At 46.9% G+C, this 144179-nt stretch overlaps 1 long non-coding RNA gene and 1 pseudogene across 1 annotated transcript; both read left to right on the forward strand.

Annotated features, from left to right (window-relative positions):
* Nucleotides 1-17009: 17009 nt before the first annotated feature.
* On the forward strand, nucleotides 17010-70116 carry LOC140411373 (NACHT, LRR and PYD domains-containing protein 3-like; annotated as a pseudogene).
* A 57162-nt stretch (nucleotides 70117-127278) lies between these two features.
* On the forward strand, nucleotides 127279-132040 carry LOC140411601 (uncharacterized). Its single transcript, XR_011940893.1, has 2 exons — nucleotides 127279-127598; nucleotides 131842-132040. It is a non-coding gene; the product is annotated as an uncharacterized lncRNA (long non-coding RNA).
* Nucleotides 132041-144179: the final 12139 nt, after the last annotated feature.

Below are 144179 nucleotides of genomic sequence, written 5' to 3' on the forward strand. Positions count from 1 at the left end.
ACATCCTTGTCTCCTCATTAGCTACAAGTGATTTCACAGAGGACTGGAGAATAGCTAATATGATTTCGCTGTTTAAGAATGGTAGCAGGGATAATCCAGGAAATGATAGGCCGACGAGTCTCACGTCGGTAGTGGCTAAATTATTGCAGATAACATTCAGAGACAGGATTTATACCAATTTGGAAACAAATGGACTTATCAGCGATAGATAGCATGGTTTTGTCAAGTGGTTGTCGTGCCTCACTAACTTTATCGAGTGTTTTGAGGAGATGACAACGGTGATTGATATGGGGAGGGCGGTGGATGTTGTTTACATGGACTTCCGTAAACCCTTTGATACGGTGCCTCATGGCAGACTGCTACAAAAGGTGAAAACACACGGGATCAGAGTTGAGGTGGCAAGATGGATACGGAATTGACTCGGTCACAGAAGGCAAAGGATATCAGCGGCAGGGTGTCTTTCTGAATGGAAGGTTGTTATTAGTGGTGTTCCACAGGATTCTGTGCTGTGTACTCTGTTGTTTGTAGTATACATAAACGATTTGGAAGAAAATGTACCTAACTGTTTATTTAGTTTGTGGATGAGACCAAGGTTGGTAGCGTGGCAGATAGTGCTTAGGATTGTCAGAGAATACAGCAGGACGTAGATAGGTTGGAGACTTGGGCAGAAAATGGCGAATAGAGCTGAATCCAGACAAATGTAAGGTAATGCCTTTTGGTAGGTCTAACATGAGGTGGAAAATTCCATAAAAGGCAAAACTCTCAGGAATATAGAACATCCCACAGATCTCGCGCTGCAGGTCCACGGCTCTTTGAAAGTGGCAACAGAAGTGGACACCGTAGTCAAGTCAGCATAGGAATACTTGCCTTCATTGGACGGAGTATCGAGTATAAAAACTGGCAGTTCATGTTACAGTTATGTAGAACCTTGGTAAGGCCGCACTTGGAATATTGCGAACAGTTATGGTCGTCACACGACCAGAAGGAGGTGGAGGATTTGTAAAGTGTGTAGAGGAGGTTTACCATGATGTTACCTGGTATGAATGGCGTTAGCTATGTGGGCAGACAAATAGACTCGGACTGTTTTCAATAGAACTACGGAAGTTGAGGGGTGAACTGATAGATTTCTACAAGATTATTAGGGTCATGGATAGAGTGGGGTGCAGACACTCTTTCTCAGGGCTTAGGGGTCAGATCGCGTTGGAATGGGAGCTTGTGGAAGCAGAACAGATACATTAACGGCGTTCAAAAGGCATCTCGCCAAATACTTGGATAAGATGGGTATGGATGGATACTGCACTCGGAAGTGTCGAGGGTTTTGGCCAAGGGTGGTATCATGACCTGGACCAGGTTGGTAGTCCGAAGGGCCTGTTCCCGTTCTGTATTATTCTTTGTTATTTCTAAGAAAAGTAACCATTACTGAGTTTATACAGTGCATTACTGTGCCGATATCTGGATTACTGATTAATTCATAGAATTTACAAAGCAGAAGGAGGCCATTCAGCCCATCGAGTCTGCACCGGCTCTTGGAAAGAGCACCCTACCAAAGGTCAACACCACCACCCTATCCCCATAACCCAGTAACCCCACCCAACACTAAGGGCAATTTTGGACATTAAGGGCAATTGATCATGGCCAATCCACCTAACCGGCACATCTTTGGACTGTGGGAGGAAACCGGAGCACCCGGAGGAAACCCACGCACACACGGGGAGGATGTGCAGACTCCGCACAGACAGTGACCCAAGCCAGAATCGAACCTGGGACCCTGGAGCTGTGAAGCAATCGTGCTATCCACAAGGCTACCGTGCTGCCCTGATTGTAGCCTCCTTACCGAACAAAGAACATTTTTCACTTGCAGGAAGGACAATTAATATTAATTTGACTGATACCTGAGGAGTTGAGTGTATGTCAGGAGAGATTCATAAAGTCTCTACTCAGATCACAGGTCTGCTGGGGAAATTTTGATTTTCAGGAACATTTGAATCTGAGAAAGCATCACATTACTCAAAAGGCAGTCCCAGTTAGTGATCGAGATAGAACTATTAGAAATACTGCAAATATGATTTATTCTAATTCCAAAATCCCTTGGACCGTCCAATTATGAAGACTGACAGCAAAGAGTAAACCGGAGGCAAAATAACAGTGAGCTCTCCCCACGTTGTTGTTTGCCGCCGGAAATGCAGCTGGTTAGTTCAGGCGCCACATGCCCACGTCCCAATGAAGAAATAGGGAGCCAAAGATCGTTTGAGATATCAGCCTATTGATGAGGCGGAATTTTGAAACTTGAGTTGAGCTTTGGCATATCTTTTTCGGCATTGCGAAGAAGTAGAGAGTCTCTGCAGCCTGAGCAGCTTTGGAAGATGGAAACATTCAGACAGCTCTTGGGGGGGGGGGGGGGGGGAAACAAATCCTTCCATCTCGCTGGTAACCTGAAGCTTTGAGTTTGCAAATCCGAGAGTTGTGGCCTTTCAGCTTGTGCGCGAACAGTCAGCAAAAAGAATGTGAATTCTTCACTCAATGCTGAACTAAATTTTAAAAGCACTTGGTCACACATGGAAACCCAACGTCATTGGCCGCTTTGTTCAGATGGTGGGGAGCGTGATGCTAGTCGCCAGTTCGATCCCCATAGTGACCAATGAGAAGGTGTCCCTCCGTTCAGTTGCAAAATATTTAATCGTATTACTTTTACTGTGAGGCAGTATTACTGTGATTAGAGCCGCGCTCTCTGTTTCTGTCGCTTATAATCCTTAACGGGGCTGCAAAGACCTGGATAACGTCCGGAGTTGGTGGATACTTTTTACCTATTGTTCTAACCCACATTCACTTTCCAAAACTGCAGCTGTGGAGAAAAATGATCTCCTTACAATCGGCTGTTAGTTTTAGTTTAGCATTTATTGGTATTTTTAGAGGAAAAAAGATTCCAAACATCTTGTTCTCACAGGCCTTCTTTGATGAAACTGCCAAGCAACTCTACATTAGAACGAAAATGAAGCAGAGGCAGTGCCAGTCAGCATGTTCTGCAGTCACCATGGCGAGAATGGAATTAGAAGCTATTGGAAATTATATTTCTTAAATGTATCTAATCGTTAAACGGTTAATTTGCACCGTAAGTAAATGTAACATATAAAACGCAGTTTCAATTAATTCTATAATTCTACAGCTAATATAGACACCACCCTCAGATAGAACACATTGCACTTAATGCTATAGAATTCCACGTATTTTCCGCTGTCCTCTGACAGTTCCCACGTGATTTAATATTGATGGAGAGGAGCTATGTTTATTAGGTGGAGTGCAGAAGGGCTGAAGCTGTCAGTTTGTGGGGAGGTGCTTGAGGAAACGCATGCGTTGGAGGGCAGCAAAGGATCCTAAACGGAGGGTAGTGAGTCGTGAGTTGATCAGTCGTCGTTAGCAGGAGCTAAGGATATACCACGATGGGAGGGAGTTGAGTTTACGATGTGAGGTGCAGAGGAGCTGAGGATGTTATGCGGATGAAAAGCAGAATGAATGTTCAGTGGATAGGAAGGTACTGAGTATATTTGCTGCAGTGGAGGTGGCTTGACGATGTTTGGTGAACTGCCGAGCAGCTGGCAGCAATTGGTCTATGGGGAAAGCTGTATATATTCAATGGTGTAGGGAGGAGGAGAGGGTTTATTTTGTAGGGCCCACGAACTCAACGGGGTTACGAGATGTGGCGATTGCCTGGGGACTTTTCTTTTAAGTATTCATGAGCTGAGGCTAAGAGTACGGGTAGGCAGGATTTCGAGGTAGTAGGTGAACTCAGAAAAACTGAGGACATTCACTCATAGTATAATGTGGGTTGGAGCATTTGATGAAATTAGATCAGGGTAGGTCGTATCTAAAATATTACACCGGGTAGAGCGAAACTGCAGAGGGTAGGTCAGGGTGGATTGGATGTGAAGAAATCGAGTCAAGGTATAAAGAACTTGAGAATGTTTCCTGGAGCTGAGTCGAAGTTGAGGGTGCTAGGCACACAATAGAGAATTTGCGGCGAAGTAACCCACCCGAATGGCCTCCACAATGACAGGAGTATTAACGGTAAAACGGATGAGTTAAGGGCGATTATTGACACGCACAATTATGATATAATAGCTATCACAGAGACATGGTTGAGTGAGGAGCAGAGGTGACAGCTCAACATCCCGGGATTTATAATTTTCAGGCAAGACAGAGGAGGTGGAAAAGAGGAGGAAACATTTCATTATTAGTTAAGGAGGCAATTACTGCAGTATGGAGAGATGATGTCTTGTAGGGTGCATCAAAAAAGCTAAGGAATAAAAAAGGGGCAGCTACGTTGATGGATGTTTATTATGAACCCCAAATCGTCAGCGAGAAATTGGGGTGCAAATATGGGCGTAATTCGCAGATGGGCGCAAAAATAACAAGCGGTTGATTATATTAGGTGAGTTCACCTTTCACCAAAATTAATTGGGAAAGCCATCATGTCAAGGGCTTAGATGGAACAGAGTTCCTAAAATGTTTACAGTTGAGGGGAGGGCAGAGAAGACTGAGGTGTGACCTGACTGTGTGTTACAAGATTATTCGGGACTTGGACAGGATAGATTGGAAGCAGGTGTTCCCCTTAGTTGAAGGGTGAGTTACGAGGGCATTCATGTTCAAAGTGAGGCATGGGATGTTTAGGGAGGATTTGAGGACAAACCTTTTTACTCAGAGAGTGGGGACAGTCTGAACTGCAATGCCTGGGACGGTGGTAGACTCGGCATGCCTGACATCCTTTAAAAAGAACGTGGATGTGCACTGGGCACACCATAAAGTTCAAGGCTATGGGTCAAGTGCTGGCAAGTGGGATTAGATGAGCAGATCAGGGCCTTTAATGCTTTGCTGCAAACTCTATGGGCCGAAGGGCCTATTCTGCAATGTAGCATTCTGTGATTGTGATTCTGTGCATTTATGAGATTTGCCATCCTTAATACAAATTTGAAATAGTATGGAGAAAAGGTCACTGATAGCCGTAGTCTATACGCCACCAAATAATAACATCACAGTGAGGCGGGAAACAAACAAATAAATAACTGATGCATGTAAAAATGGTTCAACATATCATGGGGGATTGAAATCTACTTGTCCATTGGTCAAACCTTGTGGGCTTTGAGGAGGAGCTCATAGAATGTATCTGCAATAGTTTCCTTGAACAGTATGCACGGAACCTACGAGGGCTCAACCTATCCTAGTTGTGGTCCTGTGTAATTAGACAGGTGTATTTAATGATGTCATAGTTAGGGATCCTCTTGGAAGGAGCGATCACAGTATGGTTGAATTTAAAATACGGATTGAGTGTGAGAAGGTAAAATCCAAAACGAGTATCTTGTGCTTAAACAAAGGAGACGACAATGGAATAAGGAAGATGGTGGCTATGGTGGACTGGGAGGAAAGACTTTATGGTGGCACAATTGATGAACAGTGGAGGACATTCAAAGCGATTTTTGACAGTGCTCAGCAACTTATATAACAGTGAAAAGGAACGACTGTAGGAAATGGGATAATCAGCCATGGATATCGAAGAAAATAATGATGTGCATCAAATTGAAAGAAAATACATACAAAGTGACAAGGATTAGTGGGAAACTATTGGATTCGGAAATATTTAAAAATCAACAGAAAGCCAGGAAAAAAACCTACAAAGATAAATAAGATAGATTATGAGTCAAAACTAGCTCAGACTATGAAACGGAAAGCAATAGTTTCCACAAATATATAAAACGAAAACGAGTGGCTCAGGTCTACATTGGTCCTTTGGAGGACGGGAATGAGGATTCAATGGTGGGAAATGATGAAATGGCCGAGGCATTGAACAGGTATTTTGTGTCGGTCTTCACAGTGGAAGTCACAAATAACATGCCAATACTTGATGGCAAGGAGGCTATGGCAGGTGAGGACCAAGAAACGGTAATGATATTAAGGAGTAGTGTTGGGCCAGCAAATAAGGCGAAAGGTAAACAAGTCTCCTGGTCCCGATGGAATGCATCCCAGGGTACTAAGAGAAATGTTGGGGGAAATAGCAAATGCGCTCGTGATAATTTACCAAAATTCGTTGACTCTGGACTAGTTCCGGCAGATTAGAAAACAGCAAATGTGACGCCACTGTTTAAAAAAGGATGTAGTCAAAATGCGGGTAACTATAGACCGGTTAGCTTAACTTCTGTGGTGAGGAAATGTCTTGAATCTATCATTATGGAAGAAAAAACGACACATCCAGCAAGAAATTGTCCCATTGAGCAGACGCACCATGGGTTCATGAAAGGCAGGTCATGCTTAACTAAATTACTAGAAAGATTTGAGGACATTACATGCGCGGTGGCGAACGGGGAATCGGTGGATCTGGTGTGTCTGGATTTACAGAAGGCTTTCGACAAAGTGCCGCACAAAAGGCTGCTGCATCAGTTCAAGGTGCATGGCGCATGGATAATTTGTTATCATGGATTTCTTAACTAACAGAAATCAAAGAGGGGGATACATCGATGTTTTTTCTGGCAGGCGATCAGTGTTTAGTGGTGTGCCTCAGTGATCAGTGTTAGGACCATCATTGTTTACAATTTACATAAGTAATTGGGAGCTGGTGATCAAGTGTAATGTGTCAAAGGTCACAGGTGAGATGAGTGATAGAACAAAGGGTGCAGAGGACAGGAAAGTCTGCAGAGGGACGTGGATAGATTAGCTGAGTGGGCAAGGATCTGGCAGATAGAGTAAACTGTTGGTATGTGAGGTCATCTATTTGGTAGGAATGACAACAAAATGGACTATCACTAAAATGGTAAAACATTGCAGCACGCTGCTATGCAGAGGGACCTGGGTATCCTTGTGCACGAGTCACAACACGTTAGTTTACAGGTACAGCAGGAAATTAAGAAAGCAAACGGAATTTTGTGCTATAGTTGTAGAGAGATGGCGCTCAAAAAACAAGGAGGTTTTGTTGCAGCTGTATAGTTGCTGGTGAGGCCACACCTGGAGCACTGTGTACAATTTTGCCATTTGGACTCCTTACCCGAGGAAGGATGTATTGGCACTGGAGGGAGTGCTGAGGTGATTCACTATGTTGATTCCGGATTTGAGAGGATTGTGTAATGAAGAGAGTTTGAGAAGACTGGAACAATAATGATTGGAATTTGGAAGGATGAGGGTGATCTGAGAGAAACAAAACATTTATCTGGTGCATAGTTGAGATCGAAGCAGGGAGTTTGCTTCCACTGGCGGGTGAAACTAGAACTAGGGGGCATATACTCAGAATTAGGGGGAAGAGATTTAGGACTGTGTTGGGTGCAAATTCTTCACCCAAAGGGTTGCGAATCTGTGGAATTCCCTGCCATGTCAATCAGTTGAGGCTACCCCGGTGTATGTTTCTCTAAAGTCAAAGATAGATAGATTTTTGAACAGTAAAGGAATTAAGGGTTATAGTGAGCGGTCGAGTACGTGGAGCTGACTCCACAAAATATAAGCCATGGACTCATTGAATGGCGCAGCAAGCTCGATGAATCAGATGACCTCCTGATGTTCTCATGTTAATATACTATGACATTTTCCACTATCCTGTTTAATTCTTCCTCAGAAACCAATGTGTTATAAGACCTCTCTCATTGTTCACTACTAGATCTAAAGTAACTGATTTATTGTTGGTTCGTCGGCATACTAATCTACAAAACTATCTTGTATTTTTTCAGTGAGCTGTACGGCTACGGCATATTTCGTCTGGAATTACTTTCCGTTGAGGAATTTAAATGCAAGTAGTCTTGTGAACTGACCTGCACAATTTTGCCATTGCCGTTCTGAATGCACTGAAGTGGAAACTGTCATTTGTTTGTTTAGTGACTGTAACTAACTGCAAGTATTGTGCAAGCTGCATTTCCCAGCTGGGTTGGGATTGTTCGATAAAGGGGGCACTAAGGGATCTCATAAACATTTCACTGTGGAATGCAAAACACACCAGTACGCGAAAGTTCATCGAAATAATGGAACGGCCAATTGTTCTTCAGATCAAGGATATTTACTATCCTGTGCTGGTAGCCACCGGTACTCCTCGTAAGTCATAATATCCTTCTTTATAATAGCTGTTAATATTTCAGTGTTCATTATTATATAACAGCACCAGAATCCCGTCCATAAGATTTATTTTTCTAGTGTATTAACATAATGAATATTTGCGCAAAGAGCCCACACATCAGGTGTGGGGCTCTGCTGGATAATTGAATCAAAGAATCAGGACATAGCTTTCTCTCGAAAATAAGAGGTGCCGAGACTAATACGCCGTCAGTCAAATAACGTGAGTGACATTAATGTTGCCACTATTTGCCATCCATTTCAAACTGGACGTGAGTTGGTGATAGTGAATTTCCCATCATCTCGTGGTATCCTTCATCCCTGAGGACATAAATTTGTTAATTCGTCTGACTGCAAACGAATTGCACAATCAGTACAAAAAGAGGCATTTTGAAAGAACCATTTCAAAATACTCATCTGGAAATATTTTTAGGATTGCTCCAGCTGCCAATCAGTTCCAGAGCAGGCGTCACCCCCGCACTGTACATGGAAACAGCGTGTGTTCTGAATTATATTACTTCTTCTCTCAGTTGAAGGATTTATTTGAATTGACATATTTCCAATTATTGTGCTTAAATCTTGTTGACTGTTTCTTGCACCGAATACCGCGAAACTGGTCTCCAAATAAATCACAGGAACTAAATCTGAAATTTCATCACTTGCACTACTGGGTTTGAGTAATAAGGCAGAAAATCGGGTCGGTAAATCACAATGTGCAAGTTGAATGGAATTATTTTTTGTCGCACTTAGGAAAGAAAAGTGGACATTAAGAAATATGTGAGACAATTCCTTTGATACGAAAGAAAATAAATACGTCAGAGAATCATCTAAGATATACTTCCATAGTTTTTTGTAGCTGTACTATTTCTATTAGGTATTTACATTGGATCATTCCTTCTTCAAACACATCTTCTCCATGCAACCCATTTCCTTGGTTCCTGTATCATATTCCGTCTAAATTGCTGCCCAACAACTTTACATATTTCTTCCCGTTCTGGTTACTATTGTTAGTAACTGTCTTTCTTCCGATGAGAGCGTTCACTCCATGGTCTGCTTCCTCCCCCAAAAAATACCACTTCGCCCACAGTACCTGCAATCTCCTGCCTCATCTCCAACCTCACATCCATTGAAAAACCCTTGGTCACATTGGCGCCTGCCGAATGTGTGTCCTCATTTTTGAATCTCCATGTTCGAATCCTTCCAATAATGTCAAACTCCAGTTGCAATTGTAAAATTGATTTGACCAAAGAAACAAATCAAACTCCACCTGGCTCTTGCAATCTGCCCTTCCTTGGTGGTCTGTCTGCAGCCTTGAAAAGGTTGACCAATCCATCTTCGTCCAACATTCCAGCCTGTCTTTAACTTCCGAGACAGCGTTCGCCTCGTCCCAAAGATATTGATGGATATTAAGGGAAAATCACGTTCAACTATCTTGTCAGTGATATTTTGAGGAGACAGCAGTCAATGTTTCTGGGACAATACTGTTCAAGTTGTGCAGGGGGCACTTCAAACTCAGGCCACAAAACATATGTGTGTGTCAGGTTACATCTCATGTCATAAAAGGGGCAGTAGCAACTTGGATACATAACTTGTTGAGCGAAAGGAAAAATAAATTAATGGGTGTTTCCTGTGTGTTATTAGTGGGGGCATGGGGATTCTCTTGAATTTGTGTAAGTCGCAATTTCAGCCTCACCTAGAATATTGCCTCCGGTTCTCGGTGCAGCATTTCAGGAAATATGTGAAGGCATTAGAAATGGAAAAGAAAACGATTCATGAGAATGGCTGCAGATAGGAGGAACTTTACTTTTCAAGGTAGACTGAAAAAGTTAGAACTGTTTTCCTTCGCGAAAGTAAGGTGGTGGTGGTGATGGACTTGAGTGACATTGTTTGGCCTCTTGTTCCACACTGAAACCAATCAATGTTTGTCGATGTACCATTTGTCAATGTACTCTGTTGGTTATTTCATTGTCTACGATGTATGTCCTCTGTACGTTCCCTTGGCTGCAGAAATACTTTTCACTGTACTTCGGTACGTGTGACAATAAATCAAATCAATCAATCAGTCACTCACCCAAGAGGGATCTAGAGAGCTGACTGGGCTAATCTGCTCTCAATTGTGGAAGAATCGAGAATCGGAGGGCATCGATTTGAAGGTCTTGGAAAAAGTAGCGAAAAATGATCTGAGGAGAAACTTCTTTTTATATTCAGAATATCGTTAGAGGTTGGAATTCACTGTCCGACATTGTGGTGGAGGCTAATTTAATCGAAGTATTCAAAGTAGATTTAGACTGTTATGAGAAAAGTCCGAATATTCAGGTTCACAGGGAGAAGGTGGAGAATGGCACTCGGTAAACTGGAAATTATAGAGCACATACAGACCCGGTGGCCCATATGGACTCTTTCAATACCGTAACTCACCTGTGAGTCTTATTTGTTTAATGATCGTCACATTTTCAGTGCAATGGTTTCACTTCTGAACCGTTACAGCTGTTGTCGATCCCAGTCGCTAGAAATACCCTTGTCCTTCCTTTTCCCATTTGCAAGCTGCTGCACGCCGACATCATCTAAAAACATATCGATTATTTTCACATGTATGCTGACGACAGCTAACCCCACATGGCAATCCGGTCAATCCTCGATTGTTGCTGTTTGCTCTGCACCTTTCCTGAATCTTACTTCTATGGAAGAAATGAAGACTTCAGATGTTGCATTTTTTAGAAGGAGTTTTATTGGACTTTTAATATTTTTGTTTACATATATATGAAAAAGATAATGTTGTGGAGGAGAATGCTGAGCTCCAGGTAAATAGATTAGATGGCATTGAGGTACGTAGGGAAGAGGTGTTGGCAATTCTGGACAGGCTGAAAATAGATAAGTCCCCGGGACCTGTTGGGATTTATCCTAGGATTCTCTGGGAGACCAGGGAAGAGATTGCTGGACCATTGGCTTTGATTTTTATGTCATCATTGGCTACAGGAATAGTGCCAGAGGACTGGAGGACAGCAAATGTGGTCCCTTTGTTCAAAAAGGGGAGCAGAGACAACCCCGGCAACTATAGACCGGTGAGCCTCACGTCTGTAGTGGGTAAAGTCTTGGAGGGGATTATAAGAGACAAGATTTATAATCATCTAGATAGGAATAATATGATCAGGGATAGTCAGTATGGCTTTGTGAATGGTAGGTCATGCCTCACAAACCTTATCGAATTCTTTGAGAAGGTGACTGAACAGGTAGACGAGGGTAGAGCAGTTGATGTGGTGTATATGGATTTCAGCAAAGCGTTTGATAAGGTTCCCCACGGTAGGCTATTGCAGAAAATACGGAGGCTGGGGATTGAGGGTGATTTAGAGATGTGGATCAGAAATTGGCTAGCTGAAAGAAGACAGAGGGTGGTGGTTGATGGGAAATGTTCAGAATGGAGTTCAGTCACAAGTGGAGTACCACAAGGATCTGTTCTGGGTCCGTTGCTGTTTGTCATTTTTATCAATGACCTAGAGGAAGGCGCAGAATGGTGGGTGAGTAAATTTGCAGACGATACTAAAGTCGGTGGTGTTGTCGATAGTGTGGAAGGAAGTAGCAGGTTACAGAGGGATATAGATAAGCTGCAGAGCTGGGCTGAGAGGTGGCAAATGGAGTTTAATGTAGAGAAGTGTGAGGTGATTCACTTTGGAAGGAATAACAAGAATGTGTAATATTTGGCTAATGGAAAAGTTCTTCAAAATGTGGATGAGCAGAGGAATCTAGGTGTCCATGTACATAGATCCCTGAAAGTTGCCACCCAGGTTGATAGGGTGGTGAAGAAGGCCTATGGAGTGTTGGCCTTTATTGGTAGAGGGATTGAGTTCCGGAGTCAGGAGGTCATGTTGCAGCTGTACAGAACTCTGGTACGGCCGCATTTGGAGTATTGCGTACAGTTCTGGTCACCGCATTATAGGAAGGACGTGGAGGCTTTGGAGCGGGTGCAGAGGAGATTTACCAGGGTGTTGCCTGGTATGGAGAGAAAATCTTATGAGGAAAGGCTGATGGACTCGAGGTTGTTTTCGTTGGAGAGAAGAAGGTTAAGAGGAGACTTAATAGAGGCATACAAAATGATTAGGGGGCTGGATAGGGCGGACAGTGAGAGCCTTCTCCCGCGGATGGAAATGGCTGGCACGAGGGGACATAACTTTAAACTGAGGGGTAATAGATATAGGACAGAGGTCAGAGGTAGGTTCTTTACGCAAAGAGTAGTGAGGCCGTGGAATGCCCTACCTGCTACAGTAGTGAACTCGCCAACATTGAGGGCATTTAAAAGTTTATTGGATAAACATATGGATGATAATGGTATAGTGTAGGTTAGATGGCTTTTGTTTCGGTGCAACATCGTGGGCCGAATGGCCTGTACTGCGCTGTATTGTTCTATGTTCTATGTTCTATATATCGTTACAAAATGAAAAAAGAAAATAGTTATCTCTGCAAACCAGGAACAGCACAGAACAAAAATCTTGCAAACATAACATAAAATAAGGTATGATAAGTTTAGGACATATTTTCCTTCCACGGATATGAGACCAGTGTATAACACTGCAGAATATAGCCAACAACGTAAAGAGAGATTGTACCAAATACTACAAAAAAAAGAAAATTCACAAGAACCCGACAGCTCAAGGGGGAATTACATTTAAACCTTAAAACGCAATTTTCTAAAAAAAAACAGTTCCCCTAATTCTAAGTAGGAACACATCTGTATGTCGCCCCACAATATATGGTGAAATGTATCTGAGTATGACTCTGATGTAACTCCTTTCTCTTTCTTACAGTGAACCTGTTGACAATAGTGACCCTGTGCAGAGGAAATTGCCACCTTTCAAAAAGTATCTCTAGCTATATGGTGGCCATGGCAGCAGCGGATCTACTGGCCACATTAAACTATAGAATTGCACATCAGATTCTCAGGGAACGTTTTCCACATTCATTTCTTTCCTACACTGTCATTTGTAAGCTTATGTTGTACTTGACTGGGAGCACCGTCGGTCTGTCGGTGTGGTTTACAGTTGGCTTCACATTTGACCGTTTTGTAGCTATATGTTGTCAGAAACTGAAAACCAAGTATTGCACAATGAGAAGTGCGTCAATTATTATAACTATTGTCACTGTGCTAATGTGTTTAGAGAACATTCCTTTTTGGTTCGCATTTGAACATAAACAAATAATTAATAATGTTCCCTGGGGTTTTATTCCCAGTGCGGCCTTTTTTAGATCTGCTGTAGGTAGGGCCTACTTCAAATTACAAAGTATTTTATTTTCCTTGATCCCCTTTGCTTTAATATTGCTGTTTAATTGTTTAACAGTCAGGCGCATTGTAGTAACCAATATTGCCCGCAGGAGACTCCGGGCTCCCGGGATTGGGAGTAAGTGCGATCCAGAGATGGAGAGCCGAAGGAAATCCATGATTTTACTCTTTGCTGTGTCGGCTAATTTTATATTGTTGAGTCTGCCATCGGTGGTGAGTCAGTGGACTGACGCCCTGCTTCTCCGCATCCGGCCTACTTATACAGATGCTGCGTACATTGCCACGGAAGCCGGATATATGCTCACCCAATTGAAGTCTTGTACGAATACGGGCATTTATGCAGCCACACAAACGAAGTTCAGGGAAGAGCTCGTCAAACTCGTAAAATCACCTTGGGTATTTATTTTATCATTTATTAAACGTAAGAATATTCAAAACCAAACTCCCTGTTCTAGTTACAATGCCATGGAATGGCCGCATGCCGTTGGGTCGTAAAGGGACTATTCTCTTGAAAATGAACGGACAAAATCATTCCCTGATTTTAGTTTCATATGTTTCACGTCGACCGTTCTCCATTTTCCATGACTAACGGAAGAAGTTCCTGTCGCCGGATCAGTAGTTAATAATGGAGACAGCAAGGAATTGGCCCATCGGTCTGACATTAGATTACTTGTTGCAGTTATCAACGTCACTCTGATTTAGTCTAGAAAATGCTGGTATTTGTAATAGGGACAGATCATTCAGAAAATATAAAACGTGTGTTCTCGCAGCAACGCAAATCGGTTCAATAATATTACTCGCCTTGTTCCAAAATTAACTACTCGTTTTCATTTATCGCCCCATTTGTGGGGGCTGGTTTAGCACAGGGCTAAATCGCTGGCTTTGAAAGCAGACCACGGCAGGCCAGCAGCACGGTTCAATTCCCGTACCAGCCTCCCCGAACAGGCGCCGGAATGTGGCTTTTCACAGTACCTTCATTTGAAGCCTACTTGTAACAATAAGCGATTTTCATTTCATTTTTCATTTGTTTGGCTTAGTTATTTGAATAAATCCTGTCTCTGCGATTTGCATCAGTTCTTCAAGAAAAGTGTTTTTTCCACCATTTAATATCAGCCGTCCTAAATATGGATTATTTAATTTCTGGCTGTTAGGTTTTGCACCCTCAACTCTCTGCATCTTCTTATCCAGTCAAACAAAGATATATGTAGGAGAAGTAGGCTATTGGTCTTCTCGAGCGTACTCTGCCACAATTAATATGATCACAGTTGACCCAGTAACTCAACACCGAAACCCAACTATCATCATAGCATTTTGAAAGCAGTGGCATAATCAGATAAAATGAGCATGGATTTATGAAAGGATATCATGCTTCGGAAATCTCCTGAAATTATTTGAAGATGCAACTAGTAGATAATAGATATGATCAGGGAGAAACTGTTGATGTGGTATATTTAGATTTCCCACGGCTTTTGTCCAGGCAAGGTCTTATCTGGCAGATTATTGTGTAACGTTAAAACGCGTGGGATTATAGGCAGTGGTCTGAGATGGGTAGAAAGCTGGATAGCAAACAGGAAGCGAAAAGGTAGAATAAATGGACATCTTTCCGGTTGGCAGTCAGAGACTTGTGAGGTTCCTTAGAATTCTGAACTTGGATCCCAACTGTTCACATTATATATCAATGATTTAGACGAGGGAACTCAGCGTATTATCTCCAAAAATGCAGATGATACATCGGTGGGTGGGGTGTCAGCTGTGTGGAGAATGCAGATATGCTACAGCGGTATTTTGGAAAGGCTCAACGAGTGGGCATATCTATGGCAGATGCAGTATAATCAGGATAAATGTGCAGTTGTCCACTTCTGTAGCAAAATTTGCAAAGCATTTTATTATTTGACTGGGTGTAAATTGAGAGAGGTGCATACTCATAGAGATCTTGGTGTTCTTGTGCAACAACTGAAAGAAAGCGCACACGTACAGCATGCAGGAAAGCATGCATATGGTATTTTGGCCTTCACAGCTAGAGCATTTGATTATAGCAATATGGACGTTTTCTTGCCATTGTACAGGGGATTGGCGAGGCCACAACAGGGTTATTGTGTGCAGTTTTCGTGCTCTTATATGAGGAGCATGTTCTTCCTATGGAAGGAGTGCAGAGAAGGTTTACCAGGTTGATTTCTGGGATGGCGGGACTGTCATATGAGAGAAATTAAAGCGGTTCGGATTGTATTCACTGGAGTTTAGAAGAGTGAAAGGGGAATCTCATCGAAACTTACAAAATTCTAAAAAACATTAGACTGGGTAGATTCAGAAAGACTGTTTCCATTGGTGGGGATGTCCAGAACTAGGGGTGATAGTTTGCACATAAGGGGTAAACCATTTGGGACTGAGGTGAGGAGCAATGTCTTTACCCAGAGAGTGATGGTTCTGTGGAATTCACTACCACAAATCGTAGTTGAGGCCAAAACGTTGTGTAATTTCAAGATGGAGTTAGATGGTTTAGCTCCTGGGGCTAAAGGGATGACGTTATGTGGGGTCCGGGGCGTGGAGGCTGGATCAGGATATTGAATTTATTGATCAGCCGTGATGATAATGAATGGTAGAGCAAACTCAACGTGCCGAATTGCCTACTACTGCTTCTATTTTCAATGCCTTTCTCTGAGTGTTCTAGATCCCAGCCAGGGAAACAAAATCTCTGCATTCAGTCTGTCCAACTATATCAAACTTTAGAAGTTACAATTCCGCGTTAATATGGAATTGTGGGCACGACTAAATACATAAAATATACCTGATGGCAATATCCAAACTAGTGGCATTCAGGCACAAGTGTTATCAAGCCAATCAATTGATACATTAAGAAGTCTTACAGCACCAGGTTAAAGTCCAAATCACTAGCTTTCGGAGCGCAGCTCCTTCCTCAGGTGAATGAAGAGGTAGGTTCCAAAAACACATATCTAGACAAAGGCAATTATGCAAGACGATACTTTGAATGCGAGTTTTTGCAGGTAATTAAGTCTTTACAGGTCCAGACGAAGCGACTGGAAAGGGGGATAATCACAGGTTAAAGAGGCGTGAATTGTCTCAAGCCACGACAGTTGGGAGGATTTCGCTAGCCCAGGCCAGATGGTGGTGGTGGGTGTGGGTGAATGTAATGTGACATGAAATCAATGTCCCGGATGAGACCATATTCATGCATGCAGAACCTGGGCGCCAGTTTCTGCTTGATGATTCGCGTCCTTGGAGAATGCTTACTCGAATATTAGCGGCTGCATGCCCTTGACTGCTGAAGGGTTTCCCGACTGGAAGGGAGCGTTCCTGCCTGGCAATTGTCGCGCAATGTCTTCATCCATTGTCACAGCGTCTGCATGGTCTCGCTAATGTACCAAGCATCGAGACAGCCTTTCCTGTAGCGTGTGAGGAAGACAACGTTGGCCGAGTCGCACGAATATGTAACGCGTACCTGATGGGTAGTGTTCTCAAGTGTAATGGTGGTACCCATGTCGATGATCTAGCACATTTTGCAGAGGTTGCTATGGCAGAGCTGTGTGGTGTCGTGGTCGCTGTTCACCTGAAGGCTGGGTAGGTTGCTACAAACAATGGTCTGTTTGAGGTTGCCTGGTTGTTTCAAGGCAAGTAGTGTGGGTGTGGGAATGGCCCTGACACCATGTTCATCTTCAGCGATGATATGTTGAAGGCTGTGAAGAAGATGTGTAAGCTTCTCTACTCCAGGGAAGTATTGGACGACGAAGGGTACTCTTCGGGTTTGTTCCGTGTTCGTCTTCTGAGGAAGTTGGTGCGATTCTTTGCTGTAGCGTGTTGAAACTGTCGATCGATGAGTCGATCCCGTTCATACCACAATATCTTTCAGCGTCTGTAGATGTCTGTTACGATCCTCCTCGTCTGAGCAGGTCCTATGTATACGGAGGACTTTTCCATAGGGGATGGCTTCTTTAATGTGTTTCGGGCGAAAGCTGGAGAAGTGGAGCATTGTGAAGTTAGCCGTGGGCTTGCCATGGCAACCTCTGCAAAACATGCCAAATCATCGACATGGGTACCACCAATACACGTGAGAACACCACCTACCAGGTTATGCGGTACATACTCGTGCAACTCGGCCAATGTTGTGTCCCACATACGCTGCAGGAAAGTATGTCCCGAGGTGTGGTACATTGGCGAGATTATGCAACACAGTGACAACGGGTGAACAGACATCACGTAAGAACGGCCAGGCAGGAATGTTCCCTTCCAGTCGTGGAACACTTCAGCAGTCAAGGGCTTTCAGCCTCTGATCTTCTGGTAAGCATTCTCCAAGGCGGCTTCAAGGATGTGCAACAATGCAGAATCACCGAGCAGAAACTGATAGCCAAGTTCCACACACATGAGTACGGCCATCCACGCAGACACATTGAGAATGCTTGACTCCGCACCGACAATGACCAAAGTCGGGAATCGAAACTGGGATCCTGAAGCTGTGGAGCAACAGTGCTAACCACTGTACTACCGTGCCGCCCTAAACGTCCTCAAGATTGGGCAATAAATACTGAGATTCCATATAGCTCGAGACCCCTCTCTATTTCCATAGCCAACCAGAATTAATTGTTTTGTTTTGTATTTCATGTATTTTGCTGTATTGACTTTGTACATCGCTGTGCCTGTATAATTATGACAATGGTCCTGAGCGTCAGGCTTCACGTATGTATGTATGAATCAGACGCTTGGTTGAATTATTCCAAGACAAGCCTCAAATCGACATGTTTAAACTATCCCTGGAGGGTGTCCTATTATTTCAATACCAGATCAAAGCCGAAAGTGGCCAGGATACTGGACAGAAACTCCAATATTTCATTTTAATTTTCTACGAGTGTGAGGAAAGTATAACTCGCTCCAGGAGTGATTACACGAATAAAGAGGGAATGGTATATAAAGACACACTTTTCACTGAAACATCATACCAGAACATAACCTGCAATTGTCCCTTAAGCAATACTACTCAATACAGTGAACACAATGCCATTAAATGCTATCTTTATTCCGACTTCAACAGCAAGAAAAAAGAAGAAATGAGCTTTCAACCCACTGCAACTTCCAATGGAACTTAGAAATACATGCTGGAGATGTGCTTAGGGAAAGAGAGATCGTTGGAAAATACCTTATGGCCAAGATCTGACTCCTGTCAGAACCATGCAAAAGCTCTGGCTGAATGTCTTTAGAAGTTGTTTCTCAGCTTGTTTCAGCTCCCCTTGTTCTCAGGCGAGTCCACACTGCTTTAAAGACTGCTAATCTCTTTGATCTAAGCTGCAGAGAGGAAAGAATTTCATTTCTGGACACTGCTTGATTCAGATAAGTAGGCGTTTGCTTTTCCTACAAAATGCCTGCTACCCAAGAACCAACAAACAATCACATCATCTTGCCAATCTGAAATCTAATTAACTCCACAGCGAATCGCCTTAATCAAAAACAAATTCCATTAGCTCAAACTATTCACGAAGTTTTAATTGCACATCTGGCTCCCAACCTTTTAACGCAAGACTATTTTACAAACATGACTGCAGCATTCAAACACACGTTTAACTTTTCCTGCACCAAATGAGTATAATACAATATATGGGAAAGGCATTTTCCATTCTTCGTACTGCATAAAATAGGCTGTAACAGATTGAAAGATGTTTTTTTTTTGCATGGACTTAGACATCTAACCCCTAATAGAAGGAAATGTAAATGATTGGTTAGATTATCCAAAAGGCTATTCGTGCTCTAGTGAATTGCCTTTACTTTCGTTTTATTATATGTGTGCCTATGGTCAGCAGGCACGTTAGTTTTTAGGAAGTATCTTTGGACTGTCGTTGCAAGCCAACCCTGCAGCAATGGTCAATTGCAGAATGAAATACTTCGGCATTTTATTTAATCAATTGATATCTTACTATGTGCTCAATTTAAGGGAGCGTAACTAATTTGATAACGGTGTTCTGAGCCACGTTGTAACAGTGTTCTGTTGGTCTGCAAAGGAAACAGCTGTGCATCTTGTCTTTTTGTATATGACACGAGAGTCGGAAACAAGAACAAACTTGTTTTTAAAGCTTTCAGTTATGGATATTGGTCCGGAATAACACTACCAATAAAATGAACCAAATGCATATTATTTGAAGAGAGTTTTTTTGATCTGTCATTTCATCATGCAATGTATACCAAGCGGATTGTCTAGGGCGTGGAAAAATGCAAAACACTGTTAGGTTGCTGCCTATTGAGCCTCAGATACTGCACCCTGCACTGCGAAATGTTTGGGTTGCCCACCAACATCAGTTGGTTGTGATTGTAATACCGTTCTCGCCCTTGAGTAATTTAAATTATTCATAAATCTATGGCACGCCACCTCAGTTTTCAAGGACGTTATTGCAGACATTGTATATCAAATAGGCTTTGAACTTTAATTGTGAAATAAATATATTTATTATCTGTCACGATGTAGCCCTTCCCCGTCACTATTTAATACTTCAGTTAATCTTGAGCTCTGCCAAGTCAAACTCCATATTATTGCAGGGGCCCATAGAATCCAGAAACTGCATTCTGACGAGCAGCCAGCCATTGAGGGGATTGCTGATGTGCTGCTTGTATTTCTCTTCAACAGCAACATTTTCAGACGAACAACAGTATTGAAGACAGGATCGGGTAGCAGGCAGCGACTTCAATGATATCGGGCAACGATTAATTAGAATCATAGAAGAAGCATAGAAACAATGGGTAGAACTGATGCATCACAGCACAGTGCCATGTAGCCGGGTTCATCTCAAAATCCCTACAGTACAGGAGGAGACCACTCGGCCCAGCAAATCTACACCGACCCTATCAAAGAACACGCTACTCAGTTCCACAAAACTCCCTATCCCATTACCCCAATAACCCCACCAAATCTTTAGAATGCTAAGAGGTAATTTTTCATGCCCAATCCACCGAACCTGCACATCTGCGGATGTATTTTGGGGCCTGACTCTAGGCTGGATGCTCTTCCAGGGGGCCAGTATAAACTCTTAATCCGAATGGTATCATTTTGCACTGTAGGGATTCTGTGACGCACCCGGTACATGGCACTGTGCTGTGATGCAGCAGTGCCAACGACTGTGTCACTGTGCCACAAAGTTCGCAACCTAATACAGCATGCAAAGTCAACACGCAAAATACATAGCCAAGAAATTATCACACTTTGTCAAACTCACTCGCATATAACTGCAACTCGCTAACCGTGTTTGCATGTGTACAGTTCTTTTGTAAACCCCAACTGTTCCATTGCCTGTTGACAGTTACAGTGTTTCCCGAATATTGATATTTGTTCTGTTTTTACTGAAACAAATGCATTTGTAGCGCCTGTAAGGCCGATCTTTCTTTCTTTTCCCATACACTAACTCCCCATATAAGCAACGTCTCGCAATGTGATGGTCCTCCATTCTAATTATATGCATTACCAATGCAACTGGGCTCCCAGAAGTACTTTCGCAATACTTGTTGTCTGGGTTCAGTATAAGGTTTTCAGGTTTGTGATCTGGACTTACCAGCATGTAAGATTGGAGTGAAAAGCATGTAAGTGACATTATTCCAAATGCCTTTATGTGTCGAGGTATAAAATCCAATACGCAAAGCCTTTCATACTACTAATAATAATCTTGATTGTCACAAGGAGGCTTACGTTAACACTGCAATGAAGTTACTGTGAAAAGCCCCTAGTCGCCACATTCCGGCGCCTGTTCTGGTACACTGAGGGAGAATTCAGAATGTCCAAATTACATAAGTCTTTCGAGACTTGTAGGAGGAAACCGGAGCATCCTGAGGAAACCCACGCAGCCACGGGGATAAGGTGCAGACCCCACGCAGACGCTGACTCAAGCTGGGAATCGATCCTGGAGCCCTGGAACTGTGAAGCATCAGTGCTGCCCAGTCTGCTACCCTGCTGCCCATTTTTTTTTACATTAGCCTAGACTCAAAGAGGAGTGAAACAATTGCAAGAATGTTGCACATCTCGACTTACACGGACAGTTTAATTCATTGGTGATGCACGATCAATGACCACTAAAACGAGGTTGTAGGCTTTAATAAGCTAGTTGTTTCCCCCAGCAGCCCAGGTACAGCATGAAGGCTGCTGGGGCGGCAGGGGCTCTTATACCCCGCCTAGCAGGGCGGAGCTACCATACAGCTTGACCAATAGGAAGCATACAATTTCTACCAATGGTGTTCCAGCATTACCAGGTACCGTAATACCTCTACTACCATATTCGCCCCCTGTTAAAAAAGAGTCCGGCGGGGTTGGTGGCCTGATACTACAAACATGGCAACGTGGTAGAATTAGTTATGGAGGTACCGTAATACCTCCGTACAGCGTTTTGTAACTATTAACAATTCTAGTAACTATTTACAATTTATGAGTGAAATTTACAATTGAAAATGAAGCAATCAGTCGATCTAGGGGCCCTGGTCGCCCCGTGTAATCGTCAGAGCTTTGGCGGTGACTCCGGTGGAAGCTCCGGCGTCTGTGACTCCGGGAGCATGGCCTCGATCTCTGTGGCAGCTTCGACACCCCTAGACGGCGCTGGTGGGGTAAACGGTTGACCTGGGAAGGGAGCACGTGCGGGGTGCGTCGCTGGGTGGGGGGCCTAGACGGGGCCGGCAGAAGGATCGATCCTCCTGTAAGGTGCCCTGGTGGAGGGGAGGGTGGGACTGGTGGCTGGGGTGTGCGTAGGGCTCCGGCGGGCGCCAGGCCTCGTAGGGAGACCGTATCTTGTCGGCCTTCGGGGTACGCCACGTAGGCGTACTGGGAGTTAGCGTGGAGAAGGTGGACCCTCTCGACCAACGGGTCTGACTTGTGCGCCCGCACCTGTTTTCGGAGCAGGGTGGGTCCGAGAGCTGCCTGCCAGGTCGGGAGCGAGGCCCCGGAGGAGGACTTCCTGGGGAAGACAAGAAGACGTTCGTGAGGTGTCTGGTTGGTTGTGGTACAAAGCAGTGACCGGATGGAGTGGAGGGCATTCGGGAGGTCTTCCTGCCAGCGGGAGACTGGGAGATAGAGACCGTAGGGCCAGTAGGATGGTCTTCCAGACCGTTCCGTTCTCCCTCTCTACCTGTCCGATACCCTGGGGGTTGTAACTGGCCGTCCTTCTCGAGGCGATGCCCTTGCTGAGCAGGAATTGACGCAGTTCGTCACTCATAAAGGAGGACCCCCTATCATTATGTATGTAGGCGGGAAACCAGAACCATGCAAAGATGCTATGGAGGGCCTTGATGACGGTGGTTGCGGTCATGTCGGGACAGGGGACGGTGAATGGGAACCGGGAGTGCTCGTCAACCACCATAAGACCATAAGACTATAAGACATAGGAGCGGAAGTAAGGCCATTCGGCCCATCGAATCCACTCCACCATTCACTCATGGCTGATTTCAACTCCATTTACCCGCTCTCTCTCCATAGCCCTTAATTCCTCGAGAAGTCAAGAATTTATCAACTTCTGTCTTAAAGACACTCACCGTCCCGGCCTCCACCGCCCTCTGTAGCAATAAAATCCACAGACCCACCACTCTCTGGTTGAAGAAATGTCTCCTCATCTCTGTTCTAAAGTGACTCCCTTTTATTCTAAGGCTGTGCCCCCGGGTCCTAGTCTCCCCTAATAATGGAAACAACTTCCCTACGTCCACCCTATCTAAGCCATTCATCATTTTGTAAGTTTCTATTAGATCTCCCCTCAACCTCCTAAACTCCAATGAATATAATCCCAGGATCCTCAGATGTTCATCGTATGTTAGGCCTACCATTCCTGGGATCATCCGTGTGAATCTCCACTGGACCCGCTCCAGTGCCAGTATGTCCTTCCTGAGGTGTGGGACACAAAATTGCTCACAGTATTCTATATGGGGCCTAACTAATGCTTTATAAAGCTTCAGAAGTACATCCCTGCTTTTATATTCCAAGCCTCTTGAGATAAATGACAACATTGCATTTGCTTTCTTAATTACGGACTCAACCTGCAAGTTTACCTTTAGAGAATCCTGGACTAGGACTCCCAAGCCCCTTTGCACTTCAGCATTATGTATTTTGTCACCGTTTAGAAAATAGTCCACGCCTCTATTCCTTTTTACAAAGTCCAAGACCTCGCACTTGCCCACGTTGAATTTCATCAGCCATTTCTTGGACCACTCTCCTAAACTGTCTAAATCTTTCTGCAGCCTCCCCACCTCCTCAATACTACCTGCCCCTCCACCTATCTTTGTATCATCGGCAAACTTAGCCAGAATGCCCCCAGTCCCGTCATCTAGATCGTTAATATATAAAGAGAACCGCTGTGGCCCCAACACTGAACCCTGCGGGACACCACTCGTCACCGGTTGCCATTCCGAAAAAGAACCTTTTATCCCAACTCTCTGCCTTCTGCCTGACAGCCAATCGTCAATCCATGATAGTACCTTGTTCACGTTCAGGAAGTACATGTTACGGTCGGTGGAGGGGAGGGTGCCTTTGAAGTTCATGCTGAGGCATTCAAAGGGACGGGAAGCCTTTATGAAGTGCACTTTCTCTGGCCGGTAGAAGTGAAATGAAAATGAAATGAAAATTGCTTATTGTCACAAGTAGTCTTCAAATGAACTTACTGTGAAAAGCCCCTAGTCGCCACATTCAGGCGCCTATTCGGGGAGGCTGTACGAGAATTGAAGCGTGCTGCTGGCCTGCCATGGTTTGCTTTCAAAGCCAGCGATTTAGCCTTGTGCTAAACCAGCCCCTAATGAAATGAAAATCGCTTCTTGTCACAAGTAGGCTTCAATGAAGTTACTGTGAAAAGCCCCTAGTCGCCACATTCCGGCGCCTGTTCGGGGAGGCTGTTACGGGAATTGAACCGAGCTGCTGGCCTGCCTTGGTCTGCATTCAAAGCCAGCGATTTAGCCCTGTGCTAAACAGCCCCAGTTAACACTCCACGCAGATTTGGCAGTCCTTGGTGGCTGTCCTGACCTCGATGGAGTCGGGCAGATTGCGGGTCTTGATAAAGTGGAAAAAGCGACTGACCCCCGGGTGGGAGAGGTCCTCGTGGAGGGCTCGGAGGCGGTCCACTTGTGCGGTGGCACATGTGCCGTGGGACAGTGCGTCAGGAGGCTCGTTTAGCTTCCCGGGACGATACAAGATCTCGTAGTTGTAGGTGGGCAGTTTGATCCTCCACCGCAAGATCTTATTGTTTTTTATCTTGTCCTGCTGTGCATTATCGAACATGAAAGCAACTGACCGTTGGTCAGAGAGGAGAGTGAATCTCCTGCCTGCCAGGTAATGCCTCCAATGCCGCACAGCTTCGACTATGGCCTGGGCCTCTTTTTCGACTGAGGAGTGGCGGATTTCAGAAGCATGGAGGCTACGTGAGAAGAAGGCCATGGGTCTGCCTGCCTGGTTGATGGTAGCCGCCAGAGCTACGTCAGACCCGTCGCTCTCGACCTGGAAGGGGAGGGACGTGCCAATGGCGTGCATCGTGGCCTTTGCAATGTCCGGTTTGATGCGGCTGAAGGCCTGGCGAGCCTCTATCGACAGGGGAAAGGCTGTGGATTGGATCAGGGGACGGGCCTTGTCCGCATAGTTGGGGACCCACTGGACGTAATAACTGAAAATCCCTAGGCAGCGCTTCAGGGCCTTGGAGCAGTGAGGGAGGGTCAACTCCATAAGCGGGCGCATGCATTCCGGGTCGGGGCCTATAACTCCATTTCGCACTATGTAGCCGAGGATGGCAAGGCGGTCGGTGCTAAACACGCATTTATCTTTGTTGTATGTAAGGTTAAGGATCTTTCGGTCTGGAGGAATTTTCGGAGATTGATTTCGTGGTCCTGCTGGTCGTGGACGCAGATGGTGACATTATCGAGATACGGGAATGTTGCCCGCAAACCGTACCAGTCAACCATTCAGTCCATCTCGCGCTGGAAGACCGAGACCCCGTTGGTGACACCGGAGGGAACCCTAAAGATGTGATATCTGCCTCGAAGGCAATGTATTTGCGGTCACTAGTGCGGGTGGGGAGCTGGTGATAGGCGGACTTGAGATCCACCATGGAGAAGACTTTGTAATGCGCGATCCTGTTTACCAGGTCGGATATGCGAGGGAGAGGGTACTCGTCCAGCTGCGTAAACCTGTTGATGGTCTGACTGTAGTCGATGACCATTCTATGCTTCTCCCCGGTCTTCACTACTACTACGTGAGCTCTCCAGGGACTGTTGCTAGCTTCAATGACTCCTTCCCTCAGTAGCCTTTGGACCTCTGACCTAATAAGGATCCGGTCCTGGGCACTGTACCATCTGCTCCTGGTGCAATCCGGTGTGAGGTGCGCAAACAGGGAAGGCGGGTCGACCTTAAGGGTCGCGAGGCCACAGACAGTGAGGGGGGGCCACCGATTTGAAAGTTAGACTTTGGAGATTACACTGGAAGTCTAAACCTAGGAGTGTGGCAGCGCAGAGGTGGGGAAGGACGTAGAGCTGGTAATTTTTAAACTCCCTTCCCTGGACTGCGAGGTTTGCTACACAAAACCCCTTTATCTCTACTGAGTGGGAACCGGAGGCCAGGGAGATTTTTTGATTAACGGGGTGGACGAGGAGAGAACAGCGCCTTACCATGTTGGGGTGTATGTAGCTCTCCGTGCTCCCAGACTCGATTAGGCAGGATGTCTCGTGCCCGTTGATGAATACAGTCGTTGTAGCAGTTGAGAGTGTTTGAGGCCGGGATTGATCCAGAGTCACCGAGGCTAATCGCAGCAGTTGAGTGTTTCCTCGGGCAGTGTGTGGTCGGCCGAGCTGGAGACCGCGGCATCCGCACGGGCCTGGCATGCCACCATGACATGGCCCTTTTTACCGCATCTTTTGCAGGCCGGGCAGCGCTGGCGGGGGTGCTTGGCCTGCCCGCCAAAGTAGCAGCGGGGCCCCTCGGGGTTGCCAGGCTGCCCTGCAGCACAAGCTTGTGGGGGGAATGGGGGATGTCTCGGGGTCGGCTGCGGAGGGGGTTCCACGCTGCCCAGGGGGCTGCTGCGCGGTCGGGAACGTAAGCGTGGGCTTTTCTGGAGGCCACAGAAAGGGCACGTGCATCCTTGAGACCTAGAGTGTCGTGCTGGCGGATTTGGGAGGACAGCATAACTGCCACAAAAGCGTCCTGCACCAGGCGTTCAGTGTGTTCGCTCGCCGAAAATTGCGGGCAGCTGAAGTTTCTCCCCAACACCAGGAGCGCACGGTAGAATTCTTCCAGCGATTCCCCAGGGATTTGTTGCCTCTTCGCTAGCAGATGTCGGGCGTAGACCTGGTTTACCGGGCGAATATAATGTCCTTTTAGCAGCTCTATTGCCGCATCGAAGTCTTTCGCTTGCTCGATGAGGGTGCAAATCTCCGGGCTCACCCTCGAGTGCAGGACTTGCATTTTCTGTTCTCGCGTGGATGTGTTTTCGGCCATCCAGAGATATCCTTTAAAACACGCCAGCCAGTGCTTGAAGATTGCCGCTGAGTTCACCGCATGGGGGCTGAGCTGCAGACACTCTGGCTTGATTAGGAGCTCCATCCTTTTAAATCTAGCTTCTTAAATTGATGCACGATCAATGACTACCAAAGCGAGGTTATAGTCCAACTGAAAGCTTTAATAAGCTAGATGTTTCCCCCAACAGCTCGGGTACAGAATGAAGGCTGCTGGGGCGGCATGGGCTCTTATACCCCGCCTAGCAGGGCTGAGCTACCATCCAGCTTGACCAATAGGAAGCATACAATTTCTACCAATGGTGTTCCAGCATTACCAGGTACCGTAATACCTCTACTGTCACAATTGGTACTTTACCTCTCTGCTGTGAACCCTTCTCAGCACTTGGTTCGCCTTCCTTCTGTTATCCTGTTATAAAGAGAACCATCATTGGAAGTAATGAATCTCATGCATTTGAAGCTTTCAAAATAGTTCATCATCGATGGAAATGGCTGGTTGAATAACGCTGGAAATTGGCAAAGGTTATTATAGAACTCAATGTTTTCCATCGATTATGCTCAATCCAAACAGTCCCTAAAATATAGAAACATAGAAATTAGGTGCAGGAATCGGCAATTCCGCCCTCGCGCCTGCACCACCATTCAATATGACGATAGCTGATCATGAAAATTCAGTATCCCAGTCCCGTTTTCTCTCAATACCCCTTGATCCCTTAACCCGGAAAGGCCACGTCCAGCTGACTCTGGAATATACCCATCGGAATCGCCACAACGCTTTTCTGTGGTCGAGAACTCCACAAGTTCACAACTCTGAGTGAAGACGTTCTTCCTCTTTCCAGTCCTGAATGGCTTACCTCTTATTCTTCGGCGGGGACCCTAAATTCTGGACCTCCCCAACATCGGGAATATTCTTCCCGCATCTAGCCTGTCTAAGCCATCAGGATTTCATGTTTCTATGAGGTCCCTCTCACTATTCGAAACTCCAGTAAGTACAAGTCCAGTCATGTCATCCCGGCAATTAGACTGGTGAACCTTCGCTTGACAACCTCAATAGCAATAATGTCGTTTCTCAAACTTGGAGACCAAAATTGCACACAATACGTAAGGTGTGACCTCACCAATGCCCTGTATACCTGCAGCAAAACATCCCTACTGCGATACTGAAATCCTCTCACTACGAAGGCCAGCATGCCATTAAATTTCCTCACAGGGATTGTTCCACCATGACACCCAGGACTCTTTACACTTCCCCTTTTCTTAAACTGCCACTATTCAGATAATATTCTGCCTTTCTGTTTTTTCCACCAAAGTGGGTAATCTCACATATTCCCAAATTATATTACATTTGCCAATTATTTGACCACTGCAGCCTCTTAGAATCCTCTGCACACGAGCACGAAGCTTAGTGCTGTCTACAAGTTTGGAGAAAATCTGTGAACCATAACGTACAGATTTCTCGTTTTGCGAGTAATCTAGGACATAAACTTCGGCGAAAAGGGCTTCCTGAATTATTAACTCCTAAGTATTATTTCCTATTGTGCTGAGACGTCGCAAGCCACATCTTCAAGGTCTGGGGCAGCGTGGTGTAGGGCTCACGGAAGAAATAACTTAAAGAAACCTGGTGTTGCAATGCAGAATTGCTTTACGCCGCACTTGAGAACTCAAGTAAACAGATGATGTTCTACTTGAACGTACTTGGCACGTCATTCTGTAATTGACGTCACGACACCACGGGCAAGCACGGGGTCAGTTCCAGTGCCTCTCGACCCTGGGGTTGCAACATAAGTGAATAAACAAATAATTCTTCTAAACCTGTCGAGCATTTCGTCCTAGGCTGCTCCAATGAGATACAGACAACAGATTTATAAGCAAAAATGTTAACAAGCGATTTATTGATAACAAGAGAAAAAATGAATATATGAATAAATAACAGAACAATGGCGAAACAATCTGCATAATGCCTAAACCCTGTCTCAACCTCCACTTAGACACACTCAGGACAGACACGCACGGCTGAAATGGTGGTGAAAGGTTTAAAATGAAAAAGGAATTAATAGTTGTGAGATTGTTCTTTGCTGCTGACGTAGCTCTTTGTAGCGAGCGTCGTCAGAACCATATATCCACTCAGAAATTGCAGACTGCAGAAAGCTCTCTAAATTAATAGGCGGAGAGAGAAAGAGATTTAAAATTGCAGCACGCCTGAATCTCTTCCCAGCAAAGATTTTAAAAATGTCACTCTTCGAAAGATCCATCTTCCTTTTGGAACTTTCTTTCTGGCCCCATCAACCCCAGGTCCCAATAGGAGAACGCTGCAAAGTTTCCATTCCCGATTAACTGCTTGCCAAGTCTATCAAATCATCGTCACAAGTTCTGGCACATTGTGCTAAATCGCTGGCTTTTAAAGCAGACCAAGGCAGGCCAGCAACACGGTTCAATTCCCATACCAGCCTCCCCGAACTGGCGCCGGAATGTGGCGACTAGGGGATTTTCACAGTAACTTAATTGAAGCCTACTTGTGACAATTGTAGCCACGTAAAATGGCTGCGTTCCGATTAATCTGGCCAAAACCCAGTTTGAAATGGCTAACCCGAAAGACTGCCGGGAAAAGCAGCTAACAAGACACAAGCAGGCAGCTGCAGACAGTATTGCATATTCGGCTCTGGGGAAGTTAGCCCAGATCGATACTCAGGGCTATCAACAGCCCATCAACCCAGGTATTTGCAGTTACATTCAGGACTGTTTGCAGCCCATCTATCCAGACATCTGCAGTTAAATCGGCTATCCCCGGGAACAATTGCAACATATTAGCAATTGAATACCGGGTCAGTCCTGTCGGCGCCTGCAGTGGCCGAAACAAAGACAGGTGAACGACCCCCCCCCCCCCCCCCCCCGATCGGGGAATCGCCTCACCATTGGACACATCAACCCCAGGGATTGGGAACAAATCCAATCACTTGGGACTCAGGGTCAAGGGCCGCCCTGGGAGGCGGGAAGCCCCTGGGCCCTATAAAAGTGAGGGGCCAAGTTCAGATCTCTCTCTTTCTCCTCTTCGCCTGCTCGAGACCTTCGCAAGAACAGCAACCGGCAACTGTAAGTTTGAATCCAGCGATCGCTATCCGGTAGAGACACCTAGCCACTGACCTGTAGCAGCCTTTTGAATCCCACGGGCCAGATCTGATTGGACAAGCCATTCGTTTCCCTGACCTGGTGGGCTCTTCCTACGTTAAGTATTGGCCAGTAGTGATAGGTTTATTATATAGAAAGTAGTATTGGGGTATTAATATTGCTCGTTGTATATAATAAATGACCGTTGTTTTAATCCTTACTAAGCGGTGTGCTGTATTATTCATCATAACCTGAACTTGAACCACGTGGCGGTATCATAAAGATACCTGGCGACTCGTGAGCAAAGGTGACATAATCGGAGCCAATAGACTAAGGCTAAAAAGAGCAACATAATTGGCGACACCCTTGCGGGACCCGACTTAGAAGTGGAAAACCACTCCGGGAGAACCCCAACATTTGAATTAGAATCCAATCGGAAACAAAAAAAAAAAAACCCACAAGTGTTCAAGCGGTTCTGGTTAATAATTCACAATTCGGAAGAGTGTATATGCATGCGTAACTAACAGGGTTATAAGGCAAAACTGATAGATTTTTTGTTGCGTCAAAACTATCGGCAGTTGGTATTTCGGAAATTAGCGCAAGCCGTACCCGCATCTACCACACCACCTTAGCCCCCTGTTCCAAATTCGAACGTAACAAGCAGATAAGAGAGAGCCATGCAGGCAATGCAAGCGATGCAGCGCCTCATGAACCCCGAAGATTTTGCTGTCGCACCAGTCAGCAGCGTAGGAGCGGGACAGTGTCCCGTTTGAGACGTGGAAATCCACAAAATTCTGCAGGGCAAAGGATGGCCCATGTGGAAGGATTTCTGCAACAACGACGACTCAGGCCCTGGAAGTATAGGGCATACTTGGTGGGAGAACCTGAGTGAGATCCACAGAAAGAGTTTAGCAAAAACGCGCAAGCCGATGGCAATTGTGTCCTGTCTGGCACAATTGCGAGGCACAGAGGAGGTCGTCAGGACGCTCCGCAAGGAAATAGAAGGCATACATCGAACGAGTAAAATCGATGTATGCGAAATTGAGAAAGAGAACCTGGAGTTAAAAGGGAAATTAGCAGCAAAGGACGAAGAGGTGGCTGATGCCAAACCGGGTCACCAATCTTGTCTGGCGCACTTGAGTAGTTTCCAGTCACAATATGAAAAGGCTTATCAGGACCTGCAGCGTGCAGTCCTGGTAAAGAAGGAAACAGAAAACCAGTTAGAGACGCTCCAGAAACAACGCAGTGATCTCAAGGCAGCCTTGAGAGCGCTCCACGCCACAACCACGGAACAAAGGCAGAGTACTTTGGACCATGCAAAGTGCCGAAAGCAGATTGCAGACTTGAAAGCATTGCTTTCTGTCCAAAAGAGATTTCAAGAAACCTTTGGGGAAAGTTTAGACCAGGAAGACAGCCCTGATTGGGAAGAATTGCAAGAGACAGCGCAGAGATATGTTCAGGAAGCATGTGCGCAGGGAAAACCCCAAAGGAGGAAAGCACACCCACCCCCCACACAACAGATAATACAGGCTCCCATGAACCCTGTAACAACCCACCGCACCGCCACAGCAGACGAGGCGGAGGTCTTATATTCCACCCCCCTCACAGTGACCCAATTACGGGACGCGTGTGCCAAAATCACACCGTTCCTCCCCGCTTCAGACCCACACCATTTATTTGCCACCGTCAAACACCAGGCGACCATGTATGGCCTGGATGTGAAAGAGCAGGTGAAGCTCACGGTCCTCAGCTTAGACCCATCGGTCGCAGCAGCCCTTCCCGACCCACAGAATGTAGGAGGAGGCACCCTTGCAGAAATGCATACCGTGATCCTGGATGCGATCGGGTACAACCTGGGCGACCCCGTAGACGGTCTGAATAAATGCAGACAGAAAAAGTCTGAACACCCCACAGCGTTCGCAGGACGCTTGTGGATTCACTTTGAAGCCGTTTTCGGCAACGGAGACCATGCCCGTTTGTCCCCAGACAATATGGCCAAGTGGACCCGCACCCTTATCTCCCATGCCACGGAAGCAGGACAGAATGCCTGTAGTAATTATGACCCCTCAGAGGAGGCTCATAATGAGAAGTGGGTGGTCAAAAGATTGTCCCGCGTTTGGGAACAAGCGGCTCACGGCAAATCAGCAGCTAGAGCCCCCCGAGGAAAACCAAGCCACCGCAGACGTGCAGGCAGTAAGGACCACTCTCCACAACCCCGCCTGGGGAAACGAGGGAAAGAACAGCCCCCCAGCCAAACCGCAAGAGTGCTACAATTGCGGACAGTTGGGACATTTTGCTAGAGAATGCAATGGCCCTAAAAAAAAACACAGAGAGACCCTCAGACCGGCACTCTCAATAAGAAAAAGGCAGAGCTCATACATAGCGTTAGCGCCCAGTCCGATCAGACAGACGTGACCGGAACGGACTGACGGTGTATAGGCTCCCCCAGCTGGGTCTGCGATATCCTTTGGGATAGGTCAGGACGACCCGTAGTCGCAGCAAAGGTTAGGGGACAGCCGATCGAGCTTCTTTGGGACACAGGAGGGTCCCGCACAACCTTAAATTCCTCCACCCTTGGTAAGGACACGTGGCCCACCACATCCACGATCACCCTCAGCGGCTTCACAGGCCACTCACAACATGGGCATATCACGACCCCTGTACCAATCCAGATCGGAAATATTAATACAAAGCACCCTGTAGTGTTAGTCGACCTGCCCCCAACAGCAGAGCACATTGTAGGGATCGATTTTATGAACTCACACCACCTCTCCTTCGATCCAGTCAACCAGTGTGTCTGGAAGATGGCGAAATCCGCTAGAACCCCCGCAGCACTCAATATAGGGGACTACATGAACAAAATCAGCGCCGTAGGCGAGTTTTGGTTTAACCCCAGCACACTCAGCACGGACAGACAGGTTAGGGCAGTCCTGCAGAAAAACAGGGCAGCATTTTCAACCCATAAACACGACTGTGGACGGATGACCGGCTCCGTACAGATAACCGGACCAGACCCAAGACCCCAGAAACAGTACGGATTTCCCCCAGAAGCAGAGGGAGAAATCCTAAAGGTCATAGAAAGCTTGTTAGAACAGGGCATCCTAAGACCGGTAGCCTCGACTAACAATGCCCCGATTTGGCCAGTAAGGAAACCCGACAGATCATGGCGTTTAACCATTGAGTATCGCGAACTCAATAAAGTCACCCCCGCAGCAGCCCCCACCGTTGCAACAAGTCCCGAGACCATGCTCAAACAGGGACTCCATGCCCGATATTTCACGGTTTTGGACGTCAGTAATGGGTTCTGGTCCATTCCATTGGCAAAGGCGTGCCAGTACAAATTTGCCTTCACTTTCCGAGCTCAGCAGTACACGTGGACATGCCTGCCACAAGGCTTCCACAACTCCCCCTCCATTTTCCACCGACAGCTGGCAAATGGACTAGCAAAACTTTCTCGCCCCGAATGTCTGGTACAGTATGTAGACGACCTATTACTGCAGACAGACACAAAGGCAGAGCACATTGAGCTTCTGTCCGAACTCCTGGGGTTACTACACTCCATTGGCTGTAAAGTAAACCACAAGAAGGCCCATATATTGGAAGAAAAGGTGATATATTTGGGTACAATCATCACACACGGCAAACGCGAGATCGAGCACAAAAGAATTGACTCGATCGCCAAATTGCCCCTTCCCCAACACGTGTCAGCCCTCCGGTCGTTTTTAGGGCTGGTTGGCTCCTGCCGAAACCACATTGACGGTTTCGCCAGCAAGGCAGCGCCCCTCTCAGACCTCCTAAAGAAAGGAACCCCCTGGGAATGGCTTCTGCAGCATACGGAGGCTGTGGAATCACTAAAACAGGCACTCATAGCCGCCCCCGCACGACAAGTTCCCGACCCGCTTTCCTCTTTCACCATAGAGGTAGCGACCACAGACCGCACCCTTTCAGCCGTGCTCCTGCAGGAGCGGCACGACTAGCTAAGACCCGTAGCTTATGCCTCCCGAATTTTAGACGCTGTGGAGCAGGGATTTTCAGCCTGTGAGAGGCACCTGCTCGCAGTTTTCTGGGCAGTCCAGTACTTTTCCTATATTACCGGACTGGGCCCCATCGCCATCTTGACCGAACACACCCCCACACAACTTTTACTGGACGTACGACTTAAAGTCGGTACCGTCAGCCAAATCCACGCTGCTAGGTGGACCCTTCTCTTACAAGGATGGGACATCACAGTAAAACGGACAAAGACTCACACAGACCTAGCGGACAATCTACAATACCCCGGAACCCCCCATGAGTGTGAAATCATCTCGCCCCACCATAATACAGGCCCCTTTATAGCCAGAACATCCCCCAGAAAACTAGCCACTCCATCTCAGAACCCCCCTCTCCCGGACATGTGTGACCCCATCAGGATTTATGTGGATGGATCTTCCACAATCCTGGATGGGCAACGCATAACAGGTTGTGGGATTTATGTGGATTATGTGGATAGTAAGGAGGGCTGTTGTCGGCTGCAAAGAGACATAGATAGGATGCAGAGCTGGGCTGAGAAGTGGCAGATGGAGTTTAACCCTGAAAAGTGTGAGGTTGTCCATTTTGGAAGGACAAATATGAATGCGGAATACAGGGTTAACGGTAGAGTTCTTGGCATTGTGGAGGAGCAGAGAGACCTTGGGGTCTATGTTCATACATCTTTGAAAGTTGCCACTCAAGTGGATAGAGCTGTGAAAAAGGCCTATGGTGTGCTCGCGTTCATTAACAGAGGGATTGAATTTAAGAGCCGTGAGGTGATGATGCAGCTGTACAAAACTTTGGTAAGGCCACATTTGGAGTACTGTGTACAGTTCTGGTCGCCTCATTTTAGGAAGGATGTGGAAGCTCTGGAAAAGGTGCAAAGAAGATTTACCAGGATGTTGCCTGGAATGGAGAGTAGGTCTTACGAGGAAAGGTTGAGGGTGCTAGGCCTTTTCTCATTAGAGCGGAGAAGGATGAGGGGCGACTTGATAGAGGTTTATAAGATGATCAGGGGAATAGATAGAGTAGACAGCCAGAGACTTTTTCCCCAGGTGGAACACACCATTACAAGGGGACATAAATTTAAGGTGAAAGGTGGAAGATATAGGAGGGATATCAGAGGTAGGTTCTTTACCCAGAGAGTAGTGGGGGCATGGAATGCACTGCCTGTGGAAGTAGTTGAGTCGGAAACATTAGGGACCTTCAAGCAGCTGTTGGATAGGTACATGGATTACGGGAAAATGATATAGTGTAGATTTATTTGTTCTTAAGGGCAGCACGGTAGCATTGTGGATAGCACAATTGCTTCACAGATCCATGGTCCCAGGTTCGATTCCGGCTTGGGTCATTGTCTGTGCGGAGTCTGCACGTCCTCCCCGTGTCTGAGTGGGTTCCCTCCGGGTGCTCCGGTTTCCTCCCACAGTCCAAAGATGTGCGGGTTAGGTGAATTGGCCAATGATAAATTGCCCTTAATGTCCAAATTGCCCTTGGTGTTGGGTGGAGGTGTTGAGTTTGGGTAGGGTGCTCTTTCCAAGAGCTGGTGCAGACTCGGGGGGCCGAATGGCCTCCTTCTGCACTGTAAATTCAATGATAATCTATGATTAATCTAGGACAAAGGTTCGGCACAACATCGTGGGCCGAAGGGCCTGTTCTGTGCTGTATTTTCTATGTTCTATGTTTCTATGTTCTATGACGCGCAGGGAAGCACCCTCGAAGAAATCGCATTAAAATTGCCTGGGCACTTAGGCATGCAGGCTGCAGAGCTTGCGGCCATCGCCTACATTGTAGACCACCCAGATTCCTTCCCCAGCCCAGCAGACATATATTCAGACAGTCTGTACGTCTGCAACAGCCTCACCGAATTTCTGCCCCTCTGGGAAACAAGAGGATTTGTTTCCGCGGATGGCAAACCCCTCCCCTCAGCCCCATTACTCCGCCATATTCTGGAAAAGGCCAAGAACAGGACTTTTGGCATTATAAAAGTCTGCAGCCACCATCGTTCCTCCCCCCTGGAAATGTAAAAGCCGACGCGCTAGCTAAGGCAGGATCCAGGCATGGGTACTTTTGGAAGCCCCCCGGGAGCGCCCCAGTGAGTGCGCCAATGAGTGCAGTTCAGGTCACGCAGACTAGGATCGAGGATCTAGTAGCAGCCCAGAAGCAGGATAGTGCTCTTATTGAGATCGTGAAAGGGAAGTTTCCAGCCTCATACGAGAGGTTCCGGAATACCATAACCACACATGATGGTGTGGTGCTAAAAGACAGCCTTTACGTGGTTCCTGTGCAAGATAGGAATCAGATGATCTGTCTATTCCATGACGGCCATGGACACCAGGGAATAGAACCCACCGCAGCCCACCTCAAGCAGCTTTGTTGGTGGCCAAATCTTAAAGAGGATGTATCCCATTACATCGAAAATTGCCTCATCTGCGCGCAAAACAACCCAGATCGGTATGCCAAAAAGGCACATCTCAGCCACACCCGACCCGTTAACGGCCCCTGGACTAACCTCCAGATCGATTTTATAGGTCCATTGCCCCCTTGCAGGAATGGCTATAAATATGTTCTGGTGGTCATTGACACTTTTACAAAGTGGGTGGAAGCATTTCCAGCCCACACCAACACCGCGAAAACCTCCGCCAAAATCCTAACCCACCACCTCTTCACAATATGGGGACTACCCGCAGTATTGAATCGGACCAAGGTTCTCACTTTACGGGATGGGTCATGCAGAACGTCCTCACGATATTTGGCATAACCAAAAAATGTCACATTGCGTACCACCCTCAGTCGAGTGGTATAGTGGAGCGCATGAATCGGACCCTAAAAACCACCCTTAGAAAAATGGTCCAGCAAAACAACACCACTTGGGATTCGGTCCTCCCCTTTGCGCTGATGTTTTTGCGTAACACTGTTTCCACCTCCACAGGTTTCACCCCGCACACCCTCATGACCGGACGCCCCATGAAAGGGACAGAATACTTGCTAGGTTTAGACCTAACCAGCCCCGAAGTCACGGCCCTCACCCACGAGAAGGCCGTGGAACAACTACTTGCAAATATAAAAACGGCTCAGCTAGCAGCCGCTGTTAAACTGGGCACTAAAAGGAAACAGAGCAAGGCCTGTTTTGCTAAGGCAGTACAAGTCACGGAGTACAACATAGGACAGCAAGTAATGTTGTCCGTGTACAACCCCAGCACGTTTCTGTCTTCAAAATACTCGCGTCCCTATTCAATTACGGACAAAATAAGCCCGTCGGTATATAAAATTAAATACCAAAATGGTAAGACTGCATGGTTTCGCATAAACCAGCTCAAGGTTTATGGACCACAGTCAAACCACTCCCACCACATCATGCTTGACGCAGCCGACCAAACCACGCCCATAGCCAACGTAACCACACCCACCCCTTCCACGTCCAGCCCAGGCTTGGACTCGCCACCGACTCCACCCACGAACTTTACGCTCCGCCCCGGAACGCCCACAGACTGCAGCAGCATAGACAGCGACTGTGACTCTGACGACAGCCACAGCACGCCTCCCTACCATCCTGGTCCCACACCCAGCAACTCCGACCTCGACTCCAGTGACCCCTTCCTCATCACCTACTTAAATAAACCCCACCACCGACCATCAAACTACACGGACGACCCCGACTTTGTCCCCACCCAACTCGACACCACTCATTGGCACCGCGCCAACTCCTGCAGACTCGTCCGCAATGACGAGGACGATCCCAACTCACACCACGCAGCCCTTTCCGCCCTGATCCACTCCAGAGTTTGGCACCCGGGAGACAGTGACGACCTCGGGCCTGACTCCGCCAACCCTTTTGCGACCCTGTTCGCAACCGAGAACTGAGGTGTCCACATGATGATTTAAAGGAGACACTTGGTGAAAAGTGTTGTCCTTCCTGATGGAACCTGCAGAATGTTTTATGTTGTCTGTCTGTTTGTTAAATGTTGTTCGTCCTACAGGAGAATGTTCTCACCGCCCCACACCCATTCACCTGAACTTTTTAGCTCTTTTCCAATTGGACAAGCCAGACGCCTGTTCAGCGGTACCAACTTGTCCACAGATACCTGGTCCCCAGACCAGATGCCCATTCAGAGGAACTAGCTTTTCAGCTGATACCTGGTCACCAGACCAGACGCCCGATCGTAGCTACTCTTCTGATTTGATGGTAGAATCAGAACAGTAATCCCACCATGATGACTACATTTTTATCCGTTCTTTGGTCGCTCAGGCAGTGGAGAAACGGCGTGAGACCCGCCCAGCCTGGGGACCCCCCCCCCCCGGAGACCCCCCCCCCCCCCGGGGACCCCCCCCCCCCGGTCAAAAACGCTCGGGTAGGGAAGATACGGTATTGGTAGCCATCCTACCCGGGGACTCCACCCAAATTTTACCCGTCGTGGCCCACACGCACCTCATTCGAACTTTTCTTTCAAAAACAGGTAATTTTATTTAGGCAACCTTTGGGTTGCTGCCAGATGCTATTTACATCCTAGAACATTTGGATGATAAACCTAGCACTGGTCCACCATTGGGAAGTGTGCCGTGTCCAAACATTAGTTTTGGGGAAGAAAATGGGAAGAGAGTCACAAACTGTGACCAATTATAAGGGTTTAATTGGCCCCAAGAAGGACAGACACACTAACACACCAGATGTTAAACCGAAGTATTTACACACACTACGCTTGTCTTACAGAACTCAAGAAGCTCCAAGTCCGGAGAAAACCAGCGAACATAGGAAAAGGAAAGAAAGAAAACAGCCATGAGGACTCCTTTCATCGTGCTCAACATGTTCGTTCTGGACATTTGGTTGCGCGGGAACGCGGACCCCATCACTCCAAACCCCTTTACTGTTAACACTTCACGGCCCAGTAGTACCGAGGGCCCAGTCACCAACCACGCTGCATTATCCTGGTGTGCCAAGTTCATAACTTGGTACTCCTTATCGTACATCATTGAGGCACTGTTGGCATTGGCTATACTCGGTTGTGCAGTACAGACCATGTGCCTCCGCAAGTGGAAAAGGAGAGCGTACCGCGCTCGAACCCCGGTCTATCGGATCCGATCCCCAATATTCGGCTATGACCAGACCCCAGACCCCCGCGACATATGAATAATAAAACATGCACTGGCGGTTGCTTTTTCCTGTAAATAGAAAGAAAATGTATGGAAATGTATGATCCTGAGCTTTACTGCCAAGCCAGGAAAGAGTATATTAAATGTTGTGATTGTTATTGTATGTTTAGAGAGACAAGATTGTATAATGCTTGAAGAATTGTTTATGTAAAATTAGAGGTTCCCAGTTTTTTTTTAATAGATACATGCCCCTGCCTGACATAGCGCCCTCAAGAATTGTTTAGGTAAATTTGTGTGCATAGCTAGGGTCAGAGTAATGGCCATGTAGGAGGTGCCCCCCCGCCCCCCCCCCCCGCCCCCCCCCCCCCCCGGTCAGGGAACGAAGAGGAGAAAATTTATGTGATCCTTCACACTTCACGTTAGGATCACAAGGCGGGATTGTAGCCACGTAAAATGGCTGTGTTCCGATTAATCTGGCCAAAACCCAGTTTGAAATGGCTAACCCGAAAGACTGCTGGGAAAAGCAGCTAACAAGACACAAGCAGGCAGCTGCAGACAGTATTGCATATTCGGCTCTGGGGAAGTTAGCCCAGATCGATACTCAGGGCTATCAACAGCCCATCAACCCAGGTATTCGCAGTTGCATTCAGGACTGTTTGCAGCCAATCTATTCAGACATCCACAGTTAAATCGGCTATCCCCGGGAACAATTGCAACATATTAGCAATTGAATACCGGGCCAGACCTATCGGCGCCTGCAGTGGCCGAAAAAAAGACAGGTGAACGACCACCCCCCCCCCCCCCCCGATCGAGGAATCGCCTCACCATTGGACACATCAACCCCAGGGATTGGGAACAAATCCAATCACTTGGGACTCAGGGTCAAGGGCCGCCCCGGGAGGCGGGAAGCTCCTGGGCCCTATAAAAGTGAGGGGCCAAGTTCAGATCTCTCTCTTTCTCCTCTTCGCCTGCTCGAGACATTCGCAAGAACAGCAACCGGCAACTGTAAGTTTGAATCCAGCGATCGCTATCCAGTAGAGACACCTAGCCACCGACCTGTAGCAGCCTTTTGAATCCCGCGGGCCAGATCTGATTGGACAAGCCATTTGTTTCCCTGACCTGGTGGGCTCTTCCTAAGTTAAGTATTGGCCAGTAGTGATAGGTTTGTTATATAGAAAGTAGTATTAGGGTATTAATATTGCTCGTGTGACCGTTGTTTTAATCCTTACTAAGCGGTGTGCTGTATTATTCATCATAACCTGAACTTGAACCACGTGGCGGTATCATAAAGATACCTGGCGACTTGTGAACAAAGGTGACATAATCAGAGCCAATAGACTAAGGCTAAAAAGAGCAACACAATAAGCGATTTTCATTTCATAACCAAAGGGTGGTGACCTGGCTTGGTCCATCACGATAAGGGGTTCTAACTCTGCTTCATATCTATGGTTAAAATAGAACTCCTAGATGGTGCAGCAACGTTGTAGGAGCTAACCAGAAAACAGACAGCAGAGAATGGATATAAAGTAGAACAAAGGACGGACAAAATATTTTACAATAGTACCTTAACACGTAACAATCAACAAAAAGGAATGAATGGGTTCGAGGCATGTTCCTCGAGCTGTCTCACAATGAACACAATATCTATGTTTTGGTATAAAGCCACCCTGAACCTTAGATGGATTTCTTTCGGCCACGATTATAAATCTATTCAGGGTACAGGAAGGATCGTATTTCCCTGCAATGGACACAAGGAACTTACCTCCGTAGTTACCACACTGTGATTTTATATCAGTTTTTGGTAGAGACCAATACTTTGGAACCACAAAAGTAAGTTGTCATCCTTCTTCATTAGAAATGCACAAGAGGGCATCATGCAGTCTACTGGTAGCCGTCGCTTAAAACAAGTTGCGCTGAATTCCATCATTTCCTGAAATCTTGCCTGAGCTGGTCTGTTCAACGGCATTTGGCTCTTATCAGAATAAAGAAGGAAGCCAAGCTCGTCAAGGATGGGCCGGTGCGATCTCTTGCTGAGTGCTGTGTTGCTTACAGCATACTGTCTGTTAATCGGGGAGGTAAAGAGTATCACCTATCTGTATTTCATTTCTGTCTTGCAGGTGATCGACGTTGACCGGTCGGAGAAGAGCATGGGTTTCGTGCCTGTTCGAAAAGGTCCCTACTCAGTATTCAAAAAACTGACGAGTGTTTTTGATTTAAGGGAGTCTGCACGCACTGTTGAAATGCCGGTGCGTCACCGAGAAACACGCGGCCCGGGGACCGAATAAATCCGCCCACAGTTTAAACGTCCATAGATTCGTCCAGGGCATGCAAATATCCTTTAAGTAAACTGACAACATTCAACCAAAAAAAAGTAAAGACATTTAGAGATTTGTGGCATTCCGCTCCTTGTCACTGGGAGTTTAAAACCACACCACGCTGACTACACCACGCTGCCGACGTGCCCAGTGAATCCCGCCGCCAGCGAATGGCCGGGGAATCTCGCGCGTTGTGTCACATTTCCCCATGTGTTGGAAGCGGGATTCCATCTTCCACCGCTTGTCAATTTTCCCATTGGACCAACCCCAAGTCGCCGGGATTGAATAGCGGCACTGAAAAACACACAGATGAGGGAGTGGTGAATCCAATTCGACATGTCAATAGGCATTAATTTCACCAGTCTGGTTATTAGATGGCAGGAGAGCTATGGGAATGAATATATATCTGGGTTGCAGGAGAACAGCCGCATGAAATTGAGGATTTCTGAGAAAAAATCTCAGAAATTTCTGAGAAAAACAAACAAGGTCTTGGAAAGACTACTGAAGGGATACTAGATTGATGGAACGACGGGATGGAATAGTGTTAGTTCGGAAGCATCTCAGAGCTAGTGAGGATGAAACGACTGTATTAGTATAGTTTTTGACAGAATTAACAACCTAAGGAAGATCAAAGAAGACACTCTGCAAATATAAAAGCAAATTATTGCGAATGTTGGAACCTGAAACCAAAGGGAAAATGCTGGAAAATCTCAGCAGGTCTGGCAGCATTGTAAGGAGAGAAAAGATATAACGTTTCACGTCCAGATGACTCTTTGTCAAAGCTGCTGCTAACGTTTCAAGTCCAGATGACTCTTTCACAAAGAGTCATCTGAACTTGAAATGTTAGCTCTTTTCTCTCCCGACAGACGCTGCCAGACCTGCTGAGAATTTCCAGCATTTTCTCTCAGCAAATATATACATGGCCATCATGTGCTTAATTTATGGGAGTTATATGTTAGATCAGATAGAGACTGGGCTTGAGGATACTGGAGGATACTGGAAAAAAGAGCATCCCCAGTTTTGTAAATGGTGGTATGTTTAATGGATGACAGACCACAAGAACACCACAGGGGCCAGACAGCATGGCTGCCATGTTATCTTAAAGTAGATATGGATGTTGGAAAGGGTACCAAAGTTGCTTTGATATAATGGTTCCCCTGCCTATGGAGTAGATGATGAATGGAGGTTTTCAATGTTTTCATGGCTATGCTCCGAGATAGCCAATGTGAATCACCTTCATCCCTCCTAATGATCAACAATCCAACATAGGACAATCTAAGTGTTATATGTAGTTCAGAACATTTTACCACAACATTAACAAATGGAAATATGTGTTTGTGTGTGTCTGATAACTTTGGACTGGGAGTCATCAACGCACTACATGAGTATGCGTACGGGGGATTGGGTCAGTTTAGCTCTGCTTACTTTGGGAATACGTGACGTCACTACTAATGCTCAGGCGCTAAGAGAAGGGAAACTACTTTATCCCATTTGAGTTCCCACGCAGAAATCTGCCAAAGACAGTAATGTCCGATTCCCCACATGAAGCTGCAATATAACTGAGAGAGTATTAATTTGTCCAAGGAAGCGGAACCTAAGAACGGGCACCACCTTTGAGCATCCCACATCTCCACTTAGACTGTGGTCCGTAATAAATAACAAAAACTTATAGTAACGTCAGTAAAACTGGTGTAAAACAATGATTATAGAATTGGCAAGGTATAATGACAAGGCACACTCCAAATTTGGAAGAATACAGATTATATAGGTCAAAACGTTCTGAGTTATTTCCAAAGTTATGATAATAGTCCACGCCAAACTAAAATGTTGTACGGCTCATGTTCCGCTATTTGAGATGTCTTTTATGACACGTGCGTCAGAGGATATGTCGCATAACGCTTGCAGCGTTTCTCAAAACAATCGAGTGTGAGGTATCAGTAATGACATATTTCTTTTACCTGAAAACCCTATCCTTGGGGGTACCGGACATTCTTGCTGTGCACGGCTTTTTGACAAAAATGTAGAAGTGGAATAGCAATCCGTCGAAGATTGCCACTCACTAGAGGATTCGGGCTGAGTTCAGCTTTTCCACTGCATATAAGGAGGGATATACGTACATTGCAGGCAGCTCAGGGGAGTCAGGGGCCGCTTTGTTGGGATGAAATGTTTTCTCATGAGGATATGTCTTCAAATTGGGTCTGCAGTCATTCCACTTTATAATAATGAATTATAATCTTTGGAACCATGTCGATGGGCGGGATTCTTTACGGAGGTATTTATTGAGAGAGAGGGAATAAAGTACGAGGTAATCTTACGGGAAAATTAAAATCTTACTGTCAAAAATCTTTGCGTACGTGGGCGGCACGGTAACACAGTGGTTAGCACTGCTGTCACACAGCGTCAGGGACCCCGGTTCGACTCCGAACTCCGGGGGCTGTCTGCGTGGAATTTACACATGCTCCTCGTGTCTGGTTGGGTTTCCTCCTGGAGCTCCGGCTTCCTCCCAAAATGTGGATTGGCCATGATAAATTGTCCAATAGTGAGGGTTTGCAAGAATAGGGTGGGGAAATTGAGGTGATTGAAGACCGATAAATCTCCATTGTCTCATAATCACCATCTTAGAGGCTTAGGAAAATGGCGTTGTAGTAGTTTCTACAGATATGAGTTCAGATAATGTCAGCCTTGTTTTTAAAAAAAGTGGTAGAGCGAAAACTGGCAATTCTCAGCCAGTCAGCCTGACCTCATTATAAGATATTGAATAGCAAAGAACTTGGAAGACAGTGGCAGAATCGCACAGAATTAGCAAAAGGAAATCATGCTTGACTAATCTACTGGAATTGTCAAGAGTGTAACTAATCGAGTTGATGAGGGTGAGACAGTGAATGTGGACTTTATGGACTTTCAGAAGGTTTTCGGCAAAGTGCACATAAGAGATAAGCGTGCAAAGCGAAATCGCAGGGGATAGGGATAGTGTATTTAGATGAAATAAACGGGTCGTTTTCCAAATTGCTGATCAGTGATTAGTTGCCTATCGGAGGCAGGACCCAACTATTCACAATATGTATTGATGATTTACATGAGGGAACTATACGTAATGACCGAATTCACTGGCGGCGGGATACTGGCAGCAGCGCAAACACCAGCCGCGCATTTCCCGATGGCGTGGGGTGGTTTCAAGTACCATTGACATTGGCGTGAGTGGAGAATCACGCCCACCGTGAACTGCGATGCCACATGCCCCCTTTTGGCTAGCAGTGGCAGCGGGGCGGACTCGTACCCGAATAACACACCCTGCGCCCACCCACGGGAAAGCAAAACGGGCACAAATCCTTCTCGGTGCCAACACTTAGTGTGGGATTCTCCTCCCATCCGTCCCACACACATGCCCCCCCCTCTCCTCCCGTGCCCTCCTCTGCCCCACTCTGCGCTCTCTACCCCCTCCCCTTTCTGCCTCCTAGCCGTCCAGCCTCCTGTTCCTCGGCGACGCGCCGTGTGGGGCTAAATTCTCTACACCCACTGTTTGCCAATGGGGCCACCTCATGCCGCTGGGAAATCCGTAGGCAGTCGTGCGCTGCGGCTGGCAAGAGGGAATCAATATCTGGCCATCAGTGTCTCATGTTCAGACATATGTATCTTGAGATTAATACATTCTATTGGCATCCAATTAAAGGATCTTGTGTATCAGGCAGTGGAAAGTTATGAACGAGTAACTGTTTGCAAATACCGCATTTAAATACGTTGTGTTGTCACAGTAGTTGCTTCTTTATTTCTGTAGTGTGTAGGGTTGCTGGATGGGATGGATCTCTATTGGCCTGGCCGATATGAAGGAATCTGAAGGATTGTTGAAAGTTCAAAGCTTGGGGTTGTAGGGTAAGACATTTAAACTTGCCTTGCAAACTATAATTCAAAGGTCTGCAGGTTAGGCGGATTGACCATCCAAAATTTCCAGTTAGTGTCCAGGGATGTGCAGCATAAGTGGCGTTACGGGGTTAATCAAAATTATCTTTATTATTGTCACAAGTAGGCTTACATTAACAGTGTAATGACCTTCCTGTGAAAATCCCCTAGTCGCCACACTCCGGCGCCTTTTCTGGTACATTGGAGAATCAGAATATCCAAATCACCTTTCAAGCACGTCTTCCGGGACTTATTGGAGGAAACCGGAGCAACCGATGGAAACATAAGAACATAAGAACTAGAAGCAGGAGTAGGCCATCTGGCCCCTCGAGCCTGCTCCACCATTCAATGAGATCATGGATGATCTTTTGTGGACTCAGCTCCACTTTCCGGCCCGAACACCATAACCCTTAATCCCTTTATTCTTCAAAAAACTATCTATCTTTATCTCTAAAACATTTAATGAAGGAGCCTCTACTGCTTCACTGGGCAAGGAATTCCATAGACTCACAACCCTTTGGCTGAAGAAGTTCCTCCTAAACTCAGTCCTAAATCTACTTCCCCTTATTTTGAGGCTATGCCCCCTAGTTCTGCTTTCACCCACCAGTGGAAACAACCTGCCCGCATCTATCCTACCTATTCCCTTCATAATCTTATACGTTTCTATAAGATCCCCCCCTCATCCTTCTAAATTCCAACGAGTACAGTCCCAGTCTACTCAACCTCTCCTCGTAATCCGACCCCTTCAGCTCTGGGATAAACCTAGTGAATCTCCTCTGCACACCCTCCAGTGCCAGTACGTCCTTTCTCAAGTAAGGAGACCAAAACTGAACACAATACTCCAGGTGTGGCCTCACTAACACCTTATACAATTACAGCATAACCTCCCTAGTCTTAAACTCCATCCCTCTAGCAATGAAGGACAACATTCCATTTGCCTTCTTAATCACCTGTTGCACCTATAAACCAACTTTTTGCGACTCATGCACTAGCACACCCAGGTCTCTCTGCACAGCAGCATGTTTTAATATTTTATCATTTAAATAATAATCCCTTTTGCTGTTATTCCTACCAAAATGGATAACCTCACATTTGTCAACATTGTATTCCATCTGCCAGACCCTAGCCCATTCACTTAGCAGGCAGGCACGGGGAGAACGTGCAAACTCCGCACAGACAGTGACCCCAAACGGGTATCTAACCTGGCGCTGTGAAGCAACAGTGCTAACCAGTGTACTACCGTCCCCTCCTTATGGGGATAGCGCGGGTGTGTGGGCCTTGGTAACGTATTACTTCGGAAGGTCGGTGCAGACTGGACTGGTCGAATAAGCTGCTTCTGCTTTGTAGGGATTTTAGGATTCTCTGACACATTTAAAATGCTGTGAGCAATTAGTTGTTTAAAAGCTGTCATGACTCCATGAAGATTGAGAAGGACCACGACCTGCCTATCCACATTATGAAGCCAGCCAGGTAATGCGTGTAGAGTCGGCGCACGCGCTCAAACCAGACCTTAACCTAAACAGTAAAAGTTGGGTCCGCAGGAAACTGGGCTTGGAATCCAGGAGTCTGGTGTCAGCCGCCACATTTACAACTCCACAGACTCCCCCAAACCCATGTGATAACTATTCTGTGCTACTGCTCCCTGATGCATCCTTTGGAAAGATACTACAACGCACAAAAATAAAAGGAAAGGCAATTTACCGCTAATGTTTCAGCCACTTCGAAAAATCTTTTCATTTTTATATGGTATAGCTTATAGTATATACAGCAGCTGGAATGTATATTATGTCATATGTAAATGGGGCAAATACAAATTAATTTGCTCTTTAGTAGCTAGATCTATGTTGCTGAATTTGATAAGTTCTGCTTTTGGTTCTTGAAAACGAGGATGAAGTAGAAGTTATTTTTTGCATTGCAATCTGAAATTACTGGGGAAAAATGCAATTGGACACTCCACCAGTCTTTCTAACCAGTCTATTTTGCAGCATTCTATTATTTACGAATATGCCACATGAATGCGGATTCTGAGGTACAGTGAGCCAATGTCTTGATGATATGATAACCCTTCATCTTCTCTCAAGAGTGTCAAACGCACCTCACTGCAATAGCTCTTGTTCACTGAAATATATGTAATGATAATTTGGTGCTGTTCAAATTCATTTGAGATTCATTTTACTCGACCTCACACTTCATTATTTAAGTCGTTAATCCAACTCGGAGATCAATGTAATTGCTGCAAATAACAGTATATTATTTTGTACAAAGATCCAACCCTTCAGAACGTTCCTTTATTCCAAACAAGCATTCTTAAAAGGTCTAAACATTTTTGCCCTGAAGTCATCATAAGGAAAATGGCACCGAGTCATAGAGTTTTACAGCACATAAAGAGCCCATTCGACTTATCATGTCATCAAACACCCATCTATTCTAATCGTAGTTTCCAGCACTTGCCTAAGACGTTTTAAGTGCTCGGAGAAATACTTCTTAAATATTATGCGAGGCCCCGCCTCTAACACTCTTTCAGGCAGTCAGTACCAAAATCCCACCACCCTCTGGATGAAGATGTTTTTCCTCAAATCCCCTGTAAATCTCTGCGTCTTAGCTTAGATCGCTGCCCCTGGAAATTGACCCCTCTACTTTGCGGAAAGTTTGCTCCTATCTAGCTTTGCTCTGTCTCTCATGATTTTGTACAAATCAAACAGCCCCTCCAACCAAAAACCTACCCCTCATCCAGTATATGGAAAACAACTACAGACTATTCCGTCCCTATTCATAGCTGAAACGCTCCAGCCCAGGATCTCCATGTTGATCCCCTCTGCAGCATTTCTAGTGCAATCTATTCCTTCCTATAGTGTGGCGGCCAGGATGCCACACAGTACTGGAGCTGTGGAGCTGTGGTGGAACGAGCATTTTATACAGCTCCATGATAACCTGCCTACTTGTATGTTCTATGCCGATATCATGGAAAGTATCCCCACTTGTCACGCGAGAGTCTCAATTTTTTTTGAAAACAGCATAGTTAATGCATGGAAAATGGTTCGGACGACTGACATAGTGAGTGTAGATAACGAATATGTGTCAATGATAAGCAGGGTGCACAGTCTCAATGATTCGAGCCCATACTGAGTCAGAAACCAGAAACGGGACTGTAGGGAAGCTGTGCTGAATGGCAGTCTAGCTGGAATATTATCATCCATCCCAGACACCACACATTAGCAAAGATGATAAGGTCCTGGAGATAGCGTAGAGAAGATTTACCAGAAGACTATCAGAGATGTGGAAATAGAGTTATGTGGAAAGAGTAGAAAGCTGGAGCGTTCTCTTTCCAGCAGACGAAGTGAAGAGGAGGTTTAATGTAGCTGTTCAAAATGTTGAAGAGATGGTGAAGTAATTGAGAATAACTTTTTCTCATTGAGAGAAGAGGCGGTAATCAGAAAACAGAAAATTGACAAAATAATCAAAGGGGAAAATGAGAAGCTTCTTTGATGCAGAGGATTGCTTTGACCTGGAATCCACTGTCTGAAAGGGTAGAGGAAGAAGGTTCGATAATAGCTTTCAGAATGCATTTCAATAAAACCGTGATGTTGGGAGGAAATAGAGCTCTGGGGAAAATAAATATGTATGGTGCAAAAGGGAGTGCTCTTTCAGGGAGCGCACACAGGCAAGATAGGTGGAGTGGTGTTCTGTGCTGTATCATTATAGTCTTATTTTATTTATTGAGGGTCAGAAACCTCCTGATATGCATACCGTGCCGCATTAACCCGCCTGTTTGTATTTGAAATAGTTACTGGACCGCAGGCATTTTGAAATCGTAATTGAAGACTTCCCACTCGGGGCACAGTCTATCTGATTTCGCCAACACCTCGATTTTGGATCATCAGCTGCTAATTCACATAGTGTTCAATCCTGAAATGGGTCGGAATAGGTGAAAACACATTTCCCGGGAGACCGCGTCCTCACTAACAGCCTGGGAGGTGGAGAATTAGGAACAAAACAACTGTGACACTCCGCTCTGATCTCTGGCTCTGCATCTCTCTCTGCGAAACTAGTGTCAGGAATGAATTATATTAATGTGTTGATCAACAGCAAATATCCTGCAGGTAATGATACCCTTGGTTCTTCTGAAAGGGGAAAGTTGAGCCGTAAAGATTGTCATTCCTTTGCGTCAGTCTGGTACATTTCGTTCATCTTCTGATCTCAGTGAAATGTGAAAAGTCCCGATCTGATATAACGTTACATAGAAATAGATACAGTAACAATCCTAATATTAAACAATCATGGCTAACACTGTATCTACTTCACCGCCCCCCCCCCCGCCCCCCCCCCCCCACTTCCCAAATATATCTCACCACATACATGATATTAGGCAGGCTGACAGAATATTATCCGACACGGTGGCACAGTGGTTGGCACTGCAGCTTCACAACGCATGGACAGATTGGATAGTCAGAAGCTTTTTTCCCAGGGCGGAAGAGTCAATTACTAGGGGGCATAGGTTTAGACTGCGAGGGGTAAGGTTTAAAGGAGATGTACGAGGCAAATATTTTACAGAGATGGTAGCGGGAGCCTGGAACTCGCTGCCGATGGAGGTAGTGGAGGCAGATACGATCGTGGCTTTTAAGGGTGTCTTCACAAATACATGAATAGGTTGGGAATAGAGGGATATGGTCACCGGAAGTGGGGGGGGGTATTAGTTCAGACGGGCAGCATGGTCGCTGTAGGCTTGGAGGGCCGAAGGGTCGGTGGTGTAATTATTTTTTTGTTCTTTGTTCTTTAACCCGGGTTCAGTTCCGGCTTTGAATGATTGTGTCGAGGTTGCACGTTGTCCGCGTGTCTGTGGGTTTCCTTCCGGTAGCCCGGTTTCCTACCACAGTCTTAGTATATGCAGATCAGGTTACAGGTATCGGGCATACTCCCTCTGCTCTGTGAGAATTCCGTGATGAATACACTTTATTTCCACATCGCCCAACTCTGCCTCAGCTCAGTTTCTTCAGAAACCCTCACCCATGACTTAGTTCACTTTAGACTTGATTATTCCGGTGTGTCACCCGGCCACCCATCTACCAGCCTAAATATCCTGTGTGCATCCACATTTCTGCTGCTTGAAACTTCACCTGAACCAATTCCAGTTTACCATTCAGCCCCGAGTTTGCTGATCTATACTGGCTGCTGGTCCGACAATTCCTCCATTTAAAATAATTACGCTTACTTTCAAATCCCTCTATGACATCACCTCCCCCTTTCTCTCTCTCTCGCCTCCTCCAGCACAAAAACTTTCCCGATTTCTGCTCCTCTGCCATCTTGTACATTTTCGATGTTAATCTCTGCAGAACTGTCAACCGTGCTTTCTGCTGACCTGGTCTAAAATTCTGGACTCCCTTCTTACGCCTCTCACCTTCTTTTGCTCCATCTCCTCGTAAGATGCTCTTTAAAATTTATGTCTTTGACCAAGCTTTTGCCACGTGTACTAATATATACGTCTGTGGCTCAGAATGTTTTGTTCCATTGCTAATAATAAAGGTAATAATAAGAATTATCTGCCTTGATTTTACCAGCTGGGCAATGTCTATGTAGCGATGGTGGCGTGGCGAGCATAGTTGCTTTCTAAGACGTTGACCGGTGTTCCCTTTCGGCCATTGCAGTGTGTTGATTTTTAAACCTCTCAAATCAGGAACTCCGAGCCCAATTTGATTCCCTTCGGTGCGATTTCGTTCCACAAACAGACGCGGCTGTAATTCAAATAAAATGAGTTTCGACCTCCCATTTAAAATGTAACTCAAGTTTGTTCTTCATCGCTAACAATTATGGTTTTCACTTAACTGTTGTGTGGAGGTGCGATAGATTTACTGGGATTCAGTGAATTCACTTCGTATCTTTTCGCTCTGCTTCTTCCCATTTCTTATTTGAATATCGATTCCCGCAGAAGGATTGTTTTATTGTTCGAAAGCTAAAATACTGCTCACGCTGTGATTCTGACAAAAGTACTGAAGGTGCTGGAAACACTCAGCAGGCCCGGCAGCCTCTGTACGGCGAGGAAGGGAGGTTTATCATGATGATCTGGAAAAGTTTTAAACAATACAATGAGCGTAGCCATTGGAAAGCTGTTGACTAATGGCAATGTAGCTCAGTCAGTTGAGTATCAGGCTTTCAGCTGAATTCATGAGGTTAGGAGCTGCCTCTGGCTCAGTTGCTCAATTTCAGTTAATCGATCAAAAATAGCTTTTAGGCTGAATTGCCTTGTTCCCTAACAAGGAGAATTGAAGGAATTGAACCTTCAGTTTGCGTAAAGTTCAATTTTCTCCAAATTACCACGGAGTGACCACAATCATTTTAAATATTAGTTTCACGATTTGTAACTAAATCACGTTTTGACTTTCTTCGTGTTTGGTCTATATGTATCGATCAGTGATATAAATATGTCAAAATACAACTCTATTCCTCCCATCAGCGGAAGTAGTTTCATCGTGTTCAACCCAACAATTGATTCTATTCTCCGACATTGGAATAAAAAAAACAAGAAACCCTGAAAGGAACAAAAAGTAACCGGGACTAGGGAGAAGGCGTGGAAGTGAGACAGCGTGCAATTCGTCCTTCAGAAAGCCAGTACAGCCACGAAGGGCTGAATGGCCTATTTCTGTGATTTGGATTTCTATGATTTTAGGATTAAAAGAACTTGAAACTTGAAATCCTAAAAAAATCTCCTAAACTCCGTCATTCCACTGGTGAATCAATACTGCTCCCAGTTAAAAGTCAACATAACTCCAGCGGTTCCTCAGAATGATATGTGTAAGAACCCGAGAAGCAGGAGACGATTGATCCTGGATTTCATGGCTTCTAAAAAATTCAAGAACTCCTTCACTGATGTTATGCCTCGATTGAAGTCTGGAATCAAAAGCGATCACCAAGACCCAAAATATCTCTGAAAATAGCAGGAGCCATTGGTCTAAATACCGCGGCCTCTTGAGATTCTTTTTTGATTTGATTTGATTTGATTTATTATTGTCACATGTATTAGTATACAGTGAAAAGTATTGTTTCTTGCAAGCTGTACAAGCCATGCATACCGTACATAGGGAAGGAAGGAGAGACTGCAGAATGTAATGTTACAGTCATAGCTAGGGTGCAGAGAAAAGATCAACTTCATACGAGGTAGGTCCATTCAAAAGTCTGATGGCAGCAGGGAAGAAGCTGTCTTGCGGTTGGTACGTGACCTCAAACCTTGGTATCTTTATCCTGATGGAAGAAGGTGGAAGAGAGTATGTCCGGGGTGCGTGGGGTCCTTAATTATGCTGGCTGCCTTTCTGAGGCAGCGGGAATTGTAGATAGACTCAATGGATGGGAGGTTGGTCTGCATGATGGAGTGAGCTACATTCACGACCTTATGTAGTTTCATGCGGTCTTGGGCAGAGCAGGCTCCATACCAAGCTGTGATACAACCAGAAAGAATGCTTTCTATGGTGCATCTGTAGAAGTTGGTGAGTGTCGTAGTTGACATGCCAAATTTCCCTAGTCTTCTGAGAAAGTAAAGTCGTGGGTGGGCTTTCTTAACTATAGTTAACCATCGGCATGGGGGGACCAGGACAGGCTGTTGGTGATCTGTACACCTAAACACTTGAAGCTCTCGACCCTTTCTACTTCGTTCCCATTGATGTAGACAGGGGCATGTTCTCCACTACGCTTCCTGAAGTCGTTGACAATCTCCTTCGTTTTGTTGACATTGAGGGAGAGATTATTGTCGTCTCACCAGTTCACCAGATTCTCTATCTCATTCCTATACTCTGCCTCGTCATTGTTTGAAATCCGACCCACTACGGTGGTGTCATCAGCAAATTAGAAAATCGAGTTGCAGGGGAATTTAGCCACACAGTCATAGGTGTATAAGGAGTATAGTAGGGGGCTGAGGACACAGCCTTGTGGGGCACCAGTGTTGAGGATGATCGTGGACGAGGTGTTATTGCCTATCTTTACTGATTGTGACCTGTGGATTAGAAACTTCAGGATCCAGTCGCAGAGGGAGGAGCCGAGGCCAAGGCCATGGAGTTTGGAGATGGGTTTCGTAGAAATGGTGGTGTTGAAGGCTGGGCTGTAGTCGATAAATAGGAGTCTGACATAGGTGTCTTTGTTATCGAGGTGTTCCATGGTAGAGTACATGGCCACTGGGATGGCGTCTGCTGTGGACCTGTTGCAGCGTTAGGCGAACTGTACAAGGCAATGTGGGAGGCTGGACTTGATTCGTGCCATGACTAACCTTTCGAAGCACTTCATGATGATGGGTTTCAGTTAATCGATCATCGTTAATAGATAATGGGTGTCAGAGCCACTGGACGATAGTCATTAAAGCACACTGCTTGACATTTTTTGGTCCAGGGATTATGGTCGTCTTCTTGAAGCAGATAGGGACCTCAGATTGCTTTAAAGAGAGGTTGAAGATGTCTGCGAATACACCCGCCAGCTGATCTGCGCAGGACCTGAGTGGTCGTCCGGGTACCCCATCTGGGCCAGTGGCTTTCTGTGGGTTGACCTTCGAGAAGGCTGCTCTGACGTCTGCAGTGGTAATCTCAGATACAAGTTCATCCACGGCTTGTGGGGTGGAGGGCTCTCTCTCTCTCTGACCTCTTGCTCAAAGCGGGCATAGAATGCTGATCAGGGAGGGGTGCGTTGGAGCCAACGATTTTACGTGCCTTCAGCTTGTAGCCCGTTATGTCTTGCAGACCTTACCATGGACGGCAGAGATCCGTGTGGTTAGCCTGGGACTCGAGCTTGGTCCGGTACTGTTTTTTGGTACCTTTGATGGATTTCTTTAGATCACATCTGGCTTTCTTGTAGAGGTGAGGGTCGCCTGACTTGAACGCCTCAGACCTAGACTTCAGCAAGCAGTGGGTGTCCCTGTTCATCCAGGGTTTCCGGGTGGGAAACACGCAGAGTTGCTTCTTTGTCACACACAAAGTTTGTGAGGTAACCAGACTACTCGACCCGAAATTATATTTGCACATGCACACCCAGGTCCCTCTGTCCCTGCATCCCTTTCAGAATCTTACCTCTTACTTTATATTGGCCCTGCTTGTTCTTTGTACCAAAATACATAACCACACAATCCTCTGCATTGAACTTCAACTGCCACGTATCTACCCACGCCACCCTTGTCCATGCCCTTTTCAAGTTCTGTACTCGCCCCTTCACACGTTCAAATTTTGTGTCAAATGCAAACTTTCAAACTCTCGCCTAAAACCCAAGACAACTGAGGTTATCCACCTTTCACCAGCCCGAAAATATCCATTAAGAGAAAATAACTCTTTGACAAAGAGTAATCGGACTCGAAACGTTAGCTCTTTTCTTTCCCTACAGATGCTGCTAGACTTGCTCAGACTCAATAAGGATCCTGCCCTGAAACAACATTAGACACCCAGTTGGGCATTTGTGTCAATTCCCTATTACATGCTCAGTGTGTTCCGAATTCAAATCCTCAAACTGACATAGTGGAATTGAACGACATGCTCTCTAGATTCTAATCCATACACTAAATTGCTCGTACAGAAACCTAGGCGATACAAAATTAGTTTCTCCTCACTTGAAGAATAGAATAACGAGCAAGAGAAACTTTCCTCGATGTTATTTTATTTAGTTATTCGTTGTTAGTACATCGTTGATTGACAATATATATATAACACATTGAAATTACTGGACAAAGGTGACCTCATAAATTGATAAAGGTCCTGAGTATGAACCTATGTGAACATAGAAATTGCCATTTTAGACTTTCAAATAAATCAACACTTCAATTTGACTCCTTTGACTAGTTGTTATGCGATCATCTCGGGTGTCAATGCAAGGGTAGATATCGGATCATCAAACAATTTGATTGTCAGCTAATTACATTTTCGATTCAATATCATTTTAGTTTTGCGTGATGGTGTAAGTTGGCTGATATCAAGTAGATGCCAATTTTATACCCACTCGAATTCCCTTTCCGCTGGAGAGAGTGGACAAAAATATCGACTGGGCTGAATACCTGGCGACGAATCATCAACATTAGATTCCCTAATTGCCAGGAATTTAATATGCCCAGGATGGATGAGTAAATAATTATGTGGTGGAATAATTCTCGATGTTAGTGTAGGATATCTGGTTTTGCTTCTGAGGCCAATTATACCCGTTGCATTCTGTTGCAATTCATGGTGTTGCATATCAGGAACGCTGAACTTCTGCTTCCTATAATGTAAAATTATTGTCCAAATCAAACGTTTTTGTGTACCACCCAAGCTGATACTCTCCAAATGTTTACCCTGCAATTTCTTACGATAAATATATTTTATTAAAGTTTTTCGATCAAACAAAAATTTCCCATTTTACAACTTTGTAATAATATATACATTGATCGTTTTTTTAAATAAATAATATGCTAACTAACGGCAACTGCCAACAACAAAATAAGAAACAACAGAAATAGTAACTAAAATAGTAACTTCGTAACATCTAATATAAATAACTAATATATAAACACACACATAAAACCCACGCGGACCCAAATGAGCCCACCCCCTTGGGTTGCTGCTGCTACCTTTCCTATTTTCCCTTATCGCTCTGCGAGATAGTTGAGGAACGGTTGCCACTGCCTGGTGAACCCTTGAGCCGAACCTCTTAGTGCGTACTTTATCCGCTCCAATTTTATGAACCCTGCCATGTCATTGATCCAGGCCTCCACACCCGGGGGCTTAACTTCTTTCCACATAAGTAGAATCCTTCGCCGGGATACTAGGGATGCAAAGGCCAAAACATCGGCCTCTCTCGTCTCCTGCATTCCCGGCTCATCTGCAACCCCAAATATAACCAACCCCCAGCCTGGTTCGACCCGGACCCCACCACCTTTGAAATCACTTTTGCCACACGCACCCAGAACCCATGCAATACCGGACAGGACCAAAACATGTGGGTGTGGTTCGCCGGGCTTCCCGCGCATCTCCCGCACCTATCCTCCACTCCACAAAATCTACTCAGCCTTGCTCCAGTCATATGCGCCCTGTGTAGAACCTTGAATTGTATCAGGCTGAGCCTGGCACACGAGGACGAAGAGTTTACCCTACTTAGGGCATCTACCCACAGCCCCTCCTCAATCTCTTCCCCCAGCTCCTCCTCCCATTTTCCCTTCAGCTCCTCTACCATCGTCTCCCCCTCGTCTCTCATTTCCCTATATATATCTGACACCCTACCATCACCCACCCATGCCCCCGAAATCACTCTGTCCTGGATCTCTTGCGCCAGGAGTTGCAGAAATTCCCTCACCTGTTGCCTCATAAATGCCCTCACTTGCATATAGCGAAATGCATTCCCAGGTGGCAACCCATATTTTTCTGTCAGTGCGCCCAGACTCGCGAACGTCCCGTCTAAGAACAAGTCCTTCAATTTCGCAATTCCTGCTCGCTGCCAAGATTTAAATCCCCCATCTATCCTTCCCGGGACGAACCTATGGTTGCTCCTTATCGGGGACCACACTGAGGCACCCGTCACTCCCTTATGTCGTCCCCACTGCCCCCAAATTTTCAGAGTTGCCACCACCACTGGGTTTGTGGTGTATTTTTTCGGGGAGAACGGTAACGGCGCCGTCGCCAGTGCTTTTAGACTAGTTCCCCTACAGGACGCCATCTCCAGTCTTTTCCACGCCGCTCCTTCCCCTTCCCTCATCCACTTACATATCATTGACACGTTGGTGGCCCAATAATAATCACTTAGACTCGGCAGTGCCAGTCCCCCTCTCTCCCTACTGCGCTGCAGGAAACCCCTCTTTACTCTTGGGGTCTTTCCAGCCCACACAAAGCTCATAATACTCTTGTCCAACTTCCTAAAAAAGGCCTTTGTAATCAGTACAGGGAGGCACTGGAACACAAAAAGAAACCTCGGAAGGACCACCATTTTAACCGCCTGCACCCTGCCCGCCAATGACAGGGGCGCCATGTCCCACCTCCTAAAGTCCTCTTCCATCTGCTCTACCAGTCGTGCCAAGTTAAGCTTATGCAAGGTTCCCCAGTTCCTGGCCACCTGGATCGCTAAATACCGGAAATCCCCTGTTACCCTCCTCAACGGTAAATCGTCTATTCCCCTGCCCTCTTCCCCGGGGTGCATCACAAACAGTTCGCTCTTCCCCATATTCAATTTATATCCTGAAAATTCTCCAAACTCCCTAAGTGTCTGCATTATCTCAGGCATCCCCTCCACTGGGTCCGCGACATACAACAACAAATCATCCGCATATAATGACACCCGATGCTCTTCTCCTCCTCTAAGTACCCCCCTCCACTTCCTAGAGCCCCTCAGCGCTATGGCCAGTGGCTCAATTGCCAACGCAAACAGTAACGGGGACAGGGGACATCCCTGTCTTGTACCCCTATATCGTCGGAAGTGGTCAGATCGTTGCCTATTTGTAATCACACTTGCCACCGGGGCCCTGTACAGGAGCTGAACCCATCTAATGAACCCCTCTCCAAATCCAAATCTCCTCAGTACTTCCCACAGGTAGTCCCACTCCACTCTATCAAATGCTTTCTCTGCATCCATCGCCACCACTATCTCCCCTCCGGTGGGGACATCATCATCACCCCCAGCAGCCTCCGTATATTAGCATTCAATTGCCTCCCTTTAACAAACCCCGTTTGATCATCATGCACCACCCCAAGGACACAGTCCTCTATCCTCATCGCCATCACCTTGGCCAAAAGCTTGGCATTTACGTTCAAGAGGAAAATAGGCCTGTATGACCCGCACTGCAGTGGGTCTTTGTCTCTTTTCAGGATCAGCGATATCGTCACCTCCAACATCGTCGGGGGTAGTGTCCCCCTTTCCCTAGCCTCATTAAAGGTTCTCGTCAGAAGTGGGGCCAGCAGGTCCACGTATTTCCTATAGAACTCCACCGGGAACCCATCCGGTCCCGGGGGCTTCCCTGCCTGCATGTTCCCAATTCCTTTTACCACCTCCTGCACCTCAATCTGCGCTCCCAGTCCTGTCATCTCCTGGTCCTCAACCTTCGGGAACTCCAGCTGGTCTAGGAAACGCATCATTCCCTCTTTCCCTTCCGGGGTTTGAGCCTTATTTCGCCTCTCGTAAAATACCTTAAACACCCCGTTCACCCTCTCCGCTCCCCGTTCCATCTTTCCCTCCTCGTCTCTAACCCCTCCGATCTCTCTCGCCGCCCCCCTCTTCCCAGGTTGTTGGGCCAGCAGCCGGCTCGCCTTCTCTCCATATTCATACTGCACTCCCTGTGCCTTCCTCCATTGTGCCGCCGCCTTACCCGTGGTCAACAAGTCAAAGTCCGTGTGCAATCTCCCTCTTTCCCTGTATTGCCCTTCATCTGGAGCCTCCGCATATTGCCTATCCACCCTCAAAATCTCCCTCAACAATCTCTCCCTTTCTTAACCCTCTTGTTTCCCCTTATGGGCCCTTATGGAGATCAGCTCCCCTCTAACCACTGCCTTCAGCGCCTCCCAGACCACTCCCACCTGGACCTCTCCATCATCATTAATCTCTAGGTACCTTTCAATACATCCCCTCACCCTTACACATATCCCCTCATCCGCCAACAGTCCCATATCTAATCTTCAGAGTGGGCGCTGTTCCTTTTCCTCTCCTACTTCCAGATCTACCCGGTGTGGGGTATGATCTGAAATGGCTATAGCCGAATACTCCGTTCTTGCCACCTTCGGGATCAGCGCCCTTCCCAGGACAAAGAAGTCTATCCGGGAGTACACTTTGTGGACATGGGAGAAGAAGGAAAACTCTTTACTCCTTGGCCTAGTAAATCTCCAGGGATCCACTCCTCCCATCTGCTCCATAAAGCCCTTAAGCACCTTGGCCGCTGCCGGCCTCCTCCCGGAGGCTAAAACACTCTTTCTCCAATGTAGTCCAACTTTTCCTCTTCAATAAATGTCAACGCCTCTTCTGCCATCTCGAAGTAGTGGTGTTTACCCTGGTATGTAACCCACAGTCTTGCCGGCTGCAACATTCCGAACTTCACTTTCCTCTTGTGGAGCACCGCCTTGGCCCGATTGAAACTCGCCCTCCTTCTCGCCACCTCCGCACTCCAATCCTGATACACGCGGATCACCGCGTTCTCCCACCTGCTGCTCCGTGTCTTTTTTGCCCATCTCAGGACCATCTCCCTGTCCTTGTAGCGGTGGAACCTCACCACTATTGCTCGAGGTATTTCTCCTGCCTTTGGTCTTCTCACGAGGACTCGATACACTCCCTCCACTTCCAGGGGGCCCGTCGGGGCCTCAGCTCCCATTAAGGTATGAAGCATCGTGCTCACATATGCCCCAACGTCGGCTCCCTCTGCCCTTTTGGGAAGACCCAAGATTCTTAAGTTCTTCCTCCTCGAGCTATTTTCCAGGGCTTCCAGTCTCTCCATACACCTCTTATGCAGTGCCTCGTGCGTCTCCGTCTTCACCACCAAGCCCTGTATCTCGTCCTCATTTTCGGCAGCTTTTGCCTTCACTCCACGGAGCTCCATCTCTTGGGTCTTCTGCGCCTCCTTTAACCCCTCAATCGCCTGCAGCATCGGTGCCAGCACCTCCTTCTTGAGCTCCTCCACACATCGCCGGAGGATCTCCTGCTGTTCCAGGCCCCATACCAACTGGCCTCCCTCCACCGCCATCTTGCTTCTCACTTCCCTTCTTTGCCGCTGCTCCCGAGGATCCTCCGCAATCTGGCCACTATTATCTCTTCTGTCCATTCACATCCGGGGGGGACTCCCTTCTATGTCGCCTCACAGTGGGTTTAGCCTTCGAAAATTGCCGTTGGGGCTCCCGATAAGAGCCCAAAAGTCCGTTAAAACGGGAGGTGCCGAAACGTGCGACTTAGCTGGTCATCGCCACACCCGGAAATCTCCCCTGCAATTTCTATGTCATGCAATAACAATATAGGAACAACTCTAATATCATTCTGAATATTCCAATTAAAGGCATCCAAAAGGAACACAAGGACCATCTCCTCGCCAAAACCGAGAATGTGAGAAAATACACCGTCAGAGGAAAGGACAAACCAACGGCTGATCGATACACTGAACTTATCATCATTTCCTCTCTTCGTGAACGGAGATTGGTGGAAATGGACTTCTGTCCAGAGGCAAAGACCACGAGCAATGGCAGCAGAAGTACATCGCCAGCGATCTTGAGAAAATCCGTATCAAACAATTATTTAGGAGTAGTTTCGGCCACAACAGCCTGTGCGGGACCTCGTTAGTTAGCGGGGTGGTCGGCATCGGCAAGACAACCATGGTGCAGAGAATAGTGCACGAATGGGCCGCAGGGTACATCTATCCTCAGTTTCAATTCGTCTTTCATTTCACGTTTCGAAACCTGAATGCAATAAAGGGGAGACGTTCCTTGGACGAATTAGTACTGGATACCTATCCTTATATGGAAAATGCAATTGGAGATATATGGATGAGGCCGGAACATTTGCTCTTGGTGTTTGATGGGTTGGATGAGTTCCAACGCACGATTGAATTCACAGGTCGCGCAGCCTCTGGGAATGTCTGTACCCGTCCCGACTGTAGATGCGAAGTGTCCGAGATTGTCCGCTGTCTGGTCCAACAACAGCTGCTAAAAGGTTGTTCTGTGCTGGTCACAAGTCGGCCAACCGCATTGGGATCATTGGAAAAGGTCAATATCAACCTCTGGGCTGAGATCCTTGGCTTTCTGGCTGATGAAAGGAAAGATTATTTCAGAGGGTTTTTTGGGAATGAGGAAGTCGCCAACAAAGTATTTAAATACGTGGAGGAGAATGACATCCTGTACACCATGTGCTACAATCCCTCCTACTGCTGGATCATGTGCTCCACCTTAGGCCCACTCTTCACTCAACCAGGGGGCAAGCAACCTCTCCCCAAAACCATCACTCAACTACGTTTACAACCTGTTGAAAAACCATCGGCGAGATGTTGCGGACCAGCGGATGGTCTTACTCCGTCTCGGGGAGTTGGCATATGAGTGCGTTTCAAAGAGAGTCATTGTTTTCAACGAGGACCACTTCGGTCAGCATCAGCTGGAACCTTCCAAGTTCATTTCTGGATTTATGATGGAAATCCTAGAAAGAGATGATGCAGCAAAAAACGTTGTGTACACATTTCTCCACCTGACCATCCAAGAGTTCTTGGCCGCTCTCGCTCATTACTTGAGCCCGAAGCACAAAAATATGTTGGAGCTGCTTCCCTGGGCTTTTAAAAAGGACGATGGTCGCTTTGAGATCTTCATTCGTTTTGTGGTGGGGCTTTCAGCGTCCACTTCATCCCGGCAGCTTGAAGAGATCCTGGGCCCGCTATCGCACCACACTACCTGTCAGGTAATAGACTGGTTACAGGTCAACGTTCAGGCAGAGATTAAAAACATGGACAGGAACGCCGGAAAGCGGCAGCTGCTCAACATTTTTCATTACCTATCTGAGTCTCAGAACACAGCTTTGGTCCGGAAGACCGTCGGGTCGGTGGAGCGGCTGACCTTTGGGGACTCCAATCCGCAGAGCGCCCTGAGATTGAACCCACTGGACTGTGCTGTGCTGTCACACGTGCTCCAACTCTGTGAAACTATGGAGGAGCTGAATTTGGAGAAATGCTACATTCAGGAGGAAGGGGGTCAAGCGTTTGGCGCCCGCAGTCCACAAATGCAAAGTTCTGAGGTATTTACCAATGTCGGTGTAAGTGGGCATAAATGGTCTGTTTCAGGATGGCAAACTCTGACCAGTGGTGTGCCTCAGGCGTCGGTGCTTGGAACACAACCGATCTGGAAGGAGGAAGTGAAGGCATTGTTCCCAGGTTTGCACATGATACAAAGATCTGTAGAGGGTCGGGTACTACTAAATGGCAGGGGGGCTGCAGTAGGACTTGGAGGGCTAGGAGAGTGGGCAATGAAGTGGCACGTGCAAGACAATGTGGAAAAGTGTGAGGTTATGCACTTTGGAAGGAGGAATGGGGCCTAGACTATTTTCTAAATGGGGACATTCTTAGGAAATCAGAAGCACAAAGACCTTTGTCCTTGCTCATGATTCTCTTCAGGTTAACGTTTAGGTTCAGCAGGTCGTTAGGATCGCAAATGTAGTGTTGGCATTCATGTCGAGAGAGATTGTATACAAAAGCAGGGGTTGTCGTCTGAGTCTGTATAAGGTTCTGGTCAGACTCCATTTGAAGCTTTGTGAGCAGCTTTGGGCCCCGTATCTAAGGAAGGATGTGCTGGCCTTGGAATGGGTATAAAGAATGTTCACAAGAATTATCCCTGGTATGAAGAGCTTGTCGAATGAGGACCGTTGATGACTCTGGCTCTGCACTCGTTGAAGTTCAGAAGGATGCAGGGGATCTTATTGAAACTTACAGGATACTGCGAGACCTGGAAAGACTGCGCATTGGGAAGATGTGTCCACTAGTTAGTCCAAGGGTTGGTTTAGCACAGTGGGCTAAATAGCTGGCTTGTAATGCAGAACAAGGCAGCAGCGTGCGTTCAATTCACGTACCGGCCTCCCCGGACAGGCGCCAGAATGTGGCGACTAGGGGCTTTTCACAGTAGCTTCATTGAAGCCTACCTGTGTCAATAAGCTATTATTATTATTGTCACTAGTTGGAAAAACTGGAACCAGAGGACACAATCTCAGACTAAAGGGACGATCCTTTGAAACAGAGATCAGGAGGATTTAGTTCAGCCACAGGGTGGTGAATCTGTGGAACTCTTTGCCGCAGGAGGCTGTGGAGGCCAAATCACTGAGTGTCTTTAAGACAGAGATAGATAGGTCCCTAATTCATAAGGAGATCAGGGGTTATGGGGAGAAGGCAGAAGAATGGGGATGAGAAAAATATTAGCCATGATTGAATGGCGGAGCAGACTCGATGGGCCGAGTGGCCTAATTCTGCTCCTATGTCTGGAAGCGGTCAGCAAAAAGAGGCCCCTTGCCACATTGGATTTTGATTTACTCAACTGGTGTGTGGAGAAGTCGCCTCCAACACACATTGCAGCATTTCAGGAAGTAAATATTCTCAATTCTTGACCCATTTTGGAGTTAGATAATTCAACCGCAGCCCATGAATTCAACCGCATCACGGACGTATGAGGGGCTCGACACTCTATCAGACATTCAGCGCCATAGACACAATTCCTGCTCCCACACCCGGCCCTACATGCATCGCCGTTGTCTCCCACTTTCCCCCCTCGATATCCACTCTCCAGCCTGACAGCCACATGCATGCACATACCCACGGGGCTCCCACGAGGGTCGGCCCCTGGCACTGCTCCCTGGCTCAGGTTGGCACTGCCAGGTGGAAACTTCCAGATGGAGCCTTCCAGTTAGACACTGTCCGGTTGCCGCTGTAGGTCGGCACTGCAGTGGCACCGAACAGTGCCAACTTAAAAGTTCCAAGCTGTGCCAATGGATTTGCCAGTGCACTACCCGAGCATGTCTCTCTACCCATCCTTCCCGGAGCTATGCTTTCTTCTGCGCCGCCGGAAGGATCCGCACGATTGCCTCAAACCTGTCCAGATTCGCAGCAAATGACGCCAGCGGCCTGGTCAAGATTTCGTGATGGGGGGGGGGGGGGGGGGGAGGCGGAGGGGGGGGGGGGGGCGAGATCACGGTACCAATATGCTAATATTTTTGAATGAGATTCTCGGACCCTTTTTCTCACTACTCCACTCTTGTGCATAATTTCATTCATGGGCGGGATTCTTCTGTTCACGAGTCAGCTGTTTCTCGGCGGGAGGCCGATTGCTGGCAGCTTGTTTCCCTTCTCCCGCCGTTTGTCCGTGGGATTTCCCATTGAAGTCACAGCACGCTACGGAAAACCTGTGGGCGGAGCTACGCTGCCGTCCGGAAAGGAGACTCCCAGCAACAGGTACCTGGTTCTCAATTTTACGTTAAACGTTTAATTACACAGCACATAAATAATTTATTCGATCAATTGATCGCTGCTGGTTCTTTCATAGGTCCATTGAATTCGGACCACTCCCTCGCCTCTCCGCCATACAAAGAAAGAACAAAAAACAAAGAAAATTACAGCACAGGAATAGGCCCTTCGGCCCTCCCAGCCTGCGCCGATCCAGATCCTTTATCTAACTTAAAGCCATAGCGAGGTTTACCCAGTTCTCCTCTTGATAGTTGCGATTGATTTTGCTTCTAACATTCCCTCAGCCGGTTAATCCTCGAATATAATAATTCTTATGTACGTTGTCCAAAACCTATGTTCCTTGCACACAGTGCCCAATTATTATTTGAACAATTGCTCCATATTGAACTTAGCAAGATATTTCTTAGTTTTATCTCCCCCACCCACCCGTCTGTGCGCCAAGAGTTAAACAATTAGAAATGTTTCTGCAAACGTGAAAGATAATTTTGTGACCGAGCAGGTTTTATTTGTGACTCTTTTCTTGGTTGTTAGGCTGAATCATAATCATATTGGAGATACAGGAGTCAACCTTTTGTCTGTATCACTGTTACATGAAGACTGTAAAACGCAGAAATTGGAGTGAGTACCATTCCCAATTTTAACCTAACACACTGTCGGGATGAAGTCAGTGAAACGTTCAAACACTAACCTGACTAACAAATATCCTGCTGTTTGGTTGCATTCATTCGCATTCTGGGGTGTTTTTTTAGTGCAATACTGTGTGTGGCATTATCGCTACGGCTGTACAGTATTTCGGTAGACCGAAACTGGTGGACCCTTCTGTTGATCAAAGCACAGAAAATATTCTTAGCACTGGAAGGGGCTACAGCAAAAACAAAAATCAGAACGTTAACAAAAAGAGTTAAACTTGACAGTTTGCACCGACTGGGTTCTATTTCATTGGTTGGAGAAGATTATGAAAGGTTGCTCGAACTGGGGTGTTTAATGTGACGGAAAGGTATTCGAGGTTAGATCGGTTTGAAAAAAAATGATTTCACCCGGTGAGTGAAGTCTCGAACAAAAGAACATAATTGCAAAGATAGAGATTAGCCGTTTATTCATGTATTCACACCAGCACACGGCAAATGTGGAATCTCCAACGACAAACGCTGATGAGATGGGAGCAACTTGACTATGCAAAAATAGCGGTTGTTATATTGTGGATAGGAGAGAGTATCATGGGGTTGACGATCGGATGATTATTGGAGTCAAGATAGATAATTACGTATCTAGCTAAATGAGATAAACAGCTGCCGCGCTTTAGTCCGCGTGTTTTCACGTTCTTCTGATCAGTATTGTGTTATTTTTTTGCTTTTTCCAGCGGTATTAAATTCTGATTATAAATAATTCTTGTCAGTTTGCAGGACAACAATCTGACAGCTGCTTGCATTGAGGATCTAAGGTCGGCATTCAGTGTGAACCAATCTTTAACGATGCTGTACCTGGACGGAAATAAATTCACTGACCATTGTGTTCCCGGTTTGCGACACCTCATAATGAGCTGCAAAAACGTAGAGTTGATTCAGTGAGTACTTACATTTTTATAATCTTTACTGCCACACGTAGGCTGACAATGCAATAATGTTACCGTGAAAACCCCCTCGTCGCCATATTTCGGCTCCTGTTCGGGTACACAGAGGGAGAATTCAGAATGTCCAAATTACCTAACAGCACGTCTTTCGGAACATGTGGGTGGAAACCGGAGCATCCGGAGGAAACCCACGCAGACACAGGGTGAACGGGCAGACTCCGCACTGACAGTAACCCAGCCGGGAACCGAACCTGGGACCCTGGCGCTGTGAATCCACAGTGCTAACCACCGTTCTGCCGTGCTGCCATACATGTGTTAATATTCAATTTTGAATTATTGTAAATCGATAGTCTGTGGGCAATAGTTTGTCTTCATAAATCATACGAACTACATATTATACTGATGTCCTTCACGAATCCGGTGACAAGTTGCATCTGCTGTCTGTTTATTCCGCTTGCGGTATTCCCGTCCTATTGATTTACATAGACATATGCTCACATAATACCCTGGCTGGACATCCAATGGATCAATGAAACGCCGTATTTACTCTCCGTCTAATGTTGGTCTCCGCTGATATGAAGGAGAACTGAACATTCGTTGGATGTCAAATCAGCATTGCAGGATGCAATAGGAGTTCTGGGCTTATTTGTTAGCTCCTTCGGGAGTCACTGGCAAGGCCGGTATGTGTTGCCCCTCGCTAATTATTTTTAGAACGTGCGGGTATGCCGCCATATTAAAAGATAAACTGAAGTCCTTCTGGTATAGCTACACTACTCTTGTGAGGAAGGGAGTTCCAGGAGTGAGATCCAGTGACAATGAAGTGACAGCATTATGGTTCTACGTAAGGATCTTGTGTGGCCGAGAGAAGAGTTTTTATGTGCTGGTATTACATTGCCTTTGCTGCTCTTGTCCTTTCAGTTAATAGAGGTAACATAAGATGGGAAAGATGGGATCGCATACCAATTCATAGGGCTGCTCAGTTCTTGGGTATGCTGCAGCTGCCCCCACAGACAAGTGGGTACTGTTCCATCACAGTACATAATTGTGCTTTGCAGATCGACGCCAGGCTTTGAGGAGTCAGGTGGAGAGCTACTCGTCTCATATTTCCCCGTATCTGACCAGCTGCTGTTGTCACAGAACTTATCGAGCTGGTCCTGTTAGGTTTTTATTCAATGGTGACTCTTTTGATTCGTATTTTGGGGAATTCCACGATTTTCAGGCCATTGAGTGTTAATGGGAGATGTTTAGATACACTTTTTTTTTTACATCTGACCCCTGTCTACCATGAATCGTCTTTGTCACATATCAGCGCAAGCCTGCATATTGTCCTGGTGCTGCTGAGTATGTCACAGAGCGCTTCCGTCTCTGAGGAATTGCGAATGATACTGAACATAATGTAATCATCAGTGAAAAGTTCAGCCTAAGTTCGTATGATAGAGGGGGGGGGGGGGAGCATCTCTAAAGCATCTGAAGAAGGTTGTGAAGGACACATATCCCAATAGATTCATGCAGCTCCATCGGAGGCCTTAAACAATGAGGCTCAAACATCCACAACCGCCCCTGCAGTGCTAGGTATCACTACAATCAGTGTAAAATCTTGCCCAATTCCTATTGGATTCAATTTCGCGGAGGGATCCTTGATCCGCACAATCGGTCAAAAATGTTCTTGATGTGAAGGGCACTGATTCTCACCTCACTACCTGAATACAGACTCTTTGACTATGAGTAGACCAAGACTCTATGGAGGTTATAATGCAATAGGAACTGGAAGAAACCAAACTACCGATCCATTTGCAGGTTGTTGGTGCAAATATGCAGCTTTCTGGTACTGTCAACAATACCTTCCATCATCGTATGACTGATGGACACTGGCCTCCTTGGGTGGTAATTATTCGAATTGCTTTGGGCGGTGCTGTGGATCCATTTTTAATGGTAATTGAAGTCCCCCATCCAGGATACATTCTGTATTCTTGCCATCCTCGCCCCATTTTAGAAGTGATGTTCAAAGTGGAGGAGTACTGACTAATTCGACTATATGGGCTGCTGGGACAATGTTTCGGAATCACAGTTGAACTATGCATCCATCCGGGATCGGTCTGTCCCACTAATGGGGCAAAACATATCCAGGAATTGTCATTGTGGCGTCTGAGACCATTGCTTATAATGTATGTTTGGTCAGTATGACGCTGCAGTCTGTTGGCTATCTACACGACAGACGTCTATCACATTTTTCACAATTCCACAGATCTGATTATGCATGAGTTTACAGAACCGATTGGATGTAGTGTGAAGTTGTCAATTCCAGCGTTTGGCCGATGGAAGATGGTTAACCGCTTTTTACTGATCTTTCAAGTTTCTCTAGCTGTGCAGCTGGCCATTTCAGAAGACTGTTCAGAATCAACTGTGTACAGTTGGAGACCGATTCATCGCATCAGCTGGGAGGACAGGCATACTACCATCAACATCGTTGAAGGAGCCAAAAGCCCCAGCACCGAGGTCATGATCATCCCATACCAACTGAGCTGGCCACGTAGGTATGATGCCAGATCCAAATTGGGTTCGTTCAGCTGAAATATGGCACCCAAAAAACGAGGATGAGAAAGGAAGCGATTCGAAGACACCCGCAAGACATGGCAATGTCTGGTAAATAAATGGGCGAGTCTCCTGAATGAACGGACATACTTCTTCAACCACCCGTCGATAATAGGAGCTCTGGAAAAGGAGCCGTCGAAAGAAATACCTTTGATGCCAGTGCTGTCAGTGGTGTGGCTCATCAGCCACCCAAGGACCCACGAACCCATGACGACTAATGTGGAGTTTATTCGGTGGACAACCATATTTCTTAGCGAATGTTCACCGAAGAAGAGATGGTTGTTGTAAAGACGCTGCTTGGTGGCACTGTCAACAATAATTCCCATCATCTCGCTACTGATAGAGACTATACTCTTGCAGAGGTAATGAATCAGATTGGATATTGGAATGGAGTCATTGTTAATGGTAATTTAGCTCCTCCATCCAGGATAGATGCATTCTGTATCCTTGCCATCCTCACTCCTTATTTGGTGATGCTCAAAGTGGAGGAGTTCTGATTGATTCAGTCGCTGAGAAAGGATGGCAAGTGAGAATTATATGGAGGACACATTACCCTCGTTATTCCTGGGATAACTCGACTTCATGGGGAACCGATTCTATGATCAGGACACCGACACCGAGTTGAAATGTGCAGCTATACCTATTGGCTCTGGCCTACAGATGAAGCAGGAAATTCCCAGGATGTTCATGGTAGCGACTGAGATTGGTTGCAATACATGATTTGATGAGTTTAACCCTGCCAGCCTTTCTCACTATCATTCACGACAGCTGTCCAACATTTAGCACAATTCCCCAGATCCGAGTAAGCAGGAGTTCACAGAGCCGATTGAGCGTGGCGTGGAGCTATCAATTCCAGAGGGTTTTTTGCCGATGGCAGATCGTTCATCTCCTATTGTTGATATTTGTAGTTTCTGTAACTGAGCAGATTGCTGGTTTATTTCCGACGACAGCTCAGAGCTAACCATGTAATTGGCTCTGGAGTCACTTATAAGTCAGACTGGATAATGTTGGCAGCTTTTCTTCCATAAAGGACATTGTGAAACTAATATATTCTGTGTCGATCGATGATGGTTTCAGTTATAATTACCGAGGCGAAGGGGCGACACAGTGGCGCAGTGGCTAGCACTGCTGCCTCAAACCGCTCAGGGCTCGGATTACTGTCTCTGTGTAATTGAGACATTGTCTTCGTGTTTGTATGGGTTTCACCCCACAACACAAATATGGGCAGGGTAGGTGAATTGGCCACGCTAAATTGACCCTTATTTGGTAAAAAAAAAGGATTGCGGTCCTCCAAATTTATTTTTAAAACAACATTACTGAGCATATCTTTATATTCCAGATGAATTATTTAATTGAATTTCTATTCCAGAATCAGGAAGGATTTAATTCTCTGACATGGATTGCTCCTCCGCTGAGAATACCATCATGCCTCTGTATGTCGAATGTGCAGCTAGCTGTCCGTGAATGTAGTTCTTACAGCTCCGCTCAGATCATTCAGTCGAATCTGGTCAAATCAGTGTGATCCCCTTCTGCTGTTCCCCTGTAGCTCATTAGAATTTCGTAAGGAAGATATATAAGCGCCTTTTGCTCGAAACGGTACACGTGGTTGTGTAAATTTGCTTTCATGAATTAACTGTCTATTTAATCATCTCCGCCTCAGGTTATGGAGGAACCAATTCAGTTCAGATGGGCAGAAGCAGCTCAGATCGTTGAGAGAATCCCGGGCTGGACTACGAGTCTTTGTGTGAACAGTGGGAAGAAAAGATTGTTAACACAGCCTGAAATGTATGTTCATAATTACTAAAATGTTTCAGTAAAGCGAATCCAGGAAAGGAATTTATTGAAATCTAAAATAAAACTGAAACTATTCGAAGTGGTGGAATAATGATTTCAAAGAGATAAAAGCTATGTTAATCTAACACTCCCGGCGGGGGATTGAAAATGAGGCACATTTTTTTCATCTAGCAGATTTCACTGTTAAAGGAAAGAAAACATGGTCAGGTATAAAACCTGTGCTCCAGCCGTTCCTATACATTAATTTACCTCAGCATTAGCTACATATCTGTCCATGTTTCTGATGTCAATCTTCAGCAATTTATATGCAAAGATGCCAGACAAGACAGCTGTCCCGTGTCGGGACTTGGAGATCCCAACCTTTGATCGCCGATGAGGTATGTTTGAAACTTGTAACAAATGGCATCTGGAAGTCCATTTAACTAACATCCAGAGATATTTGATTGTCCACCAATTTAGTCACTTCTTCAAAAACAATCAAACAGGTTAGGCAGGTAGGGTCTACTGTTTCAATTGGATGCTGGTTCGCTCTGACCAGCTAAAACAATCATTCTGTTTACTAAATAAATCAGAAATTTCTGATCTAGTAATTTCTGAATAAAATATGTTTGGCTCACTGAGCGATTCCTGATCAGAGCCTGATCTGTTTCACCCCTCACTTTTATGAAATAGCGATACTTTCTCACTCTGCCTCACTCGTGTTTTGAGGAGCTGTTTTTGATCCACACTCAGCCTTATCCAGGGAGACCTCTGAGAGGTCATCTGGATGAACAATTTACCAATTTACGATGGGTAAGAAAATCTGAGATGTGTTAAAATAGTGTACTATTTAATTCAACATCACAGGATCACAACTCTGATTAGTTCCCTTACATAATCCAGGGGACAATGATAGAGCTCCCGTGCAACGAAGTAAGAAACATCTTCAATCGTACATCAATGAGCAAAGTCACGTGAATACAGTTAGCAGCAAGTTCGCATGTTCCACCGGTCTCATTTGAAAAATTCAGTCCACAGTAGGTGTTCGATGTTTAATGTTCTAGGTGACACCATACCTGCACAATCTTGGGATTAGAAACAAAGATCGTCGAGAGGGTATAAACACTATAAAAGGACTTGATCGCCCATACCTAATGGTATGATGTCCACCAACACAATCGCTATTTCTCTTTTCGGGGTGTCATACCAATCTCAAGGGTTTGCCACCAGGAATCACTCTCGGTGATTCCAGGTACTGGGTCGAAGGTCCGATTCGACGTTTGGATCCATCAGCTGAGAGAAACGTTCTCATCCTGAAGCCACGCATGTTATCTTTCTGGAAGGATCACTGGGCACAGATACTGAGGACGAACCTAGGAATACTGAGTGTAATTGTAAGTGTCCCATTGCAATCCAGATTGAGGCCCATCTTATGTCCTTCCTGTCTGTCCATTTCCCCAGTGCCCCATGGGGAACATTCATCCCTGGATATCCTGTGGAAGCGGAGCTTCCGGAGTTCAGCCACGTGACCCTGCTGCTGGGCCTCTGACGTCACAATGGGAGATGACACTAAGCTCCAGCAACAGACCTTTTGAACTTGTAAATGTCGGAGATCCTGCCCATTCGGTAGCTCCCGTCTCTCCATCAGCTCGTCCAGGATTGCGAGTCTGTCCCCCATGTAGAAGATACACCCTGCACTTCCGGTGACGTCTATGAAGGAGTAGGTCGCACATTTGGTGGCTCACGCCACCGGTCAGAACTTTGGACCTTTTCCCCCGATTTTTTTGTCGGATCTTTAAGTGCAAAATTGATGTTGGACGCAATTGTGAAGAGGAATCCTACATCAGTGCATGTGAAGCGGTCAGAAGGGCTCGCAAAGGAAGAAATAGGCGAACGGAGAGGGCTTGGAACGAGGCTTCAACGGGAGAAGGCATGGTGGAGGACCGGAGTTCTGGGTTGACGACCCAGCGGTCGACGGAGCTGTTGATGCAGTTGATCCAGGAGGGCTTCGCCAAGCAGAAGCAGGAATGCTTGGACCCGATTAAGGAGTCGATAGCGCAACTGGAACTCAGACTGGGTGCTCGAGATCGGGCAATCCAGAAAGTGGAGAAGGCGCTGACTGAGCAGGAGGAGCACCAAGCTGCAGTGGAGTTGGAGGTGGGAATGTTGAGAGACCAACAGAAAAGGCTCCAGGAGAAGGTGGACGATCTAGAGAACAGGTTCCGCTGGCAGAATCGTGGCTCTCCTGGAGGGATCCGAAGGAACGGTGCAGGGGCGTACATAGCGGCTGTGACTGAGAAGCTACTGGGGGAGGGGACGTTCTCCCGACCCTTGGAGGCGGATAGGGCGCACAGAGCGCAAGCGAGGAAGCCACATGTTGGTGACCAGCCGAGAGCAATTGTGGTGAAATTCCATAGGTACCTGGACAAGGAGAGCATTCTATGGTGGGCCAGGCAAACGCGGAGCTGCAAATGGGGGAACAGTGACCTGCATATATATCCGGATCTGAGCGCGGATGTGGCCAGAAGAGCAGGGTTCAACCAGACAAAATCAACCCTTTTTTAAGAAGAATGTAAAGTATGGACTTGATGTTTAGGTTACGTATGAAGAGCAACATTTCTATTTCGAGTCGCCCGAAGAAGCGATGGACTTCGATAGAGGAAAGCCATGGTATCGGACTGAAGTGTTTGGACTGAACTTTACTGCACTGCTCATGTGCTTTTTTTTGTTTATCTCTCTTCTTTTCAGTTATTTTTTTTTAAAGAAAAGTTTTAGTCTTTGGATGTTACTTGTGTATTGCGTTGGGGTCTGCGGACGAGCTGCTTGAGTTAAAATTGGCATTTTCACGGATGGAGGATGGAGGTGTGAATGTTAGATTTTGGATGTTTGATGTCTGATCTTCTTTTTGAATTTCTTTGCGTGTCTCTTTTGTGCAATTGTGTTGAGATTGTCTACGTCTGCATATGTGTGTCCGAGCCGGGGGGGGGGGGGGGGGATCAATATGTGGAAAACCGTCTGGCACCATGGGCGGGGGCCACCACGCTAGCAGGGCAGGCTAGCTCCCAGCCTAGCGGGCTAGCTCAGAAGCGTAGTGGGGTTGAGCAAATGGTATGCTTGTTGGAGGGGGCTGTGTGTATGGTGCTTTTACTAGGGGGAGAGGGCGGAAATGTTCTGCTGACAGGGGAGGGACTTTTGCTGTGGGACAATAGGGAGATCGGGGACGGAGGCAGCCTGGGGGCGGGCCTGCGAATGCGTGGGGCGCATGCTGGAGACTGGCCCAAGAAAGGTGATGGCTGATCGGCGGAGGAGGGGGCGGGAAGCCTCCCAACCAGGCTGATCACATGGAATGTAAGAGGGCTAAATGAGCCCGTTAAGAGGGCACGCATGTTTGCGCATTTAAGGGGACTGAAGGCGGACGTGGCAATGTTGCAGGAGACGCACCTTAGAGTAACTGACCAGGTCAGGCTAAGGAAGGGATGGGTCGGACAGGTTTTCCACTCAGAGCTGGACTCTAAGACTAGAGGGGTCGCAATCTTGATTAATAAGCGAGTGCCATTTAAAGCAGGAAGAATAGTCGCGGATGTGGGTGGTCGCTACATAATGGTCAGTGGAAAGCTGGAGGGTTGCCGGTGGTACTCATGAATGTGCACGCACTGAATTGGAATAATGTGAAGTTCATAAGGAGGATGTTGCGGAGGATGCCGGACCTGGATTCGCATAAGCTGGTTATTGTGGGGGGGGGGGCTTCAACACAGTCATTAACCCAGGGTTAGACCGACCTAGCTCAAGGACAGGCAGGGTGCCAGCAATGGCAAAGGAGCTGAAGGGGTTTGTGGAGCAGCTGAGGGGGGGGTTGGCGTGGAGATTCGGGCGGCTGAGAGTGAAGGAGTTTTCCTTCTACTCGCACGTGCATAAAGTGTACTCTGGGATTGACTTTTGCATCCTGAGCAGGGCTCTACTGACGGAGTAGTGGACAGTGAGTACTCAGCGATCTCGGATCAAGCCCCGTACTGGGTTGACCTACAGGTGAGTAAGGAGAGTAGCCAGCGCCCGCACTGGAGGCTGGTCCTCAGAATTTTGGCGGATAAGGAGGTGTGTGGGCGGCTGACGAAATGTATCCAGAACTACCTGGAAGTCAACGCCATGGGGGAAGTTTCGGCTGCGGTGGTCTGGGAGGCGCTGAAGGCGGTGGTTAGAGGGGAACAGATATTGTTACGGGCCCACAGGGTGAAGGCAGACAGAGCAAAGATGGATCGACTGATAAAGGAAATACTACAGGCCGACAGGAGGTATGCGGAGACCCCAGAGGCAGGGCTTCTAAGGGAACGACGGAGCCTACAGGCAGTGTTTAGCTTTTTGACTACAGGGAAGGCGGAAGAGCAGCTGAGGAAGGCGAGGGGACGATCTATGAATATGGGAAGAAGGCCAGTAGAATGCTTGCGCAGCAGCTGAGAAAGCGGAAGCGGTCAGGGAGATTGGGAAAGTAAGGGACAGAGATGGGGACCTGGTCGGAGATTCAGCTGGGGTCAATAAGGCATTCGAGGAATTCTAATGCAGACTGTACGAGTCTGAAACCCCTGCTGGGCCGGATGTGATGAGGCAATTCTTAGGGGGGCTGAAGTTCCCGAAGGTTGATGAAGACTTGGTAGAAGGGCTGGGGTCCCGATTGGGTTGGAAGAGATAGGAGATGAGCTGAAAGCCATGCAGTTGTGGTAATGCCAGGGCCAGAAAGACCGATCTCCAGACTAAATGTAGACGCCAAATTGTTGGCTAAGACCTTGGCCTCAAGGATTGAGGACTGCGTCCTGGACATGGTTGGGGAGGACCAGACGGGATTTGTTAAGGTGACGCAGTTGGCGGCCAATGTAAGAAGGCTGTTGAATGTTATCAGGATGCCCAACAGGGTATGATGTAGAGGTAGTGGTCGCAATGGACGCAGAGAAGGCATTTGACAGGGTGGAATGGGATTGTCTGTTGAAGGTATTGAGGCAGTTTGCATTTGGGCAGGGCATCATTGACTGAGCCAGGCTGCTGTATAAGGTGCCCGTGGCAAGTGTTCGGACGAACAGGTTGACATTGGGCTATTTTAGGCTGCACCGGTGGATGAGGCAGGGATGCCCTCTCTCCCCGCTGCTGTTCGCACTGGCCATAGAACCGCTGGCAATTGCGTTGAAAGCCCGAGATTCCTGTTTGTGTTTCAGTATCTCCCCATCTTTATTTCTCGGTCCTTTTTTAAACGGGTCAACTAGGTGATCTCGGGCTTTGTATGGGCTGTAAAGACCCCGCGAGTTAAAAAGGGGATGTTGGAGCGCAGCTGGGGAAAGGGCGGGCTGGCACTCCCGAACGTTAGTAATTATTACTGAGCGGCGAATATAGCCATGGTTAGGAAGTGGATGGTGGGGGGAGGGGAGTGGGGGGGTGGGGGTCCGTTTGGGAGCGAGTAGAGGCGGCATCTTGTAAGGGCACTAGTCTGGGGGCATTGGATACGGCGCCACCCGCCGGCACGTGACTCCACCAGCCTCGTGGCGGTCGTGGCCCTGAGAGTCTGGGGGCAATGGAGGAGACACGTGCGAGCAGAGAGAGCATCGGTCTGGTCCCCAATTTGCAATAATTACCGGTTTGCCCCAGGGAGGTTAGATGGAGGGTTCCGGAGATGACAGAGAGCAGGGGTCGAGAGGATGGGCGATATGTTTATAGCGGTGAGCTTGAGAGAGCTGGAGTTGAACTTTGAACTGACGGGAGGGAATGAATTTAGGTATGTGCAAGCGCAAGACTTCCTACGAAGGCAGGTCTCAACATTCCCTCTCCTACCACCAAGGGGGATACAGGACAGGGTAATTTCCAGAGTGTGGGTGGGAGAAGGGAGGGTTTCAGATATTTACAAGGAGCTTATGGGGTCAGAGGAAAGGCGGACGGACGAGCTGAAACACAAATGGGAAGAGGAGTTAGGTGGAGAGTTGGAGGATGGTCTCTGGGCGGAGCAGAGTCCACGCATTCACAACATGTGCCAGGCTCAGCCTGATACAGTTTAAGGTCGTTCACCGGGCTCACATGACAGTGGCCCCGATGAGCAGCTTCTTTGTGGTGGAAGACAGGTGTGCAAGGAGTACGGGAGGACCAGCGAACCATGTCGATATGTTCTGGGCATGCCCGAAGGTTCGGGGATTCTGGCAGGGGTTTGTGGACGTCATGTCCAAAGTATTGAAAACAAGGGTGGCACCGAGTCCAGATATGGCGGTTTTCGGAGTGTCGGAAGACCCGGGAATCCAGGAGGAGAAAGAGGCAGACGTTCTGGCCTTTGCTTCCCAGGTAGCCTGGAAACAGATATTATTAGCTTGGAGGAAATCAAAACCCTTGAAGTCGGAGACCTGGCTATCTGACGTGGCTAACTTTCACTGTTTGGAGAAAATCAAGTTCGCCCTGAGAGGGTTAATGCTCGGGTTCGCCGGGAGGTGGCAGCTGTTCGTCGACTTCTTTAGGGCAAATTAACCGTCAGCAGAAGGGGGCGGTGGCGGGGGGGGGGGGGGCGGGGGGGGAGGTATTTAGTGTATAATAGAAGAGTAGAAAAGGTGGGACCTGTGAGAGGGGAAGACGACTTTTGCACTATGTTTATATTTGAATGTACAATGTTTCTTCTGTCATTGTTATAAAACCATAAATACCTCAATCAAATGTTTATTTTTTTAAATGGCGATACATCCTGCTGGAGCGACTGCTGCTCCCAGAAGTGGAAGGGGAGGGAAGAACTGGGATTATATATACGTGGCTAGGGCGGCCAGGAGGCGAGCGGCTGGTGAAGATTGAGGAGAAATGGGAAGATGAGTTGGGCGGGGAGATCAATTGGGGAGCACGGAGTGAGGCACTGCGTAGGGTAAACGGGACCTCCTCATGTACAAGGTTGAGCCTGAAATAGTTTAAGCTGGTGTGCAGGGTGCATGTGACTCGGAGAGAATGAGTGGGTTCTTTGAGGGGATAGCAGATGAGTGTGAAAGGTGTGAGCGGGGGCGAGCGAATCACGTGCACACGTTTAGGGGTTGCGAAAAATTGGGATGATTCTGGGCGGGAGTGTTCGCAGTCTTAGCCAGGATAGTGGATGAGGAGGTGGACATTTTGTGGCGATATTTGGGATCTCAGAGATGCCGGAGCTCATGGAGAGGAGGAAGGCCGATGTCTTAGCCTTCGCCTCTCTGATTGCACGGCAACAAATCTTGCTGGAGTGGCGGTCGGCATCTCCACCGGGGGTAGCGCATTGTTTCGGTGACCTGTACGGCTTCCTGCGATTAGAGAAGATAAAGTATGAGTTCAGGGGCCCTTCAGCGGGATTTGAGGCAAGATGGGGGATGTTTGTATTCGTGTTTCAGGGGCTGTTAGTCGCGGGGTATGGGGAGTGAAAAACAGGAAAACTCTGTTCAGTCTCTATAGTTGATTATTGGGAAGCAATAAACACCCCGTTTCCAGGGGTGTTTGTTCGCTGTAACCTATTTTGATTCATGTTTGTAATAAAATACATTTTTTTAAAAACCCTGTACAGTCAGATTTATGTTCCCGCTGGGTTAGTTTCATATTGTATTTCCCCTTCTCAACCAATCCCGTGGTTTGCTTTTGCTCAATTTTAAACTGTTCTGAATCCTCAGGCCTATTGCTTTGTATTGCTAAATTGCATGCCACTTCTTTGAGCGGAATACTGTCGCTCATTTCCCTTGAAAGCCATGGTTTGGCCACGGTTCTTTTCTACTCTTGCCGCAAATAGAAATAAACAACTTTTGGAGTGCAACCATTTGTCCCGTGAATGTCTGCCATTGTCTGTCCACTGTCCTGTTCAGAAATGTTTGCCAGTCCATCAGAGTCAGCTCCTGTCTCATACCATCATATCTACATTTGCTGAGATTCAGGCCGCTTGTCTCAAAATTAACTATCTCACTGTACACCTTGATAACGATTTCTATCAAACTATAGTCACTTATCCCCAAGGGTTCTCTCACAAATTGATTGCCAACGAATCCTTCCTCGTCGCACACCACCCAGTCCAAGATGGCCTTCATCCGTGTTGGTTTCTTGACCTATTGGTTCTGAAAACCATCTCATATACACTTCAGAAATTCCGCATGTGTGATACTATGACTCATTTGACTCACCCACTCTTTATGCAGATTATCTTCACTCATAATCGCATGCATCTTTGTGTTTCTATCTAACAATATCCGCAATATTATCACTGCAGCTTTGTGGTCTGTATACTGCCCCGACAAATGTTTTATGCCCCTTGGTGTTTCTTAACTCGACCCATCCAGAATCCACATCGGATGTTCTAATATCTTTCCTCAATATTGTATAAACATGTTCTTTAATAAACAATGCACCTCCACTACATTTCCCTTTATGCCTGTCCATCATAAAAACGGAATAGCCATTAATGTTTTGTTCCCATCGTCAGTCACCTTCGAGCCACCGGTCCGTTATCCCCACGATATCATACCACCTTACACCTGACAAGATTCGCAGTCTCAGAATACTGGGTCGGCCATTTACAACTCAGATGAGGGGAAATGCCTTCACCCAGAGGGTGGTGTACCTCCGGAATTCTCTACCACAGAAGGCTGCGGCGACGTTGGGAATGTGTTCAACAAGAAATAGATATACTTATTGATACTAAATGCGTGAAGGGACATGGGGAGAGTTGGGATTAGGCGTTGAGTCAGCGGGTCAACTGTGACCATATTAAGTATGGTGGAGTAGGCATGAGGGGACACATATCCTACTTCTGCTACATGTATGTTTCTATGACTGGACACGTAGGTGGAGAGAGTAAAGGATCTAAAAGCTAATAACCGCAAATTCAATAATCCATATTGGGCAGGTCAAGAATGAATGGTGGGAAAGCCTCTTCCCTTGAAGATCTGAGACATGATGCAATTCGCAGAGACAGAATTTATTCAAATCACAAAATGAAGCGAATATGTAGATAAATAAAAATGGCTCGTTCATGTTGGAACAAGATGGGAAATATTATTGGGGTATTGACTTCGTTGGAAGATCCACAATGTTTATCTTGTCTCAAACATCTGCTCACTGTGCCAAAGTATCAACATCTTCAAGACTAATCGAGAACTGCAACATGCAATCTAATGTCGCATTGGTGGGCCAAGTTCCTGCTGTCTCCAGTATTAGCTCCTGATTTGAGACAAGACCTTTTTCTGTTGCTCCTGGAAAATGGAGTACAGTTGACTTGAAACACATGGCATTAAGTTCAGGAAATAATTTCTGTTGTCTGTTCATTTTCAAAACAACAATCCCTTTACGAGCTAACGGACAGGCGACCATTGCATATGATATTATGGGTCGTGCCTAAATAATTTAGTGGAATTTTTTGAGAACATTACCAGTGCCGTAGACAACGGGAGCCAATGGATGTGGTATATCTGGATTTCCAGAAAGCTTCCGACAAGGTGCCGCACAAAGGGCTGCTGCATGAGATAAATACGCATGGCGTTAAGGGTAAAGTAGTAGTATGGATAGAGAATTGATTAATTAATAGAAAGCAAAGAGTGGGGATTAATGGGTGTTCTCTGGTTGGCAATCAGTAGCTAGTGATGTCCCTCAGGGATCAGTGTTGGGCCCACAATTGTTCACAATGTACATCGATGATTTGGAGTTGGGGACCAAGTGCAATGTGTCCAAATTTGCAGACGAGAGTAAGATGAGTGGTGAAGCAAAAAGTGCAGAGCATACTGGAAGTCTGCAGAGGGATTTGGCTAGTTTAAGTGAACGGGCTAGTGTCTGGCAGATGGATTGCAATGTTGACAAATGTGAGGTTATCCATTTTGGTCGGAATAACAGCAAAGGGGATTAAATGATAAAATATTAAAACATGCTGCTGTGCCGAGGGACCTAGGTGTCCTTGTGCATGAGTCGCAAAAAGTTGGTTTACAGTTGCAACAGATGATTAAGAAGGCGAAAGGAGTTTTGTCCTTCATTGCTAGAGAGATGGAGTTTGAGACTAGGGAGGTTATGCTGCAACTGAAAAATGTGTTAGCGAGGCCACACCTGGAGTATTGTGTTCAGTTTTTCTCTCATTACCTGAGAAAAGACGTACTGGCACTGGAGGGCGTGCAGAGGAGATTCACGAGGTTAATCCCAGAGTTGAGGGGGTTGGATTACGAGTAGAGGTTGAGTAGACTGGGATTGTACTCGTTGGAATTTACAAGGATTACGGGGGGGGGGGAAGCGGGGGGGGGGGGGGGGAGATCTTACAGAAACATAAAATTATGAAGGGAATAGATAGGATAGATGCAGGGAGGTTTCTCCACTGGCGGTTGAAAGCAGTACTAGGAAGCATAGCCTCTAAATAATGGGAAGTAGATTTAGGACAGAGGTTATGAGGAACGTCTTCACCCAAAGGGTTGTGAATCAATAGAATTCCCTGCCAGTGAAGCAGTTGAGGCTCCTTCATTAAATGTGTTCAAGATAAAGATAGATAGTTTTTGAAGAATATAGGGTTATGGTGCTCGGGCGGAAAAATGTAATTGAGTGCACAAAAGATCAGGCGGAGCAGGCTCCAAGGGCCAGATGGCCTACTCCTGCTCCTAGTTCTTATGTTCTTATTGTATGGTGCTCTAAGTAGGACAGGACGTTTGGGTTCGATTATTCATTATTTTAACATGTGATAAAATAAATACCCAAGGCGATTTCACGAGTTTGACGAGTTCTTCCCTGAACTTCGTTTGTGTGGCTGCATAAATGCACGTGTTTGTACATGACTTCAATTGGGTGAGCATATATCCGGCTTCAGTGGCAATCATTGCGGAATCTGTATAGACAGGCCGGATGCGGAGGACGAGGGCATCTCTCCACTGACTCACCACCGATGGCAGACTCAACAATATAAAATTAGCCGACACAGCGAAGAGCAAAATAATGGATTTTCTTCGGCTCTCCATCTCTGGATCGCACTTTTTCGCAATCCCGGGAGCCCGGAGTCTCCTGCGCGCAATATTGGTTACAACAATGCGCCTGACTGTTAAACAATTAAACAGCAATATCAAAGCAAAGGGGATCAAGGAAAATAAAATACTTTGTAATCTGAAGTAGGCCCAACCTGCAGGAGCACTCAGAAAGGCCGCACTGGGAATAAAACCCCAGGGAACATTATTAATTATTTGTTTATGTTCAAATGCAAACCAAAAAGGAATGGTCTCTAAACACATTAGCACAGAAAGAATGGTTATAACAATGGACGCACTTCTCACTGTGCAATACCTGTTTTTCAGTTTCTGACAACATATAGCTACAAATCGGTCAAATGTGAAGGCAACTGTAAACCACACCGACAGACCAACCGTGCTTCCAGTCAAGTACAACATAAGCTTACAAATGACAGTGTAGGAAAGAAATGAATGTGGAAAACGTTCCCTGAATATCTGATGAGCAATTCTGTGGTTGATTGTGGCCAGCAGATCCACTGCCGTCATGGCCACCATATAGATAGAGATACTTTTGGAAAGGTGGCAATTTCCTCTGCAGAGGGTCACTATTGTCAACAGGTTCACTGTAAGAAAGAGAAAGGCATCAGAGTGACACTCAGATAACTAGCAGCATACATTGAGGGACGATGCAGAGATATGTTCCGAATTATAATTAGGGGAACCGTTTATTTTTAGAAAATTAAATAAACATTCATGGCATTGCTTTCGAACCAAATGAATCAGTGAACACTGAGTATCCTTCGTGCATGTTTCATTCAGAGGGGACCAGGGACTCTGATTGATTAATGCTAAAGGAGGACGACACACAGCCTACTGGAAACCTAGATTCTGATGACTAAAGATGGAAAAGAAAGCGTGAGAATTGTTGATGGTGCACAACATGTCCAGTCTTAGAAGTCAAGGGTAGGTTTTATATTCTGATGATTGTTTTCCCCTCTTCCTGATGCTCGCCCTGGAGGACTAAGGTGTCCGAACTGGTCGAGTCATCTCCCCTCGGCAGAGGTAAACGCTTCCTGCATTCTTGAGCGACGGCATGGTGGAAGTAATGGTGCGTCATGCTTTGATTGTTGGGTTCAATGTAAGGTCCAGAAGAGTGCTCGATCTTTGAGCCGGCTGTCTATCTGCGTCCATGAAGTATTATTTATCCTGAGATTGCCCTGTATTGCAGTAGTTGTCCTGAACATTGCTCCCTGTTGCCCCGTGTTGTTCTTTCCTTCATGTTGTATTTTATTTTCAGGGGCGTGTATAATAGGGGTGTTATCACCGTTACCGTTGGTTATCGGTACTTGGGACTACGATGTGGTGGCTTTCACTGAAACTTGGATAGAAGAGGGGCAGAAATGGTTGTTGGAGGTTCCTGGATATAGATGTTTCAATAAGATAAGGGAGGGTGGTAAAAGAGGTGGGGGGGGGGGGTTGCATTGTTAATTAGAGATAGTATAACAGCTGCAGAAAGGCAGTTCGAGGAGGATCTGCCTACAGAGGTAGTATGGCTTGATGTCAGAAGCACCCAATAGCAGCAGAGATGTGGAGGAACACATTGGGAAACAGATTTTGGAAAGGTGCAGAAGTCACAGGGTAGTAGTCATGGGTGACTTCAACTTCCCAAATATTGAGTGGAAACTCTTTAGATCAAATAGTTTGGATGGGGTGGTGTTTCTGCAGTGTGTCCAGTAAGCTTTTCTAACAAACTATGTCGGTTGTCCGACCAGAGGGGAGGCCATCTTGGATTTGGTACTTGGTAATGAACCAGGGCAAGTGATAGATTTGTTAGTGGGGGAGCATTTTGGAGATAGTGACCACAATTCTGTGACTTTCACTTTACGAATGGAGAGGGATAGGTGCGTGCAACAGGGCAAGGTTTACAATTGGGGGAAGGGCAAATACGATGCTGTCAGAAAAGAACTGAAGTGCAGAAGTTGGGAACATAGGCTGTCAGGGAAGGACACAATTAAAATGTGGAACTTGTTCAAGGAACAGATACTACGTGTCCTTGATATGTATGTCCCTGTCAGGCAGGGAAAGGATGATCGAGTGAGGGAACCATGGTTGACAAGAGAGGTTGAATATCTTGTTAAGAGGAAGAAGGATACTTATGTAAGGCTGAGGAAACAAGGTTCAGACAAGGCGCTGGAGGGATACAAGATAGCCAGGAGGGAACTGAAGAAAGGGATTAGGAGAGCTAAGAGAGGGCATGAAAAATCATAGGCGGGTAGAATCAAGGAAAACCCCAAGACCTTTTACACATATGTGAGAAATATGAGAAGGACTAGAGCGAGGGTAAGTCCGGTCAAGGACAGTAGCGGGAGATTGAGTGTTGAGTCTGAAGAGATAGGAGAGGTCTTGAACGAGTACTTTTCTTCAATATTTACGAATGGGAGGGGCCATATTGCTGGAGAGGACAGTGTTGAACAGACTGGTAAGCTCGCGGAGTTATTTGTTCGAAATGAAGATGTGTTGAGCATTTTGAAAAACCTGAGGGTAGACAAATCCCACGGGCCTGACGGGATATATCCACGGATTCTATCGGAAACAAGAGATGAAATTGCAGAGCCGTTGGCAATGATCATTTCGTCCTCACTGTCAACAGGGGTGGTACCAGGGGATTGGAGAGTGGCGAATGTCGTGCCACTGTTCAAATAAGGGAATAGGGATAACCCTGGGAATTACAGGCCAGTTAGTCTTACTTCGGTGGTGGGCAAAGTAATGGAATGGGTACTGCGGGATAGGATTCCTGAGCATCTGGAAAGACACTGCTTGATTAGGGATAGTCAGCATGGATTTGTGAGGGGTAGGCCTTGCCTCACGAGTCTTTTTAATTCTTTGAGGGGGTGACCAAGCACGTGGATGAAGGTAAAGCAGTGGCTGTCGTGTACATGGATTTTAGTAAGGCATTTGATAAAGTTCCCCAGGGTAGGCTTATGCAGAAAGTAAGGAGGCATGGGATAGTGGGAAATTTGGCCAGTTGGATAACAAACTGGCTAACCGATAGAAGTCAGAGAGTGGTGGTGGATGACAAATATTCAGCCTGGAGCCGTTACCAGTGGCGTACCGCAGGGATCAGTTCTGGGTCCTCTGCTGTTTGTGATTTTCATTAATGACTTGGATGAGGGAGTTGAAGGGTGGGTCAGTAAATTTGCAGACGATACGAAGATTGGTGGAGTTGTGGATCGTGAGGAGATCTGTTGTAGGCTGCAAAGAGACATAGGTAGGATGCAGAGCTGGACTGAGAAGTGGCAGATGGAGTTTAACCCTGAAAAGTGTGAGGTTGTCCATTTCGGAAGGATAAATATGAATGCGGAATACAGGGTTAACGGTAGGGTTTTTGGCCATGTGGAGGAGCAGAAAGATCTTGGGGTCTATGTTCATAGCTCTTTGCAATTTGCCACTCAAGTGGATAGATCTGTGAAGAAGGCTTATGGTATGCTAGCGTTCACTAGCAGAAGGATTGAATTTAAGAGCCGTGAGGTGATGATGCAGCTGTACAAAACCTTGGTAAGACCACATTTGGGGGGTGCAGTTCTGGGCGCCTCATTTTATAAAGGATGTGGAAGCTTTGGAAAATGTGCAAAGAGGATATTGCCTGGAATGGGTCTTACGAGGAAAGGTTGAGGGTGCTAGGCCTTTTCTCATTGATCGGAGGAGGATGAGGGGTGACTTGATAGAAGTTTATTATATGATCAGGTGAATAGATAGTGTAGACAGTCAGATACATTTTCCCCGAGTAGATCAAACCATTCCAAGGGGACATATATTTAAAGTGAATGGCGGGAGATATAGGGGGATATGAGAGGTAGGTTTTTTACCCAGAGAGTAGTGGGGGTATGGAATGCACTGCCTGTGGAAGTAGTTGAGTCGGGAAAATTAGGGTCATTCAAGCGGCTATTGGATAGATACATGGATTACGGTAGAATGATGGGGTGTAGATTAATTTGTTCTTAATCTAGGACAAACGTTCGGCACAAAATCGTGGGCCGAAGGGCCAGTTCTGTGCTGTATCTTTCAATGTTCTATGTCCTATCCTGATTTAAGAAGTTCATATCATGTTGGGCCGAATGTGGGGCGTGGAATTTGTTCCAAATTTCAGTCCTAGAGGTAACAATGCCTCCCAATGTCTGGTAAATCCTGTGCTGGTGGGATGGTGGTGTTCCTTCTTCTCCCCCCCCCCCCCCCCCCCGTGTTTCATTTGAAGGGAAGATGCGCAGAGGCGGAACTGGGAGAGGGGTGCAAGGTTGGGAAGGTTAGTTCATCGATGCTGCATCTGAAAAAGTCCTCCGCCGCCACCCCCCCCCCTCATTCCTCCTTCCCCATCCAGAAACGCTGCACAGTTAGGGATAATCCATTTCGGTTTTTTTCTTTTTTTTGTCGGTTTTGGTTTTACGAATCCGTACTTTCATCCTTCTTTGCCCCATACAGGGTTTTTGTTGCACTGTGAAGGGTTGGGTTCTGTTTGGCTTTTCCTTCGGAACTCATTTCTTTTTTCGGTTAATACAGGTCTCTCTTTAACTGTTGTCTATACTATTGCAAGTAATTGTGTGTCTGGTCCGCTATTCGAAAAGCGGAGTTGCTGACCATGGCATGGGACGGGGGAATGAGGGGGACCTTGATGTCTTTTGTACGGCAGTTGTTCCCCTGATGTGGTGCGGATGTCCCCTCCCTGGGATTTTATCCCTTCCAACTGGGGGAGCACGGTTCTGTTACTGGTTCTGGTCTGGCCTGGTTGGATGGGTGGAGCTCTTAGTGTTCGGGAGGCAGAACTGGCCGTCCCTCCCCCTGGACGCCTTTTTTTATTGGTCTCTTGACTGTTCTTCGTCCTCTGGACTGGGAGCCCCTCTTGGCTACGACCAGAGGGTCTGTAAAATTTTTCTTGCGTCTTAGGCTAGTGTCTTGCCCTGGATATGATTGGGTAGGTGTAGGCTCGGCGGGTGAAGGGGTTGGGTTATGTCGGTGATCTGGGGTCACGTTCTTCTAAGTTTCTGTTTAGGACGCTTCTGGACTAGGCCCGGGGCGGCGCTGTTCATTCGGCTGGGAACAAAAGGCGACACGGAGGCACAGTGGATAGCACTGCTGCCTCACAGCACCAGGGAGCCGGGATCAATTCCAGCCATTTCGCGTGTGTTGTGATGAATCTGGACCTGGGATCCGATGGGTTGGTTCCAGCACTCCGATTTTTCCTCTTTTCTACTCTGAAAGACCCTGGGTCTGAGAATAATTTGGACTCGTTGGCGCCGGTCCTCTCTTCAAAATATTGTAGTTGTAAGATTGATGTTGGCTATGTTCTGAGCCTGGATGGGTGTTGGATTGCGTTTTACAGGTTAAATGTAATTTCTCCCATAGTGCACGAGTTCTTCTGGATTTTCATTTCTTTGTAATGTTGGGTATGATGTACCTTTATGTAGTTGACGAAATCCTGCATTGGTGCAGACAGGTCTTATATGCGTGGAAGCATGCTGGGGATAGGGTCCTGAACGTACCCTGTCTTATATCTTCTTATGTTTACAATGATTCTTGTTCTGTGTTTACCTGGTTTGCAGTGATTATTATTTCCTTTTTCATTTTGTTGCGGAATTTGTTTTGTTTTTTTAAATTAAAATTCAATAAAAATACTTTTGAAAAATTCAACAAGAGAAGTCTTTTTTTCTTCCATAGCAGTACGATTCAGGAAACCTGCAGCGTAAGCAGCAACAATTGAGGAGAGACGGGATTCCCATGTAGGGTTGGCTGTCATCAGCGGTACATGTGAAAACAATCGATGTGTATTTGGATGATGTCGATGTGGAGCAGCTTGCACATGGGAAAACGAAGGACATGGAAACGCACATAGTCTGCGGTTGACATCAGACATAACGGTGCAGAAGTAGAAAGTGAACCCACTGCCATAAAAAATTTGGTGATCATTAAAAAAATAAGAATCGCAGGTCAGTTGCGACATGGAAATAATCCATATGGATCAACATGTCTGAATGGGTTCTCCAAATTACCGATTTACCTTGTATCATTCTGCACCTCCTCTCTGTGAACGTAAATATTCATACGTGTGAAAGGGAAATTAACATAAACCAACTTAGAAGCATGCTGGGAAATGCTTGACTATAGTTCAACACTGCTTTTGGGCTAAAATAAGTAGGTCAGGTAACAGAAACAAAATACTGCTCAATATTCTGGTCTCGGCCTTATTATGAAAACACATTGTCCTCCGAAAGATAACAAAGTGTGTACTCGAGTTGTTTTTTGCCAAGGGCAAGAACATACGTACCACGTATTTCATCTTATGTACTTTCCAAGGTCTATATAATATAAACATGCCTGTTTACTTCAAGCTGTTATTTCAGACGATAAAATATGCATTCTTCAATCGAATCTCAGAGTGCAGTGCACTGGCTTTTGTAGCTGGAACACTCTCTCTCCGCAAATATATTTGTGTAAATAAATTTCCTTAAATCGAACCTCGAGGAATTTGTCTTTATTATGATTTCCATGACAAATTGGTGTAGTCGTTGCAGTTTCCCTAATTTAACGGGAAGTGAACCCCGAAACGAATCTCTAAACAGGACTCTCTCAGCTGAAAGGGAGTGAGCCAGAATGCGACCCTAGCTGAAAGGAGGGGGGGGGGGGGGGTCTGCGGATCGGCAGCCTTAATTGTTGGCCAGTAACTCATGCTGGGAGAGTTATCTTCATTAATTAATTAATAATAGCTGCACGAGAAGAAAAAATGTGCCTTAGAGACTAAAATTTAAAAGCAAAAGACTTCGTGGTTCGTGAAAGGATAACCACGGACGTGCGCTCCCTGTAGTATTTGTAAATGATTTCCGTGGGCGTTGTTATTGTTACATATATGTTCGAATGTATTTTGCAGAAGGAACGATGAGCAATAAACTCGACGCCCCCTCACAGGTCGTCCCGAAGCCTCGTAAAGACATCCGGAGCAAGAAAGAAGGTGAACTCCTTCAAGAAGTCAGATAAGGGAGTCAAAATGAGTACGGAAATGAAAAGAATCAACCGTAAAACAATGGAATGAGGTAGGAAAACCTATGTGTCCTGCAGAGGAATCTAATGAAGCTGCCCGCCTCTCGAAAAAAAAGCAGGGGAGTAAAAGTAAATAGAAGATTAAGGTAAAAGTGTAACAGATGAGTTCCTGTAGAAAAAGGTAATTCAGATTTGTCTGTAGCCGTGAAATAAGGCTACCGGTTAACTGTGATATTTGTGAGCTGTGAGAATCTGTGTGTTTTGTTTAACAATTAATTTTAGTCCAAGCATGAAGTGCTAAGTGGGTTGTATTTTTTATCGTCTGTCATTGTGAGTCAGAGATTATAACTTAAGTGATTTTTGTTGAGATTTCTCTGATGAACTGAAATATTGGAAATTACGATCAGTTTAAAAGAAAGAAAATGCCTTTACGAATAAAAATCACTGAATATGAATAAGGTTTTACATTACGTGAAAATATGTAAATTGCATCATTCCAAGTTCTCCGCCCCTTAGTTTCTGCAGGAAACATTAACCATTTCAGCAAACAGTTGACCTTTTCTGAATTGACAAGGAAAGATATACATCTCTAAGAATAGCTAATGCCTATAAAATCGATCATCGGAAATTTACTTAAATGTGTGCTATTTATAGCCCCCTCCCAGGGGATGTTTTGATGCTTCTAAAATACTCTTGTGGGACATCTTGCTCAGCTTTGAAGGATGAGATTGCAGTCCCACCCTGCATAAATGGGGGCTGGGTTCCCAATAATGATAATCATTTGAATGAAGGAAATGGTCCCTCGAACACTGGTTAGCAAATTGAGGGAAAGAGGCTATCATGCGAGAGGCCAAGAAGCATTTAACCCCCAGGAAGGATGTACTGCAACTAGTGACACCTGACCCTATTAGTCAGACAGACACTCTGCAAATTAGGAGCGGTAATACATTGCATTGATAATGGAATTTTTATAGAATGTCTCAAATTCGAGCTCACCAGCTGCAAAATGCAATAACCTCGGAGCCTGCGCCCGATCGCTCTGTGTCTGTGTTGTATGCTGGCAGCTGAACGTTAACCCTTACAGTACCACTGTTAAAAAAAAATTGAAAACTGCAGGAAGTCTTACGAAAGATTGAAGAACCTTGGGCACAGCTATTAAAACACCTGACAAGTCCAGATGGGAGAATATACTGTCACATTGCACGGCTTGGTCGGCTTGTAAGGAGGAGCACGCATACAATTTACAAACGCAAAGTCACTTAAGACAACAGACAGCGTTGCATTTCACTCCTTTTTATTTTTCGGTGTTGTGGGATTAGGAATGTTATTACCCTCTGTCAGAGTACTCATAGTCAGAGGGACATTTTAGGATGGGTTTAACTTCAGAACCACATTTAACATTGGCCGTAAGACATCCCGCTGAGGTAAAGCAAATAGGAGAAGTGATCAAAGAGACCAAAGGAAAAAGTAATTCCTGGGATTTATATTGAAATGGGCGGACGAAATTGCCTGATCGAATTTTATGTCAAACAGGAGGCCAAAGTGACCTGGAAAGAGGAGCAATGACCCGCTACATTTGAAATACAACAACCTCCCCGAGAGAGCCATCATTTACTCCCTTCAATCCTGGCCCAGGTACTGGCACATCTATGGGCCCAACATACAAATCATGTTGGAAAAGTAGATTCTGCCCGAGCGCATAGGGTGCAGTTACAGAAGAACGTTGCCCTGCCCTGCTTAAAACTTTACAGGTTGGCACCGGAAGCAGATAAAGGGATAGAGGGAGTGATCAATGCACTATTACGGCAAGGGGTGCTGAAGAGAGCACAAAGCCCCTGTAATATCCCTATACGCCCCATTCCAAAGGCAGAAAGATCCAACGAGTGGTCGTTTGTGCAAGATTTTAGAGCCATCACTAAAATTGTTATCACTGTTGCTCTATTGGTGGCGGACACAAATACCATTTTGTCTTCTGTACCACCAACAACGGATACTTTCTCAGCCTTTTTCTCCATACCATTGCACCCAGAAAGTCAATATCTATTTGCCTTTACATATCCGAATTAATAGTATTATAAGAGACTTGGACGAGTGCCAGTTGTCTGCTGGCTCAACATTCCCTCAATATGATAGCCTCAGAGGGTACCTGAGCTAGAGACCTAGCTGTTCAAGTGGAGACCAGCAGAGGGCAGTAGAGCGGAGCTGCTGATTGTGTTGCAAGGGAAATTTGCATACCTCCGTTGTGGTCACCCTAACTTGGAGGTGGTTTGTGGAGGAGCTGTTGTCAAGTGACACTTAAACCCAAAATACTTCTTCAGTGTTTCCCTCCCTACCCCCTCCTCTAACCAGAAAAAGCGTACGCTGTAAAGATCAAGAGGAAGGCTCAAGGGCAGGTATAAGTTGAACCGTGATGTCACAGCCTGCAGGTAAGGGATTGGCTGCTGACTGGTAAGTAGTTTTTCTTTTAATTGCCTTCAGGTGTTATCGTGCAGGGCGCAAAGGTTGCTGAGTGAGTGCTTGCTGAGAAGGGGGGCGAATAACAGGTAAGCTCTTTCTTTCTTCTTTTATGATAGCCTCAGGGAAGGTAGTGCAATGTTCCTCCTGCAGAATTTTTGACGTGAGGGACGCCGACAGTGCCCCTGCTGATTTCATCTGTGGGAAGTGCACCCATCTCCAGCTCCTCAGAAACTGCACTAGGGAACTGGAGCTGGAGCTGGATGAACTTCGGATCATTCGGGAGGCAGAGGTGGTCATAGATACAAGCTTCAGGGATGTAGTTACTCCGAAGATTAAAGATAGATGGGTGACGGTGAGAGGGGCTGGGAGGAAGCAGTCAGTACAGGGATCCCATGTGGTCGTTCCCCTTAGTAACAAGTATACCGCTTTGGATACTGTTGGGGGGGGGGGGTGGGTGTGCGACAACTTACCAGGGGTAAGCCATGGGGTGCAGGTCTCTGGCACAGAGTCTGTCCCTATTGCTCAGAAGGGAAGGGGGGAGAGGAGTAGAGCATTAGTCATTGGAGACTCCATAGTTAGGGGGATAGATAGGAGATTCTGTGGGAACGAGAGATACTTGCGGTTGGTCTGTTGCCTCCCAGGTGCCAGGGTGCGCGATGTCTCGGATCGTGTTTTCGGGATCCTTAAGGGGGAGGGGGAGCAGCCCCAAGTCGTGGTCCACATAGGTACCAACGATATAGGTAGGAAAAGGGATAGGGATGTAAGTCAGGAATTCAGGGAGCTAGGGTGGGAACTTAGATCTAGGACAAACAGAGTTATTATCTCTGGGTTGTTACCCCTGTCACGTGGTAGCGAGACGAGGGATAGGGAAAGAGAGGAGTTGAACACGTGGCTACAGGGATGGTGCAGGAAGGAGGGTTTCAGATTTCTGGATAATTGGGCCTCATTCTGGGGTCGGTGGGACCTCTACAAGCGGGATGGTCTATACCTAGACCAGAGGGGTACCAATATCCTGCGGGGGGGGGGGGGGGGGTTGCTAATGCTCTTCGGGAGGGTTTAAACTAGTTGAGCAGGGGCTTGGGAACCTGAATTGTCGCTCCAGTGTACAGGAGGTTGAGAGTTGTGAGGTCATGAGTAAGGTTTCAAAGTTGCAGGAGTGTACCGGCAGGCAGGAAGATGGTTTGAAGTGTGTCTTCTTCAATACCAGGAGCATCCGGAATAAGGTGGGTGAACTTGCAACATGGGTTGGTACCTGGGACTTCGATGTTGTGGCCATTTAGGAGACATGGATAGAGCAGGCAAAGGAATGGTTATTGCAGGTGCCGGGGTTTAGATATTTCAGTAAGCTCAGGGAAGGTGGTAAAAGAGGGGGACGGGTGGCATTGTTAGTCAAAGACAGTATTAGGCTGGCAGAAAGGACGTTTGATGAGGACTCGTCTGCTGAGGTAGTATGGGCTGAGGTTAGAAACAGGAAAGGAGAGGTCACCCTGTTAGGGGTTTTCTATAGGCCTCCGAAAAGTTCCAGACATGTAGAGGATAGGATTGCAAATATGATTCTGGATAGGAGCGAAAGCAACAGGGTAGTTGTCAAGGGGGACTTTAACTTCCCAAATATTGACTGGAAACGCAAAAGTTCGAGTACTTTAGATGGGTCCGTTTTTGTTCAATGTGTGCAGGAGGGTTTCCTGACACAGTATGTAGATAGGCCAACGAGAGGAGAGGCCGTACTGGATTTGGTACTGGGTAATGAACCAGGACAGGTGTTAGATTTGGAGGTAGGTGCGCACTTTGGTGATAGTGACCACAATTCCATTACGTTTACATTAGTGATGGAAAGGGATAGGTATATACCGCAGGGCAAGAGTTATATCTAGGGGAAAGGCAATTATGATGCGATGAGGCAAGACTTAAGATGCATCGGATGGAGAGGAAAACTGCAGGAGATGGGCACAATGGAAATGTGGAGCTTGTTCAAGTAACGGCTACTGCGTGTCCTTGATAAGTATGTACCTTTCAGGCAGGGAGGAAGTGGTCGAGCAAGGGAACCGTGGTTTACTAAGGCAGTCGAAACACTTGTCAAGAGGAAGAAGGAGGCTTATGTAAAGATGATATATGAAGGTTCAGTTAGGGCGCTCGAGTGTTACAAGTAAGCCAGGAAGGACCTAAAGAGAGAGCTCAGATGAGCCAGGAGGGGACATGAGAAGGCTTTGGCAGGTAGGATCAAGGATAACCCTAAAGCTTTCTATAGATATGTCAGGAATAAAAGAATGACTAGGGTAAGAGTAGGACCAGTCAAGGACAGTAGTGGGAAGTTGTGCTTGGAGTCCGAGGAGATAGGACAGGTGCGAAATGAATATTTTTCGTCAGTATTCACACAGGAATAAGACAATGTTGTCGAGGAGAATACTGAGATTCTGGCTACTAGACTAGAAGGGCTTGAGGTTCATAAGGAGGAGGTGTTAACAATTCTGGAAAGGGTGAAAATAGACAAGTCCCCTGGGCTGGATGGGATTTATCCTAGGATTCTCTGGGAAGCTAGGGAGGAGATTGGTGAGCCTTTGGCTTTGATCTTTAAGTCATCTTTGTCAACAGGAATAGTGCCAGAAGACTGGAGGATAGCAAATGTTGTCCCCTTGTTCAAGAAGGGGAGTAGAGACAACCCCGATAACTATAGACCAGTGAGCCTTACTTCTGTTGTAGGCAAAATCTTGGAAAGGTTTATAAGAGATAGGGTGTATAATCATCTGGAAAGGAATAATTTGATTAGAGATAGTCACTACGGTTTTGTGAAAGGGAGATTTAGCTGTTTGGATCAGAAATCGGCTAGCTGGAAGAAGACAAAGGGTGGTGGTTGATGGGAAGTGTTCAGACTGGAGTCCAGTTACTAGTGGTGTGCCACAAGGATCTGTTTTGGGGCCGCTGCTGTTTGTCATTTTTATAATTGACCTGGAGGAGGGCGTAGAAGGATGGGTGAGTAAATGTGCAGATGACACTAAAGTCGGTAGCGTTGTGGACAGTGAGGAAGGGTGTTACAAGTTACAGCGGGACATAGATAAGCTGTAGCGCTGGGCTGAGAGGTGGCAAATGGAGTTTAATGCAGAAAAGTGTGAGGTGATTCTTTTTGGAAGGAATAACAGGAAGACTGAGTACTGGGCTAATGGTAAGATTCTTGGCAGTGTGGATGAGCAGAGAGATTTCGGTGTCCATGTACATAGATCCCTGAAAGTTGCCACTCAGGTTGAGAGGGTTGTTAAGAAAGCGTATGGTGTGTTCGCCTATTATTGGTCGAGGGATTGAGTTTCGGAGCCATGAGGTCATGTTGCAGCTGTACAAATCTCTAGTGCGGCCGCATTTGGAGTATTGTGTGCAATTCTGGTCGCCGCATTAAAGGAAGGATGTAGAAGCATTGGAAAGGGTGCAGAGGAGATTTACCAGAATGTTGCCTGGTATGGAGGGAAGATCTCATGAGGAAAGGCTGAGGGACTTGAGGCTTTTTTCGGTAGAGAGAAGGTTCAGGGGTGACTTAATTGAGGCATACAAGATGATCAGAGGATTGGATAGGGTGGACAGTGGGAGCCTTTTTCCTCGGATGGTGATGTCTCGTACGAGGGGACATAGCTTGAAATTCAGGGGAGATAGATATAAGACAGATGTCAGAGGTAGGTTCTTTACTCAGAGAGAAGTAAGGGCGTGGCATGCCCTGTCTGCGACAGTAGTGGACTCGCCAACACTAAGGGCATTCAAATGGCCATTGGATAGACATATGGACGATAAGGGAATAGTGTAGATGGGCTTTAGAGTGGTTTCACAGGTCGGCGCAACATCGAGGGTCGAAAGGCCTGTACTGCGCTGTAATGTTCTATGTTCTATGTAATGTTCTATGTTCTATGTTCTATGAGGGAGGGCTAGTTTGTCAACAGAATACCCTTTTGTTATTATCACATCTGGCAGAAAGAGGGCATAGGGTCTCAATGGACAAACTGCAATTCTGTCAGGAAACAGTTCAGTATTTGGGATTTCAGCTGCAGCAAGGACAGTGGTGGCTTGGGTCTGAAAACGTACAGACTGTAGCAAGGGTTCCAACTCCACGCAGGAAAAAGGAAACCCTTACCTTCTTCGGCATGGTGGGCTATGGCAGGCAGTGGATACCGGACTATCGGGAGATGGACGCAGTATTGGGCAAGGCTAACCAACAGGATGCCCCTTCAGTTGTTACCTGGATCCCAGAGAGGGAGCAAGCATTTTGTAATTTGAAACAAGCCATGATTCGCGCCCCTGCCTTGGGACTTCCTAACTTCAGCAAGCCCTTTACTGTTTATGTGAATGAAGCAGGGGGATTTGCAACAGGGGTCCTGGCGCAAGAGCATTGAGGAGGAAAAATACCCCTTGCCTATTACTCGGTAGCTCTATGTGCTGTGGTAAAGAGTATGCCAAATTGCTTAAGATCAGTAGCAGCCACAGCGGCCAGAGTAGTAAAAAATCAGTTTTTCTGCCGCTTAATTCATCCGCAACGTAGCATTTTACTGCTGCTCGACACACTGGGCACTAAGTAATCCTCTCTAAAACCAACTTTACCTGCAAGCGAGCGCCAGCTGTCAACTCTGCTACACTCTTACCTGTGCCCTCGGAAGCAGAACATATGTATGATCATGACTATTTACGATGTGGAGATGCCGGTGTTGGACTGGGGTGAGCACAGTAAGAAGTCTTACCAGGCTAAAGTCCAACAGGTTTGTTTCAAACACTAGCTTTCGGAGCATTGCTCCTTCCTCAGGTGAATGAAGAGGTATGTTCCAGAAACATATATAAAGACAAATTCAAAGACGCAAGACAATGCTTAGAATGCGAGCATTTTCAGGTCATTAAGTCTTTACAGATCCAGAGATAGGGGTAACCCCAGGTTAAAGAGATGTGAATTGTCCCAAGCCAGGGCAGTTGGTAGGATTTCGCAAGCCCAGTTCAGATGTTGGGGGATGAATGTAATGCGACATAAATCCCAGGTCCCTGTTGAGGCCGCAATCATGTGTGCGGAGCTTGCCTATAAGTTTCTGCTCGGCGATTCTGCGTTATCGCGCGTGCTGAAGGCTGCCTTGGAGAACGCTTACCCGGAGATCAAAGGCTGAATGTTCTTGACTGCTGAAGTGTTCCCTGACTGGAAGGGAACATTCCTGCCTGGTCATTGTTGCACGATGTCTGTTCATTCGTTGTCGCAGTGTCTGCATGGTCTCGCCAACGTACCACGCTTCGGGACATCCTTTCCTGCAGCGTATGAGGGAGACAACGTTGGCCGAATGGCACGAGTATGTACCGCGTACCTGTTGGGTGCTTTTCTTACGTGTAATGGTGGTATCCATGTCGATGATCTGGCACGTCTTGCGGAGATTGCCATGGCAGGTTTGTGTGTGCTGTTCTGAAGACTAGGTAGTTTTCTGCAAACAATGGTTTGTTTGAGGTTGCGCGGTTGTTTGAATGACTATTTACAATTGGTTGAAGCCACCTCGACCTGATTTATTGAGTCACCCACTGGAGAATCCAGACATCATCTTTTTCACCAATGGGTCAGCAAATCGACCAAATGATACGACCCCCCTGGCCGACTGTGCAATAGTAACTCCATTCAAGATAGTGGAAGCTTTTGCTCTGCCTTCGGGAACGTCTGCTCAAGCGGCAGAATAGTTTGCCCTTACTAAAGCATGTATTCTAGCTAAAAATAAAACAGTCAATATATATATGATTCCTGATCCGCTTTTGGGGTAGTACATGATTTTGGCCAATTATGGAAAAACAGGGGATTCACAACTTCCTCCGGCCAACCAATTAAACACGTTCAATTGGTTTTAAATTGAGTAGATGCTTTTCAGCTGCCCAGCAAGATAGCCGTTTTAAAGTGTGAAGCGCATACCACTGCAGACGATGAAGTCTCATGCAGAATAGATAAATATTCTGTTAAAGGAAATAATACCTAAGTTTGGGATACCAATGGTATTAACAGTGACAGGGGAATTCATTTCACTAGCAAATTGACCAAAGCCCGAACAGAAGGCTTGGGATTTGATTGGAAATTGCATATGCCATATCAGGCACAATCCTCAGGAATGGTGGAAAGGGCGGATGGAATAATTAAAACTGCAGTTACAAAAGTGTGTCAACAAAACGGGCCGCTATGGCCAGATGCCATACCCATAGTAAGGTATGCCCTGAGAAATCAGAGAAATCGTAATAATGGTTTAACCCCGTATGATATATTAATGGAACATCCCATGACAACTGGAACTAAACCCCCAATGACTCCAGTGGCAGTAGCCTTAAAACGGGCAGATGAGGCATCACTAAAATCAGTCACCAAAATTATGAGGGGCATAGACAGAGTGGATAGTCAGAGGCTTTTCCCCAGGGTAGAGGGGTCAATTACTAGGGGACATAGGTTTAAGGTGCGAGGGGCAAGGTTTAGAGTAGACGTACGAGGCAAGTTTTTTTACACAGGGGGTAGTGGGTGCCTGAAACTCACTACCGGAGGAGGTGGTGGAAGCAGGGACGATAGTGACATTTAAGGGGCATAAATACATGAATAGGATGGGAATAGAGGGATAAAGACCCAGGAATTGTAGAAGATTGTAGTTTAGTCGGGCAGCATGGTTGGCACGGGCTTGGAGGGACGAAGAGCCTGTTCCTGTGCTGTACTTTTCTTTGTTCTTTGTAACATATGCCCAGGCCATGTGTGAAACCGTTGAAAATAAAAAATTAAATTGAAAAAAACATGAAATGGTGCGACAGGCTCAGGTTCATCAAAAAGAGGGAAATACACACCCTTTAAAACTGGAGATCAAGTATATGTGAAAGCACTAAACAAAGATTATTTTTTCCTAGGTGGAATGGACCCTGCCAAGTGCTGCTAACAACCCCATCAGCCGTTAAAGTAAAATAAAAGCCAGATTGTATTCACGCAACTCGTGCAAACTACATCATGCGGAACTTAGAGAGTACTAGCGAAAAGCTGACCTGGAGAGAATGACGTCGTTGATTTTTTAAAATTATCATATTAATGCAAAATCATGTAGAGGGTAAACTGCATACTAACACCTTAATATACATGTCTCGCTCATACGCAGAGAGGGTAAATAAATTCAATTGTTGGGTTTGTACTCAAATTCCCAGATGCTTGGGGGAGGGCCTCTCTGTGCGACCTATCCCATTCACCAGTAAAGAGATAGCTGAATGAGCTGTGAGAAAAGATAGTACGGGATGTGGTGAAGATACACAGAACATGTTAGATTGGAGATTAGCTGGATACGATTTGTATAGGTTTGATGAATGGTGGGGGTCTAGGTTTAATGTAACACGTTAACCACCCTGGTTGATCCTTCCCAATTATGCTGGGGTCCCAAAAGGAAGTATATGCTTTAAGAATCATAAGACATAGGGGACCCACTCAGTCGGCACGAGTCAGTGCGACCAGACCTTGAATTGGCATCCCCCTATGCTCCGCCTTACAGTTAAAGAGCTATTCATTTTTGACTGGTCAGCAGTTGAAAATCGTACTAGTGGAGGCCCCTGGGGAGGGGATCTGATTAGACTAATGATGACTGACAGTAAAGGAAACCTGACCGCATGTAACGGCATGTATTTTATCTCTGGCCATACCAGAAAATTGGGAAGGCTCCTGCTATTCGGGATTATGTAGTCACTTAAGTGCATTACATTCAGCCAGTGCAGGACCATCCCCATCACAGGATGACACAAAGTATTATGACATGGGAACAAATGCTGGGAATAATGATACCACCATTAGGAATAGCCACTAATGCATAGGAACTACGCGAACTACGAGACATCCTTCAGCAGGTAGCTAATGACACTGCAGAACCTGTTAACCAGATAGAAACTGAGATGGTTGCTATAAGAGCGGTTGCCCTGCAGAATAGAACGGCTCTTAATTTCTTGTTAACTGAAAAGGGAGGCACTTGTGCCCTGATTGCAAGTGACTGTTGCACGTTCATCTGGTGGATCACATTCGTAGTGAGGTGCCAAGATTACATGAAATTGAGGAATTTGCCTTTGGGTGGTTAGGATCGACTGGAGAGAGGATTGTGTTCTGGATTGTAATCGCCATTGTAATGGTGATTGTCGTATGGTTATTGGGATGCGCAAGATATTTTTATTGTACTAACACGGGAGAACAGCCCTAGCCACCTTTCCTCCTTGCTACCAGGCTCATAACACGCAGGGAACTGTCATAGGCCCATTCCTCTTACATTATAAACCATCCTTCTCTACGGAGGACACGATAATTTACTAAAAGGTGTTGCTCAAAAGATCAACAAGGAGGGAATTGTGGAAGGAAAATTAACATAAACCAACTTAGAAGCATGCTGGCAAATGCTTGACTATAGTTCAACACTGTTTTTGAACTGAAATAAGTCGGTCAGGTAACATAAACAAATTACTGCTTAATATTCTGGTCTCGGCCTTATTTTGAAAACACATTGTCCTCCGAAAGATAACAAAATGGGTACTCGAGTTGTTTTTAGCCAAGGGCAAGAACATACGTCTTACGTACTTTCCAATGTCTAGTTAATATAAAAATGCCTGTTAACTTCAAACTGTTTTTTCAGACTATTAAATATGCATTCTTCAATCGAATCTCAGCGTGCAGTGCACCGGCTTTTAGAACATAGAACATAGAACGATACAGCGCAGTACAGGCCCTTCGGCCCACGATGTTGCACCGACATGGGAAGTCAAAAAACAAAAGCCATCTAACCTACACTATGCCACTATCATCCATATGCTTATCCAATAAACGTTTAAATGCCCTCAATGTTGGCGAGTTCACTACTGTTGCAGGCAGGGTATTCCACGGCCTCACCACTCTTTGCGTAAAGAACCTACCTCTGACCTCTGTCCTATATCTATTACCCCTCAGTTTAAGGCTATGTCCCCTCGTGCTAGCCATTTCCATCCGCGGGAGAAGGCTCTCACTGTCCACCCTATCTAACCCCCTGATCATTTTGCAGTTGGAACACTCTCTCTCCGCAAATATATTTGTGTAAATAAATTTCCTTAAATCGAACCACGAGGAATTTGTCTTTATTATGATTTCCATGACAATACGTTTCATATAACAGTCTAATTCTACTTTGAATACTTGATTTGAACTTGCCTCCACCACAACGCCAGATAGCGCACTTCGACCCCTAATCACACTCTGAATATAAACAAAGTTTCTCCGAATATCACTTTTTCTTCCTTTACGAATTACTTCAAATCGATACCCTCTGAGTCACAATTCTTCCACAAGTCAGAGCAGATTCTCCCAGTCTACTGTCCAGATTCCATATGTTGTTGAATGTCAAGCAAATCCACCAGCACACACCCCATCCCTCTCCCACCAGCACTTTCTCGCAGCAAAACATTTCTAACTTCTTCAGTCTGCCTTAATAACTGAAGTTGCTCCTTCCTGGAAACATTCTCGTGAATCTGTTCTGTTCCATTTCCAATGCCTCCACATCCTTTCTGAAATGCTGTACTGAGAACTGGACAAAATCCGGCTGAGGCGGAAGTTTTGACTTACAAAAATTCAACATAATCTCATTGCTCTTTTACTCAGTGCGCCCATTAATAACGTCCAGCAAAAACCCATTAATCACTTTATTTTTCCTTTCGCTCTTCAAATTATGTATCCACGTTGCTACTGTCCCTTTTATTCCATGAGCTACAACCTTACTCACAAGTTTAATGTGTGGCCTTGTCGCAAACGCGTTTTGCATGTCCACGTGCACAACTTAAACAGCGTTAACCACAAAACCGTGCCTGCTGCCTCCTCAAAAAATCGCTGGCAAGATATTTGAACATGATTTTACCGTAATGTCCATTAACGTCGTTTGGAGCGAGGAGAATACTGTCTCGGGCAGCGATACCACATTGTGGAATGTTCGAGGACGATAACTTGGTCCACTTTTTTAAAGACTGCAGATAGACAGCGAAGGGAACCATAGATTCAAAGAGTCGTACGGAGTGCGATTTGTTTCTTTGATCAAATCCATTTTCCTATTGCAGCTAGAGTTGAACATTATTAGAAGGATAAAGATATGGACACAGATTCGGGACGCGGCAATGCCTCCAAGGGCGTTTGAAAGGAAAGTGAGGTTGGAGGTGAGGCAGTAGTTTGCAAGGGCTGAGGGAGATTTTTTTAGGAGCAAGCTGACCCTGGAGCTAAATGCTCTAATCGGAAGAAATCTATTTACTCTCAACGCTAGCCAGCACGGAAGAAACTTGTGAAGTTGTTGGTCAGCAATTTAGATGGAACACGATCCCGGAAACAAAGAATTGTGTCTCATGGGAAAATGAGTTTGAAGAAAGAATAATACAATGTAAGCACCTAACAGGAGAGTGCAGCTACAAAAAACTATGAAGGAAAATCTTAGATGATTCTATAACGTATTTATTTTCGATAGTTTCAAAGGAATTATATCACATAGATTTCAATGCCTAATTTTGTATGCGAAGCGCTAAAACAAAATAATTTAATTGAACGTGTACATTGTGATTCACCAACCTGATTTTCTGCGTTATTACTCAAGCCCAGTGGCGCAAGTGATGAAAATTCACATTTAGTTCCTGCGATTTATTTGGAGACCAGTTTCGCGGTATTAGATGGAAATAACAGTCAACAAGATTTAAGCACAATAATTGGAAATGTGTCAATTCAAATAAATCCTTCAACTGAGAGAAGAAATAACACAATTCAAAAGACATGTTGATTCCATGTATAATGGGCGGGAGAGAATTGCTCTGGAACTGAGTGGGAGCTGGTGGAATCCTAAAAATATTTTCCATACGTATGTTTCAAATATTATTGCTTTAAAATGCCAAATTTTCTCATGATTGTGCTATTCTTTTGCAGTCAGAAAAATTATCAAATTACTGTAGTCAGGTATGAATACCATGGGATTATAGGAAATTCACCATCACCAATTCACGTCCAACTAAGAATGGACAGCAAATGCTGCCAATGCTAACACCACACACGTGCCCTGAAATAATAAATAAAAACACGTTATTTTGTGATCTATCAATCTCTTTGACTGTCGGAGAATCAGTCTCGCCATCTCTTATTTTCAATAGAAAATTGTGCATTGATCCTCATTCCACCGACCAACAGAGCCCCCCCCCCCCCCCCCACCCCCGCCGCTCTGTGCGTTCTTCGCTCTCATAGTCACTATGTCAATGCACTAGAAAATGGATCTGCGAGGAGGAGATTCTTGTTCTGCTACATAATCATTTGAAACGTAGAAAGTATCAGCAGAAGGAAGCCATTCGGCCCGTCAAGCCTTCTCTACCATCCATTATGATCGTGGCTGATCATCAAATTCAACACCGTGAACCCGGCTTCCCCCATAGACCTTGTTCCATATAGCAGGAGATATATCTAACTCCTTCTTGAAATTACACAACGTTTGCATTTCAACTACTTAACGTGATAGCGAATTCCACGGATTCACCAATCTCTGAGTGAAGAAATGTCTCCTTATCTCAGTCCTAAAAGGTTTAGCGCTTATCCTCCAACTATGACGCCTCATTCTAGACTCCTGCGCCACCGGGAACATTCTTTCTGAATCTATCCTGTATAATGCTGTTAGAATTTTGTGAGCTTCTATGAGATCGACTCACTCTCTTCTAAACTCCAATGGATATAATTCTGACCGATTTAGTCTCTCTTCATATGACAGTCGCTATCCCAATAATAAGCCTCGTAAACTTTCACTGCAGCCTCCCCATAGCAAGAGCACCCTTCCTCAGATAAGGACACCAAAACAGCACTCAATACTCGTGGTGCGTCCTGACCAATCCGATATACAATTCGAGTAAAACATCCCTATGCCTGTACTCAAATCCGCCCGCCATGACGGCAAACATACCATGTGTCGTATTTATTGCCTGCTGTACCAGAACGCTTACTTTCAGTGACCGATGCACGAGGACACTAAGGTCACTCTGAGAATCAGCCTCTCTGAATTTACATCCATTTAGATGATTACCTGCCCTCCTATGTTTATTACTGAAGTGGATAAACTTTAGCCACATTATACTACATCTGCCATGCATTATCCCCACTCACTCAGCCTGTCAAAATCCTGCTCAGGAATCTCTGCATCCTCCTCACAGCTCACCCTCACACCCAACTTCGTATCATCTGCAACTTTGGTGATAATGCAGTTAGCTCCCTCATCCAAATCATTAAAATATAATGTTAACATTTGGGTCCTTTCACAGATCCCTGCGGTTACCCACTTGTCACTGCCGACAAGTCAGAAAAAGACCTTTTGATTCCAAATTTTGTTTCCGTTCTGCGAACCAGCCTTTTATCCATCTCAAGACACTACACGTAATCCCTTGCACTTTAACTTTACATATTTAATCTGCTATGTGAGACCTTGTCGAAAGGCCTCTGAAAGTCTAAATAAACCATACCCATCGGTTCCCATTGGTCAACTCTATTAGTTACATCTTCAAAGAATCCCAGCAGATTTGTCAAGCATGAGTTTCCTTTCAAAAATCCATGCTGACTTTGTTCGATTATACCACTGCTTTCCAAATCCTATGCTGTGACACCCTTGAAAATGGACTCCAGAAACGTTCCTACTACCGGCGTTAGGCTCACTGGACAATAGTTTCCTGTTTTATTTCTACCTCCCTTTTTGAATAGTGGGGATACATTCGCTACCCTCCAATCTGTAAGAACCATTGCAGAGTCCGTCGAATTTTGGAAAATGACCTCCAATCATTATTTCTAGGGACATTTCCTTGAATACTCCGGATGCAGATTATCAGGCCCTGGAGATGAATCCACCTTCAATCCCATTAATTTTCCCAATACCATTTCTTTACTAACATTAATTTTCTTCCGCTCCTCACTAAAACTTGTGCTCCTCAGAACATTCAGAACATTATTCATGTCTTCCTTTGTGAAGACACAAGCAAAGTACGAATTTAGTTCATCAGCCATTTCTTTGTTCCTTGTTATAAATTCTCCCGTTTCAGACTGTAAGGGGCATGCACTCGTTATTGTTACTTTTTTTCTCTTTACAAACCAATATAAACTTTTAGAGTAAGTTTTTATGTTCCCCGCTGAGTTACTTTCAAATTGTCTTTTTCCCTTCTTAATCAATCCCTTGGTCTGCCTTTGCTGAATTTAAAACTGTACCGAAACGTCAGGCCTCTTGTTTTTTTCCAATTAATCTGTATGCCTCTTCTTTAATACTAAAATAATCTCTAACGTCTCTTGTAAGTCCTAGTTTTGCCACAGTACCCTTTCAATTCTTGCGACAAATAGAAATTGAATGCCTGCCGTTGCCTGTCCACTGACCATCCTTTCAGACATGTTTCCCACTCCGGTCATTGCCATCTCGGGCATCATACCATCATAGTTACTGAAATATTCATCGGCTATTATGCAGAAGGATAATCTGACTTACCGGGAGTACCAATGGCTACCAGCACAGGATAGAAAATATCCTTTATCTGTAGAATTATTGGCCGTTCCATTATTTCGAAGAACCTTTGCCGACTGGTCTGATTTGCAATTCACAGTAGAATGTGTCTGCGATCCCTCAGTGCCCCCTTTATAGAACAATCGGTTCCCAACTGGGAAAGGCAGCTTGCACAATGTTTGCCATTAGTTACAGTCACTAAACAGACAAAGGGGAGGTTTCCATTTCAATGCATTCAGAACGGCAACAGCAAATTTGAGCAGGTCAGTCCACGATATTACTGGCAATATAACTCCTTAACAGAATGAAATCCCAGACGAAATGTTCCTTATTCATCCAGATCATAATGAAAAATACAAGATAGATTTATAGATCAGTATGCCAGCAAATCAACAAGGCAACAATTTAGTTTAGATCTGCTAATGAACAGAGAGGTCTTACAACACATTGGTTTCTGAAGAACAGTGAAATAATACAGCGGAAAATTTAATTCTACATCGAAAAATATTAATTTAGCTTTGTACCTAGCATGGCAAATTTCATAATAGCAAACAACGTAGCGTTGTGCTGTGAACTATTATCTATAGATATTGAAATAACATTTCAAAATATATGATTTTAGACAAGAAATTCATAGAACAAGTTAACTAGATATACATTAAGTCAATGCCAAACAGCCCCAAAAAATTAATGGTATCATAGTCAATCGCAATTAACAAGAAGAGAACAAGATCAACTGATTTCGCCAAACCAAATAATAAACCTCGGGAATGGAAATATTTTAGGTTTCATCAAAAGCGGACCGACAATTGGAAAGGACAGAGCAAAGAGAAAATAATGCTACACAATCTAGTGGTATAAAACAATCTGTAAAACGTTCTCTAAGATCGGTATATAGAAAAACAATTGTGAGTGTAATCATTGACCAATTAGACACAGATAAGGTTGAAATTGCAACAGGGAATGAAGAAATCGCTCACGAACATCCCAAAACTAACGTCAAACCAAACATCCAGTGGATATAACTTGTAGACATCAGTATCAGCAAGGATATGCTGCTGTAGACATTCCTGGGAGAAAGTGCGAACAAATCTTTCGAACCTCTCGGTCTAAATTCTAGGGCTTAAGAAAGTAGTGGCTGCAGTTATCGAATAAATTCTCCAAGAGATCTTAAGGATTAGACATACATAAAACATAGAACGATACAGCACAGTAAAGGCCCTTCGGCCCACGATGTTGCACCGAAACAAAAGCCATCTAACCTACACTATGCCATTATCATCCATATGCTTATCCAATAAACTTTTAAATGCCCTCAATGTTGGCGAGTTCACTACTGTTGCAGGTAGGGCATTCCACGGCCTCACCACTCTTTGTGTAAAGAACCTACCTCTGACCTCAGTCCTATATCTATTACCCCTCAGTTTAAAGGTATGTCCCCTCGTGCCAGCCATTTCCATCCGCGGGAGAAAGCTCTCACTGTCCACCCTATCTAACCCCCTGATCATTTTGTATGCCTCTATTAAGTCTCCTCTTAACCTTCTTCTCTCCAACGAAAACAACCTCAAGTCCATCAGCCTTTCCTCATAAGACTTTCCCTCCATACCAGGCAACATCCTGGTAAATCTCCTCTGCACCCGCTCCAAAGCCTCCACGTCCTTCCTATAATGCGGTGACCAGAACTGTACGCAATACTCCAAATGTGGCCGTACCAGAGTTTTGTACAGCTGCAACATGACCTCATGACTCCGGAACTCAATCCCTCTACCAATAAAGGCCAACACTCCTTATGCCATCTTCACAACCCTATCAACCTGGGTGGCAACTTTCAGGGATCTATGTACATGGACACCTAGATCCCTCTGCTCATCCACACTTCCAAGAACTTTACCATTCGCCAAATATTCTGCATTCCTATTATTCCTTCCAAAGTGAATCACCTCACACTTCTCTACATTAAACTCCATTTGCCACCTCTCAGCCCAGCTCTGCAGCTTATCTATGTCCCTCTGTAAACTGCTACATCCTTCCACACTGTCGACAACACCACCGACTTTAGTGTCGCCTGCAAATTTACTCACCCACCATTCTGCGCCTTCCTCTAGGTCATTGATAAAAATGACAAACAGCAACGGCCCCAGAACAGATCCTTGTGGTACGCCACTTGTAACTGAACTCCGTTCTGAACATTTCCCATCAACCATCACCCTCTGTCTTCCTTCAGCTAGCCAATTTCTGATCCACATCTCTAAATCACCCTCAATCCCCAGCCTCCGTATTTTCTGCAATAGCCTACTGTGGGGAATCTTATCAAACGCTTTACTGAAATCCATATACACCACATCAACTGCTCTACCCTCGTCTACCTGTTCAGTCACCTTCTCAAAGAACTCAATAAGGTTTGTGAGGCATGGCCTACCCTTCACAAAGCCATGCTGACTATCCCTGGTCATATTATTCCTATCTAGATGATTATAAATCTTGTCTCTTATAATCCCCTCCAAGACTTTACCCACTACAGACGTGAGGCTCACCGGTCTATAGTTGCCGGGGTTGTCTCTGCTCCCCTTTTTGAACAAAGGGACCACATTTGCTATCCTCCAGTCCTCTGGCACTATTCCTGTAGCCAATGATGACACAAAAATCAAAGCCAAAGGTCCAGCAATCTCTTCCCTGGCCTCCCAGAGAATCCTAGGATAAATCCCATCAGGCCCCGGGGACTTATCTATTTTCAGCCTGTCCAGAATTGCCAACACCTCTTCCCTACGTACCTCCATGCCATCTATTCTAATAGCCTGGGTCTCAGCATTCTCCTCCACAACATTATCTTTTTCCTGAGTGAATACTGACGAAACATATTCATTTAGTATCTCGCCTATCTCTTCAGACTCCACACACAACTTCCCATCCCTGTCCTTGACTGGTCCTACTCTTACCCTAATCATTCGCTTATTCCTGACATACCTATAGAAAGCTTTTGGGTTTTCCTTGATCCTACCTGCCAAATACTTCTCATGTCCCCTCCTTGCTCGGCTTAGCTCTCTCTTTAGATCCTTCCTCGCTACCTTGTAACTATCCATCGCCCCAACTGAAACTTCACACCTCATCTTCACATAGGCCTCCTTCTTCCTCTTAACAAGAGATTCCACTTCTTTGGTAAACCACGGTTCCCTCGCTCTATGCCTTCCTCCCTGCCTGACCGGTACGTACTTATCGAGAACACGCAGTAGCTGATCCTTGAACAAGCTCCACTTATCCAGTGTGCCCAACACTTGCAGCCTTCTTCTCCAACCTATCCCCCCCCAAGTCACGTCTAATGGCATCATAATTACCCTTCCCCCAGCTATAACTCTTGCCCTGCGGTGTATACTTATCCCTTTCCATCACTAATGTAAACGTCACCGAATTGTGGTCACTGTCCCCAAAGTGCTCTCCTACCTCCAAATCCAACACCTGGCCTGGTTCATTACCCAAAACCAAATCCAACGTGACCTCGCCTCTTGTTGGCCTGTCAACATATTGTGTCAGGAAACCCTCCTGCACACACTGTACAAAAAACGACCCATCTAATGTACTCGAACTATATCTTTTCCAGTCAATATTTGGAAAGTTAAAGTCCCTTCTGAGCAACAGGGACAGACTCCGTGCCAGAGGCCCGTACCCCATGGCTTACCCCTGGTAAGTCGTCCCCCCCACAAGTATCCAAAGCGGTATACTTGTTTCTCAGGGGAACGACCACAGAGGATCCCTGCATTGACTGTTTCTTCCCAGTCCCTCTTACAGTTACCCATCTATCTCCAATCTTTGGTGTAACTAATTCCCTGAAGCTGCTATCTATGACCCCCTCTGCCTCCCGAATGATCCGAAGTTCTTCCAACTCCAGCTCCAGTTCCCTAACTCGGTCTTGGAGGAGCTGGAGATGGCAGCACTTCCTGCAGGTAAAATCAGCAGGGACACTAACGGCATCCCTCACGTCAAACATCCTACAGGAGGAACATTGCAGTCCCTTCCCTGCCATCCCTCTAACTTTCAACCAAGATCTGGCTAACAACTAATTTTTTTTAAAAAATAAAATAATAATAATAATAATACAATATGGTACTTACCTCACACCAATGTTTTTTTAAATTAGGTTAGAGGAGGAGGGCGGGTGGGAAACACTACACGTGTAGTGTCTCGGGTTTCCTCTCCACCAGAATTTATTGGTGAGGGACGTCCCATAAGTCCGCGGGTCCAGCTTCCTGTTCCTGCCTTAAAAAAAATTTTTTTTTAAAAATACAACAGCAAAGAGGAACAGAAACGGGACCAGGTAAGTGTTTACTTAAATACTCACCCACCAGCAGCCCGCGTACTCTGCTCCCACTGAAACTCCAAGAGCTGCTCCTGCACGACAAGTTATTTTAAACTCCAATACTCACCCACCAGCAGCCTCTGCACTCCGCTCCCGCTGAAACTCCAAGTCTCAAACTTTGCACCATTAACGAGCCGAAGAGAGAAAACGAGAAACTACAGACAGTTTAACATCACTTCTGGTCAAAATGATTTAAATTATCAGAGAGATGGTAATAGGACACTTGGAAAATTCCAGTGCATCGATAAGGAAGATGGATAAGGCGCATCCATTGGGTGTAGCATTTGGATGTGCAGAAAGCATTCGCTAAAGTATCCCTAAGCTGTCTTAAATAATACTGATGCTGCATGGACAGACAGCTGCTCGTGTTAGACTATCCAATAAATATTGGATAGTAGAATTGTTTCGACGTAAATTATAGTTCTGTTGCCAATATTACCCATTGGTTTATATAGCCTGTTATCTCTACTCAACCAGGAAAGTCAATGCCAAATGCACCCTTACATTCATCTGTTCACAATGAAACACGGAGCCGATACTCATGCTAACTGTTGTCTTACAAAAAAATATTTTTTTGTGTAGTATTCAACCACCTTAACTGTTGCCGTGTTTCACTGTAAATGCACCTTGCGTTGTTTGTTTCTACTAATTTATTCCTTCATCTGTAAGGCGTGAGGGATAAGAAACTTCCTTTGCACTAACTGTTGTGCAAGTTTTATAAATAAAATGCTATAGTTCTCTTTGTATTTCTCGTTTGCTTAAGGGCAGTTCGTAAATGTTTTAGTCGTAAGATGATGCCCGTACTTCGGTACATGTGACAATAAATCAATCAATCAATTATAAAATTCAGCTGAGAAATCTGATAAGCCACACTAAAGTGTTGCATTCAATTCTGTCTCCTGTAGGAGAACACTCAGACGTTTCTGTACTTCAGCATTCTGTCATCGCTCTCCATTTAAATTATATTTTGTTTTGTTTCTTTGTTCCTGCGTAAATAGACAATCTCACCTTTTCCCACATTGCATTCCAGTTGCCAAATTTATCCTACTCCTATTAGCAATCAGCATTCCGTTTCACACTCTCTAGCTAACATCTTTCCTCTCGACAACGTTCTCTGCTCGATTCGTCTAAATTATTAATATACATTGTAAATTGGTAAGACTGCAGCACTAATCACAATAAAAGCTCACGAGGTACAGATTGCAAACATGAGAATGCTCTAATTATTGCGATTGTTTATTGGTTAGTCAACCTTTTATCCACAGTAAAGTAATGACCACAAGACCATGGGCCTTTACCTTGTACTTAACTGTAACCTTCAACGTGGCAGCTTTCCAAAACTCGTTTGGAAATCCAAATACAGTATACCTACTAGATGACTTTTATTCTCTCTGCTTGTTGTGTCTCAAATAATTTCAGTAACTAATTACAAATAATTTCTCTTTCATAAAAACAATTTGAATCTTCCTGATACCGTGGGCAGCACAGTAGTATTGTGGATAGCACAATTGCTTCACAGCTCCTGGGTCCCGGGTTCGATTCCGGCTTGGGTCACAGTCTGTGTGGAGTCTGCACATCCTCCCCGTGTGTGCGTGGGTTTCCTCCGGGTGCTCCGGTTTCCTCCCACAGTCCAAAGATGTGCTGGTTAGGTGGATTGGTCATGACAAATTGTCCTTAGTGTCCAAAATTGCCCTTAGTGTTGGGTGGGGTTACTGGGTTATGGGGATAGGGTGGAGGTGTTGACCTTGGGTAGGTGCTCGTTCCAAGAGCCGGCGCAGACTCAATGGGCCGAATGGCCTCCTTCTGCACTGTAAATTCTATGATTTCCCTATGAATTTTTTAATGTTCTGCCATTCCACTATTTGTCCAAAGAAGCATGTTAGATAATGTTCCTCTTTTTGAAAAGATTGCTTTATTTCTGGTGGTCCCGTTATCAGGAACATTTCCGGAATCTGCAGAGGATCGAAATATTCCAATGAGTGCATCCGCAATCCAATTCTTTTATGAATGTATGATGCAGACCATCCGGTCCTGGGCAATTACCAGCCTTCGGACCATCAATTTTACTGGAAGCTTTTTATTTATTTGCAGTGACAGTTTTAAGTTGCTCCTTACCTCCAGTACCCCACCACTCCAACCCACCCTCTCAGGTTTGCAATTTTGTTTGGGATTTTTCATGAAACAGACAGAAAATACTTTTTAACGATTCGGCCATTTCTACATCGTCATTATTATTAATCAATTTCACTATATAAAGTACAATCGACTTCTATAGTTGCTGCCTACAGTTTATGCACTTGTAGAATTGATCTTTTTTTTCTCCCTCAGCTCTATCTCTCTATCTTTAGAATACTATAGTCTTTTCTAAACCCTCCCTCGTTATGTTTTTCTGTCTTTCATTGCTGTAACAAAACTTCAATCTTCGAGTCCACCAATAAACTCCGCAAAACTATACTCCTTTTGTAGAATGCTTACACCACCATTAATTCCAGGCTCTCAGGCCATCCTGGTGTGGGATGGAGGTGTAGAGAGACTACACATCCATGGTGAATAGAAGGCGGTTGGGGCCCGTGAACTTGAAGCTGCCAATATGATGCAGTGCATCAGAGGAATCCCGGATGTCGGCGTGGAGGGAATGACCAGAGGAGTGAGGATGGAGTCAAGATAAGAGGTAATAAGTTCGGTGGGGCAGGAGCATGCTGACACAATGGGCCTGTCCGGGGTTGGGAGACTATGAGGTTGGAAGCCGTACGGAAAAGGCATCCGGAGGAAATCAGGTCGCTAACGGTGTTGGAGTTAATGGCTTGATGTTCAGTGATCTGGTCATGGTCCAGGGGGAGGTACGAGGAAGTATCTGAGAGTTGGCGTTCAGCCTCTGCGAGGTAGAGGTCAGTGCGCCAGACGACACCCTCTTTATCGGCAGGTGTGATGACAAAGTCGGGGTTGAGACAGAGTGAAGGGCAGTGAGTTCGTAAGGAGAGAGGTTCGAAAGGGTGAGGGGGGCAGAAATATTAAGACAGCCAATGTCCAGTCGACAGTTCTTAATGAAAAGATCAAGGGCAGGTAAATGTCCCGGCGCGGAGGTCACCAAGGCAGAATATTGGAGACACATGAAAGGATCAGTGGAACGGGGGGGGTGGGGGGGGGAAGGATTCTTGCCCCAATAAATGGGCACGGAGACGATGGCGACGAAAGAAGAGTTCAACATCATGTCGAGCCCGGAATTCATTGTGGTGGGGACGTAAGGGTACAAAGCTGAGTCCTTTGCTGAGAACAGCACGCTCAGCCTCAGAGACGGGAAGGTCGGAGGGTATGGTGAACACGCAGCAAGGGCTGAGGCTGGGACAAATGGGGTATGAGGGATTGGGACTGCTAGAAGGCCTAGGATGGGCAGTGGTGTTGATATTGGGAGAAATGGGGTACTCGGGATGTTAATGGATGTTTCCATGTGTCATCCAATGGTGTGACATTTCTCCACCTTTACGTATAATGAACACCGACACTGGGTCTATTGTTCTCCTATGTTTGCACAATTACAAAGTGTCATTATCCCATTTCCATGCACTTAACTAGCAGAGTTATGGTTATATTCGGTTCTTGTGAGCACAATCACTTATAGTGAAACACAATAGTAGGAAATTAAAATCAGAACTGCACTCTAAAGGACCACTATGATTGGATGTGATATTCAATATGCGTATGAGACTGAATTGTGCTTCACAACAGTAACAAATGAATATATAGATAAGACCATAAGACATAGGAGCAAAATTAGGCCAATCAGGCCATCGAGTCTACTCCACTATTTAATCAGCGCTGATATTTTTCGCATCCCCAATCTCTTGACTTTCCCTCATAACTCCTGATCCCCTGATTAATCAAGAATCTACCTATCTCTGTCGTGAAGACACTCAGTGATTTAGCCTCCACAGACATTTGCGACAGAGTTCTACAGATTCACCACCGTCTGGCTGAAGTAATTCCCCCTCATCTCAGTTTTAAACGATTGTCCTTTTCGTCTGAGATTGTGCTCTCTGGTTCTAGTTTTTCTTACCAGTGGAAACATCTGTCCACGTCCACCCTATTCACGTGTCGCTGTGTCCTATAAGTTTCAATAAGATGCTCCGCCCACGCCCATTCTTCTAAATTCCAATGAGTACAGACACAGCGTCCTCGGCTGTTCCTCATATGACAAGCTCTTCATTCTAGGGATCATTATCATAGAATTTACAGTGCAGAAGGAGGCCATTCGGCCCATCGAGTCTGCACCGGCTCTTGGAAAGAGCACCCCACCCAAGGTCAACACCTCCACCCATTCCCATAACCCAGTAACCCCTCCCAACACTAAGGGCAATTTTGGACACTATGGGCAATTTAGCATGGCCAATCCACCTAACCCGCACATCTTTGGACTGTGGGAGGAAACCGGAGCACCCGGAGGAAACCCATGCACACACGGGGAGGATGTGCAGACTCCGCACAGACAGTGACCCAAGCCGGAATCGAACCTGGGACCCTGGAGCTGTGAAGCATTTGTGCTAACCACCATGCTACCGTGCTGCCCCTCATTCTTGTGAAGCCATGGGTGTAAATGCTGAAAACGCTCAGCACGTCTGGCAGCATCTGTAGGGAGAGAAAAGAGCGAACGTTTCGAGTCCAGGTGATCCTTTGTCAAAGCTTTGACAAACGGTTATCTAGTCTCGAAACGTTAGCCATTTTCTCTCCCTGCAGATGCTGCCAGATCTGCTGAGATTTTCAAGCATTTTCTCCCATGGTTTCAGATTCCAGCATCCGCAGCAATTTGCTTTTATCATTCTTATGGATCTGCTCTGGACCATTTCAAGGCCTGCCCACCCTTCCTTGGATATGGGGCCAATACTGCTCACAATACTCCAAAGGTGGTCGGACCAGAGCCTTTTACAGCCTCAGAACTACATCCCTGCTCCTGTACTCTAGCCCTCTCGACATGAATGCTAAAAAATTGAATGTGCAATCTTGAACAAGGACTCCGAAGTCCCTTTGTGCTTCTGATTTCCTCAGCATTTCCCCATTTAGAAAATAGACGATGCCTCCATTCCTCCTTCCAAAGTGCATAACCTCACACTTTTCCACGTTGTATTACACCTGCCACTGCTTTGCCCACTCTCCTACCCAGTCCAATTCCTTCTGCAGCCCCCCTGCTTCCTCAATACTACCTGTCCCTCTCCATATGATTTTATCATCTACAAACTTAGCAACAGTACCTTCAATTCCTTCTTCCAAATAGTTAATGTATATTGCGAAAAGCTATGGTCCCAGCACCGACCCCTGAGGCACACCACTAGTCACCGGCTGTCACCCTGAAAAATACATCTTTATCCCCACTCTCTGCCTTCTACCAGTCAGGCATCCATGCCAGGATTTTACTCTTAACACCATGGGCTCTTAATTTATTTAGCAGTCTACTATGCGGCACCTTGTCAACGGCGTTCTATAAGTCTAAATATACCACATTCACTGGTTCTCCTTTGTCCAACTTCCTTGTTATCGCCTCCAAAAACTCTAACAGACTTCTCAGACATGACCTCCCCTTGACGAAGCCGTACTAACTCAGTTCTATTTTATCATGCACCTCCAAGACCTCCGCGATATCATCTTTAATAATGGACTCTAAAATCTTGCCAATGACCGAAGTCAGGCGAACGGCCTATAATTTACATTATTTTTCCTCCTTCCCTTCTTAAACATAGGTGTTACATTAGTTACTTTCCAGTCCTCTGGGGCCCTCCCTTCCTCCAGTAATTCTTGAAAGATCATCACAAATGCCTCCACAATCCCCTCAGCTATCTCTATTCAGAACCCTTGGGTGTAGTCCATCCGATCCAGGTGATTTATCCATCTTCACACCTTTCAGTTTCCCGAGAACCTTTTGCTTAATGATGGCCTTCAGCTTAATGGAGCTCTTGCATCCCAAGTGTGTCTTCCACCGTGAAGACAGATGCAAAGCACCTATTCCATTCCTCTGCCATCTCTTTGTTTCCTATTATTACTTCTCCAGCCTCATTTCCAGTTGTCCAATGCCCATTTTTGCCTCTCTCTTACCTTTGATATATTGAAAAAGACTCTTGCTATCTTATTTTCTATTACTAGCTAGCTTCCACTCATATTTCATCTCCCCCCCCCCCCCCCTCCCCCAACCCCACACCAAACTATTGCTTTTTTTCGTTGTCCTCTGCTCGTTTGTAAAGGCTTCCCAATCTTATGGCTTCCAACTAAACCGCGCCACTTCGTATGTGTTTTATTTTGCTTTTGTACTGTCCTTGACTTCCCTTGTCAGCCATGGATGCTTCACCGCACCCCCCACCCCTTAGAATGTTTCCTCCTCCTTGGCATGAATTTCTGTTGTGCCTCCCGAATAACCCCCCCAAAATCTCCTACCATTGCTGTTCCACTGTCTTCCCTGCTAGGCTCCCTTTCCAATCAACTCTGGCCAGCTCCTCCCTCATGCCTTTAAGTTACCCTTATTTAATTGTAACGACGTTACATATGATTCCAGCTTCTCCCTCACAAGTTGCAGGGTAAATTCTAACATATTGTGGTCACTGCTCCCTAAGGGTTCATTCACCTTAAGTTCCCTAATCAAGTCTGCGTCACTGCACATCACTAAATCCAGAATTGCCTGTTCCCTAGTAGGCTTTGTCGCAAGCTTCTGCAAAACAACATCTCTTAGACATTACACAAATTCCTTTTCCTGGGATCCAATATCAACCTTATTTTCCCAGTCCATATGCATACAGTAGTCCCCAACGATTAGTGTAATATGGCCTTTTTTACATGCCTTTTCCATCTCCGGATTTATTTTCTGCCCCACATCTTGACTACTGCTGGGGGGCCTGTGCATAACTCCCATCAGGATTTTTTGACCTTTGCGATTCCTCGACTCTAACCACAGAGATGCTATGCCTTCTGATCCTATATCACGTCTTGCTATCAATTTAACTGCATTCCTTACTAACAATGCAACCCTGCCCCCTTTGCCCTTCTGCCTGTCCTTTCGAGAGGACACGTATTCTTGGGTATTTAGAACCCAGGCCGGATCCCCTTGCAGCCACATCTCTGTAATGCCCACAACATCGTACCAGTCAATTTCATTGTGCTCAACAAGCTCATTTGCATTGTTCCGTAAACTGCGTGCATTTAGGTACAACACCCCCAGTCCTGCATTGACTACCTACTTTCTCATACTTGTCACTTATTTTGCTCTACCTGAGGTTGATTCCTGCCACCTTTTATACTCTCTGTGATACTTTGCTAACCTCTCCTGAGCCCTCGGCTCCTTTAACTAGTTGAAAGTCTTCAACCTTAACCTGCACATCTACCTTTTACTTTATCATTTATTTTCTAATTATCCATGCAACTGAAAACTCCCCGCCCAACCCCCACCCCCACTCACACTATTTAATTTAAAGCCCTATCTACAACCCTAGTTATTCGATTCGCCAGGACTCTGTTCCCAGCATGACTCAGATGAAGACCGCCATTGGAGCAGGTCTGCTCTTCCCCAGGACTGGTACCAATGTCCCATGAATTCAAACCTATTTCTCCCAGACCAATCTTTGAGCCACACATTTCTCTCCTTAATCTTATTCCTGTGACAATTCGTTCCTGGCTCAGGTAGTAATCCAGAGATTATTAGCTTTTTGGTTCTGCTTTTTAATTTAGCTCCTAGCTGTTCAAACTCCCTTCGCAGAACCTATGCTCCTGTTCTACCTATGTAGTTGGTACCTACGTGGACCATGGCAACTGGATCTTTACCCTCCTACTCCAAGTTCCTCTGCAGCCCAGATCAGATGTCCCAAACCCGAGCACCAGGCAGGCAACAAACCCTTCGGGATTCTCGAGCCTTGTCACAGAGAATAGTGTCAATATCCTTAACTATACTATCCCCAATTACGCCTACATTCCTTTTTGCTCCCCTTATAGGGCCGCTCCCTGCACCATGGTTCCACGGTCAGTTTTCTCATTCTTCCTGCAGTCCCCCTTCCCATCCACACAGGGAGCAATAATCTCGAAGCTCTTGGACAAGTTCGGGGCAGAGGCTCCTGCAACCCTATCTTCTGGTTCCCTCCCCCGGTGTCACTCACAACCACAACCCCCTGTCCCTCGGCACTGGCCTAATTCAAGGTTTTTAATCTATGGGGTGTGACTGCCTCCTGGAGCACAGTGTCCATGTATGTCTTCCCCTTCCTGATGTGCCGCAGCGTCGGAAGCTCAGAATTCAACTAACCAACTCTGAGCCGGAGTGCCTCAAGCAACCAACACTTACTACAGAGATGCTCACTGGGAACCACAATCGGGTCCACCAGCTCCCATATCATGCATGAACAACACATCACCCGAACCTTTATGACTATTTTATTTCATTAGTTTTTAATTTGGTTTTTATTATTTTTTATTTAAACTTTTTAAATCTATATATCATTATTACCTTAGTCTCGACCCATTTCTAACCAGTAATTTAATTGGATATTCAAATTTAGCACAACTCCCTATTAGCCGATCAAATCACAGCCCTCCTGCCATCTTACTTTTCAGTTGTTTTCATTCTGAACTCGCTGTCATTTCAGAGAATCAAGAGGTAACGTGTACCTTACTCACGCATCACTCTGCTTCTCTTGTTCACAGCTCCTGAAATGAGGTAGGTCTTCATCTAACTTACCTTCCCAGGGTGGTCTCTGGATCTCTCCCTGCAGATTACCCGTTCCGAAGCCAGAAGAAAGAAAATAAAACGAAGGGAAAAGTACCTCCTCACACTCTGCACCGAATTAGAACAAACAAAGAAATGTACAGCACAGGAACAGGTCCTTCGGCCCTTCAAGCCCGTGCCGACCATACTGCCCGACTAAACTACAATCTTCTACACTTCCTGGGTCCGTATCCTTCTATTCCCATCCTATTCATATATTTGTCAAGGTGCCCCTTAAATGTCCCTATCGTCCCTGCTTCCACTACCTCCTCCGGTAGTGAGTTCCAGGCACCCACTACCCTCTGCGTAAAAAACTTGCCTCGTACATCTGCTCTAAACCTTGCCCTCTCACCTTAAACCTATGCCCCCTAGTAATTGACCCCTCTACCCTGGGGAAAAGCCTCTGACTATCCACTCTGTCTATGCCCCTCGTAATTTTGTATACCTCTATCAGGTCGCCCCTCAACCTCCTTCGTTCCAGTAAGAAAAAACCGAGTTTATTCAATCGCTCCTCATAGCTTATGCCCTCCATACCAGGCAACATTCTGGTAAATCTCTTCTGCACCCTCTCTAAAGCCTCCACATCCTTCTGGTAGTGTGGCGACCAGAATTGAACACTATACTCCAAGTGTGGCCTAACTAAGGTTCTATACAGCTGCAACATGACTTGCCAATTCTTATACTCAATGCCCCGGCCAATGAAGGCAAGCATGCCGTATGCCTTCTTGACTACCTTCTCCACCTGTGTTGCCCCTTTCAATGACCTGTGGACCTGTACTCCTAGATCTCTTTGACTTTCAATACTCTTGAGGGTTCTACCATTCACTGTATATTCCCTACCTGCATTAGCCCTTCCAAAATGCATTACCTCACATTTGTCCGGATTAAACCCCATCTGCCATCTCTCCGCCCAAGTCTCCAGACAATCTAAATCCTGCTGTATCCTCAGACAGTCCTCATCGCTATCCGCAATTACCACACTGCTCAAAATTAACAAGTTCCAATCCTCTCTCACTCAGGTTGTCTCTAACTTCACGTGCTCAAAGCTGCCTGAGTGTGCGTTTTATGCCTCTCTCTTATATAGAGCCCAGTTGAGCGGGGATGAGTCACACTAGTTAAGTTCAAACAGACGAATGCCATTTACACCTTTGCCTGTAATCAGGCTTCAGTTGCTTGACAGATATCTGCTATTCAGCAATTAGGGGAGGGGCAGCTCCAGCTAACTAGACCACCAAACGTTTAACTAAAAAACAAGAAAACAAAATTCACCACTTATCTCCTTAATTACCACACAGCTCCAATTTACCAAGTTTCAACCATCACTCAAGCAATCTCTAACTTCACGTGCGCAAAGCTTACTGAGTGTGCGCTTTATCTTGAAAGTAACCATTTATCATCATTTTATCCACCTTTTTATTATCTCCAGTAAGTTTGACAAAAATAACAGGAAACATATTTGATCTGTTCCTTGCAATAATAAATAAACCCATTAATGTCAGGCTTAAATTTATTCTTGGTCCAAAACGGAGGCGAATGGTCTATTTTATCGGCAAGTGGCTCAACCCCGAGCAATATCATAGAATTTAAAGTGCAGAAGGAGGCCATTCGGCCCATCGAGTCTGCACCGGCTCTTCGAAAGAGCACCCTACCCAAGGTCAACACCTCTACCCTATCCCCATAACCCAGTAACCCCACCCAACACTAAGGGCAATTTTGGACCATAAGGGCAATTTATCATGGCCAATCCACCTAACCTGCACATCTTTGGACTGTGGGAGGAAACCGGAGCACCCGGAGGAAACCCACGCACACACAGAGAGGATGTGCAGACTCCGCACAGACAGTGACCCAAGCCGGAATCGAACCTGGGACCCAGCTGTGAAGCAATTGTGCTGTCCACAATGCTACCGTCCACCTCAATAAAGTGTGTCCATATTTGCGTCAAGATAAGTGAGTGACGGTTCATGCTCCAACCCCCTGGATGGCGCAGCAACAACACAACTGTCAAATAAATATTTTGGAATCATGTTTTCTGTATCAGCGCACTTTGCAGTTCACCCCATTTTGAAAACGGTGGCTTCAGTATATTTGTCAACTACAGAATCTGATGTAGGTGCATCAGCTACGCATCAACGTTATTCTGAGTGCAATTCATTTTTACGTCCCCGACACCACCATAGAACATAGAACATTACAGCGCAGTACAGGTCCTTCGGCCCTCAATGTTGCGCCGGCCTGTGAAACCACTCTAAATCCCATCTACACTATTCCCTTATCGTCCATATGCCTATCCAATGACCATTTGAATGCCCTTAGTGTTGGCGAGTCCACTACTGTTGCGGGCAGTGCATTCCACGCCCTTACTACTCTCTGAGTAAAGAACCTACCTCTGACATCTGTCTTATATCTATCTCCCCTCAATTTAAAGCTATGTCCCGTCGTGCTAGACATCACCGTCCGAGGAAGAAGGCTCTCTCTGTCCACTCTATCCAATCCTCTGATCATCTTGTATGCCTCAATTAAGTCACCTATTAACCTTCTTCTCTCTAACGAAAACACCCTCAAGTCCCTCAGCCTTCCCTCATAAGATCTTCCCTCCATACCAGGCAACATTCTGGTAAATCTCCTCTGCACCCTTTCCAATGCTTCCACATCCTTCGTATAATGCGGCGACCAGAATTTGCACGTAATTCTCCAAATGGGGCCACACCAGAGTTTTGTACATCTGCAACATGATCTCAAGGCTCCCATGGCTAACTCGGGCAATAATGTTGTCTAAACACCATCACCTTCTGATTCCCCACTGAGACATGCGCAGTCACCCTTCATCGTTGATGGAACTGAACTCTGCAAGTGTTTAACAATATCACAGTAGAAGTTGCATCAGCAGAAATGTGCAGTGGCAGATTCTGGAGTAAACAAACATACAACTTCTCAGACCTCTATAGCGGTGCACTGAATACGGAAGTGCCCTATCACAAGAGTAGTGTCTTATAAATATGACCTCCTAACTCATATAAGCTAACAGTAGACTGGAAGATATTCCGTGCAGAGAACAAGGCGATTTTGTTTAAGATTACAGTTTGGAAGAAGGCATCACATTAATTAGTTAGGAGATATTAACCCTGAATTGTCACTACAAATCACACAACTCCGCATCAAAGCTGGAAACATATTTTGCCAGTTTGTCAGACAGCTGTACAAACACCAAACAGTTCACAGCGATTTCTGAAATTAATGTCTGTGGAGAATCATTTACCTGGAACGCCAATAACTGCAAGAATGCAGTAGTATGTTGCCATTATTTCCTGAAGTACGACTCCCATCTTCACAGAGAAGCAAACAGATTCGTTCGTGAAATGTGAGCACAGCTTGGCGTGAGCTTTGAGTTTTGACACTGAATATATAGAGAGGGAAATCTCCTACTGCTGAGTTCTGCCCCAGTGTCATTGATATTAGTTACATTCACTAGAAGAAACAGAGTGCGTCAATGCCTTTGCTCCCATGGTAATACGAGATACGGATGAACAACTTGAGGAGATGACGATATCAACCAGGACGTGATCTGCAGTTAAAAGGATTTGAAATGTTGAAATATAACTGTAAAATGTTCTAGTAGTTATATCCAAGTGGACGATGCTCTCAGTGGCATCCTGGCAGATTGTGCAATTGGGCCGGTTACAAATTGGACAATGTTGCACCTGACACTAAACTCGGGGGGGTGAAGTGGATTTGTGCCTCGGGGGAGAAAAATGTTGGACAGTGCTTTCCCATTGTTGCGAAAAACACATGGCCAAAATTACCAGCATGCTTCAATATAATTTGCGAAATATGTCCATAGGCCATGCATTAAATATGAAATATCAGGTGTTCAAGTGCAGAATAACTCCAATAATTAAACGTTTCTCAACATTAAAGGCTTTTACCGATATTAAAACCCAGAGACAACATTGTATATAAGTGCTATGCATGATGAGATCATAATCCGTGGATGTATTTTCGGGGTAATCTGCAATCTCGGAGATTTATTTTATTATTCATTGACGGAATGTGAGCGTCGCTGGTTAGACCAATATTTATTGTCCATCCCTCTTTGCATTCAGAAGGCGGTGATGAGGTGCCTTCTTGAACCCCCGCAATCCTTGAGGCGTTGGTATGCACGATGTGCTATTAGGGAGGGAGTTACAGGCTGTTACGCCAGTGACAGAGAAGGGACAGCGATATATTTCCAAGTCAGGGTGGTGAGTGACTTGGAGGGGAACCTCCAGGTGGTGGGGTTCCCAGATGTCTGCTGCTGCCCTTCTAAATGGTAGTGGTCGTGGGTTTGGACGGTGTTGTCTGAGGAACGTTGTAGTGCATCTTGGAGATGGTACACATGATTGCCGCTGTTCCTCGATGTTTTTGTTTGTGGAAGGAGGAGCAATCAAGCTGGCTGCTTTGTCCTGGAAGGTATCGAGCGTCTTCAGTATTGTTGGAGCTGCACTCATCCAGGTAAGTTGAGAGTATTCCACTGCACTCTTAACTTGTGCACCGTAGATGGTGGACAGGCTTTGGGGGCGTCAGGAGGTGAGTTTCTCGCGGGAGGATTCCCGAGAATAAAACAAGTGGGACTTTCGGTGGCAGCCATGGTGTGCACACAGGGCAGCTCTTGCTTGAAGGCACGGAAAATATCTCTTGTTAGCCGATACTGGGTGGAGTTTGTGTGAAAAGGCGTAGATAAAGGTTGGAGGAGTAATTTTCCCCGGAGTGGTATATCCGCTGGCTACCAAACCCGGCAGAAGACGGTGAGAGACCAGGCTAAAGAGTTGGAGGAGTCCAGTACTGCAGCAGCAGCCAGTGGAAGAATGGCTGCAGAGAAGGGCCAGTGCAAGGTGAAAGGCTGCTGCAAGGTGGAAGGCCGCAGCTGGAACAGTTGATAGTATTTATTGAGGAGGAATTTCGCCAGCAGAGGAAGAAAATGCAGGAGGATCGTTCGAAGGCCTTCGGAGGAGCTATGACGTCCCTGAAATGTTCGATTGAACGGGTGGAGGTGTTTGGAGGTGCAGGGGTCACAGATTCGGTAGATCGAAGGAGTAATCTCGGACCACACGAGTGATCGTGTGGTAGCTCTGGAGGCAGAGGTGAGGCTCCCAGCGGAACTTTGTAAAATGTTGAGGGCAAAATTTGAGGAGCAGGAGAACTTCTCCAGAAGGCAGAACCTGCGAACGGCGGGCCTACCTGAAGCTGTGGGAGGTGTGAGTGCCACTAGATATGCGTCGAAGGTTCTGGCTGGGCTGGTGGCGGAAGGGCTGCTAGATAAATTCCCTGAAGTAGACCGGGCGCACAGTCCCTGAGGCAGAAGCCTAGAGCTGGGGATCCGCCACGGGTGGTGATCGTGAGACTCCATAAATTTGTGGAGAAAGAGAGGATATGGCGTTGAGCCAGGGAAAAGCGCGCCTGTGAGTGGCAAGGGAACAAGGTCCGAATTTATCAGGTCATCGGCGCCGGGTTGGCGAAGCAGTGGGCAGGCTTCAACAAGGCCAAGGCTTATAGCACCGGTGGCAGATCAGTTTTGGGCTCCTCAAACCAGCGAAATTATAGATGATGTTCGGAGGCCGGGAGTATTATTTCAAGACACCAAAGAACAAGAACAAAGAACAAAGAAATGTACAGCACAGGAACAGGCCCTTCGGCCCTCCAAGCCCGTGCCGACCATACTGCCCGACTCAACTACAATCTTCTACACTTCCTGGGTTCGTATCCTTCTATTCCCATCCTATTCATATATTTGTCAAGATGCCCCTTAAATGTCCCTATCGTCCCTGCTTCCACTACCTCCTCCGGTAGCGAGTTCCAGGTACCCACTACCCTCTGCGTAAAAAACTTGCCTCGTACATCTACTCTAAACCTTGCCCCTCTCACCTTAAACCTATGCCCCCTAGTAATTGACCCCTCTACCCTGGGGAAAAGCCTCTGACTATCCACTCTGTCTATGCCCCTCATAATTTTGTATACCTCGATCAGGTCGCCCCTCAACCTCCTTCGTTCCAGTGAGAACAAACCGAGTTTATTCAACCGCTCCTCATAGCTTATGCCCTCCATACCAGGCAGCATTCTGGTAAATCTCTTCTGCACCCTCTCTAAAGCCTCCACATCCTTCTGGTAGTGTGGCGACCAGAATTGAACACTATACTCCAAGTGTGGCCTAACTAAGGTTCTATACAGCTGCAACATGACTTGCCAATTCTTATACTCAATGCCCCGGCCAATGAAGGCCAGCATGCCGTATGCCTTCTTGACTACCTTCTCCACCTGTGTTGCCCCTTTCAATGACCTGTGGACCTGTACTCCTAGATCTCTTTGACTTTCAATACTCTTGAGGGTTCTACCATTCACTGTATATTCCCTACCTGCATTAGACCTTCCAAAATGCATTACCTCACATTTGTCCGGATTAAACTCCATCTGCCATCTCTCCGCCCAAGTCTCCAGACAATCTAAATCCTGCTGTATCCTCAGACAGTCCTCATCGCTATCCGCAATTCCACCAACCTTTGTGTCGTCTGCAAACTTACTAATCAGACCAGTTACATTTTCCTCCAAATCATTTATATATACTACAAAGAGCAAAGGTCCCAGCACTGATCCCTGTGGAACACCACTGGTCACAGCCCTCCAATTAGAAAAGCATCCCTCCATTGCTACCCTCTGCCTTCTATGGCCTAGCCAGTTCTGTATCCACCTTGCCAGTTCACCCCTGATCCCGTGTGACTTCACCTTTTGTACTAGTCTACCATGAGGGACCTTGTCAAAGGCCTTACTGAAGTCCATATAGACAACATCTACTGCCCTACCTGCATCAATCATCTTAGTGACCTCGAAAAACTCTATCAAGTTAGTGAGACACGACCTCCCCTTCACAAAACTGTGCTGCCTCTCACTAATACGTCCATTTGCTTCCAAATGGGAGTAGCTCCTGTCTCTAAGAATTCTCTCCAGTAATTTCCCTACCACTGACGTAAGGCTCACCGGCCTGTAGTTCCCGGGATTATCCTTGCTACCCTTCTTAAACAGAGGAACAACATTGGCTATTCTCCAGTCCTCCGGGACATCCCCTGAAGACAGCGAGGATCCAAAGATTTCTGTCAAGGCCTCAGCAATTTCCTCTCCAGCCTCCTTCAGTATTCTGGGGTAGATCCCATCAGGCCCTGGGGACTTATCTACCTTAATATTTTTTAAGACACCCATTGAGCAACAATTGAGGAGAGATAATTCTAATATCTAATATTCTAATAGAGCAATAAATGTCAACAAACAAGCCTGAAGCCTCAATGCGAAGGGCATTTGTAATAAGGTTGATGAATTAACTGACCTGATCATCATTAACTGACATGATATAATTTGTATCACAGACACCTGGCGTCAGTATGACCAAGAACGTGAACTCAACATCCAGGTGTGTGTGTGATTCAGATATTCCCCACTAGGTGGAGATTGGTAAAGGTGTGTGTGTGATTCAGACATTCCCCACTAGGTGGAGATTGGTAAAGGTGTGTGTGTGATTCAGATATTCCCCACTAGGTGGAGATTGGTAAAGGTGTGTGTGTGATTCAGACATTCCCCACTAGGTGGAGATTGGTAAAGGTGTGTGTGTGATTCAGACATTCCCCACTAGGTGGAGATTGGTAAAGGTGTGTGTGTGATTCAGACATTCCCCACTAGGTGGAGATTGGTAAAGGTGTGTGTGTGATTCAGACATTCCCCACTAGGTGGAGATTGGTAAAGGTGTGTGTGTGATTCAGACATTCCCCACTAGGTGGAGATTGGTAAAGGTGTGTGTGTGATTCAGACATTCCCCACCAGAGGGTCTCTCTCTCCCTGCCTCTGCAGAGCTGCTTGTCAGAGGCAGAAAAATGCAGCATTTGATCTTCTGAATCTCTTGCCACCGTAGTTGTTTATGATTCTGAAATGTGTAAAGGTTCCTGCCGGTAATGTCTGTGGACAGACGAAACATGTAACCCAGACACACTCTCGCCTCCACTCACAACAAATAGGTCAGCTTGCAAATGTCAGCTCCATTTGTAAAAGCAATCAGAACTTTTGGAAGAAATTGATTCAAGTTAAAGTCAGCTTTAATGTGTGTGTGTGTGTGTGTGTGTGTGAGAGCTTGTGTGTGAAGATTTATGTGAGTGTGTGTAAGTGAGTGTGTGAGAGCTTGTGTCCATCTGCGTATGTGAGGATATGACTGCATGTGTGTGTGAATATGTATGTGTCTGGCCAGCATGTCAGTGCACGTGAGCATATGTATGTGTATGTAAGTGCTTGTGTGTGTGGTTGTGTGTGTGAATATGTTTGTGTGACTGTGTCGTTGAAGATCTGTGAGTGTGTGTGATATTCTAACCATAGCCAGCAGCAAATAGGGATGGATTATAAAATGCTGTCCCTGTCCCAAACAGAGGGGCCTGCAACCTGTGGAGAAATGAATAATAAAAAGCAGCCATGATGTGGATGCCGGTTTTGGACTGGCCTGGGCTCAGTGAGAAGTCTAACAACACCAGGTTAAAGTCCAACAGGTTTGTTTTGATTCACTAGCTTTCGGAGCACTGCTCCTTCCTCAGGTGAATGAAGAGGTGTTGTAAGACTTCTTACAATAAAAAGCAGGTTAGAGGCCTGTCTCCTGCTGCTGTGTCTGTTGAGTATATTGAGGCTGTGTGTGACCAGCCCAGCTCCTGAGCAGAGGGCTGAAGACTCTGTTTCTACTGAGTTATGTTCGCAGCAGCATGTTTAAATGGAAATGAGTGAGGATGACTCTCCCACAGGCAGAGTCCAGCAGAGTGACTTTGCTACACTGACAGGGGTCCACATATCCGAGCTGTCAGCACACAGTCTGGGAGGCAGGGAAGTGAGGGATATAAAATTTTCAAATCAAACTCCAAAGACACCCGAAGCTGAGTGGAGCTGACACTCGTTCACTCGCTGCCAAAGTCTCCGGGAGGTGGCTGCAAGTTGCTGTGGATGGAGAGCTGTCAGTATGATGTGTGTCACACAACACACATGGGAGAATGTTGGGTAGTAAATGAAGATTGTTAACGTAACCAATGGGTCAGTGTATTGGAGTCCCTTGCAGTGCCACACACACTGTATTCACATGGGAGTCAACTTTCGGGGCAATGTGATCGTCATGGAATAAAGCCTCACAGATTTCAGGGCTAAATAGCTGGCTTTGAATGCAGACCAAGGCAGGCCAGCAGCACGGTTCAATTCCCGTATCAGCATCCCCGAACAGGCGCCGGAATGTGGCGACTAGGGACTTTTCACAGTAACTTTATTGAAGCCTACTTGTGCCAATAAGCGATTTTCATTTTAATTTGACAAATGAGTCACCTGGATTGCAAGTGACACAGGACCTGTTGTCTAGCTGAGTGTGTGTGGGGTACAGTTTACAGAGAGCTGGGCCTGGAATGCCTGTGACACAGGAGCTGAGTGTGTGTGAGGTACAGGTTACAGAGAGCTGGGCCTGGATTGCCTGTGACACAGGAGTTGTGTAGCTGAGTGTGTGTGTGGGGTACAGTTTACAGAGAGCTGGGCCTGGAATGCCTGTGACACAGGAGCTGAGTGTGTGTGAGGTACAGGTTAGAGAGAGCTGGGCCTGGAATGCCTGTGACACAGGAGCTGTGTGTGTGTGAGGTACAGGTTACAGACAGCTGGGCCTGGAATGCCTGTGACACAGGAGCTGAGTGTGTGTGAGGTACAGTTTACAGAGAGCTGGGCCTGGAATGCCTGTGACACAGGAGCTGAGTGTGTGTGAGGTACAGGTTACAGAGAGCTGAGCCTCCTGTATCTCGCTGAGGCTACTTGTCAAAGGCACATTTGCAGCATCAGATCTCTCCCCGTTGCTCAGCGAGTGCTAAGAATCTGAAATGTGTCACGTTTTCCAGCTCTAAACTGCAGTGACTGCCTAAATGTGATTGTCCAGGCACAGACCCAAAGAGACACACACAGGCACAGGGACACAAACACAGACACAGACACATTAAACAAAGAGGTCAGTTTATAAGCGTGAGCTCCCACTGTAAAAGCAGCAAGAATGTTTGGACGAAATGTATGTCTGTGGAAACTTAACATAAAGCAGCAAATCAGGAGTGGCTCTACCTTCTGTAGTCGGAGATGATCAAGCTGCAATGGCCAGTTGTAGATGGTGTTCATTGGGATCTGCATTGTAGCTGAGGTGTGGACTGGGGCAAGAGAGAGAGAGAGACACAGCCCTGGGATAATCCATCGAGCAGGGGTCGCCAGGCCACCCCCCCCAATCTCTGAGGTTTCTCTTGGTCTGGCCCAGACCTGGAGGAGGTGTGTTCAGGTGAGGATAACCGTGAGCTGGTTGGGTATCATTAGTGGGGAGGTGGGGATTTTTTTTGTGACTCATTGGGGGTATTTAAAGAGTAGGAATCCATTTTCTCTCTCTTTACCATGTGGACCTCGTAAGTATGTGTCTGAGCTCTGTGTGTGTGAGAGCATGGAGTCGCAGCTCTGATATTTTGCACCCCACAGTACAATTCTGACCTGGGATCTCTCTCCCCACCACCGAGGCTGAGCTGAGGGTGAATCAAGCCATGGAGATCATGTGGAAAGGTGAGTATGAAACTCCAATTTCTGTCTCTTTGATTCCTGCCTCATTCTGCTACTGACTCTGTCTCTTTTCAATCCACTCTCTCTCTCTCTCTTACTGCATTCCACCCAATCTCTCTCTCCCTGTCTTTTCCCTATCTCAATCTCTGTCTTTCATTCCATAACGATGTACGATCTAGCTTTTCTCCATGTTGACTTTCTCACCATCTATCTTTCTCTCTGTCTCTCTCTATCTCTGTCTTTCTCTGTCTCTCTGTCCTTCTTTCTCTCTGTCCTTCTTTCTCTCTGTCCTTCTTTCTCTCTGTCCGTCTTTCTCTCTGTCCGTCTTTCTCTCTCTGTCCGTCTTTCTCTCTCTGTCCGTCTTTCTCTCTCTGTCCGTCTTTCTCTCTCTGTCCGTCTTTCTCTCTCTGTCTTTCTCTCTGTCCTTCTTTCTCTCTCTCTTTCTGTCTCTCTTTCTGTCTCTGTCTTTCTCTGTCCTTTCTCTGTCTTTCTCTGCCTTTCCCTCTGTCTCTCTGTCCTTTCTCTGTCTTTCCCTCTGTCCTTCGTTCTCTCTCTGTCTTTCTCTCTGTCCTTCGTTCTCTCTCTGTCCTTCGTTCTCTCTCTGTCTTTCTCTCTGTCCTTCGTTCTCTCTCTGTCCTTCGTTCTCTCTCTGTCTTTCTCTCTGTCTCTTTCTGTCTTTCTCTCTCTGTCTCTTTCTGTCTTTCTCTCTCTGTCTCTCTCTCTCTCTCTGTCTCTCTCTCTGTCCTTCTTTCTCTCTCTTTCACTCTCTTTCTGTCTTTCTCTGCCTTTCCCTCTGTCTCTCTGTCCTTTCTCTCAGTCTTTCTCTCTGTCCTTCGTTCTCGCTCTGTCTTTCTCTCTCTCTCTCTCTCTTTCTGTCTTTCTCTGCCTCTCTCTGTCCTTCTTTCTTTCTGTCTTTCTCCGACCTTCTTTCTCTGTCTCTCTCTCTGTCTCTCTCTCTGTGTCTCTCTCTCTCTCTCTCTCTCTGTCTCTCTCTCTGTCTCTGTCTCTGTCTGTCTCTGTCTCTGTCTCTGTCTGTCTCTGTCTCTGTCTGTCTCTGCCTCTCTCTCTCTCTGCCTCTCTCTCTCTCTGCCTCTCTCTCTCTCTGCCTCTCTCTCTCTCTGCCTCTCTCTCTCTCTGCCTCTCTCTCTCTCTCTGCCTCTCTCTCTCTCTCTGCCTCTCTCTCTCTCTGCCTCTCTCTCTCTCTGCCTCTCTCTCTCTCTCTGCCTCTCTCTCTCTCTCTGTCTCTCTCTCTCTCTCTGTCTCTCCCTCTCTGCCTCTCCCTTTCTCTGCCTCTCCCTTTCTCTGCCTCTCCCTTTCTCTGCCTCTCCCTTTCTCTGCCTCTCCCTTTCTCTGTCTTGTCTCCCTCTTTCTCTGTCTTGTCTCCCTCTTTCTCTGTCTTGTCTCCCTCTTTCTCTGTCTTGTCTCCCTTTCTCTGTCTTGTCTCCCTCTTTCTCTGTCTTGTCTCCCTTTCTCTGTCTTGTCTCCCTTTCTCTGTCTTGTCTCCCTCTTTCTCTGTCTTGTCTCCCTCTTTCTCTGTCTTGTCTCCCTCTTTCTCTGTCTTGTCTCCCTCTTTCTCTGTCTTGTCTCCCTTTCTCTGTCTTGTCTCCCTTTCTCTGTCTTGTCTCCCTCTTTCTCTGTCTTGTCTCCCTTTCTCTGTCTTGTCTCCCTCTTTCTCTGTCTTGTCTCCCTTTCTCTGTCTTGTCTCCCTTTCTCTGTCTTGTCTCCCTCTTTCTCTGTCTTGTCTCCCTCTTTCTCTGTCTTGTCTCCCTCTTTCTCTGTCTTGTCTCCCTCTTTCTCTCTGTCTTGTCTCCCTCTTTCTCTCTGTCTTGTCTCCCTCTTTCTCTCTGTCTTGTCTCCCTCTTTCTCTCTGTCTTGTCTCCCTCTTTCTCTCTGTCTTGTCTCCCTCTTTCTCTCTGTCTTGTCTCCCTCTTTCTCTCTGTCTTGTCTCCCTCTTTCTCTCTGTCTTGTCTCCCTCTTTCTCTCTGTCTTGTCTCCCTCTTTCTCTCTGTCTTGTCTCCCTCTTTCTCTCTGTCTTGTCTCCCTCTTTCTCTCTGTCTTGTCTCCCTCTTTCTCTCTGTCTTGTCTCCCTCTTTCTCTCTGTCTTGTCTCCCTCTTTCTCTCTGTCTTGTCTCCCTCTTTCTCTCTGTCTTGTCTCCCTCTTTCTCTCTGTCTTGTCTCCCTCTTTCTCTCTGTCTTGTCTCCCTCTTTCTCTCTGTCTTGTCTCCCCCTTTCTCTCTGTCTTGTCTGCCTCTTTCTCTCTGTCTTGTCTGCCTCTTTCTCTCTGTCTTGTCTGCCTCTTTCTCTCTGTCTTGTCTGCCTCTTTCTCTCTGTCTTGTCTCCCTCTTTCTCTCTGTCTTGTCTGCCTCTTTCTCTCTGTCTTGTCTCCCTCTTTCTCTCTGTCTTGTCTCCCTCTTTCTCTCTGTCTTGTCTCCCTCTTTCTCTCTGTCTTGTCTCCCTCTTTCTCTCTGTCTTGTCTCCCTCTTTCTCTCTGTCTTGTCTCCCTCTTTCTCTCTGTCTTGTCTCCCTCTTTCTCTCTGTCTTGTCTCCCTCTTTCTCTCTGTCTTGTCTCCCTCTTTCTCTCTGTCTTGTCTCCCTCTTTCTCTCTGTCTTGTCTCCCTCTTTCTCTCTGTCTTGTCTCCCTCTTTCTCTCTGTCTTGTCTCCCTCTTTCTCTCTGTCTTGTCTCCCTCTTTCTCTCTGTCTTGTCTCCCTCTTTCTCTCTGTCTTGTCTCCCTCTTTCTCTCTGTCTTGCCTCCATCCTTTCCTTTTTGTTCTTGCACCCCCCCTCCCCCCCCCACCCCCGGCTGGGTTCTGCCCCCCGCCCCCCCTGCAAATTTTCACCCCAAAGTTATTGCCGCCCCAATTTCCCTCCCCCTCCCCCCCAATTTTTGCCCCTCCACCCCCCCCCGAATGATTGCCCCCCCGAATGATTGCCCCCCCCCGAATGATTGCCCCCCCCCGAATGATTGCCCCCCCCCAAATGATTGCCCCCCCCCGAATGATTGCCCCCCCCCGAATGATTGCCCCCCCCCGAATGATTGCCCCCCCCGAATGATTGCCCCCCCCCAAATGATTGCCCCCCCCGAATGATTGCCCCCCCCGAATGATTGCCCCCCCCCCCCGAATGATTGCCCCCCCCCCCCGAATGATTGCCCCCCCGCCCGAATGATTGCCCCCCCGCCCGAATGATTGCCCCCCCGCCCGAATGATTGCCCCCCCGCCCGAATGATTGCCCCCCCGCCCGAATGATTGCCCCCCCGCCCGAATGATTGCCCCCCCGCCCGAATGATTGCCCCCCCGCCCGAATGATTGCCCCCCCGCCCGAATGATTGCCCCCCCGCCCGAATGATTGCCCCCCCGCCCGAATGATTGCCCCCCCGCCCGAATGATTGCCCCCCCCCCCGAATGATTGGCCCCCCTGAAATTATCCACCCCCCCTCCAAATATTTTTCCCAAATATTTTTCCCCCAAGTATAATCCTCCCCCCCCCCCCCCACTTTCTTCCCCCCAAAATATCCCCCCTGGGAAAAAAACAATCCTCAGGTCAGGTTGGTTGTTTACACATTTTGTTGCCAATGTGGATACAGAGCTGGGGGGGTTTCGTCCCCCCTTACAAAACCCTGAGCCACACGGGGAGAGTTCAAATGAAATGAAGGTGCAAATCCACTATTTAATTTATTAAACACACCAGACCCCTCCTGCGTTCCCTCCTGCTCCCACTCTCCACCTCCTTAATCCCCTCCTGAGGCTGCGTTCCCTCCTGCTCCCACACTCCACCTCCTTAATCCCCTCCTGAGGCTGCGTTCCCTCCTGCTCCCACACTCCACTTCCTTAATCCCCTCCTGAGGCTGCGTTCCCTCCTGCTCCCACACTCCACCTCCTTAATCCCCTCCTGAGGCTGCGTTCCCTCCTGCTCCCACACTCCACCTCCTGAATCACCTGAGGCTGCGTTCCCTCCCGCTCCCACTCTCCACCTCCTTAATCCCCTCCTGAGGCTGCGTTCCCTCCTGCTCCCACACGCCATCTTGTTCACTGGAATAACTCACCCAACCCTCGGTGTGAAAATGTCACCGGTCTCCCACTCCCCCCAGAGACACTGACTCCTGCCTCTTCCCTCTTTTCCCCCCCCCCCCCTCACCCCCAGAGACACTGAGGCTCCTGTCTCTCCCCCCTCGAGTGCCGATCAGAATAATGAAACCCCAATAATGACGGACAAAGACACATTGACATTTATTCTGTTTCTCTCAGGTTCGAACTCCTGACTGAGGATTGCTCGCCGAGGAAAGATTCTCTTTGCGTCGTCCAAGCTTCAAAATCAACTCTCCTCGGGGAGAGAAAGAGAAAGCTGGAAATTGATTAAAGCAAAGCGTTATTGAAATAATAAAGGCACAGCAACATTCTGGGACTGCCCCCAATCTGTTTAATAAAACCCATTTTATAAACACGGCCAGACGATGCGACAATTTAGTTGTTTTTAAAAAAATTTTATTGAAGTACTTGCAACATTTTTGTAACAATAACAAAAGCAATTATAACATAACCATCAACATGGTAAACTAGACACTTCCCACCCAACCCCTTCTGTACATCCCTTAACCATATTGCACCTCTCCTCCCCCTCTTCACAATGCTGCTTCTGCTGACATTAATTTTCCCCGAGAAACTCGACGAACGGCTGCCTCCTCCGAGAGAACCCCAGCATTGACCCCCTCAAAGCAAACTTTATTTTCTTCAGCTTGAGAAACCCAGCCATGTCACTGAGCCAAGTCTCCACACTCGGGGCTCCGAGTCCCTCCACATTAAAAGGATCCATCTACGGCCTACCAGGGAGGCAAAGGCCAGAACGTCGGCCTCTTTCCCTCCCTGAACTCCCGGATCTTCTGACACTCCAAAGATCGCTGCCTCCGGACTCGTCACCACCCGCGTGTCTAGCACCCTGGACATTGCTTCAGCAAAACCCTCTGAGCTTCGGACATGCCCAAAACATGTGGACGTGGTTTGCTGGGCTTCCCGCACACCTCGCACATCTATCTACTACCCCAAAAAACTTGCTCATCTTCGCTGCCATCATGTGTGCCCGGTGTACCACTTTAAACTGGATTAGGCTGAGCCTGGCACATGATGAGGAATTAACCCTGCTTAGGGTGTCCGCCCGCAGACCCGCCTCTAACTCTCCACCTAACTCCTCCTCCCACTTGCCCTTCAGTTCCTCCGCCTCCAACTAATCCTGATAAATATCTGACTTTGCTCACTCCAGGACTGGTGTTTAGTCTCTCTCCCACTCTGTCCGTCTATCGGGGAGCACCCGATGCCCAATTACAACACTGACGGAGCACCCGATACCCAATTACAACACTGAGCGAGCACCCGAAAGCCAATTACAACACTGAGAGAGCACCCGATACCCAATTACAAACTGACGGAGCACCCGATACCCAATTACAACACTGAGGGAGCACCCGATACCCAATTACAACACTGACGGAGCACCCGAATGCCAATTACAACACTGAGGGAGCACCCGATACCCAATTACAACACTGACGGAGCACCCGATAACCAATTACACTGACGGAGCACCCGATAAACAATTACACTGACGGAGCACCCGATACCCAATTACACTGACGGAGCACCCGATAACCAATTACAACACTGACGGAGCACCCGATACCCAATTACAACACTGACGGAGCACCCGATTGCCAATTACAACACTGAGGGAGCACCCGATACCCAATTACAACACTGACGGAGCACCCGATATCCAATTACAACACTGACTGAGCACACGATACCCAATTACAACACTGAGGGAGCACCCGATAACCAATTACAACACTGAGGGAGCACCCGATAACCAATTACAACACTGACTGAGCACACGATACCCAATTACAACACTGAGGGAGCACCCGATAACCAATTACAACACTGAGGGAGCACCCGATAACCAATTACACTGACGGAGCACCCGATAACCAATTACACTGACGGAGCACCCGATACCCAATTACACTGACGGAGCACCCGATAACCAATTACACTGACGGAGCACCCGATACCCAATTACAACACTGAGGGAGCACCCAATACCCAATTACAACACTGGGGGAGCACCCGATACCCAATTACAACACTGACTGAGCACCCGATACCCAATTGCAACACTGACGGAGCACCCGATACCCAATTACAACACTGACGGAGCACCCGATAACCAATTACAACACTGAGGGAGCACCCGATACCCAATTACAACACTGACGGAGCACCCGATACCCAATTACAACACTGAGGGAGCACCCGATAACCAATTACGACACTGACGGAGCACCCGATAACCAATTACAACACTGACTGAGCACCCGATACCCAATTACAACACTGAGGGAGCACCCGATACCCAATTACAACACTAACGGAGCACCCGATACCCAATTACAACACTGAGGGAGCACCCGATAACCAATTACGACACTGACGGAGCACCCGATACCCAATTACAACACTGACGGAGCACCCGATAACCAATTACACTGAGGGAGCACCCGATATCCAATTACAACACTGAGGGAGCACCCGATACCCTATTACACTGAGGGAGCACCCGATACCCAATTACAACACTGAGGGAGCACCCAATACCCAATTACAACACTGACGGAGCTCCCGATAACCAATTACAACACTGACGGAGCACCCGATAACTAATTACAACACTGAGGGAGCACCCGATAACCAATTACAACACTGACGGAGCACCCGATAAACAATTACAACACTGACGGAGCACCCGATAACCAATTACAACACTGAGGGAGCAACCGATACCCAATTACAACACTGAGGGAGCACTCGATAACCAATTACAACACTGAGGGAGCAACCGATACCCAATTATAACACTGACGGAGCACCCGAAAACCCCAATTACAACACTGACGGAACACCCGCTAGTCAATTACAACACTGAGCGAGCACAATTATTAATTACAGCACTGACGGAGCACCCGCTAACCAATTACAACACCGATGTAGCACCTGCTACTCAATTACTGCACAGATGGAGCATCTTTACTTCATTACAACAATGTGGGACGAGAGAATTTTACTGTCAAAAACGCATTAAAGTCAAAGATAATGTCTCCCGAGCCACTGGCTCCAGGATTGCTGCTGTTTCCTCATTCAGTATTAATACTGACGCTTCCCCTTCCATCAGTCGCCTCTCCCTCTCTCACAAACACTTGGAAGTCAGTATATTCCATGGTACAGTGGCAGTGCACGGTCCGATCCCACAAACACCCGAGAACATTTACCTCTCTCCAAACAAACTACCCCCTCTTACTCCACTTCAATATGTCCCTCATCCTCGCACAGCAGGATCCCACACACACACTGCAATGTGGTATCGGCCGGATTTGATGATAAAGCTGTTTCAGGTGAAAATTGCCGCAGTTGTTGTGCGAGGAATGTGGGGCGGGGTCTAGGGGGGCAGGAACCCTCCCATCCGTGGGCAGGGTGGGTACAGAGGGATATGGGCCAAATGCGGGCAAGTGGGACTTGCTTAGTGATAGAAACTGGGCAGCATGGACACGCTGGGCCGAAGGGACCGTTTCCATGCTGTAAACATCTTTCACTCTATGACTGGCTCCAGTCACACAAACAGGCTTCTCCCACCACCCTCTGTCTCCTATCACTAACTCAGTTCTGCTTCCAAGTTACCCAATCTCCCATGTGCATTTAACATCTTTGTCAGTCTCCCATGTGGGACCTTGTCAGAGGCTTGGCTGCAATCCAGATAAACTACATCAACTGCACCACCCTCATCTGGTCACCTCCTCAAATAATTCAGTCGCATTGGTTCAGCATGGCCTCCCTCTGCCACGCTGACTATTCCTGATCAAAGCTCGCCTCTCCCAAGTGGAGATTGATTCTCCAGCCCCACCGCCTCACGTCACTATTTCCCTCAGCCTCACACAGCAAGATCCCACACTGGAGACCGTCAGATCCTGTGACTTTATCCCCCCCCTCCCTTGACCACCAACCAATGTCCACCTCTGCTTTGCTGTTTCTGGATACCCCCATCGCCTCACTGGCTCTCTTTCACCCACACAGCCCCCAACATTCCCCAGCCCCCAGTGTGGACACTGTCGCCATGCTCTCTCCCTCTCTGAGCCGGATCTCCACAGAATCAGACCGTACAGAACAGGCCCTTCCACCCACCAAGCCTGGAGAGACAAGTGTAAATACTCTAATCTGCTCTCATCCCTCTGCCCAGCGCTAGGCCCAGAGCCTTGAATGTTACCACACGTTGGGTGTCGCAACCGCCCAATTCTCTCCAACAGAGAGAAATCTGGAAGAGACAGAGAGACAAGAACATTCTGCACTCAGAAGCTCAGTAAAGTGAATTAAAATGGTCCCTGGCCTTTTCCATGTAAATGTGACATACTAACGTTCTGATTGGCAATTTAAGCCCGCTTCCAGTCACCGCCTTTTACATTCCAGGCCCTTGTCAACGCTCGATCGAAATGTCCTTCGAAATGTTCATGTCTTATCATCCTGTACCAGCCTCCCCGAACAGGCGCCGGAATGTGGCGACTAGGGGCTTTTCACAGTAACTTCATTGAAGCCTACTTGTGACAATAAGCGGTTTTCATTTTCATAAAGTCCCGCTACACTGGACATGTTTTAATGTTTAACATTTCACAATCACATCCCAAACCCTCTCCAGTCAATGAATCGATTACAGTCGCAATGAAGGCAGTTCCGCACAGCAAGATCCCAGTAACAGTCCCACGGCAGAGGTGGCCATCCCCCCCTCCTTACACTCTGTCTCTTTCCACTACCCTTCCTGAGCCCCTCACACCCCCCCTCCCAGCTCCTCCCTGTTCAGCTGCCCTTCCCTCCCTCCATTTCTCCATCTCTCTCTCTGTCTGCCTCTCCCTCTCCCAGCCTCCCTCTCTCCCTCAATCTTTTACATTTACAGTGAGCTCGCGGGTGTTTGTAAGTAATAGGGAGCCAGACCAGGCGAGTACACAGCACGATTCCCCACACACACACACAACCTGCTCACGGACAGGGGAACAATTTAAACACTGAAACCAGGAGCAGGCCATTCGGCCCTTCCAACCTGCTCTGCCATTCATTATCACGGTTGACCATCCAACTCAGTAACCTGCCCCCCCCCCCCCCCCCCCACATCCTTTGATCCTCCCCAGAGCTGTATCCTTCTTTAAAACAAGCTGGACAGCAACATTATCCAGGGTGGATCTGTATAAACACAAAATTCACAGATGGTCCAAAATGTGGACAGGCAGACAGAGAGAGAGAAATCCAGTCAACACCTCAATAAACTCAAAATGCTTCCTGCAAATTGGGCTGAATCCCTCAATTCATCCCCGTGTGGGGAAAACTGGCAGCAGAATTATCCAGGAATAAAACTTCACCGTAAACAACTTTCAATTCACGTCCCTCTCCCACCAGCTTCACAAGTGGAGGATGGATTTAAAACCCAGCGGCTGCTTCTTTAGGGAGGCACTTTCCGGGAGGTCATCTCTGCCCAGCAAGACTCCAAGGCACCGTTACCAATCTCCGTCCCCTTCTCTCTCTCCCTCCCCCTTTACCGTATTCTCTCTCTCCTTTCCCATTCTCTCTCTCCTTTCCCATTCTCTCTCTCCTTTCCCATTATCTCTCTCCTTTCCCATTCTCTCTCTCCTTTCCCATTCTCTCCTTTCCCATTCTCTCTCTCCTTTCCCATTCTCTCCCTCTCTCTCCTTTCCCATTCTCTCTCCCTCTCTCTCCTTTCCCATTCTCTCTCTCCTTTCCCATTCTCTCTCTCCTTTCCCATTCTCTCTCTCATTTCCCATTCTCTCTCCTTTCCCATTCTCTCTCTCATTTCCCATTCTCTCTCCTTTCCCATTCTCTCTCTCCTTTACCATTCTCTCTCATTTTCCTTTCTCTCCTTTCCCATTCTCTCTCTCCTTTCCCATTCTCTCCCTCTCTCTCCTTTCCCATTCTCTCTCCCTCTCTCTCCTTTCCTATTCTCTCTCCCTCTCTCTCCTTTCCCATTCTCTCTCTCCTTTCCCATTCTTTCTCTCATTTCCCATTCTCTCTCCTTTCCCATTCTCTCTCTCCTTTCCCATTCTCTCTCTCCTTTCCCATTCTCTCTCTCCTTTCCCATTCTCTCTCTCCTTTCCCATTAATTCCAGTAAAACACGGGCACTGTGCGATTGGTAAATTAAACCACGCCTCAATCGCAGCCTTTGCCATTCCAGGCCCTTTGTGAGAGCTGGATTGAAATGTCCTCGGAAAATCTCCTGTCTTCCCATTTAGAATAAGTGTCCCACCACACTGGACATGTTTAATTTTCATGATTACAGAACTAAAACCCAAAACCTTACCCCAAATGACTAAAGTTACAATGAAGACCATTCTGCACAGCACGATCCCACGGACAGCCCCACAACGGAGGAGGACTCAACCGCTCCAAGATCCAGCATCGATTTCCCCCACTGAGTCCCCAACGTTCCCCACCCCCTCTCAGTTTGGTTCTCCCTCACCCTGTTTCTCCCCCCGCCCTTTCCCTCCGTCTATTTAGGTTTACAGTGTGGACACCATGGCGGGGTGAGGAATATGGGGGGGGGGGAGGTGGGGGTCTGCCCTGGCTGTGCAGCAGAGGCCCTCATCCAAAAATCTCCTCTTCCCGCTCCCTACCGCTCTGGCTTCTCTCTCTCTCTCTGACTCTGTCTCTCTCTCTCTCTCTCTGTCTCTGTCTTTCTGACTCTCTCTGACTCTCTCTCTGTTTCTGTCTCTCTGACTCTCTCGCTCTCGCTGACTCTCTCTCTCTCTCTCTCTCTGACTCTCTCTCTCTGGCTTCTCTCTCTGTCACTGTCTCTCTGACTCTCTCTCTCTCTCTCTCGCTCTGTCTCTCTGACGCTCGGATCTCTCTCTGGCTTCTCTCTGACTCTCTCTCTCTCTCTCTGACTCTCTCTCTCTGACTCTCTCTCTCTTACTCTGTCTCTCTCTCTCTGTCTCTCTCTCTGACTCTCTCTCTCTGACTCTCTCTCTGTCTGTCTCTCTCTGTCTCTCCTTTTCCTTTCTCTCTCTCCTTTCCCATTCTCTCTCTCCTTTCCCATTCTCTCTCTCCTTTTCCTTTCTCTCCTTTCCCATTCTCTCTCTCCTTTCCCATTCTCTCTCTCCTTTCCCATTCTCTCCTTTCCCATTCTCTGACTCCCTCTCTCTGGCTTCTCTCTCTCTGTCTCTGTGTGTCTCTCTCTCTCTCTGTCTCTGTCTCTCTGACTCTCTCTCTCTCTCTCTCGCTGTCTCTCTCTGTCTCTCTCTCTGTCTCTCTCTCTGTCTCTCTCTCTGTCTCTGTCTCTCTGACTCTCTCTCTCTCTCTGACTCTCTCTCTCTCTGGCTTCTCTCTCTCTTTCTCTCTGTCTCTCTCTGTCTCTCTCTCTGTCTCTGTCTCTCTCTCTGTCTCTCTCTTTCTCTCTGTCTCTCTCTGTCTCTCTCTGTCTCTCTCTGTCTCTGTCTCTCTCTTTCTGTCTCTCTCTCTCTCTCTCTGTCTCTCTCTGATACTTCACAAGCTGAAGACAAAGATGGGAGGGAGAGAGAGAAACAGACAGAGAGACAGAAACAGACAGAGAGAGGGAAAAATGCAAAGTCAGTACATCACTAAAACTCAAATCCAAATATTTCCTGTGCATTTAACTCGAACCTGGATTTATTGCAATGTCAGCTGTGTTGAGCACTTTAAACCATGAGACAGACAGAAAGAGAAAAAGAGTGACACAACGACACACAGACAGGCAGGCAGAGACAGAGGGAGTGAGAGAGAAGTAAAGATGGAGACAGGTAGTCAAAGAGAGGTAGAGACAGACCGATAGGGGGAGAGAGACAGACAGAGGCAGAAGATAGAGGCAGAGAGAGAGAGACAGAGTCAGGCAGTCAGAGAGAGGTAGAGACAGACCGACAGGGGGAGAGAGAGAGACAGAGGCAGAAGATAGAGGCAGAGGGAGAGAGGGAACCAGTGACTCACAGAGTCAGGCAGTCAGAGAGAGGTAGAGACAGACCGACAGGGAGAGAGACAGACAGAAGATAGAGGCAGAGAGAGAGACAGACAGAGTCAGGCAGTCAGAGAGAGGTAGAGACAGACCGACAGGGAGAGAGACAGACAGAAGATAGAGGCAGAGAGAGAGAGACAGAATCAGGCAGTCAGAGAGAGGTAGAGACAGACCGACAGGGAGAGAGAGACAGACAGAGGCAGAAGATAGAGGCAGAAAGAGAGAGAGACAGAATCAGGCAGTCAGAGAGAGGTAGAGACAGACCGACAGGGGGAGAGGGAGACAGACAGAAGATTGAGGCAGAGAGAGACAGAATCAGACAGTCAGAGAGAGGTAGAGACAGACCGACAGGGGAGAGAGAGACAGACAGACAGCATCAGGCAGTCAGAGAGAGGTAGAGACAGACCGACAGGGAGAGAGAGACAGACAGAAGATAGAGGCAGAGAGAGAGAGACAGACAGAGTCAGGCAGTCAGAGAGAGGTAGAGACAGACCGACAGGGAGAGAGAGACAGACAGAGGCAGAAGATAGAGGCAGAGGGAGAGAGGGAGACAGTGACTCACAGAGTCAGGTAGTCAGAGAGAGGTAGAGACAGACGACAGGGAGAGAGACAGACAGAAGATAGAGGCAGAGAGAGAGAGACAGAATCAGGCAGTCAGAGAGAGGTAGAGACAGACCGGACAGGGAGAGAGAGACAGACAGAAGATAGAGGCAGAGAGAGAGAGAGACAGAATCAGACAGTCAGAGAGAGGTAGAGACAGACCGACAGGGGGGAGAGAGAGAGACAGAAGATAGAGGCAGAGAGAGACAGAATCAGGCAGTCAGAGAGAGGTAGAGACAGACCGACAGGGAGAGAGAGAGACAGAAGATAGAGGCAGAGAGAGAGAGACAGACAGAGCCAGGCAGTCAGAGAGAGACAGAATGAGAAACTGGCGCAGAGACAGAGGGAGAGAGAGAGGTAAAGAGAGAGGACAGAGTTAGGCAGTCAAGAGAGGTACTGACAGAACGAGAAAATGACGCAGAGACAGAGCGACAGAGAGGAGAGATTCTCCACTTTGGCGCTGGAGTGGAGAATCCCACCCACTGTCTCTCTAACCCCCCCACCACACACCTCCCTCAGCCCACCCACCATACTCCACCTCTATTCTGCCGTCTAGTCCTGTTTCCCTCACTCTCCCCTTTCTCTCTCTCTCTCTCTCGATTCAATAATTTCTCTCAGTCTGGGAGAAAGATGGAGACTGAGAGGGAGAGGGCTGAGTGGGAGAGGGGCTGAGAGGAGAGAGGCTGAGAGGGAGAGAGGCTGAGAGGGGAGAGGGGGCTGAGTGGGAGAGAGGGGCTGAGAGGGAGAGGGGCTGAGAGGGAGAGAGGCTGAGAGGGAGAGGGGCTGAGAGGGAGAGGGGCTGAGAGGGAGAGAGGCTGAGAGGGAGAGGGGCTGAGAGAGAGAGGGCTGAGAGAGAGAGGGGCTGAGAGGGAGAGGGGCTGAGAGGGAGAGGGGCTGAGAGGGAGAGGGGGCTGAGAGGGAGAGGGGCTGAGGGAGAGAGGCTGAGAGGGGGAGAGGGCTGAGAGGGTGAGGGGGCTGAGAGAGAGAGGGGCTGAGAGGGAGAGGGGCTGAGAGGGTGAGGGGCTGAGAGGGAGTGGGGCTGAGAGAGAGAGGGGCTGAGAGAGAGAGGGGCTGAGGGAGAGAGGCTGAGAGGGAGAGGGGCTGAGAGGGAGAGGGGCTGAGAGGGAGAGGGGCTGAGAGGGGAGAGGGGCTGAGGGAGAGAGGCTGAGAGGGAGAGGGGCTGAGAGGGTGAGGGGCTGAGAGGGAGAGAGGCTGAGAGAGAGAGAGGTTGAGAGGGAGAGGGGGCTGAGAGAGAGAGGGGCTGAGAGAGAGAGGGGCTGAGAGGGAGAGGGGCTGAGGGAGAGAGGCTGAGAGGGAGAGGGGCTGAGAGGGAGAGGGGCTGAGAGGGAGAGGGGCTGAGAGGGGAGAGGGGCTGAGGGAGAGAGGCTGAGAGGGAGAGGGGCTGAGAGGGTGAGGGGCTGAGAGGGAGAGAGGCTGAGAGGGAGAGGGGCTGAGAGGGAGAGGGGCTGAGAGGGAGAGGGGCTGAGAGGGAGAGGGGCTGAGAGGGAGAGGGGCTGAGAGGGAGAGGGGCTGAGAGGGAGCGGGGCTGAGGGAGAGAGGCTGAGAGGGAGAGGGGCTGAGAGGGTGAGGGGCTGAGAGAGAGAGGGGCTGAGAGGGGAGAGGGGCTGAGAGGAGAGGGGCTGAGGGAGAGAGGCTGAGAGGGAGAGGGGGCTGAGAGGGGTGAGGGGCTGAGAGGGAGAGGGGGCTGAGAGGGAGAGGGGCTGAGGGAGAGAGGCTGAGAGGGAGAGGGGCTGAGAGGGTGAGGGGCTGAGAGGGAGAGAGGCTGAGAGGGGAGAGAGGCTGAGAGGCAGAGAGGGTGAGAGGGAGAGGAGGGGCTGAGAGGGAGAGGGGCTGAGAGGGAGAGGGGCTGAGAGGGAGAGGGGCTGAGAGGGAGAGGGGCTGAGTGGGAGAGGGGCTGAGAGGGAGAGGGGCTGAGAGGGAGAGGGGCTGAGAGGAGAGGGGCTGAGTGGGAGAGGGGCTGAGGGGGAGAGGGGCTGAGGGGGAGAGGGGCTGAAGGGAGAGAGGCTGAGAGGGAGAGGGGCTGAGAGGGAGAGGGGCTGAGAGGGGAGAGGGGCTGAGTGGGAGGAGGGGGGCTGAGTGGGAGAGGGGCTGAGAGGGAGAGCGGCTGAGGGAGAGAGGCTGAGAGGGAGAGGGGCTGAGAGGGCGAGGGGCTGAGAGGGAGAGGGGCTGAGAGGGAGAGGGACTGAGGGGGAGAGGGGCTGAGAGGTAGAGAGGCTGAGAGGCAGAGAGGGTGAGAGGGAGAGGGGCTGAGAGGGAGAGTGGCTGAGAGGGAGAGGGGGCTGAGAGGGAGAGGGGCTGAGTGGGAGAGAGGGTGAGAGGGAGAGAGAGGCTGAGAGGCAGAGAGGGGCTGAGAGGGGAGAGGGGCCTGAGAGGGAGAGGGGCTGAGGGAGAGAGGCTGAGAGGGAGAGGGGCTGAGAGGGAGAGGGGCTGAGTGGGAGAGGGGCTGAGAGGGAGAGGGGCTGAGAGGGAGAGGGGCTGAGTGGGAGAGGGGCCTGAGTGGGAGAGGGGCTGAGAGGGAGAGAGGGCTGAGAGGGAGAGGGGCTGAGAGGGAGAGAGGCTGAGAGGGTGAGAGGGAGAGGGGCTGAGAGGGAGAGTGGCTGAGAGGGAGAGAGGCTGGGAGGGAGAGGGGCTGAGGGGGAGAGGGCTGAGAGGGAGAGGGGCTGAGAGGGAGAGGGGCTGAGAGGGAGAGGGGCTGAGTGGGAGAGAGGGTGAGAGGGAGAGAGGCTGAGAGGGAGAGGGGCTGAGAGGGAGAGGGGCTGAGTGGGAGAGGGGCTGAGAGGGAGAGGGGCTGAGAGGGAGAGTGGCTGAGAGGGAGAGAGGCTGGGAGGGAGAGGGGCTGAGGGGGGAGAGGGCTGAGAGGGAGAGGGGCTGAGAGGGAGAGGGGCTGAGAGGGAGAGGGGCTGAGAGGGAGAGGGCTGAGTGGGAGAGGGTCTGAGAGGGAGAGGGGCTGAGAGGGAGAGGGGCTGAGAGGGAGAGGGGCTGAGAGGGAGAGGGGCTGAGGGAGAGAGGCTGAGAGGGAGAGGGGCTGAGAGGGAGAGGGGCTGAGTGGGAGAGGGGCTGAGAGGGAGAGGGGCTGAGAGGGAGAGCGGCTGAGAGGGAGAGGGGCTAAGTGGGAGAGGGGCTGAGTGGGAGAGGGGCTGAGTGGAGAGGGGCTGAGAGGGAAAGGGGCTGAGAGGGAGAGAGGCTGAGAGGGAGAGGGACTGAGAGGGAGAGAGGCTGAGAGGGAGAGGGGCTGAGAGGGAGAGGGGCTGAGGGAGAGAGGCTGAGAGGGAGAGGGGCTGAGAGGGTGAGGGGCTGAGAGGGGAGAGAGGCTGAGAGGGAGAGAGGCTGAGAGGCAGAGAGGGTGAGAGGGAGAGGGGCTGAGAGGGAGAGTGGCTGAGAGGGAGAGGGGCTGAGAGGGAGAGGGGCTGAGAGGGAGAGAGGCTGGGAGGGAGAGGGGCTGAGGGGGAGAGGGGGCTGAGAGGGAGAGGGGCTGAGAGTGAGAGGGGCTGAGAGGGAGAGGGGCTGAGTGGGAGAGGGGCTGAGAGGGAGAGGGGCTGAGAGGGAGAGCGGCTGAGAGGGAGAGGGGCTGAATGGGAGAGGGGCTGAGTGGGAGAGGGGCTGAGTGGGAGAGGGGCTGAGAGGGAGAGGGGCTGAGAGGGATAGGGGCTGAGAGGGGATAGGGGCTGAGGGAGAGAGGCTGAGAGGGAGAGGGGCTGAGAGGGTGAGGGGCTGAGAGGGAGAGGGGCTGAGAGGGAGAGGGGCTGAGGGAGAGAGGCTGAGAGGGAGAGGGGCTGAGAGGGTGAGGGGCTGAGAGGGAGAGAGGCTGAGAGGGAGAGAGGCTGAGAGGGAGAGAGGCTGAGGGGGAGAGGGGCTGAGAGAGAGAGGGGCTGAGAGAGAGAGGGGCTGAGAGGGAGA

The sequence above is a fragment of the Scyliorhinus torazame genome, chromosome 4 (assembly GCF_047496885.1).
Source record: "Scyliorhinus torazame isolate Kashiwa2021f chromosome 4, sScyTor2.1, whole genome shotgun sequence".
Taxonomy (NCBI): Eukaryota; Metazoa; Chordata; class Chondrichthyes; order Carcharhiniformes; family Scyliorhinidae; genus Scyliorhinus; species Scyliorhinus torazame.